This window comes from Tachypleus tridentatus, chromosome 13 (assembly GCF_004210375.1).
Source record: "Tachypleus tridentatus isolate NWPU-2018 chromosome 13, ASM421037v1, whole genome shotgun sequence".
NCBI lineage: Eukaryota > Metazoa > Arthropoda > Merostomata > Xiphosura > Limulidae > Tachypleus > Tachypleus tridentatus.
Window position 1 is genome coordinate 199003861 of NC_134837.1, and position 131575 is coordinate 199135435.

The 131575-nt window shown below is 33.8% G+C and overlaps 4 protein-coding genes across 9 annotated transcripts; 2 read left to right on the forward strand and 2 right to left on the reverse strand.

The window, feature by feature from the left end:
* Nucleotides 1–15098: 15098 nt before the first annotated feature.
* LOC143241066 (microtubule-associated protein RP/EB family member 3-like) lies at nt 15099–38302 on the forward strand. 5 transcript variants are annotated; one of them, XM_076484553.1, is made up of 9 exons: nt 15099–15234; nt 21602–21751; nt 22462–22521; nt 24669–24707; nt 31104–31210; nt 31679–31850; nt 33535–33638; nt 35527–35685; nt 37545–38302. In XM_076484553.1, the coding sequence occupies exons 2-9, from the start codon at nt 21619–21621 to the stop codon at nt 37620–37622; spliced, it is 852 nt and encodes a 283-aa protein (XP_076340668.1). In that variant the 5' UTR covers nt 15099–15234; nt 21602–21618; the 3' UTR covers nt 37623–38302. The 5 variants fall into 5 exon arrangements, with proteins under 5 accessions (XP_076340668.1, XP_076340667.1, XP_076340672.1 ...); XM_076484552.1 differs by having other exon boundaries at nt 15183–15324; XM_076484554.1 differs by lacking the exon at nt 15099–15234 and adding an exon at nt 15364–15541.
* Nucleotides 38303–42350: 4048 nt separating this feature from the next.
* On the forward strand, nt 42351–59434 carry LOC143236424 (uncharacterized). Its single transcript, XM_076474687.1, has 2 exons — nt 42351–42575; nt 58965–59434. The coding sequence occupies exons 1-2, from the start codon at nt 42398–42400 to the stop codon at nt 59432–59434; spliced, it is 648 nt and encodes a 215-aa protein (XP_076330802.1). The 5' UTR covers nt 42351–42397.
* A 494-nt stretch (nt 59435–59928) lies between these two features.
* Nucleotides 59929–86225, reverse strand: LOC143236847 (uncharacterized). The gene is made up of 8 exons (XM_076475465.1): nt 86066–86225; nt 75822–76005; nt 73601–73701; nt 70839–71204; nt 70423–70599; nt 69320–69481; nt 61407–61488; nt 59929–61092 (listed from the first exon to the last, which is right to left on the reverse strand). The coding sequence occupies exons 1-8, from the start codon at nt 86136–86138 to the stop codon at nt 61014–61016; spliced, it is 1224 nt and encodes a 407-aa protein (XP_076331580.1). The 5' UTR covers nt 86139–86225; the 3' UTR covers nt 59929–61013.
* A 3081-nt stretch (nt 86226–89306) lies between these two features.
* LOC143236845 (uncharacterized) lies at nt 89307–107818 on the reverse strand. Of its 2 annotated transcripts, XM_076475463.1 has the most exons (12): nt 107659–107807; nt 106853–107035; nt 103218–103436; nt 101927–102022; nt 101685–101810; nt 100533–100820; nt 100071–100202; nt 99558–99734; nt 95934–96113; nt 94340–94744; nt 93931–94012; nt 89307–92253 (listed from the first exon to the last, which is right to left on the reverse strand). In XM_076475463.1, exons 1-12 carry the CDS (start codon nt 107723–107725, stop codon nt 91863–91865), a joined length of 2346 nt encoding a protein of 781 aa, XP_076331578.1. In that variant the 5' UTR covers nt 107726–107807; the 3' UTR covers nt 89307–91862. The 2 variants fall into 2 exon arrangements, with proteins under 2 accessions (XP_076331578.1, XP_076331579.1); XM_076475464.1 differs by lacking the exon at nt 95934–96113 and having other exon boundaries at nt 89760–92253; nt 107659–107818.
* Between the last annotated feature and the right edge of the window lie 23757 nt (nt 107819–131575).

Below are 131575 nucleotides of genomic sequence, written 5' to 3' on the forward strand. Positions count from 1 at the left end.
CAGAGAAATCAGAAGACATTCTGAACGGGCTCAAAATTGCCAGTTAAAGTATTAATTATCATGTAGAAACTGAAATCTGGCTATGTCTTTTTGTATTAAGACATGATGTATTCGCTACGCCTTCGAATTCTAGATATAAAGTGAAATGGCAACCCATATTGATGCACGGTTGCGACTTTACTACGTATCAGTGCCGATAGAAAGGTACGATGTAAATCCACCTTATTGTAATATGAAAGGTTTGATTACAAAGTTACGTGTTTTGAAACATTTTTTTTTCATTCTTCTGCTACTACTAGTTATTATATATTAGTTTGTTGACGTAATCATATTGTATTATAAAATTGTGATAAATTTTGTTTAAATGAAACTACAGAATTAAAAATTTACGATATACAAGTGTGGTAAACATTCCTTTATTCGAAGAGCATACTATGTTTTATGGCATATTGGGCTGTTTTCTTAAAGTACAGAACAGATTAATGTAGTATGTTATGTGCTTTATATAAATAGTTTCAACTACTCCTATAAATCGTTGCTTATTAATTTATTTTTGTATTAACATAATGGACTTCCCTAAGGAAGTGTTTAATGAGAGTCAGTAAAATTATAGTATCAAGATTTTAAAGAAATATCTACACATACAAGTTATGTAGTTAAAAAAATATTGTTTATAAAACATATGGAATTTGTTGACAAACCAGTAAAATTAAATTCTAATAAATGAAAGCTTTATTAGCCATGCATAGTATGAAAAAATGTAAATTTTTACATTTGTCTTGCTTTTATTCAATGTTATCTAATTTATTGCTTAAAGTAAATTTGTAACAGTTGTATGGTAGCATTAATTACTACTGTTTATGCAGGTTTTAGTAGTAATGTGGTTATTGTGAATGTGAGAGTTCTTTTTCTGGTTCATTGTTGTTGATATTATTTTGTTCTCTTAATATCAATGAAGTTACCTTCCTGTATTCACAGTATGACTTTGTTATTTACAGTTTTATGGAACTTGTTTTTAATAAATGATTTTTCATACCCTAGTAGTAACCCTGTTATTTGATTCAGTACACTTGGCACTTCTTCTCTGACAGCTTCAGATGTTTAAGTTTTTATTTCTCGATTTACTAAAGTTAGTGTTCTATCAAGAAGTTAAAAGTAGTAACACAAAGCAGTTAATGGTTTAAAATGTAGATTAGTGTAGCTAAGGAGCTAAACTTGAACTAGGCCATTGAAGTCTTGACAGAACATATGCAGATGTTAACAATGTTGAGTAACAGACTTGTTGCAAGAAATATGACTCCTCTTTTCCCTAAGTCACCTCAGACCTCTTCCTAACCACCATCTGTAAACAGTTTGTCTACAGTGAAATTTCATGAGGAAGTACCACCACATGTCTTCTTCCTCTCCTAAGTCACCTCAAACTTCCCTATAACCATTACCATCTGTAAAATCTGTCTAGTGAGGCTTTATGAAGAAGTACCCTCACTTAAGGTACTGCAATCAACCCCCTTCACTCCTCCTACTATGAAATGTCACAGTAAGTTAGATCTCCCTGCTAATGAATTTACTAAGACATTTTTACCAAATATCTAAGAATAGATTAATGGAAACTGTTATCTCGTATCTTAGAGGAGTGCCACTAGGATGGTGGAAATTGTTAGGATCAGAAATATCTTTTGAAAATTGGGAGAATTTAAGGACAGCATAACTAACCTATGACTGGTTGTATAAGATAAAACTGAACTACTTTTGAGAATATTTCACTAGAAACTATACTTCAAATAGAGAGAAGAATGTAGAGACATTTTTTGGGAAACTGTACAGTTATAGAGATGCCAACTATTACAATTAGAGTGTAATAATTACGATTTTTGTGTATACATTGACTATATGCTCATACAGACAAATATTATGACTTGTTGCAACTCCCAAATTATTGTATACTACATAGACCTATACAATAGTGATAAGTTGTTCCCCCAGGAAAGGGGTGAAAAGAAAGTTTCTAATGAGATACAAATAAATTTTGATAATAATTAAAAGACATGCTCCAAATGGCTACTTGCAATAATCATGTTTGTGCTTGAAATAATAAATATTTGTATCTCCGAAGTCTACCAATAGTTTGAGTGTGGTGCTTCTCCATACTGGGAACATGGGGGAATCCATAGTTACATCATCAGTGCTTGTCAGCCAATCAGCTCTCACATAGATGGGTATTTCTTTTCTAAGCAGCATAGAAATACCAGTGCGATCGTTCACAAGATGGAAAAAGGAGGCCTCGTTCACCAGATTGTCTTGTTTCTGGCAAATCTAAAAGGACTAAAACTGTGAAAGGGCTCTGTCTACAATCATTACACTCAGTCATTTGAAATAGTTGGCATCTCTGCAGTTTTATATAAATTATGGAACCCTGAAGTTACTGTAGGATACATGGTAAAGTGTCATATCTAAACTACATTTCCAACAGGAGAGCATTTGATTTATGTAATATTGTTTCTGTTACTAAAATTAACAAAATTAATATTGGCAAATTCACTAAACAACTTGTAATATTGTTGTTTGAATAAACTGGAAGTTACTGAAAGAGAAAAGTTTAATGGGGGTTATAATTGTGGAAATGTTATAATTATTATCAATTAATCAAATCATCTATGTATTATCCCCATAAAGCTGTACATATGAAAAGAGAACACAGAGTTGTTTGGTTATTGGGGTTTATCAGGACAATTTAATGTGGCTATCTGCCAGGAATACTGAGACATCAGGTGGGTAAAGAGGTAGAAAGTTGTGATTGACTACTAAGTAAAATGTTCCCTAAATTTCAAACTGACTCGGTTGAATTTAGCATTTGACATTAATGATTGGAGGTAATGGATCAAATAATATATCTGATAATTTTATAATAGATAACAAATTACAGAAGTGACCCAAGTGTTCAGTTATTGACAAGGAATGAATGAGAAATGTCACATTGAGGGAATAACTAATTCTTGACCTTTAGAATATTTCATGACAAAGTTGTTGATAAGAAATCATATGGTGTTATTGTTTAATCACTTGTTTGCATTAAAAAAAAAACTGCCAGTATCTTGTCTCTTTGGCTTATATCTTATTCAAGAAGTTAATATGGGCTTTCTGTCAAATGCCATTGAAATAAATGTTTTAAGTAGACCTTAAAGAAATGTTGATCAATGAAATGCAATGAGGATATTTTTAACACCCATGGACTGACAGTTAGAACTTATAACATTGAAACCATTAGTGCAAAATCAATATTTAGTAAACCTTGTCATTTTCGCACACTGATTTAAGTTCTACATGAACATCTACAAGTAGAGCTGGGTGATTAATGGTCTTGCTAATCACTTATATTAAATTAACATTTATTTACTGTGTTTCTGAAGCAATTGTGCGTAAAAGCAGAGGGAGGAAAAACAACACATAGTGGATGTTCATAACCATTTGCTTTCTCTCCAGAATAAAAAAGAATAAAGTTGATGATGGGTCTGTTATGCCAACCTCTTTCCTTCCTTCTACTCTGCAGTTCAAAGTTAGTGACAGTGTAAGATAACCTTGCCATAAAAAAGGACAGGACAAGGAACTTTGACGGCAATGAGAATCAAAACTTAGACCCTCGTATCACGAGATATCTCCCGAGTCAACAAACTTGATGCAAAAAATAAAAATAAAACTGGGCAGAGCAATGATGGTTCATTACATTGCTTTGGGATTAATAACATACAGACATATTGTATGTAATTGATGGTGACAGTTATGATGCCTTTACTGGTGAAATCATGGTCATGAGTAAGTGATACATTTGTGAAATGTAGAGTTGTCTTGTTTTTCCTCAATTCTGGAAACATATTTTGGATAGTTGGAATAATTGGAAATGGTAATAATTAGAAACACTAATTTGATTGCTTCATTATTTTGATATAAATCAATTTAATCAGTTTCTATTAATTGACTTAGAAAACAGAAATAATTGGAAACGTTGATTTTGATTAATCAGTTTAAGTGAAACTGATTGATAATGAGTAATTGATTAAGTTACATAGTTGTATTTACACATAGATGAAATGCTTCATGATGAGTTGATTGAGTCCTCCATATCTTCGAGCCATTAGCTATTGTTAAGGAAACAACTAACAGTTTTAGTTTCTGTGTGGAGTTGAGAAAGTTGAACTAGGTTTCTCAAACTGTTAGCCACCTGTGCTGTTTGTAAATAACATTCTGAACATGTTGTCATGAGCAACATGTCAATTCTCTAGATTTATATACTAGAAATTAGCAAACACCAATAAGTATATAGAATAGGTTCTAAAGTGTTTTATAACTGATAATGGACTTTGTATCCACTCAAAATGATGTCTTTATGTTTGAAAAATGCTCCTGCAGCCTTTCAGAGATTAAGGCTTGAGGTCCTTAAAGGAGTAATAGAATTTTGACAATCATGTATATTGATGACATTGTTTTCTCACTAAATCTTGAACATCTCAAGCATGTTGGACCAGTTTATTGTATACTTTGTAAGACTGTGAAAATTAATAAAAGTAAGTTCTAAAAACTATGTTTGAGCAAACAAGTACCAGTGATGAGAATTTTAAAGATGTAAAAAATATTTGTATTATAAATAATTCTAAGGCCTTAAGGTATTTACTTGGTATAATCAGTTTCTTTATCGGCTTACTATAGTTGCTGAACTCTACCAATTAAGGTATCAAGCATTATGGAACTCCACAGTGTCAGGATACATCTAAAAAAGACAAAGCATGTGTTGTAAATGGCCCAGTTATTTTAATTTCTGATGAAAGGTGAGCATTACTTTGTGCATACAAATGCTCCAGATGCTGAACTGGGAATAGCAGAGTGCCATTGTCTCTGTTAATCAAACACTGAAACTGGTAATCTTGGTGTTACTGTGTCGTGCAGTTAAATGTTAAAGTTCAACGAGAAATTGGCAGGAGGATTTAGGGAAAGCACAGAAATTCTGGAATCTGGTGAGGTGATAGGAGTATACATCATGGGGAAGTTATTTCTTGACTATTATTATTATAGAATTGTATTTCCTTAAGACAAACCACCATTCAAATGATTGGGCTATAGTGTCATATTATAGGCCTAAATTTGTGTTTCATTCTGCAGTTGAAACTTGTCAAATCAGGAAAATTCATCATGTTTTTATAACCTCATTATATTATGTTATGAATAATCTGACAGATCAGATAAATAGAACTATACATAGAATATGTACTTACAAGAATTATTGAACTTAGGATGATAGCTAACTTGAATTTTCTTTGATCAACATTTCTGTTCACAAGTCTACAGATAAAATGCTAGCCATGTGACAACTTCCCACTTTGGGATTGTCTAAATATTCTACTGAACTATGGACAGTAGACAAGTAAATAATAAAACAGCAACAAGTTCTTCAGAAGGCAAGGAACAGTGCTGGTGTTTTGTGTATTCTTGATATTGGTGTTTCTGTTTGAGTTGTTTACTCACAAAGTCTAGGTCAGGTGCTCTTTTACTGGTATTAAGATTGTTTAATGAACAGAAATATACATTCCAGTTGCAATGGATAGGTTTAGTTAGGCTAAAATACCACACGTTAATATTTGAAGTCACTACAAGTTTAGGTAGAAGCTATTGGTTAAATTAATAAAAGAAGTTGTGCAACTGTTTCATATTTATATTATTACATTAATATATTTGCAGAACATAATCCAATATACCAATAAATAAAGAGTGTATATTGGTGTTAATTATATATATATATATATTTTTTAATGTTTCCATGTTTATGGCAGTGTTTGACTAGATTATCTCTTTTGGACAAGGTTTAAAGTTTGCTCAATTTATTGTGTCCTTTATTGATAGTTCTTCTATGTAATTTGATGTGGAACATTAAACTGTACATTCTGTTTTTAAAAATTGTATACATGAAAGTAATCTGTTAACTGAAGTTATAATCACATCTAGGTTTCCAGTTTGTTATAATCATGTAAATATATGTCAAGTTTTGTTTTTACAAATGGTTTTCTTTAAAGTTAGAAAGGTATGATGAGCATTTAAATATGTTCTGGTACAGCTCTGAGAATGGAATTGATAATCCCTTCCGGCCAGAAGGAGACCTGAGTAAAGAAGCTGATTCTATAGTTTGTCTCATCAAAGAAGGAAAGCCAATCACACATAAGGAGGAACACGAAGACTCAAGAATGGAAGACTTGGTTGAGACACCAGCCATGGATGAACTAGATACACCAAAACAAAAACAGGTGGTGGCTAACAACATTATTTCTGCTAAGCCTGATGTAAACGGAGATCCACTGAAGACCACCAGTTCAGCAGAGCCAGCTGTCGTAGAAGTTCGACACGGAATTATTGCACCATCTGACCCATCACAAGTGGAACCAGTGGTCATTAAGAATAAACCAAAATGTAGATGCTGTGTTCTTCAGTAGGAACAGATTAAAATGTCCCAGTATTTTGATATATATAAACACCTGGACCAATCGGAATACCTGACAATAAGTTTAAATTAAATGCCTCTTTAAGTTTCTTGGCTTTTCTATTGGCTGCACTTGAAAAATTTATGACTTTGTTATGTTAAAACTACTGGTATTTTTATTTCTCTGAAGACAGGTTCATAAACTGCAACCAAGCAGCATATCTGTGTGTGTGTGTGTGTGTGCCTTGGTAGTGACTTGTATGGATGTGGAATTATTCTTAAACAATTCAGTGTTACAGAGCAGCTATGAATTAGTACAACACAAATTTAGTGTAATATGTGTAAATCAGTTGAGCTAGTAAGTGTGGTGGTGTATTCTGTATTAGATCTGCCAACAAAGACCTTGTTCACAATATGCTATATATTAATAACCCAATACCTATAATACACAATGTATCGAGCTAAGTTGTCCGACAGCTTTATTTTCTTATCATGATTTTTAGAAATGATTAGGATTAAAACTATCATTATCTGGATTACTAAAACCCAAAGTTATCTGTGGTTGGTCTCTTGGATGTACCTAATGTATGGTTTTGATAAACATGTTTAAATCTTATATTGAAATAATAGTACTTGTAATATTCTTCAGGGCTTAAACTTTTTAAAAATTAAAAACTGTATTTTGTGCTATTATTGAAAATCATAACTTGCCAGATCATTTTGATTGTGCATTTGTATTGAGCTGTATAAATTCTAAGACAAAGTAAGAGTTCTGAAGTTTATGGTCAGTAATCTGAATTTTGTAAAATGAAATCTTGGTCGTTTTTTTTTGTCAATTAAAAACTTAAGAAAATGTCAGATGTGAAATTTGCATACAAAAGAAAACTGAAAATTTAAAAATGTTGGTTTGGGTTTAACTGTAATGTTGAGTACAAGTAAGGTGTGGTTTGGTCTGGATAACTTTAAAATATTTGTTGAGGGTAAGGAATGCTCAAAATCTGGATGTGCAAGTTACAAGTAATAAGCAGGGAATGTTCCAAATCTGGATACACTAAGTTACAAGTAATAAGCAGGGAATGTTCCAAATCTGGATACACTAAGTTACAAGTAATAAGTGGGGAATGTTCAGAATCTGGGTACACTGAGTTACAAGTAATAAGCAGGGAATGTTCAGAATCTGGGTACACTGAGTTACAAGTAATAAGTGGGGAATGTTCAAAATGTGGTCACAGTGTTATAAGAAAGAAGTGGGAACTGATGAGATGTGGACACTAAGTTACAAATGATATAAAGGTGAGAATAATTAAATCAGAGCTGTTCTTTTGTAAATTACAAATCTGCTGTTTGAGCACCAAGAATTAACAATCAGTAGTTCTTAAATATGTTAAAGTTTCTTACACGTACAATGTATATTGTGGAGAGGGAAGGTATTGAATGTTGTAGCTAACACTTAAGTTTTTATGGAGTCCACAATGATTCTGAAACTGTTGTATTACATTAAGGAAGAAGGATGGAATGTTAACTTTTATTTTTTAAAATTATAATTGGAATGTGATTCATTTCTGTAAACTAGAGGTATAAGTTTGTAATGTAAGAAGTGAAAAAAAATATTATATTTCTCTTGTGTAAAATTGTTGATAATATAGTTATGTGAATATTTTCTCCAAGCCTGTATTTATCAGTTAACTAAACTGCATTAAAAACTGCTCAAACATAAAATTTATAGGAGGTGTACTGTGGTGATTTGGCCTCCATTTTACCAAACCACTACAATTAACAATTAAAGTATAGTAAGAATCGACAACAATAAATTATATGAATAAAAACAAAATGTAAACATTGTAACGCCTTTCTGTGCTCTATAATATGTGTGAAACTCCAGTCATCTTTACTGTGTAAAATTTTAGTAATATTCGAATTAAAATGTCCATTATAATCGTAAAGACAAAGTTTCGTGTACCTGGTATAAAAACGGCGAAAAAAAAAAAGCGTGAGGTGATTAATTTGAATGTTATGTGAATATATCCCACAGAAGAAAGTGCGGAGGAAGGAACCTGCTGTCCTCTGTAGTTCCACATATGCAAGAAACATCTGTTAGTAGATCATAAAGCTACTGTTTGGTTTGTATTGTTACATATTACAATTTCAAATAGAGTTAAATTGTAATTTACATTTAGAAGTTAATTAAATGTTGATATGTATCAAACTTATTATATTTTCCAATAGAATTGACACACAGTTTTCTTTCTTAACATAAATTATTTTTAATACACAAACAGTAATACAGTTTGCAATAAAAGTTATTCCAAATAATGGTTTATATACAAAAGTTTTATAAACTTACACTACTGAATCTTCTATCTAATCTGGAACTTGCCTGATATGTTGTCGAATGTTCGCGAAGAGCGAATTGATTGTAAGTTCATATAGGTGCAATTCACATTACGGGAAGCTAGCTAGCTCTGCTTTCTTCGTTGTATTTTTCACCGCTGAAGTTATATAAAGTCCTCGTAATAATACTAATGCCATGTATGCATCCGCTAAAATTACATGGTTTGTAATGTACGAAATTTATAAATATTCCTGGTGAAATATTTCAAGTTCTCGACTAATAAGCATTAATCAAAGTTACAGCGTCCGATTTTTATAGTATATCAATTATAGCAAGCCAATAATATATACTGTTTCTTGGCGTGAGGAGCGTCTTTAGAAATTTCAACCTGCATGACGATACACTGGTGTTTACTTACACACTTATATTGTTGATTCCTACACTCGTGGCCAGGTGGTTAAGGCACTTGACTTGTAATCAAATTAATAGAACAAGGATTTATTGAAATTGATTAAATGCATTTGAAACATCATGCATAACAATTTAATACAAACACTAAAATTCTATCAGAACAGTGTTGTTCTGGTTAATAAGGCTTCACAAACAGCATAACATTAAACTGTTAATTCACAAATACTGACAGACTACCAGTATCGAGTGAGAAATAGAATTTACAACCAAATAAAAAAATACAATTCAAAAGTCAATTATAAACATTACCTTGAAATATGAAAATCTTTAAATGAATATTTTCAAAACTAAAAAAATTAACTAAAATCAATCATGAGGATTTAACACTGACATATCAAATCTAAGTGAAGATTGGGTTCAACTGTACGGAAAGTGTCAGCTGTGACAGGAGAATCTGTCGCATTCCTACTGGTGGTGGACTGTTGTATGGTGATTTGCATGCTTTATATTCGGCTGAACCACAGGGTATACATATGGAACTATGTGGAAGATTCCAGAATACTGGGATCCGGCATGGCTAGATGGTTAAGGCACTCGACTCGTTATCCGAGGGTCGCGGGTTCAAATACTCGTCACACCAAACATGCTCGTCATTTCAGCTGTGGGGGCATTAAAATATCACAGTCAATCCCACTAATCAGTGGTTAAAGAGTTGGCGGTGAATGGTGATACATATAATGATTCATTGCGAACAATAATTAGATATTACACATTGTCAAGGAATAATAAAACTAATAACCATGACTGTACGTCACACAATCATTACAAATAACCTTATTATCAAAAATAATAGTGTACAATACCTTTCTATCTGATTGTAGTAGAATAGCACCTGCACCACAATCACTGGCATCAACAGATGCCATCATTTCATGTTAAGTGTACAATAAAGATTTGACCTTTTCAAAAGCAAATTGACATATTTCAGACTACTTGAACATTTTATTTTTATTCGATAGGTTTGTTAATGGTACAGAGATATCAACTATCTGCTTACAAAACTTCCTGTAATAACCAGCCATTCCCAAAAATATCATTAAATTTTTCGTATTGATAGGAGTGCATAACTTACAATACAATCAATCTAGATTTCAGTGTTAGAATTACTCGGTTTGAAGTTGCATTCATTTCGACGATCAAGTGTTTTTACAACAGTCCGTATCATTAACTTTCCGAACAACCTCATAGGAACCATGATATCTTGCTTTGAGTAGATGTCCCATAGTGGATAACAATACTAAAACGGGACTGAACGTATGCTAATAGGCAGGAATTTTGCAATACAAATTTAATAGTTTAAGTTAACTGTCATTTGGGATGACTTCAATTTTTGTCGAACCAATTCACAAGTATGTAAAAGTCTAAGCCAAAACTTGGAGACGTAATTCAATAAGTGTATTTCTTTCAAGTCAACTTCCAACCATTGTTCTTTGGTTTGTTTTTAGGGCTACCTGCGCTAGCCGTCCCTATTTAGCAGTGTAAGACTAGACTGAAGGCAACTAGTTATCACCACCCACTCTCAACTCTTGAGCTACTCTTTTACCAACGAATAGTGGGATTGACCATCACATTATAACGCCCCCACAGCTGAAACGGCGAGCATGTTTGGTGTGACGGGTATTAGAACCCGCGATTGTAGGATTATAAGTCGAATGCTTTGACCACCTGGCTATGCCAGGCTTCATTGTTCTTTCAGCAACTTCAAAGGACCACACACTGAAAACCCAAACACTAACTCAAATGAGCTAAACTACAACAACTTCTGAACCGACTCACAAAAAGCAAGTAATAATAAATTAACTCCTTTATTCCAGTCTGTCTCATTATCAAGACAGTAAGTTCGCATCATATTTTTCAATGTAGAATGAAATCTTTCAAGAGCACCTTGTATATACACAAGATTTGATCTATTTAGCACTGAGCTGATAAACAGCTTGTTGAAACAACTCCAACATAACATTTGATCCCCGATCAAACTGAATTTTTCTGAGTAAGCTAACAAAAGTAAAGAAATTAATAAAAATTTAAAAATTTGTGGGGCTGAAATATTTCTTTAAATGAGGGATTTAGGGAAATCGACAGGATGCATATATTGTATACAACAAGTATTGGTTCTCTGATCGAGTTTTTGGTAAATGCCCAACACAATTAACAATCACACGACTGAATGACTCTTTGTGGAAGCTGGGATAAGTTTCAAAGGAGCAACAGAAATTTTCTGGTTAGGTTTTCTGACCAACTGACAGGTATGACAAATTTTATAAAATCAAGAAATATCTTGCCTAACTTTTGGCCAAAGGAAGTGTCTCATAAACTTGTCATATATATTGTTGACACCTAAACGACTTTTTATGGAAGTTCATGGCAGTTCTCTACATTTCATAATAATATGCTTTTGAAACAACAATTTTAAAGATTACAGTTCAGTCCTCAGAAGCTGGCAATCTGTTGGTCTCTATTTCCTCATAAACACACCAATTAAAAATGGAAGTTTCTCTAGTAAATCTTTTAGAAGTGTATATTTAAACAGTAAAGAGATCTGCAGATTCTTTTATTGCTCCACGATCAGTTTACTTCTATCTAGCAGAACGTTACCAGGTGAACTAGTGAGCCGATCACTGTTTTATCAAAAGACGATTTTTTATTGTTAAGAAAAATCGTGATATGTTTCTGATGAGAGACTATGATGGATCTCATTCAGGATATATCATTATTGTTGACTGGGGAAATATTGGAAGAGTAGGTCTTACTTCAACCATAACTTATCCTTAAACTAGGTATGATGCTGAATATATGTTGTGAAGAGGAATATTAACAAAGCTGCCCTCAATACTTTAAGCAACAAGACTCACCAGTGGCAGAAGTCGAATCTAAAAGTAAGATAACTTCTAACAACAACGATTAAGTTGCTCCAGTATGGGATTGGCAGTGTCGTTTGACAAACATAACCAACACACAGAAGGTCTAAATTCCTCTCTGACCTTATCAGCCTTTATATAAGTGGTCGAATCAACAACGTTGAGTGATCTGGTAAAACTATGTCTATATATGGACACAAACGCACTGGATATTGCCTCCTTTTTCAAACATCAGCAAAAGGACATAATACTACCAAGTTTTTTTAAAAAATGGCAGACAGACCTTGGTAGTTTTCTCCTGACTGTTAGAAGATTTCGATCTAGAAGAGCTGGGTTATTTAGAAGATGGACTGAATAAGTGCAGGTTGTTGTTGAGCTAATAGAAACTTTTTTTTTTATGAAAAATGGTTTAATATGCTAAAGTCTAGTCATCAGAAAAAACAGCTGATTTTTTTCGTGTTGTAACTTTTCTTTTTATCCAAAACTTTTGAGATTGTTACGTGCATAATGTTTGAATTTCTCAATTACACATAATTGTCTTAGTTTGTCGAAACTGTTACCAGTGTGCATAGAATTACACCATCGATCAAAATAAATTTCTTGATTATCTTGCCTCCAATAACCTAAAAACTTTTGGCGATAATCCTCCAACACTAACTCGTATGCTTTGAAAATAGCTACTTTAACCTCATCATACTTTGTGCAGTATTCTAGAGAGCGGCATAAGCTTCCCGTGCTTTACCAGTGAAAACACCTTGTAATAATAATGAACATTTTTCGGTGAGCCATTCCATGGTTTGGAACGCAGATAGCCTTTGAATAGCTTTGCGAGAAATTCAAAATAAGCCAAACCAAACTATGGTTTGAACAACCTTGTCAAAATATAGACAATATTTTTCAACTTCATGTTCAAGAAATGGTGGTATTTTAATATATCTATTGAGTTCAAAGTTAACATTTTGCCTTGATCAATAAGCGTTGACTCTAATTTTTATTATTTTTTACCTAATTCCTTTCTTGGCTTTGATAAAGGCTTATTCGTCTTCGAGACGTTTACTTTCTCTTTCTGCTTCGATACGGGCCTGCTCTTTCTCTTTTTCGGATTCGATACATGTTTGTCCTTTCTGAGCTTCTATACGAGTTTGTTCGGCCGTGAGATGTTTATTTGCTCTTTCAGCTTCCATAAGAGCTTGTTTGAAGTCGATTTGTTTGAGTTTTAATTGGACTTCTAACTTATCTTTATCACTCAATGATTACGTTCAAAGCTATCACTTTGCTTTGAGTATAATTTCAATTTATTTTCAGTTTAATTTCTTTTCTGGCTTCAATGCGAGCTCTTTCGGCATTGAGACTTTCATACTCTCATTCAGCTTCGATACAAGTTTGTTCTTTCTTGGCTTTCTTACGAACTTGTTCTCTTTCAGCTTTGGTACACTCTTCTCTAATTTGTTTGAGTTTTTTTTTTTCGGCCCGGCATGGCCAAGCGTATTAAGGCGTGCAACTCGTAATCTGAGGGTCGCGGGTTCTCATCCCCGTCGCGCCAAACATGCTCGCCCTCCCAGCCGTGGGTGTGTTATAATGAGACGGTCAATCCCACTATTCGTTGGTAAAAGAGTAGCCCAAGAGTTGGCGGTGGATGGTAATGACTAGCTGCCTTCCCTCTAGTCTTACACTGCTAAATTAGGGACGGCTAGTACAGATAGCCCTCGAGTAGCTTTGTGCGAAATTCAAACAAACAAACAAACAAACAATTTGTTTGAGTTTTAGCTGGATTCATAACTTATCTTTATAATTCAACAGCTAGTGAGGAGACAAGACTATTACGCTAAAACTTCCTCAGGCAACAAGTCATCATTAACTAGTATTTCACGATACACTTTTTAGTTAATTTTTTCTCATTTATTTCTTAACTTCTACTTCTAAATTTTTTGACAATTTCGAGCAGTTTACTTTTGCTGTATATTTCTAATTGTTTGAGCAAGAGTGATTCAAGTGATCAAAGTTAAGCTTGTCATTTCCAACTAGAGTAAGCTCGAATGTAAGAAAATACAACTCTTCCAGTAAATAGTTTAATAGCATTTTATTAAGTCTTGTTTGTTTTTTGCTACTCGAAGTCTCTCCACTTAAACTTAATATTTCTTCTTTTGTAGTTTTTCTAAAGCTATAACGCTAAATTTTGGATTCGATCCAGGTGGGGCGCAACGCAGATACATCATTACGAACCTTTGCGTTTAAACAAACTTTTGTAGGATAGGCACCTAATACTGACAAAATTTGACAGAACCCAGAACTTGTAGTTACTACAATTGTCTTTCAATAGAAAATAATCTGATGGATTGGAAAAACGCATTACATTGATATCTATGTCGTATTGTTCATTACCGTTGGTATCAGCTCCTGGTCAGGTAAGTATTTAGTAACTATTTTTTCCTGTAAGTGATAAATTTGTATTCTAGCTATTTAAAAGTTTTATTTTGGGTTTTTGTGGTTGTTAAAGTTTAATAAATTATTTTTTGTTCGACCTCGGTTGTTGCAGCGCTTTGTTTTAATCCGTTATGAAGTTAGGAATTTTGTGTGCACATTGATTCTCCTTTTCTAACTGATATAGGAATTTTTTTTAATTCAGTTTTTTATAATATTTTTGAGCTTTGGTTATTACGATAAACAAATGCTCGGAGTATTGGCATTGATAGTAGTATTTTTATATATATCAATATATATATGATGGAGAAATTGTGAAGGCATATAACAATGCCTTTTTTAACAAAATAAAGGTAATCTGAGGGTCGCGGGTTCTCATCCCCGTCGCGCTAAACATGCTCGCCCTCCCAGCCGTGGGGCGTTATAATGTTCAGTCAATCCTACTCTTCGTTGGTAAAAGAGTAGCCCAAGAGTTGGCGGTGGTTGGTGATGACTAGCTGCCTTCCTTCTAGTCTTACACTGCTAAATTAGGGACGGCTAGCACAGATAGGCCTCGAGTAGCTTTGTGCGAAATTCAAAAGAAAGAAATAAACAAAATAAAGAGTGACTGATATTTTCTTACGATCGTCAGCGCCCTCTCATAGAATATTTAATCAGTCTGTTATGTAGTTCATTAGAGGTTTTACGAATAGGTAAGTTAACTTGACGCATAGTTGTAGAGGCAGAAGTTCAAGTTTTCACCTACTTATATTAGGAGTGTTACTGTACTTTTAGTTAAAAAGGTAGGTGTGGCTTGTACATCGTTGAAACGAGTGCTTTAAGATCTTATTTAATGTGTGTATATAGAACCTTCGAAAAGTTATCCTAAATGAGTATTTATTGTGACCGCCGAAATGTATTTATTAAAATTAGTACTACTTGTTAGTTGTAGTAAAACGCTGAGTTAAACTTAAATCACATTTTAGCCGATGGTAGTAATGTGTAACGAGCTTGAGCGCAGTAAGTTTGTAATTATGAAACTTCACGATTGATAGTAAAGTAGGATATGTTATAATGTCATTCGCATTTGCCATATCCAGTACTGGTGAAGAACTTTCGCTTAAACTAGGGTTTGTTAAACTGATTGGTATGGGGTCCTACATACATGGTACTACTAGTACTAGTAGTGCCACTAGTGGTTTAGGCTGTATAATGTATGTATCTACACTTTTTTATATCAACAACGACTATTACATTGTGAATTAAAGCAAGTAAGAAATTGCAATTATCATCACTTTTATTTAAGCCAATTTAAGTAAGATTTGTAGAGTAAGGGTTAATAAAATTATTTTATGTCTTATTGTTCGTTCAGTACCATTTTGTTGCTAATGTACAATTATAGAACTTTTTATTGTACTTTAATGGTGCTAGTAGAACTAAGGTGCTCATAAAATGTTGCATAATGTGGCCTTATTGCCAGCTCCTTTAACAAATACTGATATGTTGACAATAAATGAACACAACTTTCTCAAACTTGGACTCAAATTGAACAAGTATTTTAGCATTTCTTGTCTTTTAGGTTGTTGTTAACTTGGAATTGTTTTTAATTAAGTTACAATTGATGTTTTTAGTTTAACGAAATTGTACTTGCCAATTCCACGTGAAATGTCGGTAAAGTTATACCTTTTAAAACTTGTATGTTTCATACATGCATCAAGATACCAAAGATGATTATAAGATAGTAAGTGTCTGTTACTAATAAATCAACTATGGTAAACTTCAATGGTAGAAATTATAAATTAATATGATGTATTAAACATATAGTAGAATAAATTAAAATCATCAGTCAGCTGTTAAAATATTAACCACTACTCACTCTTGAACCAATTAGGGTTATTTAAAAAACATATTTCAACAAACGCTTTCACAAAGAACTACACACTTAACAGAAAACACTGAACAGATTAGTATTTGATTTATATTTTTGTTATTTGGTAAACTGTTGGGAAGGTATTCATATCCAATTTTTTTCATTTCTAAAACTGTTTGATGAAAATAATTTTAAAGGAGACGTAACATTTACATTGATAAAGATGGATCCATATGATGTGCAATAGAATACAAACACTTAGTTCTGAATTAACATGCAAAAATAATGAATTTTGTAGTGATTCAGTTTCATCAAATCAGCAGAGGAGTTATTTATTGTTCCATGCCCAACTACATTACAACTTGCAGACTTACTGTATTTTCAGTAGAGTTGTTTGGAGGGTAAAAGGATAATGTTAATTGGTTAAACAGCTTTAATTAACTTTGTACTATTAACTTTTGCTTGTGAATAAACTTTTTTTTTTTTAGGTATTACCCTCTTTTATTCCAAAAGTATTAAATTTATCAGTTACTCAGAACTGACTTCTAGTTTAGAGTGAAAGCATTCTAGTTTAGTAGTAGCATGAAAAATTTATAAGCTTGCTTCTTGGTTTGGTATAGAAACACCAGCTGATTAGTTGGTAATGTGAATCTCAGTAAGTATGTCTAGACTTAGTTTTAAGATGCTTCCTCATGTATCACTGATTTATGGCTTCCTGTTTCATATGTAGCTGAATATTTGTGATAATTGAGGTATGAATTTTTTTCAATGAGTTTTAACTTGATAGAAAGATTGATTCACAAGCTATATGAATAAACAATAAATTCAAAACACCTTCAAGCTAAATAAGTAGAAATGTACTGTTTTTGTTCATGAATTTTTATATTGACTAACTTTCTACGGGAAAATATTGATCCATGGGTTTTCAGCTACATTCAGTTATTTTTAGAGTGAAATCGATGTAGGTACAAAAGGACAAGAAATGCTTATGTTCATTTATTGTGAAAGTAACTCTGAGAAAGTAAATTGACATACCATTTCAAGGAAAAACTAAAATTATGAAATTAAACTTTTTAAAATTTATAGAACCTGATATGAAATTTGAAAGATAATCAATACATTCATCACTGAAGTGCTAATGCAAACTCAGTTTAAAATTAATTGTTTTAATAGCTAAATTTTCCTTTTATGTATGGTTTATTTTGAAAAATGGAGCCAATAAAAACAATTAACAGTCTACAAACTTTCAAAATAAACCATACATAAAAGGAAAATTTATGTTTAAATATGAATAAATATGAATAAATGTTTAAAAGTTCCATACATTTGAAATGTTAAGTAATTACAGTATTAACAGAACAACATGTGAAAGTTGTATAAACAATATGAATCACACCAACATTATCTTTGTGGCTGGTATTATGTTTGTAACAGATGTTTAGAACATGTCTCCTGGATATATTTTTTGCAGGTTTTCTTACTGCATTAAAAGAAACACACTAGTAATTTTGAAGTTTTGATACAGTCTTGCAATAACAGTTCTTACAGATATTTTACCACATTTTTATCTTGTCATTATTTAAAAGTAAGACACTTGTATTTTCATGTACCAAAATTATGATGATATTAATTAAAAAGTATAAACTAATGTATAGAAAACAGATGATTACAGGAGTAAGTGAAACTCTGTGTAGATGAGTGAATGTCAGTAACAATAATTGGGTGTTGATAGCAGCCCACGTGATTCCTGTATTGGGTGGGGCAAACCAGATTCAGTGTGGAGACTTGTAGAGAATTAAAGCAGTCAAACAGGTGTGTGTGTGTGTGTGTGTATATATGGTAAACTGTGTTTTTGGAATAGATTGGGATGGATGAAGAAGAGTAGGATAAAATTCTGCAGAAAAATGTTTTTAACTTGAATTATAAAAAAGATTAATGTCTTACTTTTTATGAAGGTGAGTACTTTAAGATATTATTAGAAAGGGAAAACTCTAATACTAGAAGAAAGTGCACCTTATTTCTTCAGGTTTAAATATTAAAAGTATAAAAATATTTTTTGTAAGTTAAAAGTTAAAAAAGTATACTGGATTATAATAATAGAGTAAACCAAGTGCAAAGTGTTTTGCTAATGAGTGTTAACTGTTGAATGTTAACCACCAACTTCCATTCTTAAATCTATTTATTCATAATAAATATGGTAAATTTTTGAATGTGAAATTTTCTATAAGACTTTCACAAGGTTGTGAAAGTTTTGTAGACTTTTGATTTTGATACTTGCACATTATTGTCTTTTAAGAAAAATTTCGTATAAATACTGGTTGATTCCAGTGTATTAATTATCCAATAAATATGAATTTATTTTGCAAAGAGATGGAAAATGGTTAGGAACTCTAAGAATTAATATTTAATAGGTGCTATAAAGCAAATAATTAGTTGTGGTTATTAATGCAGTTCATTTATTGTTAAATTTGTGATGATGTGGCATTAAGTCCAGTTTGTTTATTGTCATAATTTTAAAACTTGTAGTTATTGCAATTTTTTATTGTTATACTTGAGTTATTTGTAGCATTTAGTGCATGTGATGTATCAGTCAATGCAGTTTGTAACTTTGTTTATTGCTGTAGTTTTGTTGTTGATGTGGTAATTAGCTGATTTAGTTTTGCAAAAGTGACAATAGATAAAATATAAAGTCTTCTGAATGGAAACCATTATCTTTTAACTATGTTGGTTTTTAACATTTTTAGGTCTATTTCCTATTTTTTTAACTTTATTGTTTTAATATTTTCTTTCAGCCATTGTCCTTTTAAATTTTATTTACTAAAAAAATTACTGGTAGAGATGTTATTTTTAATTTTTAACTGTTGTTGAAATGATGTCATGTATTTCATCACTATTGTTTTGTCCTGAGACTCCAGCACTGCTGGAATTAAATAATCAATAGGAAGGAATCAACTTAGTTGTCTTTTAGGTTTTAACTCATATTTAAATCTGTGTTTCTCTAAGAAGCAAGACAAGCAACTGAATGGAATTTTATTTTCAGTATGTATAGCTCTTGAAGAACATGTATAGCTTCTGAACAGTGATGGTAAAAGCTTCCTTGGATTTAGCAATAGAAGAGAAAGACTTCATGTAGATTTCAGACCAGCCACACTACGACTTGTTGTTCTAGTAGAGTAAATTAGAACTTTTAGTTTCATTAAAACTTCCAAGACTTGAGACAAGTCAGGTTCTGGTTAAGACAGTTTTATTTTTCTAAAAGGGAGATTAGGTTATGATGTGAGTTGCTGTTGAAGTAATGGAGGTCATCACTTTACAGAAACCTTAAGAAGGAAATATGTTATGTATTGAAATAAGAAGATAGATTGCAGGGACTAATATGTAAAAACAAATTATTCCTTATTTGTTCCCCTAGGTGTGGATTCCAGTACGTGGTAAGGGAACTTTTCATAGAAGGTTCTGTTCTTTCAGTTTACCTCTTCTGGTATCTAAACATCTACCCATGTGTATGCCATGCATGGTGACCCATGAAAGGGAGGAGAGGATCCTGGTGGTTGAGGGGTCCAACCATAACACCACTTTGGCCTTGAATTCCTGCAAACAGGTGGTCTTGATGTGGCCCCCTCAGGGTCATTTGGCTGGTCCACTTGGGCAAGGATCAACCAAGTACCAGTGTTGGATGTTCTCAGTGGGTGTTGTGAACATTGTTTCTGATGCTGGTGTTTGGGTATAGTGCTCACTAAATGCTGGTGTTGCTGTGTATTTGTTTTGTATTGTAGTGCATCCTCTCGTAGCTCCATGGTGAGTGGATTTTTTTATATTTATTATGGATCCCCCAAATAAAAACTTAGTCATTTCCATACAGACTGTTTTTTCACTATCTTGAAGATTCTGAGCAGCAATTTTCAGCATCTATAACATCTGTACCTCATTTTCTTGTATTACATTATCTTTGAGACAAATGTCTTTTTTATATATATTCAGAAGGGGCTAGAGGGACTTTCTGACTCTTGAAAATCAGTCAAAAAGCTTTGCTCTGGTGACGTATTGATGGAAGCGTCTAGTAACTCCTCTTGCGTTCAAAAATGATTGGGGATATACCCATTGAGGTTACTCCCCATTTGAAGAACCTCCCTGAGTCATAGATTCTTGCTGGCTTTTCTACCCAAAGAGTTCTGCAATGAGGCATATCTCCACTTGCAAAGATGGAATTATGATGCTGACCAATGTCCCCATTTTAATATTTTCATCACTGTGTCTACCTGCCACCATTAAAGTAGGCTATCTTAATTGCAAGGTACAACCATATACTCCAAACTCTTTCAAATGTTTCTAGTGTCAGTGTTTCAGTCACTCGAAGACATCATGTCGTGGTTCCTTGACATGTGCTTGTTGCAGTGGCAAGGACCACATTGCCTATGAGTGTGAAACAAACCCTCATTGCATTAATTGTAATGGTTCTTCCCCATTCTACTTTTGTTCTTGCCCTAAGTGGTTGAAACAAAAAGATGTGCAGAGTTTGAAGAGGATTCAAAACATTACTTACTCTGTGGCTTGGAAGTTACTGTCCACCACTTCACCTTGGACATTTGCTGTTGCACTTCATTCCACTACTACAGTGGGAGTGCAGATAGATCTTTCCATGTTTTTGAAAAATCATTCTCAAACCATATGAAAAGTCTTTTGACCTCCATGGAGATTGTTGTAGAGAATTAATCTAAATGCTTGCCAATCAGTTCCAACAAAAACAGTTTGAAATTTCTGTTACAGTTAAATGGATTTTGATTGATTATGACTGACAACATTCTGCTCACACTGTCTGTTCCACTTCTATCCAACTTTGTGTCACTGACTTCTTGGAATCTATGTGAAAAAAAAAAAAAACCAACAGTTTTTAGATCAAGAATGAGATGGGCTGGACTATTCAGTTTTTTTGTTGCATTTAGAAATCAAAATTAAGGGAACTAAAGTTCCCAGAAATACTTGTTTTATTTGGCTTTAGTTCTGTCACATTTCCATACATTGTGGCATTGTTTTTATTTTTAGGTACCATTATTATTCATAGCACGGTTGTATGATGAGAGATGCATTTATTTATTTATTCCTATTAGATTCTAGTATGATTTATTCATTATGTTTATTGATGATTTTCTAAACTCTTATACATTTCTGTTTTCATATACATTTAAATTATTATTGTTTTTATTTAATAGGCTGTTAGTCTACCACAATGTCTCACCCAGTTTGTGTTAATGTTTATGCCACCAGTTCCACAACAGAGAATCTCAGTCGACATGAGATGTTAAATTGGGTTAATGACTGCCTAGAGATGCAATATGGCAAAATAGAAGAATTATGCACAGGTATGTTTAATACTACATCTTTTTAATATCAGATGAGAGAACAGGGGTGTTTTGTAGTACATCCTTTTTGTATCAGAAGTAAACTGCAAGTAAAAAATATCTTGTTAAATTAAAGTATGTAGTTGTTACTTTGACATTTTCAGAACATACTTTACTTATAATAAGACTGCATTTTGTCATAGAAACCAATATGTAAGTGAAAATTAGTTGAGTATGAGGCCTTGCATGTCCTGGTATATCTATATTATTATACGTTTACAGTTGTGTTTAATTAATCATTGGTTATCAAGTTTAATGAAGCATATCTGAATTCATTAGATAAAATCAATGGAAAAGAACAATGTAGATTAAATTAAAAATAACTGACAGTTTCCACTAGCATTTTAAGGATTGTTGTGAAAAAAACTTGTTTCCTTGTTTACATTTAGACAAACTTACACCAAGTATCATTCATGTATTTCTATTGGTACATCAGTGCCAGAATTGTTCTGTTTACATTTAAACAGTATCATCTCTAGTGTATCATGTATTTGATACAGAAACTTGTATGTGGCAATTACTATAATTCTAGAATTATTTACCCAACCCATAAAATAATTTAATTCCTTTAGTAAAGCAACAGCATATTCTGCAGCCAGTATCTTAATATGATCATGAACTTTAAGTAATTTATTGACCATTTCTTTTCTTTATTATTGATGTAAATCTAGAAAGAAGAGAAAAGATCCTGACTGATTCAAGTCACAATAAGATTAACTTGTGTAGATCTTGTAAGTCCAGCATTTTCCAGAAATGAAAATTTCATTATTTCATATTTATACACTTAAAAGTTTTTAAATTATGCTCTAATCCCCACATTTATATTATAAACTAACAATGTTAATAAAAACAATAACTTGTTGCATATGTATTTTTAAATGTTCTCTTTTCTCTCTCTTTATTTTGTGAAGCAAGCACACCAATCACAGCTTCCACCTTGCCTTCTTTGTGCCCCCCTCTATCTATCCCACCAAATTTTTAGTTTTTCAGATAATCTAAATTATTTAGTTGTTTAATATGGTCAGTTATTCACTGGTTGTAATGTAAAACTGTTGCAGAAAAAACTGAAAAAATTTCTTTCATCTACACAAAGCACATCTTTCCAATATCTTCTAATGTGATCTTCAGGGTAAACCACGTGTTTGTGTCTTTGGAGAAACTAAACATGTTTCAAGAGCCAAATGTTGTACATTAATGCAAGGAAATGCAAGTGTTATTAAATTTTTCTTCATATTTTGTTATAAGTAACCTCTCATGTAACTGTCATCCCAAGTTGGAACAATTCAGAACCACAATTAACGTCTGTTACAAGATTAATTCTAAACACACTGGTTAGGTATCAAAAGGTTAGAAGTTGGCTAATGTTACTACTCCTTACATGACAGGTTGCAAAATTGTCCTGTTGTTATAGACCTATTAGTCTTGCATCAATAGTAGGAGAATGTTTTGAAAACTTATGAAAGATGTTTAAAATGGTTTCACTAGGATAGAATCTTGCCTTACTAGTATGTTGACATTTTTTGAAGACTTTACAACTTACATGTAGGAGGTTAAGGGTATAGATGTATTATCTAGGTTTTCATAAAACATTTGTTAAGATGCAATATAAAAGGCTAATGGGAAAAATTGTCTTGGTGGATGTGGGGGGAGGAAGCTTAGAATTGCTATAAATAGTTAATTTAAACTAGATTAACATCAAAAGTGGGTCAGCATGGGGTTTTCTTTTTTAAATCAATGGTATAGATGAAAGAACAGTCAACAAAATAGATGAACTTACTGATATTAAGGTTTCAGGTGTTACTGAATTGGAGGAGGATGCTGGTGTTTTACAAAAAGGCTTGAATTATTTGGTGAGTTAGATTAATAAATAGCAGATGGCTTTTAGTTATACTAAATGAAAGGTAACAGATATAGGCTAAAGTTGGGTGTGGTACTTTAGTGGGACTAGGCGAGGCTAACCTTCCAAGTCAGGGGTTTGACTGGGATGTTACGTCTGTCAAAAACAGAAACCTTGGATAGGGTGAAAGAGTATTATTTATAATGTATTGATCAGTTTTTTATTTATTTCATCATTGTTTTGTAAAAATCCTTGATTTTGTTGGTATAACAATGAACAGGATTTCATTATATGTAATCCAGTAATGAACAAAATTTGTTTCATATATAATTTAAATAATAAACAAGATTTTATAGTTACAATATTGAACAGGATGTAAAGAAATTTTAGCTGCCAAAGTTCAGTTGTTATCCAGTAGCTGCTGAAATCCTTCTAAGAATGTAAGTTATCTAAGATAGTCTAAACCTGTAGTAACAGAATAATGCCAAATTTACACAAGTTCCGAGCCATTTTTAGTCTGATGTTGAACTTATCTATGATAATAGTTTAAAATGAACTAGTGTGAAGAGAGGGGTTTAGGTTATGAAAAGTCATCTTGCAGTACAGAAAAATATAGGGTTAGGTGCTATACAAGACAAATATCAAGTGAAAAAATATTAATGTGAAGACAGAAGTTAAGATATTAACTCTAAGATATTTGCTGTAGTGTAAGAGGAGGTGTGTAATTTTAACAAAGTGGTTAATTTTGTTTTACAAATCTGAATTTGGGTGATACAAAAAACATTTACAGCCATTGTGAAATTGAAGTATGGAGAAGTAAGGATTATTAGCTGAAACATAACTAGTTTTTATGCAGAGTAATGTTTTTGTTCATAATTGTAAGAACAGGCCAAATTAGCTAATACTGTGGTTTTAAAATGTAATATTTGATTTGGCATAAAATAATTGGATCTTGTGATTTGAATGGTAGGGTGGGTTAATTTGTTATGGTTAATGTGCTTTTATAGTGAAGATTGAATAAGAGCTTTCTCTTTTTCTTAGGTGCTGCCTACTGCCAGTTCATGGACATGCTGTTTCCAGGTAAGGTAATCTTACTGTAGTTTTGCTACTTGTAATAAATTTCCACCTGGTATTCTGTAGAGGAATAACATGTTTTATTGGAAGGTATAGGTTGTCCTACCTTTGTTTAAAGGAATGTAAAATTTCTAGAAGGGTACAGTTGAACTATATGTATAAAATTACATAAATATTAACACCAGAAAAGACCTTATAACACCAAAATAATTTTATTTAATTACACTCAATGTTCCACTTTACAGTTTCTAAAATGCATACCAAAACTGTCAGTACATAGCTTCAAATTAAGGTTGTTTATTTCTTGCATTAACATGTTTCCTATGCACAAATATGTACTACAGAAATTATATAAGGAATATAAATGTTGTGGAAATTATTAGTTTAATGCTTCTCTGTACAAGAATATCAAAATAGCTGAATCTGTTTTTTTTATCTTTTTGTTACAGAAATTCTCTTTAACATTTAATTTTTGACAATCTTATTTTAATTTGTGTGTTTACTTTATAAAGACAAAAGCAAGTGTGATTGTCTTTACAATTCTAACTGGCAATAACTTGCTCTTAAACATTGGACTTCCCACCAGTTATAGGTAATATGTATTTTGATTAAAAGAATGGGGAAGGTTTTCTTTTATTTTAACTGATGTATTTAGAATGTCTTAAAATCTTAATCGCAAAAGCATTTGTCAGACAGAAATATCTTTCAATTTAATGTCTTTTATATTCAGTCCTGAACATTTGGAATGTTTTAAGATGTTTATGTATATCAATAGAATAATTATTTAAACAGTATTTCAAATACAGTCCTTTATACTTAAAATGATTGTTAATTAGACAGATCCTAATATGTGGCTCTAAATAAACTTTGAAACAAGCCCTAACTTGAATCTAGGTAAGATTAATGCTGACCCATAAAACAATAATTTTAAGGTACTGTTTGGTATTTTTTTTCCAGCAAGTTTTTAATAGTAGAATGTTTGAATTTTATTTTTGAAATAGTATGAACTATAACTGTATACTGAATTTTGTGTTGTGAATTGATATAAACATTACATCCACTGCCAGTTTTAGGTACATGCAACTGCATGAAACCCAGAGTGAGTGAGAAATTCTTGAGTCTGTGCCATCGTGATTGTTACATTTTGGTTTTGAACCAACCTGTCAAAACATCTGAATTAATTCTCAGATAAGTTAAATTTTCTGAGGGTCATGTAAAACTATGTGCTTAGTGATGCATTTAGATTTTTTTTTTACCTTCCCAAAGAATAGGATTCATTAAGTATGATCAGTTTTGTTTCATGAATGGTTTACTCTTTCTGAACAACTTGTTACATGAATTATGGGAATTTGGTCAGAGTCCCATTTGAATCAATTTTCTTGACACCTGACCAGTAAACCTATGATTCAAAGCTTTTAAATTGATATAGAAAATTCACATGTAGTAATAACCATATTCATGATGATAACAAATAGTTATTATTTATCCTGATATTTATTTATGCTTAAGTAATTTGAATTATTTGTATTTTTATGCAAACTAAATTCATAATTGAATATGTTTAATATTCTGGTAGTTTCTCATTTGTTTTCTGGAGATCAAAATTTAATTTTAATGAATGCAATTGGTTTGTTTCAAATAATTAGTGATACTGTTGTGCTTTGGCAAAATTTAACTTTTTGTGGTAAGAGATCTCTCAATCCACTGAAGAAACTTCTCATATATGACACAAATATTAGTCTCTTACCTAAATAAACATAAGGACTGAATAAGACTATGGTATATAAAAAGAAAACATCCAAACTGGAATGTTGTTAAGGAAGTTATTAATGAAACCACTTCTCCTTGTCTCTCGATAACACCATGCAACAAGACACACCAGAGGAAGATAAGTACAAGTAATCAGTGACATTATTTAAATGTGAATGATGTGGTTTCTTGCAACAAGAATAATGTTACTGATTGTTAATCTCAAACCAGTAAGACATAACTAATTCTGTTGACTATTACTGTGAAGGGTATGAGCTGTGTTTAGATAGTTTACATTTTTTATATTCATGTTCATTAGTATAGTTGATAGGTTTGTGTGAAGTTGTAAAACTGTTGACACAGCCATGATAAATTTTTCTGGTCTGATGTGTTCATGATTTGTAGTAAAATGTAATATTTTGTAAATGTACATTTCAGTCCATACAAATTGCAGCTGTATAGTGCATGTCTTCGTACATCCAATGTTGAGTAAGAATCGTATAATTGTGTGTAACTGTTTAATTGGATGAGATAACTTTACATAATCAGTAGTATTTGTTAGTTAGAGCTTAGGTAAGGACTTTTTTTTTTTTTTTTATCAGACATGGCTATCCTGTTAGAAAGTTCTTAAGTAACACTGGACAACAAAGTTTTTGCTTCTTGAACACTGTTGGGAGTCCCTTATAGATTTTTGGCTGCTGATCACAAAAATCACATCCAAATTTGCCCATCATGTACTGTTTCATCGAAATCTTCAGTTTCACCAGGACATTGCTACAATGGAAAAATGATATCAGGGCAACTGGAATTTGTCAATGCTTGCTGACTACTGTTGGACCCTGCAACATGATGCACCAGACATTGAATAAAAACGAAAATCAGGAGCAAAACACTTTTAATTATGTTGAACTTAATAGCGTATTAGAAACATAAACGCAATTAAATACATTATTGCCGGTAAAGAGTTAACTGTCTATTTCTCAGAGTTCCTACGTGATGAAGCAAAACCAAAACTATATTTGTGCATACCCACCAGTACCTGTCACAATCAGCAAAACCTTTTCAGGAAGCAAAACATTTCAAAAAAATTGTTGGGCAGTGTAATTGGTGTCACTTGTATGTTAAACCTTCACATTCCAGTTGGAGCATTTAGATAAAATATTGCTTGTATCTTTATTGTAAAGTGGCTGCAGTTGGAAGCCTTAATGCAAAGGAGTAATGTATGTTGAGTTACAAACACTTGTGGAAATAAGGAACACTGGAAATAAAAGGCAAATATTGCAGGAATACCACTTCTTTGTTTGTGTGAAAGTGAACTGTGCCAGAGTACAGTCTTGTTTAAAGTATGATTTATTTGTCATCCAGTCTGTCAAAATGCTATATCAATATAAAATCTATAAAAGTACAGGTTATTTTATTATGTCATTTATACCCAGTAAAAGTTGTGTGAATGTTAGTCATTGCTCCCAGAACTGAAATATCACATGAGAATTGCATAGATGTCAAAGCTTTAAATGATACTTCATCCACATATTTGTGGTTGGGCTCTGCATTTTGGCATGAGACTCATTCAAGACTAAAGTAGGTATGTGAAACTAATTTGATAACGGAAGTAGTTAAGGTAGAAAAACCAAAACATTCCAAAAGTGGTGTTAAGTATATGTTCTTCAAGATACAAGGTGTTTAAGTTGGATCTTCTCTAAAACATTGCTGTGAATACAGTTGTGTGCACATTACCTTCAGAAGAGTAAGCTACAAATTGGCAAGAAGAGGTTCTAGTGGATGGTATAGTTGCTCTAATAGTGCTGCTGACAAAAGGTCACCAAAGGTAACCCAAAAGAGTTAAAATGGCATCAAATCCCAAACAGTGGAATGAACAAAATTGGAGAAATGTTTTCTTTACAGCTGAATCAAAGTTCATATTGTTTGCCAGCAGCTAACAATCTGTTGAACGTAGAGAGGATAAAGGTATTAGGTATTATACATTTATAATTGGTTAAGATTTTTACTGAAGTATGGTGGGGGATCTCTACAAGCATGAGGCTGAGTCTTTGTTAATACTGTTAACTGTAACAGATTTACTATTATATATTTACTTTAATATTGGTGTTTGTTTCAGTTAAATATACATTTGCAAAATTCCCACCTATTGTAGAAGATTCTTGAGCATAAGAATCAACAATGTACTATGTGTGAATGTAAATACTAGTGACTTGTATTATTGCCTTAGTTGAAATTTTTAAAAACTCCCCTCAAACTTATAAGGTAACCAACACAACATTTAGAGACAGTTTTATATTGTTATTTTGCTACAGTTGGTATGCTCTAAATATCAGAAGCTATAACTGTGATTAATGCTTATTAATTGGAAAACTACAGATATTTGAACAGGGATGTTTATAGATTTTGAACATTGCCAACTATTCAACTTCATTAGATTCACATTGGACATCAGTATTTTTATGAAGACATTATATAACTTCAGCAATGAAAGACATGTGATAAGTGAAGAGCTAGTTAGCAATCTTTTAGGTAAAGTGTACTGATATCAACTTGGAAGTAACTTGCTTGTCACGAACCCTTGGTAAGATGTCAAGGAAGTTTCATATCGGATAAAGACTCAATATTATAAATGGTATTATTGTCTGTATATCAAAACATTTGTATTAAGAAAGAAAACTGTGTATCAGTCTTGTTGGAAAATATCATAAATTTGACACATACATTTAATTAACTTTTAAATTACACTGTAACTCAGTTTCAGACTATTTGAAATTGTAATACGTAATGTAATAAACTGGAGGCTTGTCCAAGATAAATTATAATACATAACATAATAATCTACAAGAAACTGTCAGTTTACTGCTTGCTGACAAGTGCTACCACCTTCTGGTTTAATGTGCCATATTTAACATGTAATCCCATGCTTACAACTAATGTTAGCTTGGCTTATGAAACATGACAGATATGGCTTCACCTTGATAAAGTCCTCATATGAAAATTCTTGAAACTGTGTGGGCTGATGTTAAAACTAATAATGTGACAAGGCAATTCAGCCCAAATCTGAGGACTTGTACAGAGCACTTGAAATGATATTTGACAACAATATTTAATAAACTTTATGGTATGTAGAAAACGATGTGTAATGTTTTGTATAAAAATGAAGAGGTAAGACATAAAATATTAGTGTAAGTGCTTTGAACATCTAAATTATTTATCTTGTATTTTCTGTGATAATTTGTGCAATTTTTACACAAGTTTATTACATTTAGTTTGACTACTTTAAATGGATACTTTCATACTTAATTATTTTAATGCTGCAGAACACTCAATGTGTTGAAATACATGTAAATTTCATAAACATGTATCATAAAGTGACCCTCTGAGTGGAATGCATTTACCTTGTTTAATTTTTAATTTCATGCAAAACTAAATGAGGGCTATTTGTGCTAGCTATCCCTAATTTAGTAGTGTAAGACTAGAGGGAAGGCAGCTAGTCATCACCACCTGCTGCCAACTTTTGGGCTTCTCTTTTCACCAGCAAATAGTGTGATTGACCATCACAGTTAGCCACATACGTTACTGAAAGGGCAACCATGTTTGCTGTGATGGGGATTTGAACCCACAACCCTCAGGTTACAAGTCGAGCACCTTAACCACCTGACCATGCTGGGCTATGTACTTACCTAATTAATGCCGAAGAACACTTGTGTTTGAATGTCTATAGGCAAAGATTGTTATATGTTTCTCTTGTACTAGATATCCACAATTGGAATTTTCAGGTTATGAGTGGGTTTTATGTTGGTTTTATATTTTTTTTTAAACTGTGGGTTATTCACAATGTTAAATGGTTACTTCTTTGTGTTTGGATTTGTCAACTATATTGTAAACTTCAGTTACAAAGGGTTAAGAAGTTTATATTTTATCTAGCTGAAATAATGTAGATTCAAAAATATTTTTGTTGGACTAAAATAAGTATTACATCTAAAGAAAAAATAGAGCATCTGTGTTGAGCTATTATTATTATTAAACCAATCAAAAGTAGTTTTCTTTCTGTCAGACTTATTTCTTTTTTCTTTTATTAGCTTTTCTCATATTTGTCATTTGACTGACCCCGTATGTTTGATTAAGCAAGTAAAAAATTAGTTTTGGAAACAAATTAACTACTGTAACATGACTATCATAAGGTAGATAAATTTAACATTTTATGACAGCTGATAAGTACCTGCTGATAGTTACTAACTAAACAAATTAAGTTTTTGGGTCCAGTGAATACTGATGTAGTTTTAAAATTTCATGCAAAGCTACACAAGGGCTATTTGCATGTAGCCATCGTTAAATTTTAGTTGAATGAATACAGGGAGAGCACCTTGTTAACAGGACCTATTCTTGTGCTGTTAATTTCTAATCAGACAGTGAGATTTGACAGTCACTCTTCAAGTGTGTTCAAGGCCCCAAAGTGTCTAGCACATTTTTGTAGCACTAAGTTACAAGCCAAGTTTTGGCATGTCACTGCTGTTATTGTAATTGATGGTTGTTAAACAGACATAATGTTAGTCATCACTTCAGTAAGCAGTTGCTAATGTATTTTGTTTGATTACTGTTACTGTGATCTTAAGTGGTGCTTTATCTATAATAAAACTTTTATTTCAGGCTGTGTTTCTCTGAAAAAAGTGAAGTTCAAAACAAAACTAGAACATGAATATATAAACAACTTTAAAGTCCTTCAAGCAGCTTTTAAGAAAGTAGGAGCAGACAAAGTAAGGTTGAGCAGAAACTTTCAAACAAAAAAACACAGAAATAATAATTTTTTAGATGTATTAGCATTACACATATGTTCTTATCTAGTTGTTAACAATAAAATTAAGTATTTTTTGTGACTAAGGGATTACTTTGTTCACTGAGAACTTCAAATTGTGAAATACAATATATTCTCAAGTGTTCCAGTTTTACATGTTTTCTGTCTACCAAATCTTTATTAGCCTTAAAAGACTCGTGATTCTTTGATTCTTTAATTATTCTAGGCTATATAAATAGAAAAGTATTTTGATATCAAAGACAACAAAAATGAAATAATTAGTATAATAGTCTTAGTCATGTTTAAAATATAAAGGACCTTTGTGTGATTGTTTTAGTCACATTTCTCATTTTTCATTACTGTGTTGTAGAACAAAAGTAATGCGATGTGTTTTAATATTTTAATAATTCTCTGTGAAACTTCTGTATAGATCATTCCAATTGACAAACTAGTAAAGGGGAGGTTCCAAGACAACTTTGAGTTTCTCCAATGGTTTAAGAAGTTCTTTGATGCTAACTATGATGGAAGAGAGTATAATCCTGTAGAGGCAAGAGGTGGCATTTCTGTTGGTGCTAGCAATGACCGACCCATTGGAAGGGCTGGTAAGATTTACTTATGTTCAAAAATTTAACTCTTTTTGTCACAAGGATATAGGAAAAGAAAAAACTTAGAATATAGTAAAATGAGTAAAATAATTGAGCACCCACATCTCACTCTCCTTGTTTTTATATCTATTGCTACTCTCTTATGTGAAACTGACAGTGAAGGTTAAGACTGATAGACAGTGTATCCCCACCACAATATAATTCCACGTTATAGCTTGTACTCTGGGATATTTTCAATTGGTGCAGCATTTTTTGTTTAATTTATTTTTGTTTTGGTTTGTTTTTAAGTTACAAGAAACTGATGTATATGATTTAAATTTTTGAGAAAACAGACATACAGTGAACAGGTTTTTATTTTACCTTATCATTTAAAATATTTCAACATTGTTAAAATATATTCATTTTTTTTCTAAGAAATAGTCATACAAATCAAGATTAAACTTCTGTGTATAATTCAAAATTAAAGTATTTTCTTGCCCAAGGTAGATAACAGAACTGGTGTTACTGGTTAAAAGGCAGAACTTTACTATTTTTACTACTTGGCTGGCATTATGAACTACAAGAACAAATCATGTATCAAAATTTTAAAAAGTAATTTTTTTTTAAATATTTGGATAAACTGGAGTACATTCACCAATTGTTATTTTTATTGCATGAATATTAATCATATTACAACAGCTCCAAAGATATTCATGCTATGAATGATAAACAAGTGCAAATATGGAGAGGGTGTTGGTTACAGTTAGGATTGTGTCATGCTCCTATTGGTGGAGAGCTACTGTATTGTTATTTATATGGTGATGTGCTAGAAGTAAGGGATGGAAGGCTTCTAGCAAGCATGAAACTTTTCACTAATATAGGGCAGTACTAATTGAGAAAAGCTGTTTTGTGAGAGGGAATAAATGTCTGTTGTAAATATATTGTCAATATAAGAAAATGTTAACTTCTGTTATCTGAAGGCTAGAGGCTTCTACCGAAATAATGAAAGACAATATTAAAATATTATTATTGAAATCTCCAGAATTGTCTAAAAATTTACCTACACAATGTTTAAGTATTATGAAAAATTATTTATTCTATTTTATAAGTGGTTTATCAGCGCCACAGACCTATACTTCCTACAGATTAAACATTTGACATTATTAGGTATAGAAACAAATTTTTACACAAAGCTAGGAATCAGAGAATCTCACATTTGTATTATGAAAGTTTAATATTATACTATGTTTTATTTTGCCAGATTTTAAAGTTCAGTGTTATACTGTTTTTTTATTTTTCTCCAGTTTTAAAGCTCGGTACATTTTTCCACAGTTATAAAGTTCAGCAGTATGTTGTGTTCTATTTTTACATGGTGTCTGGTGTGCAATTTCATATTTAAACAATTCTGAATTAGGAATTATACTGTGTTTTGCTTGTTTTCTATGTGGCTTTAAAGCAAAGCTGTTATTTTTATTACTTTTAGGCCTTGCAACAGTTTACTTTTTCTTTGTAGTTCTACAGTACAGTGGTATACTTTATATTTTTCTACTCACTTAAATTATTTCATAACAGCATTTTGCTGTGTCCTTGTGGTTTTCAAAAGAACGATATGTTCTCTTTTCAGAGGGTCCAAAGCAGAATGGTATACAATTTTATTTTGTTTGAATAAGAGAGAAGTTAATATTGTCTTGTTTATTTACAGCACCTCGACAAGTACATAAAAATACACCACCAAAACAGGGATTGAATCCCAACAAGATGGGTGGCTCAGGAGACTTACAAAAGATTAACGACTTATCTCAACAGGTGTGTTGGTACTTTATATGTAATGTTTTGATGTGTTAGTTCAAATTTAAGATGTTTTGGGCTCAATCTTTCTGAAAGTTCTACTTAAATTGATTAGGGAAAGGCAAAACAAACATTTTTTTTTTTTTAAACTTGCACGTTATTTTCTTTTGAATGATTTTCTTATACCAGAGGGTAAATTATTAGAGGATACTGATGTCTTTATAGCCTAGTTATGTTGAAGACTGTTTACATGGTTGATTGGGAATGCTGATTATAAACAGTTCCTGTGTTAGTTTCCAACTGTTGTAAATCTTCCCTCTCTGCCAACAACTCGTAAATTATTAAGTATACCTTTTTTAATTACTGCATGCAAATTAATTTTAATCTTAAGAGGCATACATATTCATAGATTACAAGTGATATATAAAACCAAACAACTGATAAGTAAAGTTTTCAATACACAGGATGAGTCTCCATCGGGACTGTAAGTAACAATTTTGGCACGCGAGTCTCCGTAGGGACTGTAGGTAACGTTTTTGGCACGCAGGACGAGAATCTCCATTAAGAACCTCAAAGAACGTTATCCTGTCAGGTTTCTTGGGTTGCTGTACATATTCAATGTTAATTTAGTTCTTTAAAAAACTTTTCATGTTACATCACAGACCTTGTGTTTTCATATGTAGCAGTATTTGTTGTACTATGCTTGTACCAAGTTTCAGCTGTATGATAATACAAATAAATTAATAGCTAACTTAGCTGGTGTTACATGATAAAGTTTTAAGCACTGCATGAGATCCTCTGTATCTTATGACTTGTCTCTAATGTATCTGAAATGTAAAACATTAAATATGCTTTGTTCCAAGAATTCCATTTACATCAGGTCATAAGAACAGGGCAAGAAACTGTAACATTTGAAACTGTTCAGTCATATCACACGTATAGGATTCTATATTCTGAGATAATTACTTATCTCTCTCACTGTTATAGCTATTCTCAGTTTGACTGCCTTGTAGTGTCCTAATTTTTGCTCCCTACTATTCTGGTTTTGTTTGGTATGTTTTGAATTTTGTGCAAAAAGCTACATGAGGGCTATCTGCACTAGCTGTCCTTAATTTTGCAGTGTAAAACAAGAGGGAAGGCAGCTAGTCATCACCACCCAACACCAACTCTTGCACTACTTTTACCAATGAACAGTGAGATTGACTGTGATATTTTAATGCCCCCACAGCTGAAAGGGCAAGCATGTTTGGTGTGATGGGGATTTGAACCCGCAATCCTCAGATTACGAGTCGAATGCCTTAACTGTCTAGCCATGCCAGGCCTCATTATTCTGGAATCTTCCGACATAGTTCCATATGTATACCCTGTGGTTCAGCCGAATATAAAGCATGCAAATCACCATACAACAGTCCACCACCAGTAGGAATGCGACAGATTCTCCTGTCACAGCTGACACTTTCCGTACAGTTGAACCCAATCTTCACTTAGATTTGATATGTCAGTGTTAAATCCTCATGATTGATTTTAGTTAATTTTTTTAGTTTTGAAAATATTCATTTAAAGATTTTCATATTTCAAGGTAATGTTTATAATTGACTTTTGAATTGTATTTTTTTTATTTGGTTGTAAATTATATTTCTCACTCGATACTGGTAGTCTGTCAATATTTGTGAATTAACAGTTTAATGTTGTGCTGTTTGTGAAGCCTTATTAACCAGAACAACACTGTTCTGATAGAATTTTAGTGTTTGTATTAAATTGTTATGCATGATGTTTCAAATGCACTTGATCTATTTCAGTAAATGCTTGTTCTGTTAATTTGATTACTATACTACTTATATATCAAGTTTGTTGCTAGTCTGTGTAACTGTTGGATAAATTTGATATTCATAAGTTGTATTAATAGATTGCAGAGCTCAAACTAACAGTAGATGGACTCGAAAAGGAACGAGATTTTTACTATGGAAAACTTCGAGATATTGAAGTATTTTGCCAGGAGGGGGAGTTAAGTGATGAGAAGTCACCAGTCGTAGATAAGATATTGGATATTCTATATGCTACTGAAGTAAGTCTTACAATGTGTAGTAACTAACACTATAAACAATTTCAACACACAAATATGCATTACATAAAAAAAACAATGAACCCCATTGTCAAATAAAGTATAGAATTTACTTATTCTGGAGTACTAAGGTATTACGAAATATCCTAAAGTACCATGTGATACTATTTATCTTGTGATTCTTTAGAATACTGAAGTACTTTAGGGCATTGCTAGGGTACTTGAGTACCACAGGGTGTGGAAGAATATATGTGTAAAAACGGCTGGTATGGGTTAAATTTTTTTACATAGAGCGAACAACGTTTCGACCTTCTTCGATCATTGTTAGGTTCACAAAGAAAGAAAGAGGTAACTGACCAATAGCTGACCACATCTTTGAAGGGGGTTGTGTAACTGAGTGTAGGAATGTAGAGGGCATGCTTATGTTTTATTATATTTATCAATATAGGTATAAAGGCGTTCCTTTGTATTGGTGTATTTTGGGCTTGTTGTATAAGTAAGGCTTATTTAATTTTGCGTTTGTTTGTTTTTTTATTTAGTATTTGAGTGTTTTCTATGGTTATGTTGTGTTTATTTGACTTGCAGTATTCGAAAATGTGTGAAGGTGACTTTTTGTGTTCTTTGAATCTGATTTCTATTTGTCTTCTTGTTTCTCCAATATAGAAGTCGTGACTATACATTCCTTGGGACTCAGCATAACAAAAACGCAACATACTAAAAAATCAAACACAGCCATAAAACTATGCTCACCAGACAAAATTAACAATAAATTAGACAAAATAAAACAATACTTCATCAACATGAATCAGTTTCCTCCACAAATCGTAGAAAACATTATATGCACACACTTAAACAAAAACCAAAATCAACTAACAGAAGTAAATATATCCTATGAATTAATAAGTCTCAAAACCATATACTGCTGCATACCCTATATTCCTGACATCAGGAGAAAAATGACCAACATTTGGCAAAAATTAGTAACAAAATATGGCATTCCGGTTAATACCAAATTTATTCAAAAACCAGGCACAAAACTAAGGACTAGACTATGTAAAAACTACACTGACAAACACCACGCCAACATTGTTTATAAAATACAATGTGATAACTGCCACAACTTCTATATTGGAGAAACAAGTAGAAAAATGGAAACCAGAATCAAAGAACAGAAAAGTCACCTTCACATGTTTACGAACACTGCAAATTAAATAAACAACATAACCATAGAAAACGCCTAAATACTAAATAAAGAAACGACTGTAAAATTAAAGAAGCCTTACTTGTACAACAACTCAAGCCTAAAATAAACCAATACAAAGGAACACCTTTATACCTATATTAATAAATATAATCAAACACCTAGCATGCCCTCTACATTAATACACTCAGTTACACAACCCCCTTCAAACGTATGGTCAGCTATTGGTCAGTTACCTCTTTCTTTCTTTCTTTGTAAACCTAACAATGACCGAAGAAGGTCGAAGTTGTTTGCTCCTCTAAATAAAAAAAATCTCAACCAATACCAGCCGTTTTTACTTTTTTTTTCTACAAGTAGGTTTTCTCGTCATTACTTGTATGGAAGAATGTTAGTGCTATTGTGCCATACTGGGGTGCCATGTTTGTGGTAAATTTGTGAGGTGTCATAAGGCTCAGAAAAGTAGTAAAATAATATTGGAGACAATTACAAATTACAACAGGTACTTACCAATGTGATGTTCTGTCTTGTGTGTTTCTCCATCACATGATAAACTTGTGAACTTTGGCTGAAGGAATGGGAAATATAAGATATATCAACATAAATTCAGTAGCCTGTTGCTCACAATGTACTACCATTACAGTTGTCTTTGTTGTTGTTCCAGGAAGGCTTTGCAGTTCCTGATGATACCTTAGAAGATGGAGTTATTGTCCCTCAGAACAACGAGGATGAAGAATACTGAGTTCCATATCACCATCACCTCCCCTCCCTTAACTCATTCTATTTTTTTACCACAGGTTTTGGCAATTTTTGGTATTAGCTGCCCTGATTTTTATCACCCTTGTTTTTATAGAAGTATTTGGTAAAAGAGAGCATCTTGTATTGTTGTTAGCTTTGGTTTAAAAATGTTTGGAAGAAGCTGTCATACACTTTATTTATCATCTATGTTCATTACAAAAGTGAAACACCTTTACTCTTTTCCAATGATGCCATAAAACTGTGGTACAGAACGTTTACACTGTTTTCATGTTTTACTTGTAACACATTTTTAGTTAGTTGTTCTCTACTTTTAGTTGAAACTAACATGCATGGTGTTATAAATCTCCAATGTAGAGAGAAACTGAAGTGGTAGACTATAGTTCAGTAACAGTGCTTTTGATCTTTTACTTAAAACTGGATGGGACTTGACATGTCCATGGCTCAAATCTCTAACACAGTAACTTGACCAAAGTTTGTTTTTTGTTGTTGTTTTTTTTTGCAGACTTTCAGTCAGAATATCTTTTGTGCAAGTTTTACTTTTTCTTATATATATATATATATATAGACAGTTAACAGCTGATTTTATTCTGTGTTGTGTATATTTTCATGATCAGGTCATAGCTGTAAAAATTAAATATTTTAATAAATAGAAGTTATGTTGAACAGTTGAGAGTATGTTCTTCATATAAGTTACAGCTACCTGAAACGTGGTTTAATGTACTGACTTGTTTAGCATACACAACTTTTCTCTGCTCATCAAAATTGTGAATTTTGGCAGACAAACTCACAAATCAGTAACACATACTGACTCTTTACAGTCAATATGTGGTTTCAAGTGCATTATGAGCTAAGGTCTTCGCTGCATGCTCAGGTGTCTTCAAAAGTGAGACTCAGTCTAAGTGATACAGAGTTAGTTTGTGCTTGTCTTGTTGTGATATCCACAACATTCCTTTAGCAATAAGTTAATAATTTCTATGGCAAATATGTTAACGTGATGAAAAAGTTTCTAAATATAGGTTTGTGGCTGGTAATGCGCTAGCTGATGTTGACAGTTTTCAACAAATTAAGGGTACACTTCCGAAAAATTAGTTTAACTAAAGCATAAAACAAAGTTAAATAATAAGTAATTTGAGCTTAGATATCACTGATATATTGTATAAATACTTTCTGCTTTTAGGAATTGGCACACAAAATTGGAAATTAAGTCTTATAAATCTGAATGCACATATCACCATTAAACAAACCTGTATGTTTTATTGATTGAAACTAAATTTAAAAATTCAAGTAAATTCATCTGTGGAATGAGAGATGTGAATATCTTTGTTTTTAATTCATCTAAGTTTATTTAACAATACTGTAAGAGTGGATCAATAATGTAATAAATGGTAAATGTATTCATTATTTGTTACTGGGTGTTTTATGGTCTAAAAATGTGAATATAAGATTACTTTTTATATAGGAATCTATAAATGATAATCGTTGAAGTATAAAGCTACAAATATTAGATAATTCTTAGTGAGATCAATGAATTATGCAGAACAAAATTACTTATGAGATTTTGTTGTTTGTACATTAAAAACCAATGTATAACATGAAATTAGGTACTTATGCATATTAGTATTATTTTATATGGTTGTTACTTGTTCATCACCAAAATGTCTGTACATAAAAAAAAAAGGTGAGTAACAAGCTGGGCATATTGGTTTACTAGGTGAGTAACAAGCTGGGCATATTGGTTTACTAGGTGAGTAACAAGCTGGGCATATTGGTTTACTAGGTGAGTAACAAGCTGGTTTACTAGGTGAGTAAAAGTGGTTTACTAGGTGAGTAACAAGCTGGTGGTTTTACTAGGTGAGCAAGTATTGGTTTACTAGGTGAGTAACAAGCTGGGCGTATTGGTTTACTAGGTGAGTAACAAGCTGGGCGTATTGGTTTACTAGGTGAGTAACAAGCTGGGCGTATTGGTTTACTAGGTGAGTAACAAGCTGGGCGTGTTGGTTTACTAGGTGAGTAACAAGCTGGGCGTGTTGGTTTACTAGGTGAGTAACTTGCTGGGCAAAATGGTTTACTTAGATGGGTCATAAACACCTTTAAAAAAATTATGAATTAAATTATATTTTGATAATATTGATACAATTCCAAATGGAGTATATAATAAAATAATGTGGTTATCTTGTATAACGTGATTTATGGCGCTTATGAAATTCTACACAAAAATAGTGAAAAAAAAGATGAAAACTGGAAATGCCAAAAAATGCAATGTGAAGGGTGTCAGTGCATAATTGTAAATCAGGAAACAAAAATAGTGTATGGTATGTTAAACAAAAGTGTAGTAAGAAATCAAATCTACAACTATATGAAATAAAAATTAAAAACAGACTTACATTGAACAGATGCACAGCATATAAATAAAAAAAGTGGTTGTATAGTAGATAAAGCAAATGTTTGTGGAGTAAAGAATTGGTTGTGTGGTTAGCAAGATAAAAGTAACATAAAGTAATCAAATGAAATTATGGTAAGATGAATAAAATATAACATTTATTTTATACATGAAAATGAAACATGAAAATAGTGAATGTAACATAAAGAGAGGGTTATCGATGCGTGCATCAGTAGCCCAGAGTTTCGAATTGCATTACTGAGGCATAACACACTTCATGTGACATTTGTCAAATAATGAGATTATCTACAAATTGTAAGGTTTTGTGCGTGTTTTTTAGTAGGTTTATGATTTTTCATTTATCTCCATCCATTGTTCTAATCTCTAATATGTTTGAGAATTTTTTCTTGTTTTTGAAAGTATTTTATCTCTGTATGTAATATATTTATGGAAGATAAAATAATTTTTTGTATTTCATTGCTTTTAGAGTATAGAAAGGCCCCAACTTGCATAGGGTTACGTTCCGAAAACCTTTACGCAAGTCGGAAAGGCCTAGAAGAGATATGTTGATTTAATGGTTTTATGTCAACATTGGTTTACTTCACGCAATGCATAACTAAGCTATATAGATATAACAAAAAATAACCAGAAAGTGCAAAACAAAAGTTTTCAAAAAGTGAAGAATAATTCATTTGGGGCTAGTTTGTTTATTACTAACTACCATCAATTTCTTCACATTCAACTGCAGTCACTCGTGTGTGTGCGTACTGCAATAACCACCACGAGATGTCAGCGCGATTTCTTATAAACAGCTGAAAATGAATGAGTTTTAACAATTTTGTTTATTAGTAATAATAAATGGAAAATTATTTAAATTGTACATGGTAATTAAAATTAATTTACATACCTTAAAACTAATTCCATCAAAGTTTGCAGGAGGTAATGTTTTAATTCTGGTGAGAAAGAAGGTTTGAGGAATATGGGAAAAGATGTTACAGATAAAGCGAAAATTAAGGTCACCGGAATCAACGGTGGAGGGTCCAAGCTAAACGACAAAGGGATCAAACGATAATTGTTTTCTAGCCTTTTTCTTCTCCTCTGGAACGGGCCAAAACATTTTCCACCCCTCTTAAGACTTAAGTAGTAAGAGATATTGGGGTTCATTTTCGCGAACCGCGCGATGTCTTCTATATCACGGAAAGCACGTGCCATTTCCTTCGCTAAGAAGCACCGTGATTTTTGTACACCCTCAATGCTTATCTTCACTTTCTTTTCTATCTATTTTAGTGCGTTTACGAGCGGGTGCACCATTTTTAGCACCAGTGTGCCTTTTCCCAGTCATAATTAGGGCACACAAAAAAAACAACAAATTACTACGATCGATGCAGAAGATCTGTTCAGTACGAAAGTATGTGAATGAATGTGAGCGATGGACGGGCGAGCGCGTGATAACATCCCTAAGAGCAGCTGATTAGGTGTTTAGAAATGACCAGGTGGCGAAAACAGTAGCGCATTGATAAGATGACGTAAAGTAATTTTTTTGCAACTCGACAATTTAACAACGGGTTCATGAGAATTATTTACGAAAGTGCAACTTTACTTTAATTGGGGACTGTCTGTACTTACTTAGAGATTGATGACTGGCAGCATTTTATTATGTTTGGCATATTTTTTGTTTATTCAATTTAAAATTGTATTTAAGGAAAGAAAATAATCGATTTGAACTTCTTTTTTCGTAATTCAGAATCTACATGTCTGGTGTTTATCATACATCAAGAAAGGATATTTTTCCGGATTTGTATTTTGTATGTGGAAACAAAAGTTTTAACATTTTGATAGAGCTAGAAAATATTGTAATTCAATCAAATGTTCTTCATTCCGAAAAATATCAATATGAATCTATAAACAGCATTTGAAAGGCACTGTTTCGACTGTTATAAACCAAACTTAATTGGCAGGAGATCAGGAAAAACTAGCTGGTGTTAAAAATTCAGATGTTTTTTGTATAACATTTGTTGCTGGTATTGTAAATACGTTTTATGTATCATAGATTTATTTTACGGATGTGTAACAACGTTATAGTAATGAGCCATGTGATAAAGTAATAGGTCTATTAATAAGTAATATCTTATGAAAAGTTAACTCGTCTGGGTATGTGTAATAATGCTTTTAACATCAATAAAGCGTTTGAACCTCGTAATTTCGTGTTGTGTTGTTAAATAGTATTTTAGTTTTTAAGTGTTTTAGCCGAAAGTAATATTGAACTCGGTTTCAGAACGTGCATTTTGTTCACGATCGCGAGGAACAGGACGAGTTTCAAATGCAACTTAAATATAACGTAAAACAGTGGTAATGAAACTTGTAAGTTAAATTGCGCAATGAATTTCGCTTTTGTGAAATTGTTTTCTATCATAATATTTATGGATTACGTTGAATCCACGACTGACATCAATTGCAAACAGTTACAAATGGTTGCTGATAGGTTAACTTTGGCTGAATGTCGAAAGCTGTCTGAAACCTTGCATAGTGATGATTACGAAATAGGCCATCCAACAGGTATTTATGTTGTCATTCTTAATGTCGAAAAACAAAGTATTAGAATGAAGTGTATTGAAATATCTCTTACGATGAATGATTATTTTTGTATGTTAAAAATCTCGTTTGTAATGGAATTTCGCTGGGGTTTAAGACTTACACAATGTGTTGTTCGTGAATTACAATCGTAGTCAGGCTTAACTTTCTGGTCTTTTTAATGTAGTTTGGTATTAAAATTTTTTCAATAACCTGGCATTTCTGCTTTATTATATTTAGGCTTTAACCATATCAAAGGTTAAAACAGGATATTTACAGTTAAAAACTCTTTAAAGTAGGAGGTATAGAATGAACTTATTTAATTTCTGTAGTACATATTGCGCTTCAAAAATACTTAATGCAAGTAATAATTAGCCTTATAACACTAAATATACGTTTTATTTAAGTAGACACTCAACAAAAGTTGAGTACTGATTAAATAATAGTGTTAATGTCGTTAACTTGCCTCAAAAAAAATTAACTACGATTCTACAAGTGTTATTCTAATAAGCAGTCTAAATAAATAGCTTTCTGTCCAGTACTGTAATTAACTTTGATATTAAGCACAACACACCGTTGGCTACGTCGGACAATAAAAAAGTGTGAATAATACGCTAAGCCTAATACTGTTGTATCAAATATAATTAAAGGTCAGTAATCTTCTGTGACATTCGCATCTATATCCAGATGGATATTTGTTTCCCTCATTTTGTTTTTTGTCAATATAAGTAATTTTTCATTTAAAATGTAACATAAAGGCAAGAGAAATGACTTTCTTGTTAAATATTCGAATTACTTGCAAAGTATCATAATTATATGAACTTGAATTTTGTTAACATTACCAATAACTGTTTTAGCCATCTAATTTAACAATATGATCATAAAAAGAAATTAAAAAATTATAGCAGAAAAAATAAAGATCGGGGTTTTCTTAACTATTATTATTTTTACTCTGAGGATTTTATTCTTGTGGAGTTAGTGATCTTGCCGTTTAATATCTTTCATGGTCTGATACCCTACCATTGGTTGAGGAATCTAAGGGCAGGGATGGTCTAGTAAGTTGAGTCGCGGTAAACAAAATGAATCTCTTAAGATAACGCGAAGCTAGTTCCATAATATGTTTTCAAAACTAAAATGTATTAGTATTAAAGATGGAGGCCATTGTCTAATATACTAGATAATACAAAATTTGAGAACAGTATTGATGAATAAATCTACGGACACTACCTTCGCCCATCAAACCTAACTCGTAACCATTTGTATTCGTTACAGTTCGCACACCAGTAATTTCTAATATATTAGGTGTAACTTCACAAAATTTGGTATACTTTTAATAAACATTACAAGGCTTCTGCACCAAAAACTCAGTTTTAATGGAGTATTTTATATTCATATTTGTTCGTGAAATTCTCGATTCTTTAACTAGTACAAGAGCAAAAGTGATTTTCATTTGAGATTAAAAATACTTTGCCTCAAAAATCTCGGAGTTCACTTGTATAATCTTTTAGACGAATATATAACTTTTTCAGTAAAACTTTATTTTTTCTGTTATTACATTTATTGCTTGTATATTCAGCCTGTAAAAAACTCAAATATAACGAAAAGAAAAATTGTAAAATCGAAAATAAAATGAGTAGCTGTCTTTTTTTTATTATTATTAATCAAGAAGTTTCAAATTTGAGAGTTTTAACTGTTAAACGTATCCCATGTAATTTCTGTTTGGTTTGCTTTCAACATCTAAGGTTAAAAACACTGTAAATAAAGCTCAAATCACTGGCTGTCTGAGAGCAGTACGCCGTAATACGTACGACACCTTAGCCTTTTTTCTTTATTTTGTCCTGCGGAACCGTTGTTATAATTACTCCACACACACACACACACACACACACACACACACACACACACACACAGAGAGAGACAGACAGAGTTATCTGGGGTTCCGCAAGGAACTTTTAAAATGTTAATATTTTTTCCTCAAACTATAAAATTTAATCAGATTACGCTGTACAAAAAGTAAAATATATCTAATATAATACGTTAATCGCGTATTGGGCCTATTAATATTTTATTCTGCCTAATGTCAGACGATTTTATTTAGCTAAGAGGAAGTTCTCTAGGTGAAAGTGTTAATACAATCTCAATTCACTTCAACAGTGGATTTACTGGTTGCAAGTAGATGTGGCACCATCTCAATTTCGCATGGGTCATTAGAGATGCAAGATAGCATAGTAATTTTAGTATGGAACATCGATCAACCTTGGGTAGTGATGCCAAATGTCTTTTAAGAGCCAGTTTTGGATTAGCGACTAAATATCGAACGAAATGATTGTTTGTTTTGGAATTTCGCACAAAGCAACTCGAGGGCAATCTGTGCTTGCCGTCCCTAATTTAGCAGTGTAAGACTAGAGGGAAGGCAGCTAGTCATCACCACCCACCGCCAACTCTTGGGCTACTCTTTTACCAACGAATAGTGGGATTGACCGTGACATTATAACGCCCCCACGGCTGGGAGGGCGAGCATGTTTAGTGCGACTCGGGCGCGAACCCGCGACCCTCAGATTACGAAGCGCACGCCTTAACGCGCTAGGCCATGCCAGGCCCTCGAACGAAATAAAACAAGAAATGTATCTCCAGAACGGATGGTATAGGTATTAACACTTATTGATAAGGAGAGAACAACGTTTCTACCTCCCTGAGTCCTCAGATGAAGATTATCTAGGAAGATTGAAACGTTGTTCTCTCCTTATTAATAAATGTTAATTCTCATACTAGACGTTGTAAGATACATATTCATATCAAGTGGGTTTCTTGTCATCACGTTTTTTTCCACAAAGCTACACGAGGGCTATCTTCGTTAGCCGTCCCTAATATAGCAGTGTAAGACCAAAGGGAAGGCAGCTAGTCATCACCACCCACCGCCAATTCTTAGACTACTCTTTTACCAACGAATAGTTGGATTGACAGAAACATTATAACGCTCTCATGGGTGAAAGGGCGAACATCTTTGGTGCAACGGAGATTCGAACTCGCGACCCTCGTATTACGAGTCGAACGCCTTAACCCACCTGGCCACGCCGGGCCCCTCATCATCAAGAAATGAAACAAAATGAAACACGACGTCTTAGCTAAAACTTGTCCAATTTTGAAACATTGTGATGCAATAAGATGCAGTATCAGTTGTTTCAATTGAAAGCATATTTATATGAAGTATAATTATATTAAATATTTATGACAATTATAACTGGTAATTGTTAGGTTATGTTGGATTTGTTGTAGTTTAATTAGACAAACTTGCTATCAATGAGCTCCATGACGTTCGAGATTCAGATGCACGTCAGATCTGGCTTAATATTTTGTTATTTTGCTTTAAAATTTCTGCTAAAAAACAAAAATAATATTGTAAAAATAACGGGTTACCATTTTTCTTTAGAAATGTAATATTCTAGCGGCCTAGCCTTTTTCCACAAATCTTTATTTCTGACATCGTTATGATAACACTGATCTTAGGGCAGTATGTCATTATATGATGATAAAACTCAAAAGCTTGAACGAGTTTTCATTAAGAAGCTATTTATTTCGTGTCCGTGAACATACTTTTGAAGTGCTGAAGATATAATAATACGTTTTTAGACAAATTAATAATTAGTTTTCACCCTTATAACGGATAAGTGGCTGAATATCTCTAATAAATCTGATACGAGTAAAAGTCTTCCTAGGCCTAGGCTTATGCTAATTCATCGGCGTTATCGTCGTAAACAAGCACTTCAACACAGGATGATGTAAGAAGTACAGAAACGAGAAAGAAAAGAAAGTATGATGAAAGTTTTATTAAATATTGTTTTACATGGACAGGTAATGAAGATGGACTTAGTTGGTTGTGTGTTGAATGTGGAACAGTGTTGAGAAACAGTAGTTTATATCTTTCAAAGTTAAAATGGCGTTTAGACACCAAACACTCTCTCAATTAAAAAATCCAACTTCCGAGTATTTGAAGAAAAGTGTTTGCAATCAAATGCAAGGAAAGCTACATCTTGTTCGTTTGCACATCAGGATAACAAATGTGCTTTTTTTGCTTCATATCGTGTTAGTTACCGTATTGCAAAAGCAGGTGAAACCCATACAATTGCAAAAGATTTGATAAAACGATGCGCAAACGATTTGGTAGAGTGCACGATTGATGGGAAATTTCTTAAAAACATCAACTCTGTGCCCCTTTCTGACAACTCGGTTTCTCATAATCAAGGATATGTCAGTAAATTGCTTAATGGAGTTAATAAGGCAAGTAAAAGCGAGTCCAACTTTGTTGCTTCAGATGAATGAATCAAAAGATGTCGCAGGTTATGCGATGTTCTTTGTGTTTGTTCGCCATGTTCACGAAACTAGTTTTGAAGAAGACATGCTAATTTACAAATTTTGCCTACTCAAACAACAGGTGAAGAAATATTTAAACTGATCGATTTATTTATGGAAGAAGACGAGATTCAGTGGCAGCTTTGCTCACGTATTTGCACTGATGGGGCTGCAGCTATGATTGGAAAATTTTCAGGCGCAGTGGCACGCATGAAAAAGAAAAACCCGGACATTGAGAGTATCCACTGCTGTCTTCATCGTCATGCATTTGCAATGAAACGAATACCAGAAGACTTAAAAAGAGGCATTGGGTGAGGTCATAAAAATAGTTAATTTTATTAAATCAAGGACTCTCAGTGTGAGGATCCTCATTTTACACTGTAAGGATATGGGAAGTTTGCATAAAAATTTGCTGCTTCATGCTGAAGTCCGATGGCTTTCTCGGGGAAAAGTGCTTGTTCTGTTTTACGAACTGCATGAGGAGATATATTTCTTTTTATCTGAATGACATTTTGAACTTACATACAAAATAAGAAACAAATGCTGGACACAGAAAGTGGCATACCTTTCGGAGATATTTGCCTGTCTAAATGAAGTGAATGTTATAATGCAGGTTAGGAGGGTAAAGCACTTCAAAGCTCACAGTAAAATGGAAGCACTTAAATGTAAGCTAAAATTATGGAGTGAATGTGTAATTATGGAAGAACTTGATTTATTACGAAAATTTTGGTGTTTTTTTTTTTTTTTTACTTATGAAGGAAATTTCCTTAAATGAAGATGCAAAAGTTTCAGTCTTGCAGCACATATCTGATTTGTGTATAACTACTGGGGAGTACTTCACTTCTCATTTAGAAAAATTACTGTGGATTCAAAATTCTCTGAAAGAGAAAGAACAGCTTATAGAAATTTCAACTGATTACACCCCAGAAACAAAATTCCAGCAAGAAGAAATTACACAATTTTGTATTCAAATGACCATGGAATACCCTGAAATAAATAACAGAGATTTGAAAATTTTTATGCGTTTTCAACAACATATCTTTGTGAACAAACATTTTCACTGAATTTATACATACAAAGACCAAATTTAAAAACAGGCTTAATTTTGAAGATGATTTGCGCTTACAGGTAATAACCATAACTCCAAATATTGAACTATTTTATGAACAAAAGTAAGTCCATTCGAGCCACTAATAAATAAGTACACTGTACTTTTACTGATATAAATCTTGGAAGCAGAAATTTTTGAAGAAGTAGAAATAAAATTTTTCCTTTAAATAATGATATTTTAATAAATTTATATTCTGAAAGCTTGAAATAAACTTTATCTGGTGCTAGTGACCGATTATTTCTATTTTTAATGTGTTTTTTTATTAAGGCTCCGGAATGTTTTTTCTTTCTGATGTGAAGTTCCGCAGGTCTAAAACGTTTGGGAACCCCTGCCCTAGAGAACAAGAACCCACGTGCAAAACAGAAAAGTGTCATTTACACATGCCCTTGCTCCTAAAACACAATATTGGATTAAGCGGCTTATGTTTCCTACAACATTTGCAAAAGAAATTCCCAAGTGTAATAAAATTGCACAGAATGTGTGAAAATATCTATTATAGGATTCAAAGTTGCTGGTCCAATAAACATTGTAGGTTTTAAGCCTCACTGGTCCATTTACATCGCAGGTATTTCAGTACTACTATTCATCTATTTTATGTGTCGTATTTCGCAGGTCCGGCAAGGTCAGGTGGGTTAAGGTGTTCGACTCGTAATCTGAGGGTCGCGGGTTTGAATTCCCGTCGCACCAAACATGCTTGCCCTTTCAGCCGTGGGGGCGTTATAATGTGACGATCAATCTCACTATTCGTTGGTAAAAGAGTAACCCAAGAGTTGGTGGTGGGTGATGATGACTAGCTGCCTTCCCTCTAGTCTTACACTGCTAAATTAAGGACAGCTAGCGAAGATAGCCCTCGTGTAGCTTTGCGCGAAATTCATAAAACAAAAAACAAGTATTTCGCAGCATATGTATATGTATGTGTATGTATATGATGTGTATGTGTATTTATATGATGTATATATATATATGATGTATATATATATGTGTATCCATATGGTGTATATGTGTATATGTATAAATATGTATATTATATTATATGTATATGTGTATATGTATGAATATGTATATTATATTATATGTATATGTGTATATGTATGAATATGTATATTATGTTATATGTATATGATGTATAAGTATATGGTGTCATTTTGACACATCCTTATAAAATTTCCTACCTTTTTGTATTAAAGTTGTTAAGTTTCGAATGTAGTATAATATGGTTTTAAATTTGTCTGTTTAAACAGTTAGAATAACATAAATGCAGTAGGCGTAACTATGTATTGGCCTTCAAAAGTATACTGTTTCGGCTACCTACGTTACCGTATAAATATACATATTACTGTTGATTCATAAACGTTTAAATTTTAGTTATATTTCTTAAAACATGGAAAGTAAATGAAGAATGCGTTGAAAAACTTTGATTTCGAGTATGTACCCGAAATTCTACCCTCATGTATACGTACTTTCACTAAGCTTTGTCTAGATTTGCGGGTGGGGTATATAGAGAGATAATAATTTTTGTAGGTTTCAAACAATATCTTTTGAAAAATAAAAAAAACACATCAAATTATAATATTAGTATACTCAAAATCCCTGTAATTTAGTAGGGTCTTTAAGAAAAGTATATGTTGGTTGAAAATAATCCCCATTCCTATTCAGAGCAACGAGTGTCGATCCCACATCTACAGTTTTAGCAAAATTTTTCGCCTTCAAGTCACTCATAAACAAGTGTCAGAATTATGTAGAAGGGAAATTCGTGATGACGAATAAATTAACTTCCTATTGGGTGTAAACTTGAGCTGCTTTGTAGTAGGTGGTACCAGTTAAAAACTTTAAAATGATTGTATATCTCGGGACGGCTGGTATGCGTATTAACATTTTCACTTACAAAGCAGAGAACAACGTTTTGACCTTCTTAGGTCATTTTCAGGTTAACCTGAGATATATTTTTACTTCAAGTGGGTTTTTCGTCATCACGAATTTAAACGATTGATTTGAAGGGCGGAACTACTCTAGTAGATTTCCAAAATATATTGAAATCTCAGCAAATCATAGAGGTGGGAGGTTCTTATTTTGTATTTAACTTGTTTGTATCTCAAATTCGAGTTTCTAATTCGTTAGATACTTGTTCATGATGTATGGTGGGCGTAATAAAACAGAAACTGAGAAATTAGCCGACTAGACGTGTTATGCGACTCACAAAACCGATACGTAACATTTTTTTCTTTATATTTCCTTTTAAATTGAAAAATTAAAACATATATAATTTTAAATTTAAATTATAAACTGCGTATTGATACCAGTCTCATTTACGTGACTGGTAAAAATGTTATTTTATAAAAATTTTGAAAATAACGTTCCAAACGTTCTCTTTAACCTACATGGGCAAGCAGGGGTGAAAGAGATAAGGTGAGACAGCTATGGTCGAAAAACCAAACTGAGAGGATAGTGACTCATTCAATGCTGCCAGCATTACGAGTTAAGGACTATCAAAATCATGGTTGAGTGTCATGAATAGAAAAGATATAATGGATATCTTTGAATCTGGAGAATACATCTTAATAAGTTTAGAATGAACACCAAAAATGTCTCATTATCAATCTTAACCGGAAGTCCAGGGCGAAACTAAACAAAGTATTCATATTCAGATCGAACTGTGAAGATAGAAGAAACTTGTGCTAAAGAGATAGAGAGACATTAGGACATATTCCAATTGATATGCTAACTCTTAAAAACGTGTCAAGATTAAATATGTTCAGAACTGAAAATAATTTACCTAGACATTGAAAAGCTAAGGGGACTGGCCCTGGCAGAAAGGAGGAGGAGTGACTGTCCTTCAGGCGGATGAGAAGTCTTCTAGACGACTAACGGCGCAACCTGAGTCCTAGAAAGGACACTCTAGCTGCTGATGTTGCTACCAGCAGACACAACACAGTAAACGCAAATGAACTTGGCAGGGGTTTAGTTTACAGACGTTTCAAGAATTCCCTCTTCAACGTTCAAGATCTTTATGGTTCCTCTTCGTCCTTTCACGTGAAATATTATTTAACTGAACTTGAAACTTTGCCTGTATTTAATTTTTACTTGTTTAAGGTATGAAGTGCGATGGGACATTATAAAATTGACAGGCGAGAAAGAGCGAAATAAAGACGGCACTGAAGAAGTGAGCCAGGCCAGAGCCAGACAAGCAGATGTCAATGTAAATATCAATATAAAACGACCCGATTCAGGGCTGGGTAATATTGTTACCTTGGCTGGGATCTAAAGATCCAATATCTGAGATTTGGATGTGGGGGAAACGGGAGTGCCCCGAGAAAACCCACTTTCACAGGACAGGCGCCGAAAGTTTTACCTGTCTTGTGCCCGAATCTAAAAAAGAAATAAATATAAACATGAATCTACCTTGTCTGTAATTATGTTTCTTGTTGAGTGGTTTGTGATTGTTGAAATATGTTATATGGTGAAATGTATTTTGTAGGTGCACTGACTAATTTTCATAATGATGTAGTTAGTTGATTTCTATGTTCTGCTTTTAAATAATATTTGTATATTTATGTGAGCCTGTTTCTAAGAGTTGGTAGGTTACTGATTTGATGTATATAGTTTACGGGTGTGTATGATGGTAGTCTGTTTGCTGCTCTTAGTATTTTATTTTATTGTTTTTGGATTTTCTGTAGTGCACAACACGTTAGGTGGCAGTCACCGGTTTTAAGGGTGTCCATATCGGCGTAAGGATACCCGCCAGGGGTCGTCTACGAGGGTAGGGGTGCTGTTTAGCGTTATTGGTCAGTCGCCGCCTGCTTAAGCCAGGCAGCCCCTGGACAACAGGCACTGACTCATCGCTGTCTACCTGCCTCATTGGGTGTATGGGACTTAGGGGCAGTGCCCCAATAAGTGGACAGTAACTTGTTGCCTACAGATACAATAAACTCGACGGTATGCGTGCGCCTGGACAGATGACCCAAATGGTCAACAGTAGAAGAGTGGATAGGAGTAAGAGGAGGAAAAGAGATCCTAGGAAGAAGATGCCCGGGAAAAGAGCTGGAAAGAGACGACTCATTGGAAAGTGTGAAAGACTGAGAAGGAAACATCTCATGGTTGCATTCTGCAACATAAGGGGAATAAGAGGAAGCAAACGTATCTTGGAGAAGGTAATTGGGGCATTCGACCTCATATTTCTGCAAGAGACTAAGCTTCAAGAAATGTTGAATTCGATATGGAAGGATGGACTTTGGATAGACCATTAGGCAATAGTGGACTAGCCATCGCTAGCGGGATAGATAGCACTATCAGAATGGAACGTCTCGATGACCAAACATACAACACCCACAACAGGTAGGTCCAGTTAGTGAAAGTGTCCGACCACAGACTACCCAGCCCACTCACCATGGCCAACTTTTATATAGTCTGTGACAGTGCACTCAGTGCTAAGGAGTGGAATTCCTTCAGGATCTGAGCTTCAATTATAGCCTATTTCTCATTGTGGGGACTTCAATTCACGCCACACAAGCTGGGATTCCACAGACTGCAACAGGAATGGTCTAGGACTGTTTGAGGCCCTTGCTGTGTTAAATATTTGCATCCTCAACAGTGGAGAACCTACAAGGCTTGCAGAGAGATATGGGGATTCTGACACAGTGATCGACCTGGTTCTGATAAATGAAGATGCCAGGGATTTGGCCGTTTGGAGGAGCTACCGAGTTGGAAGTGAGCACTTCCTATGTGAGGTACGCTTCTTTTACCAGCTTCATCATGTTACTCCTTTAAGAAAGAAGGTCTTGTACAGTGAGAGGGACAAAACCGGGGTTTGGGCTACTATCAAGGACAGGATCAGGAAAGAGAAACTTCCAAGAACCATAATCACACGCAAGAATGCTCCAAACTGGTGGAATCCTGACGTGGATGCAGTCTGGAAAGAAAAGAACAGAAAGGAAAGAGAATTTGAGCAGGGCAGGGGCACCGCTAACATAGAAGTCTTTACCAAGCTAAGGATTGAACATAACTGTGCTATCTCAAGGTTCAAGAGAACTGCAGCTAAAACCATCAGAGCATAATGGGATAGGTTATGTGATAAGTCCAACCTCAAGACCAGGGAGTTTTCGAAGTTCCATAACAAGCTGACAGCTCGGAGGTCTTCTGGAAGAACCAATTTGTACAAGTACTACTCACCGATGAGGACCAAGCAAAAGCCTTTTTTGCTAGATTCATCAATCAAAGTAGTGAAAATGACCAGGATCACGGGACAGTGGTCAGGAATCAAATTGAAGAGATGGTTAAGGTGAGTGAGCCCATGCAGTGCTTCAACATGGAAAGTGTGATGAATACCATCAGGACCAGCAAGGAAGGAACATCTGGACCAGATGGCGTCACTGTCAATTATGTTAAAGACCTGCCACCAGAGGTGATCCAGTGCTTAGCAAAGACTTATGAACAGAGCATGGAAGTTAGGAGTTATCTCAGAAGTCTGGACAGACGCTTTCATAGGTGCTGTGCCAAAGCCAGGAAAATACCACAAAAGTCTCAAGATATATCGTATCATTGTGGTACAGAACTTTATTGGAAAGATTCCTGAGAGAGTTGTTGCTCACTACATCACCAAACAGGTTGAGCACCTGCTTTTTGATGGTATTGGAGGATAAGGCCTCAACGTGAAACTTGGATCAATGCTGCCAGCTTTACAACAGAAACGTGGTCTGGTTTTGAATGGAAGGAAAACACTCTAGCAGTTGCCCTTGATCTTGAAGATGCCTACAATATGGTGCGACTTCCTCGTCTCGCTGACAAGATGTTGCACATGGGACTCCCAACTTTGTGTATCAGATAGGTAATGTCAGCCCTCAGCCAGTGCTGTGTCATTATGAAACATGGTGAATGGAGGTCAGAGTGGTCAACCACAATAAATATAAGCTCTGACTTCCCACAGGGTTCACCTCTGTCATTTGTCCTTTTTAACATTTACACCCTTGGTCTAGTAAGGCTGGACAGACTTGATATCAGAATCAAAACCTTTGCTGATGACATCTTGTTTCATACCAGTGGAACATCTACAGAAATGATCACAAGTAGTATTCAACCCTGGCTGGACCACATAAGATAATGGCATGCTGATTAATCCAGAGAAGGCTAAAGCACTGTTCCTTACTCTCAACAACTATGCTGACATATCAGATATTCCTATTCCAACCTTTGGAGGCACAGAAATTACACAGGAAGGCTTACTGTTTTTTCTCGGCATTGTGTTTGACAGGCAACTGAACTTCTCCAAGCATGTGGATGAGCTCATTGTTAGGGCCACAGAAGGGATGAATGCCCTTCATGCTGCAGCAGGCACGCATGCTGAGGAATGTCACTTGAACATGCTGTACAGAAGCCTTGGGCTTTCAGTGGTTGATTATGCACTACCCCTGGCACAACTCAGCATAAACCAACTTGGAAGGCTGGAAAGGTTGCAGAATGCATTTCTCAGGATCATCACAGGTTGCACTAAATCAACTACAGTGCCAGTACTCCATCAACTCTTTGGATTCCCAAGTATCAAGGACAGGCAAACATCACAAAGAGCCATTTTGTTTGCCAAGGCTTGGAAAAATCCAAGGCATGGACTTCACATCCTTACAAAGAAGTACTCTTTCACTGCTGAACCATCCAATCAACAAAGACATTCTCTATGCCACATAAGACTTGATGTAGCACGTAGGTCTCATCTAAAGAGAAAGTTGTGGCTTCAAGTAGCTGTACTGGCTTGTACGAAGATCTACAATTCATATTTCCTTTCCAACCAACCTCCATGGTTTTGGTCTGCAGAAGAGGAATGGCCGCGCCAACCTGCAGTGATTGTCAAGTTCAACTGAGATTATAGAGAGTGGCCTCAAAGTGCAGTGGAAGCAGCATACCAGGAGATGTTCCTGGAACTTGGCCAGAAGGAAAATCTCATCATTTCAACACATGGCTCGTTCACACCAGAGATCATGAGAGCAGGTTGGAGATTTGCTAAGTTTGTGGATGGCACAACCATAATTGAGAAGTCTGGAGCATGCACCCTGTACACAAGTAGCACCAGGATGGAACTTGAGGCTGTCAAGCAAATTCTTGGATGGCTTGTCCAAGAATCCCCTGATATTACCACAGTTGTGTCTGCCACCGACTCCTTGGCAGTGTTGCAGAGAACCCAGAGTGGCTGGCTACCTAATGGGTACTCCATGATAAATTTCCCACCTTTGTGTATGTTCTAGGCCATGCTGGTGTCAAATACAATGAGAAGGCTGACCAACTTGCAGCAGCAGAAGAACCAACAAACCAGATGTTACTCTTTCCTCAAGATATAACACTCTTGTGCCAGCAATCAGCATGCTAGAGTATCAGAGAGTCTCTCATGCAGTCTGAAGAGGGAGATAGAATTCTCAGCCTCAGGACCCCTTTTGGCATCTCTCGTGACAGCCACAACAAAAGCTTGGACAGATGTCACAGGAATCAGTTGATCACAGGCAACATTGGCAGAAGTATATTTGACCTCGTGTTGACTGGAAGAGTCAAGGCAGAGAGGATTTGTGACTCACTAGACACACTCTCTGGGATGCCCACCAGCTGACCCAAGTAAGGCATTGTAATAGCTTCTGGGAAAATCTGGACTCTAGCATGAGACATCTTTTGTAAAAGCACTGTAAAAATAGAAACCCATTATTCTCTAAACAGTTTAAACAACTATAAAATTACAAGTTTATAAGTGTCTTGAATACTTTCAAAAATTAAATAGTATCATCTGTAAAAAGTAATGGCCAAATTCATGGCTAACAACATTCTTCATTTAACTTTCTCAGAAGGAGGGGAGATTGGGTAATAAAAACACCTCATTAAGCTAAAGATTTTAATAAATAAACAAAACTGTTATTCATCTGTTTCTCAGATTACAATAAAGTTTCAAATTCTAGCCCACAATATGGCTGGTAAATTGCATCTACCATGAGGTTTTCACTATATATCAATAAGCAACATAAAAATCTTTACTTCAACCAAGAAACTGTTGTGAGAGGAGGTACAACTGAATCAAAAGTTATAAGGACACAATGTCTACACTTAATGTTTCATGAGGAAAGTTATCAAATAATTCAAGTATGGTTTGCTTTTGAGATATTTTGGTTAATCTATATAATACTGATGAAAAGATAGTTTTGTTTGACTCTAAAGAGTGTAACTTTGGTGGGTGAATGGAAAAAATAACAAAGAGGACTTGTTCCTGAATTTAAAGAAATGAAAGCCCTAGTAGTTCAAAAGAAGAATAGCCAACATTAATGTAATTATTGAAACACTAGAATAAATAGTTGAACCCCATGTTATAGAAGGAGATAATGATGGAATGAGATTATTTAGAAAATGCATAACTAACATTATACTATAGTTTTACAATATGAACAAGTGGTAACTCAGAAAATTGACCCTGTTAATCTTTCTTGGTGGTAGAGTTGGGTTTATTATAGCATTGGTTAGAAGGTTTAAAAACTGAAGAGATTAGACTTTCAGAGACTGTGGTGGTAGATTGATGTAAGTGTTCCATACAAGAAATGCAGGAATGTTGAATTAATTTTTCTGACACTTAGAAGTGTACCATTAACTCCTAAATCAAGTTAAATGTAAAAGACAGCTTGTTGGAAAACATGTTTGCCAAACCTGTTATCTGAGGAAAGGAGTCCTTTAGGCAACACTAAGTTTGATGTGGTGGAAGCTAGGATGAGGAACAATCTCTTCTTGATGCTGCATACCATCAAATCTTGGTATTCAGCCTCTTAAGATAAGAAATATGATCATGACAAACCAGATTATATGTTTTTAAATGCCTGTTAGAACTATAACTTATCAATGTGTTGGATAAATGAGTGAATCATACTTACCCTGTATTTAATTTTCTGTATTATAGAGCTGTACCAACTTTTTCAAAAGTAACTTCTACAATTTGTGAAACTTAGTATTTAAACAAATTTGACTATACAAAAGACAAGATGTAAAGACATGATGTATTACAATAACATCGTGGTCACACTTTATGATACCTATAGGTATAAAAGCCATTACCTGAAACTGTATTGAAGCAATTTTGAACAAGTCGTCCATATGGTTAAATTAATTTTCATATCTAATTTCAGAACACTGTTTCCATATTCTGAAAATTGTCATATGATCAGCAGAAATCTTATAATTATTAAGAGAACTATGATTGATAATAACAGAGTAATTGTATGAAATTTAAAATTTATCTTTGCTAGGTAAACCAACTGAAAGCTTAGAGGTTTCATGTTGTAAGTAACAGATATAGGGAAGAAGTTATGAATGGTATTCAAATTACATAGCAAATTTTGTAGAAATAAGTAACATCAGTCTTATTACTGGGGAAAAATTACTACTAGAATATTAGTATTTCCAATATACATAAAAATCTAGGTTTACTGAGAAAACAAAATGAAAATTCTGTAGATGAAATTTACCACTTACAAGAATAGGAAGCCAAGCATCAGGATCTGTCATCTTTATGAAACTGTGTAAAATGTTAAATATTCCACACAATACTCTATGATGGTTTTCACCTCTGGATCTTCAGTATTTACAAGACCATTTTCATCATGTTATTGCAATTATGAGTGGAGAATGCTGTAGAAGGCATATGAGGCTCAGTGAATTGAACAGACTTCTGCCTGATGGTAAAGACCATCTCTATGTGTATATAGAAATTTGCTTAAAAATCATAATTATTAATATTTGCCCTTATTCATAGAGAGAGATGTGTACTTTAGAAGTTAAGTGAGGAGAAAGGAAGGTCTATGCTAAGGATATAGAAGGTCTTACATAGTTTAATGAGCTAGTCAGATTCATATGGATTTCTAATCCATGTTATATCCTTTACTAAGGTAATGGTTATTCTAGACGTTGCTCTGTGCAATGCAGTATTGCAAGGAAAATTATTGTGAACTTTATAACCCAAGGATGTTAATGTTTAAAAAAGTAAACCTCAGAATTCATTTTGGAAAACGTTCTTTCCAATCAAATGGAAGTTGTTACTGTAGTTGCTTTAAGAGATATTACCTTTTATCTCTTTATTTAACAAAAAAGAACCAAAAACATGCAAAAGCTAGAGAGTAAACTTGATGAAATCTATAAGTGGTAATAAAGTTATGTTAAAGAAGAGTGGAAAGTTAGTTTATCTAGGCAATATGATGTGTGTACATAAGTTTGGAAGACAGTTTTACAACCGAGATGAGCTTTGTATTGAAATTGTCCACATTATTTATGATGAATAAAACCAAATAACACTCAGAACTATCTCACTACATTTTCATACTTCAAAAGTCAAGTACCAAGGTAACTAACTTTTCTACCTGTGTATAAACAAACTGACCCTCCTTACAACAAAATTGGTACATTTTCAACTACCAAAGATCAAGTACTGAAATTACTAACTTTTCTACTGTTTTACCAGGTGCTAAGATCTTGTGTTGATGTGTTTGAGTATTAACAGTTTTCTTTTCTGTGCTGGTCTTATAGCTTAATGTGTTAATTTGTCTGAAAGGAGTTATTAATATCTAGCATACACTTGAAAGCTGCATTGTATAACATATCTGGTTGAATGGTACTTGGATGACTTTTCAGTCCATTTATTTGTATTTTAATCAGGGTTAAACTGATATAGTATGGATGTGAAGCAATATTTTGTCTAATTACCACTTTAATGAGAAGGTTTCCCCATTTCATCAACAACAACTTTTGAACTGTTTAACTGTTTATTCACTGAATTTTATCAGTTGTTTCATTGAAGTTTTTTTGTTTAACCAAGAAAGAAAACTTAATGCTTATGTTAGGCCTATCAATGTCATTTGGATAAAGGATCTTTGGCTATAAGTTTTAAATGAAGTAAAATGTCCACTGTTTAGGTGAAGATGAACCACAAAACCTTTCTTGTCTTCAACTGTTGGAACACTGGAACACTCACGAAGGTCAAAAGAAGACTTTTCACCAACTTGCACAGAGGTTACAACAAATTGGTCACACAGATGTTGCAAATAAATTATCAAAGACAGTTTATGGTGAGAAGATTTTAGATGTTAAAGAAAGCTTTCTTGATGACCCTTTTAAAGATCACATCAAAAACCGTCTCCCTATTAAATATAACAGCATTATGACTTCAGAAGGAGCTGACATTGATGTAGATAATACAAAGAGTGGATGGTCTCAGATGGATATAATGTACTTATTATGTTTTATAATTGTTGGTTTTGTGTTTATCTTGTTGGGATGCTGGAAGTGTTTGGGAATATTATTCTTTAACAGGATGACAGATGACTACAGTGGATATTTAATTGGTAATTCATCACTTATAAGAAATAGAAATGTACTACTTTAAATTATTGAAATTTCATTTTCATTAAAATGTTTGTTTAAATTTTTTTAATACAAAATTTTGTTAATCCATTTTGTACAACTAGATTAGGTTATTTATGATATAAATATATGTATTTCAAAGAACAGAGTGACCTGATGAATTTTGTTTAGCTCACAAGTTGGTGTTGGGTGGTGTTGACTATTTGTCTTTTTGCTTTGATTTTTATAGAGCAAAGCCACATTGGGTTATCTGCTGTGTCTATCATAGGGAAATGAACATTGGATTTTAGCTTTGTAAGCCCATAGACTTACTACTGCCCTACTAGGGAAGAGGACGGCTAATGCAGATAGTTCTTGTGTAAAGTTTGTAAATATCAAAACAAACCAAATCTAATATGAATGTCATTAAGGACTTGTCTCACACAAAAGTGCCCTGTTATTCAGTAATTGGTAATTTCTTAACCAAAGTTGGAGAAATTATTTATAACCTGCAAAAAAGTGACTACAAGCCAACTCTTTGTTCTAGTTTAAATTATGTTTTTAATCAGATATCATGATTTCACTTAATATATATAACGATAACATATCTAACCAATAACAAAAACTACAATTCTGAAAACTTTTAACAACTGGCTTATATATATATAAAATAAAAGAACAGAAACAGTGAATACGAGGGCTGTTCAAAAAATACGCGGACTGTTTGAATTGCTGGCTCCAGTTGGTTCCAGGGAAATCCGCTTGGTGTCGCTAGGTTCGCACAGATCAGCTGATTACGACGCCATTTCCCGATTGCAGATATCTTCATTTGTGTATTAGCTACGCGGTTTTAAGTGAAGTGCGATTTTTTCGTTTGGCGGATTTCAGAATGAATGACCTGAAGGAGCAACGACTCACTGTGAAATTTTGTGTTAAACTTGGAAACTCTGCGACTGAAACTTTTGCTATGCTTAACACGGCTTACGGAGATGTTGCTATGAATCGTACGGCATGTTTCAAGTGGCATGAACGTTTTAAGGATGGTCGACAGTCCATTGAAGATGATGAGCGTCTTGGACGTCCTTCCACGTCAACTGACGACCCACACGTCGACAAAATCAACACTCTGGTGCGGGCAAATCGACGTCTGACTGTCAGGGAGCTTGCTGAAGAGTGTGGGATATCAGTTGGATCTTGTTACGAGATTTTGACCGAAAAATTGAAGATGCACCGCATTGCTGCGAAATTTGTGCCTCAGAACTCGTGAGTTTTTGGCCAAACACTCGATCACTGTTCTTCCCCACCCCCTACTCACCTGACCTTGCTCCTTGAGATATTTTCTTGTTCCCCAAACTCAAAAGACCCTTGAAAGGAAGAAGATTTGAGACGATTCCCGAGATTAAAACAAATGCGACGAAGGAGCTGAAGGACATTACAAAAGAAGCGTACCAGGACTGTTTCAACAAGTGGAAACACCGTTGGGATAAGTGTGTGCGTTGGGGAGGAGAGTACTTTGAAGGGGTCCCAGACCTGTAACTTCTATATAAAGTACATTTTGTTTTATGACGTCAGTCCGCGTATTTTTTGAACAGCACTCGTATATTTTAGTTTTGTAATAACGATCACACCTCAGAAGGGGCTGGTTCTAACATTGAGGAAGGCTTGGGTTCAAGCTCATGTTCTTCAGCTGTCTTGGTTTTTCTGAAAAGAAAATAAATGCCATATGGAACTAATCACATAGTAAATAGATGAACAATAAACAGTTTGTTGAAAGAAATGTGTTATAACTGGCTAATCAACACAAACAAACCCATTATGTTAACTAGTTGTGAAGTAGATATATGTGAAAGAGCCTTCTGAAAGTAATGTGATATGTACTATCTGTTTATTGTTAGTGTGAAAACAAAGTACAGCTACAATACATGGTTAGTTTTATCCAAACAGATTGTTTATTAGAACACAGTAGTCACATGAAATATTAATGTGTTCGTTTCAGAAGGAATAATTTGGCTTACCGACGTAGTTTGATAATGAAGATTATAATGAAGACATTTCCAACTAGTAGCGCTACCATTAAAATGGAAGGTACCCAGATATCTGTGGATTAGAATACTATGTTAGTTAAACTTGCCTGAAATAAATCTTCAAAATTTAATATGATATTTAATTAGGTGGTAGAATAATCATCAGTATACTTGTGTATCTTAGCAATATACACCATCCTAAAAACAAACAGAAAACGTTTATCAGCAAAACTAGATAGTTGAAAAGTTACGTAAATATGTATTTACAATTGAAAAAGAATAGAGATTACCAAATAAGATGAATACAGCTTTTCTACCATTAACAATGCAGCTAGCCTAAGGTCATTAGCACTTGGAATACAGGATAATTACAAAGACTGTTCCACAGTTCAGTACCCTTCACATCTCACAAATGGTATGACATAGGAAGATGAAACTGAAGGGTTATGTAACGGGTATTATGTGAAAAATCTCGCAGTTGCCACCAGGAACGCCACTATCACATACTGTATAGTCTATCACGAAAACTATTGAGAATGTGCTCTTCAAGTATCCAGAATGCATTGCATCCGTGTAACAATAGACATTATAGCACCAGTGATCATCTCACTTGCTACACTAACCACATTCCAGACAACTATATCTTTGAGGTCTGAAACTGACACATGCTTCTAACGGTACACGCATGACTTTAGACACTTTAAACTTTATTCATAAGGAAAGTTACGTAAATTGATCGTATAGATAGATCGTGCTCCTACAAAACATGTTTTACCTGGTTACCAATAAGTGGAGGGGCACAATCCTATATGAAAACCTAACCGCAAAGTATTAACTGTGTAGGTTTGGAGTCCACGTGCTGATGATTCTTCAAGAATGTAAGGTCCATTAACAAAGTTAACTGTGGAACCACATCAGATCTCAGCATTACAGTGATTTGCAGGAATGTCACACATAAATTAGTTTCCGAGCTGGCACTACAGTTCCACGTGTTAACAAGTAAAATGTGCTTTATCAGTCTGCAATATGTTGGCAGGCCATTGGTCATTTGCTTCCATTCTGGCCAAAAAATGCAACAAAAAGTCCATACATTAACTCAATTGCCTTCAGTGCTTGGATATGATGCTTGCTTGGTTTGTTTGTTTTGGAATTTCGCGCAAAGCTACACTAGGGCTATCTGCAATAGCCGTCTCTAATTTAGCAGTGTAAGACTAGAGGAAAGGCAGCTAGTCATCACCACCCACCGCCAACTCTTGGGCTACTCTTTTACCAACGAATAGTAGGATTGACCATAACATTATAACGCCCCCACGGCTGAAAGGGCGAGCATGTTTGATGCGACAAGGATTCGAACCTGCGACTCTCAGATTACGAGTCGAACGCCTTAACCCACCTGGCCATGCCGGGCCAGGATATGATTCAGCTTGTAAGGAAACATTCACAGTGTTAATCAAAGAGCCTTACGAACAGTTGAAATTGACAAATTCAGATACCAGGCAAGATAACTTATATTACAGCATCAGTATGTTCTAGTGTAGGCTTACTATGTTATGGCATGGTTAACCTCAGCGATAGTTCCAGTAAGTGTCCATAGTCTGCTTGTAATTGACTTATCACAGCTTGCCTTCTCTTATGTTTTATGAACGTGCTCAAACAACACTGAAACAAAACCTTCTTTGGATGTTGTTCTTCTGTGACACTTCCTGAGAATTCGTGATGTAATAACATCTCAGTAATTCTCCTCTTATCACACTGGTCAATTTAATACCAGTTTAATGAGCTGCAATACCATGGATAAGGTACGTTTGTGCTCATGAGAAATAAGCGATATAAATCACAGTGGCACACCTAGCAAGATATACGTGACAGTTAAGGTGTTTGCAAACATATGGTATCCTTAACGTCCTTGTGATATATCACCCTCTGTGTTTTCCGTTTGTGAGATATGACTTACTGAAGGGTGAAACTCTTTATACACCATTCCGTACATAATTCAGAAATGAATAAGACTTGTTCAAATGAATAAATTAGAAATCATTATAATAATTTCCAAAAATAACAGCCAATACAATAAATGCTTCCATATTAATACAACATACTGTACTACAATAAAACTTGGAAAAGAAAAGAAACAACATTCTACAACAAATAAACTAAATGTAATTAAACCGTGACATAAAAATATCGATAGTTTAATAAACTCTTATGATGAACAACACAACCACAGAAAATATCGATAGTTTAATAAACTCTTATGATGAAGAACACAACCACAGAAAATATCGATAGTTTAATAAACACTAATGAAGAACACAACCACAGAAAATATCGATAGTTTAATAAACAGTAATGAACAACACAACCACAGAAAATATCGATAGTTTAATAGACACTAATGCTGAACAACACAACCACAGAAAACATCGATAGTTTAGTAAACAGTAATAATACGAACAACATAACCACAGAAAATATCGATAGTTTAATAAACAGTAATGCTGAACAACACAACCACAAAAAATATCTATCGTTTAATAAACAGTAATAATTAACAACACAAACGCAGAAAATATCAATAATTTAATAAACAGTAATGAACAACATAAAACATAACGACAAAAATATCGATAGTTTAATAAACAGTAATCCCGAACAACACAACCTCAGAAATTATCGATAGTTTAATAAACACTAATTATGAACATAACCGCAGAAAATATCGATAGTTTAATAAACTCTTATGATGAAGAACACAACCACAGAAAATATCGATAGTTTAATAAACTCTTATGATGAAGAACACAACCACAGAAAATATCGATAGTTTAATAAACACTAATGAAGAACACAACCACAGAAAATATCGATAGTTTAATAAACAGTAATGAACAACACAACCACAGAAAATATCGATAGTTTAATAGACACTAATGCTGAACAACACAACCACAGAAAACATCGATAGTTTAGTAAACAGTAATAATACGAACAACATAACCACAGAAAATATCGATAGTTTAATAAACAGTAATGCTGAACAACACAACCACAAAAAATATCTATCGTTTAATAAACAGTAATAATTAACAACACAAACGCAGAAAATATCAATAATTTAATAAACAGTAATGAACAACATAAAACATAACGACAAAAATATCGATAGTTTAATAAACAGTAATGCCGAACAACACAACCTCAGAAATTATCGATAGTTTAATAAACACTAATTATGAACATAACCGCAGAAAATATCGATAGTTTAGTAAACAGTAATGATGACCAACACAACCTCAGAAAATATCGATAGTTTAATAAACACTAATGATGAACAACACAACCACAGAAAATATCGATAGTTTAATAAACAGTAATGAACAATACAACCACAGAAAATATCAATAGTTTAATAAACAGTGATGATGAACAACACAACAACAGAAAATATCGATAGTTTAATAAACATAAATGATGACCAACACAAACACACAAAATATTTATAGTTAACTCAAGCTGTGTTGTTACTGAATTAAAGTTAACACAGTATACGTTGTTAATTAAAGTTAACTCAACACAAGATGTGTTGTTACTGAATTAAAGTTAACACAGTATACGTTGTTAATTAAAGTTAACTCAACACAAGATGTGTTGTTACTTAATTAAAGTTAACTCTGCACAAGCTGTGTTGTTAATTAAGCTATATAGATGACTAAGTAATCTTTGTTCGATCAGTGTATGCAATCCTGTACGGCTATAAAGTACGCTGGTGATATTTTGTATTCTGTAGTTTGGCTATGTTTGTGTGTGTTTTTTCTTATAGCAAAGCCACATCGGGCTATTTGCTGCGACCACTGAAGGGAATCGAACCCCTGATTTTAGCGCTGTAAGTCCGTAGGCTTACCGCTGAACTGGGGGGGGCAGGCGTTGTCTGTGTGGATAGCAGAGGTGAAAGGAGTTGGTATAGCTGGCGTTTGGTTTAACCGTAGTTAACCTTGAACCCACCACTGCCATGTGATAAAATGAACAAATTAGAATCGACATGCATTCTTTTAAATGGTAGAAATGTTTTGTCCGATATGTTGATTTAATGACAATTTTCAGTTGAATATGTGCGTATTACTTATTGTACAGTTTAGTGAATTGAACTTTTAATGACCAAGCCACGTTTATCTAAGTAAGGAAGGCATAAATACACAGGTTATTTATATAAAGCAATTCATCTATTCACGGGTTGGGTATGGCCAGGCAGTTAGGGTGCTCGACTCCCAGTCTGAGGGTAGCGGCTTCGAATCCCTGTCACACCAAACATGTTCTTCCTTTCAGTCGTGAGGTCGATATAAAGTGATAGTCCCACTATTCGCCGGTGAAAGCGTAACTCTCTAGTCTTTCATTGCTAAAGTGGGGACGGCTAGTCCTCGAATAGCTTTGCGCGAAATCTAAAATAATCAGTTTATTGGTTTAAGTATAAAGTTTTGTTTATTTATGAGAGCTTAATACTTGTTTATATTATCTCTGTGTCTATATCTGTTTCTCAGAAAAAATATGTTTTCCCAGATCTTTTCTTGCAACTACCACCTTTGGTCCTGCGAATGAAAATCTGAACCTCCTAAGCCAGGGTTCTTCAACATTCCCAGAAGATATTTCTGCCTGGGTATACTCTGAAATATCGCAATACTTTTATGATCTCACTACCTTCACCTGTTCCTCCTCGTGGCAGAAAGGAATGTCTGCGGACTCACAACACTAGAAACTGGGTTTCGATACCTGTGGTTGGCAAAGCACAATTAGTCCCTTTTGTTGCTTTGTGCTTAATTCAAAACAACATCAACCACCTGAATTGGCCTGAATCCCTCTCCAGTTTTAAAAATGCTTCCTTTAGCCATTATTGTTTTTTTCTTAGTTTTGTTTATTAGCACAGGGCTTCACAATGGGTTGTTTCTGCTCTGTCTACCGTGAGGAACCGGACCACGGATTTTAGCGTTGTATGTCCGTAATCTTATCGTAAACCTACTGTTGACCTTAGCAATACTAAATAGATTACTGTGTCATACATTTATGCCTTCGTTAATTAGATAAACAGGGCTCACTTTTTTAAAAATTGCTTGACTAAATTGTAACACAACTATTATAGTTTACTTCAACTGATAGTTGTCTTTAAATCAACACATTAGATAATTTTCCCCGTCTTCAAATGACTAAATTACAGCCTCACTTTATCGTAACTCATTTTCTTGTGTATCTGTGAACGGTGCAAAGTTACTAACATTAGTTAGACTACATGTATCCCTAAAGACATGGGGTTTTCTTATAGAACTGATCACTTTCGCCATCTCCCTCTTATCCACATAAACACTCCAACTAGTAGACGTGAATTCTCAGGTGTCTGAGGTCTTAATTACTAGCCACACAGACTTGAAACTTCTGTTTAAATAATAAATATTCATATTAAACAAGAGCTTTGTAGCTTGAACAATAACTTCTGTTAAATTAAGACTGTTTCTACTTCTATAATTAGCTATACTGATATGTATATTTACTGACTTAGCCTGGGTCTACACTAAAGTTTACACAGCCCCCTCTCTCTAGTGTCAGTCTTATCACACGAGCTTCTATTTAACATACAGGCTCTCATTTGTAGTTATAGTTTTCTATTTATTTTAGGAACTTGCTATGGATGTTAAATGTGGATTCTGAAATGTTCTTTGATATGTTATTATTTGTCACTTCTGTGGTTTTATTGTTCATTAATAGGCTATGTCTACTGCCCAATGAATCTGTTAACAAACATTGTTATAATAAATAAGATAAAACTTAAATTATAGCACAACAAATAACCTAGTGTCAATAAATCCTGCAAAAACCAAAACCTAAAGCCTTAAAACCTGGAGTTTAATAAACAGTACTACAACAATTAACCGATAATTTAATAAATATTATTACAACAAATAACCTAGAATTTAATAAACAGTACTACAACAATTAACCTAGAGTTTAATAAACAGTACTACAACAATTAACCTAGAATTTAATAAACAGTACTACAACAATTAACCTAGAATTTAATAAATAGTACTACAACAATTAACCCAGAGGTCAATAAACATTAATAGAACAAATAACATAGGACTTAATAAAAACTGCTACAATAATTAACCTAGAGTATAATAAACATCACTTAACAGAATAAACATCACTGTAACAAATAACCTTGAGTTTAATAAACAGCACCCCAACAAATAATCTAGGACTTAGTAGACAATGCTCCAACAGATAGGCTATCTATTATAGTAGTGTCTGTTAAGGTTATTTGTAACAGGTTTTGCTAAGGTGAAGATTAATTACTTGCTCTTATAGTTTTATTGTAAGTTATCTGTAATAGCAGTGTTTATTAAGTTGTAGGTTACTTGTTAGGGCAGTGCTTATTTATTCCACATTGTTAGTTTTATCAGGGTTTATAAGACTAGGGTATTTCTTTTTGTATTCACTTTAGATTAATTATGTGTTGTAATACTGTCATTTAACCTCTAGTTTACTTATCAGTTAATTATTTATTAAGGCAGTGTCTGTTAAACTAAAATTATTTGTAGTACTAGGGTTTATTTTAAATGAGAAAATCAACAGGTCATCTGACACTCACAGCCCATATAAAGTCACAATGGAACTTTAATTATCAGTTTCTTCATTTCCACATTGATTGGCTGTCTTAGGTATTATGATGCATACTTTTGAAAACTGTTAATGTCTGGGAATGAATGGTATGTGACTCATTTTTTGGAGGCAAAGTATTAAGACACTTAGATGATATACATGTGTTCAGATCGTGGGAAAAGAATTTCCAATATATTCCTTGTGCTTAATAGTTTTAGAAAACAGAGCAATTTCGATCAACATGGGGCCCCAGGATTATTCAGGAAATCTGTAACAAGTAGTACTCTTCTGAGGTAAGTAAAGAAAGTTGTCTCATAATAGATTTGAACACAATAATACAAATGTCAATGGCAAAAGCCATTCTCGTGTTTCTGTACAAAAGTATGCAACAGAACCAAGGTAGAGCTCAATCTTTTTAAGCACCTAAAATCATATATAAAAAAGTTGTCTTCCCCAAAATTTCTTTTCTACAGTTGTGTATCTCAAGCAATTGGAGAATAAAATGTGTTATTTTAATATCGTTTTGGATGAAAACAAACCAGTAAAGCAGTCAGGTACAGCATAATATATTTCTGAGTGGGCAGAAAGTTAAAACAGTCGTTCTCACACAATAGATGGATTATGGAAAGCAAGCAAGGAGGAATGGCATGCTGTGGATATAACCTAATGATCAAGTTTTGCTGCAATTGAATCAATGTTGTGGGATTATAAAGCTACACAATAAATTCTTCATGCTGTACCCACCATGGCTATCAAAAGTCAGCTTTTAGTGTTATAAATCTTTTGATTTACCATTGAGCCACTGGTGGTGGTGGGGTCACTAGTTCATGATACAGAACATGATTAAATGTAATGATATGGAGCGTAACAACGTGTTGTGGCTCCAGAACTGTTTTAATATAATGTTTTCAACCTCCTGTAGCTGTGTTAACACTGAATAGCAATTTCATTATTTAAGTTGTGTTGTGACATAACACAGAGAATTTACAAACCACTAGAGAACTCCTTTAAGAACCACCATACTAGTTCCAGCACATTTCAATAAATAGTCTGCTGCTTAATGACAACATAACTTGAATAACAAAAGAGAGAGCACAATGGTACACAAACTAGTATAAACTATTACATTTCTATACAGGACACAGAAGCACAACTAAATAAACTTAATAGTATCATGGTTATAATTTATACAGAGTAAACTGATATGATTTAAATATATGTGCAAGTACATTACAAACGATGAAACCTATACTTACCTACTACCAAGGATATTTCCTTATACTCTAGAAATGTCTCATTGGCTGGAATGTTATCAACAACCCTATGAAGAACTATTGGCTGATCATTAGTCATAGTAAAGTTTGTAAAGGTCAGATGTAGGTTACTGTTATTTCTAGTTTCTTTTTGGTCTTCTAATGCTAAAAAAGTACAAAAGAGAGTGAACCTCTTGTATGGAATACAGTGGTACTGTGTCAAAATACAAATATCATTACACTAAACGATTTTACATTTAATCATAACTGACTATATTAAATAACGTTTTGAACTGCATAACTTGGTAGATAAACACTAGATCATCTTGACTGTGACAATATTCTAAGATGCTCAGTTTGGTGATAAAAACAATTTATATTGGTACAACATTATAAACTGTAAAAAACTGATGGATAGAGACTAGATTATAATTATAATGGTATAACATTCCAAACAATTCAGTTTGGTGTGTAAAGAGTAGTTTTTATTGGTAGTGGTTCAAGATTATAAACTATACAATCTGGTGGGTGAACACTGGCTTATATTTGTAGTGATACAACATCATAAACAAAACAGTCTGGTGGGTAAAGACTGGCTTATATTTGTAGTGGTACAACATTATAAACTGTACAATCTGGTGTGTAAATACTGTGTTATATTTGTAGTGGTACAAGATTCTAAACTATACAGTTTGGTGGGTAAAGACTAGTTTATATTTGTAGTGATACAACATTATGAACTGTATAATGTTGTGTGTAAATACTGGCTTATATTTGTAGTGATACAACATTATTAACTATACAATCTTGTGTGTAAATACTGGCTTGTGTTTGTAGTGGTATAACATTATCAACTATACAATCTGGTGGGTATAGACTAGTTTATATTTTTAGTGATAGAACATTATAAAATGTACAATCTGGTACGTAAATACTGGCTTATATTTGCAGTGGTACGACATTATAAAGTATACAATCTGGTGAGTAAAGACTAGTTTATATTTGTTGTGATACAACATTATAAAGTAAAATTATCACTAACTGTAAAGGATCTTATGGATACAATTTTTTCCTTTGTTTTATTCAGATATTTCTAACATACTTACGAATGCATGGGGGTAGTAAGGAATTCCAGTGTTCACTGTCAATACAAGATAATACTTTTACGTTTTCCATTGTGTCATTAAACACGTGGCCTTTGCAGCACATATACAAAGCCGAGCTATCATTGCGATGTACAAGATATCCAAGTTTTGGAGCAGGGAGAGTTGGACAGTTCTTCACTATAATAGAAAGAACTTAGAATAACATCCATATTTAACTGTCAGAATGATAAAAATGTTAATGAACATCCATTAAATTATATCTAACTTATTTAAGACTAGTAGAAAAGCTAATTCTATCTGAAATACATGTTTTGATGGAAAAATAATAATAACGTTAATATTTGTCTCACCTGACAACTGCAGAGAATAACACACTGTTTTCTGATAATACAGTGTGTAACAATTAACTTACGTACACTGGTATCTGAGGAGAAACCCTCGAAGTGGCTTAAACTGAGTAGAGTGAAAGTGGATCTTTAACCTGTTGCCCTGACTTTCCACTTCCTTCAGAGAATCCAATGTATCACCACAAGTTGTCAGGAGTTTCCTGTCGTCTTCTTCTGTCACTGTAAGACCATCATCACAAACAGGTCGGCCATAATGACGACGAGGTAAAGTAGTGGAAATATCCAGAATCTGTACCAGCACTGTCTGACCTTCCTCGCCCTCTATGTTCCACTTGCAACTGTCCAACTTTGGGTAGAACAATGGGTATCTAGGAGAGGAGATATATCCTCTAGGTCTTCTGACGTTAACATTACAGAACCTCTGTACCTGGGATTCTGTGAGGGAAATAATTTAATTGTACTGACAGCATAAGGAAACTATGTTGAAGGTTTATTTTTGTGATGTTGTGAATAAACGAGTTATAAAATAGACAAACTTCTACACACAGGACAGGTTACTATTTAATAAATATACACTACAGACAGGACAGGTTGCTATCAAATAAATATACTCTAGAGACAGGACACGTTACTAGTTAATATATATACTGTACAGACAGGACACGTTACTATTTAATAAATATACTCTACAGACAGGACACGATGTATTCTAATTGTTATAAGTAAAAGATAATACATATATACTTAATTAGCTATGTTAAGGACTAATTTGATTTTCAGTTCTGGTTCAGAAATGGTTCTGTGTATGTATATTGCACTTCTGATCCTCAGGCGTTAGCAACAAGAGTGGTCCGGCATAGCTAGGTGGTTAAGACACTCGACTTGCGGATTCGAATCCCCTTCACACTAAAAAATGCTCGCCCTTTCAGCCATGGTAGCGTTATAAAGTAATGTTCATCCTACTATTTGTTGGTAAAAGCGTAGCCCAAGAGTCGGCAGTGGATGATGATAACTAGCTGCCTTTACTGCTAAATTAGTGATTGATAGTGCAGATAGCCCTTGTGTAGCTTTGTGCGAAATTAAAAACATTAAGTAACAAGAATCACGTGAGGTTCTAATAAAACTATATGTAACAATACCTAAATAACAGAACATAAGGTGACTTTCAATATAAACTTCCTTATGTGAGAAACGTATAAGTGAAAAATGACAGGAACTTAAACCCAGGATTTTTTTGTGTTATAGGGCCAGTACTCTACCCCTGTGTTATCCAAGATGTTAGCCAGAGATCCCAGGTTAAAGTCCCTCTTCCAGATTCGCTTTTCACTTATACACTTTTCCACATAAAATTTCACGTTGAAATTGTCCTTCCATTAGTTTCTAAAGAGCTTCTAAAATAAAACCTAGAAGCTGTAGATAACACTTAACCAGTAACAAAGAAGAGGTTCCTAACATCTAAAAGTTATAGATGCATGTAGAACCAATATATGTAACACCCATACAGTTGTCGACGATGCTCAACTAATAACGATAGCTCTTCAAAGCAGAATAAAGCACTTAAGTTCTAATGAAACTAGTTCTTAACTCCCCCTTCATTAACGGTTGTTTTTTGTGTGTATATACAAGAGTGTTGAACTGAAAATATACACCGCTATATTATAAGTATTGCGTCCGTTCTTTTTGTCACAGAACTCGGTGTTTGTTTACTGAAGAGTATTTAACCTATCCGTTCCTAATTTAGATGGTAGGTTTGGTTTGAATTTCGTGCAAAGTTACACGATGGCTATCTGCGCTAGGCGTCCCTAATTTATCATTTTAGGCTAGAGGGAAGGCAGCTAGTCATTACCACCCACCGCCAAATGTTGGGTTACTCTTTTACCAACGAATGGTGGGATTTACCGTCGCATTATAACACCCCTACGGCTGAAAAGATGAGCATGTTTGGTGTGGTGGGGATGCGAACCCGCGACCCTTGGATTACGAGCCGAGTGCCTTAACCACCTGGCCAAGCCGGGCCTAGAGGAAAGAAAACTGCATTTTCATCAGATGAACTTGATTGATTACAAAGATTAATCTTCCAGATGGAGCTGATGTCGTTCAGATAGTTCTCAGTTGATCAAACCTTCCAATGGAAGCTTATATTACTCAGAGCAGTTCTTAGTTGGTCATGGAATTTACAAAGCAAATCATGAAGACGTGTCTGTTCTTTGATGTGTGATACACCACATTGTAGTTGGTCATGAAATTCCAAAGCTAATTTTGAAGACATGTCTGTTCTTTGATGTGTAGTACACCACATTGTAGTTGGTCGTGGAATTTCCAATGCCAGTTATGAAGATTTCTCTGTTCATTGATGTGAGGTGCAATACACTGTCGAACCTCTAAAGAGAATTTGTGCCTTGTGCATATTGTTTTACATTTAATAATATGAACATTAAATACTACATATATGTCGTACAATAGTTACATTAGCTGAAGGTCGGACATTAAATACTACATATGTGTATCATACAATAGTCGCATTAGCTCATGGTAGGGCAACATACATCCAGTTAGTCTATCCGCAATATAACCTTCTATTGTTATTTTGATGTTTGTCTTTTTGCGTGAGAACTAGAGGTCGTAACACAGATCATGAAATATCTTAGATGCTCTAGAAATATAATTTGTTTCAGATTTAAAAAACTCACAATACTTAAGATAATAAATATTGACTTCACAATCTTCAGGTTGTGAGGTGATATTTCTATGGCAAATAATATTACTTTGACAATTAAATTATTTAAACATTGGTTATAGGGTAACCGCTGTCAGAGAAATAAACAACCTACCTTGTACACACACGAACATAACCATGACAAGTCCAATGCCAGTACACTTTGTTCTGTAATTATCTACATGGTTGTAGATACAATTGTTTTTTCCTGAACATCTGGAAATAGAATGATGTTCCTTTAGTAAATAACATGAAGAAAATAGTTTCTTCTTAACATTCCTTCTTTGGTAGTAGACCTACTTACTTCTACAAACATTCAGGACAAAAATATGTTCACAAAAGGACTCAAGTTTTTACTTTTATTGTAAACATATTTCATTCCTGGAGTTCTCACTGTTGTTTTGGAATTCCATTAAACTAAAACAAGAAAAAACACAAAACCACTTACACGTTGCTGCTGATGTTTAACGCCTTGTCAACCTTTGCAGAAAATAATACAAATATATTCTGTAAACAGGAAGTAATAGTTCACAGAGTCGTTTATAAAACCAAAAAAATACAAAATACTACAAAGACGCCTTACTTGTTTCTCAAAAGTTACCAGAATCTGAAAATATAGTTTGAAGAAATGTAATCCTAACCAGGACGCAGGTTCGAATCCCGTCACACCAAACATGCTCGCCCTTTCAGCTATGGGGAGTTATAATGCTACGGTCAATCCCACTATTCGTTGGTAAAAGAGTAGCCCAAGAGTTAGCGGTGGGTGGTGATGACTAGCTGACTTCCCTCTAGTCTTACACTGCTAAATTAGGGACGGTTAGCGAGATAGTCCTCGTGTAGCTTTGCGCGAAATTAAAAAACAAACCAAAATCAAACCTAACCAGGAAAAATTAGTAAATACATATTTTTCACTCCAGTACTGTATAAAAAAGAATATTGTTACTTGTGGTACTTTTAACTAATCAGGGAAAACATAATGTAATTTAGAACTGTCTAAACGTGAAACTTACTACTTGTGGTACTTGTACCTAAACAGGTAAGAGTTGTAAGAACTATGTAGAGTTTAATAATAGTCCATCATCCATGACTGTTTAATAATATTTACAAATAATATTTATCTGAGTGCTTTACTTGGCAAAGAACTCTGTACGTTGTATACGCTTGGAACACTATATGGTTTTCTGTATGTGTTATTGTCTTCTTTACATTATTTAAAATATATATATGTATATATATATTTTTAAGGAGTGGAACTGGGTAGAAAGAGATACAATAATATTTTATAAAAAAAAAAATCCTAGTCGTCATCAGCACCCTCTTGTGACATGTTCTAACGTGATAACACTGACCTCATAAAGTCTCGTAATGTACGAAGTTGTAAAAAAAGTAGAACATCTGAGTACAAAATGATTACACCACACGGCGACGCTATGTTAATTAGTTACAATGACAATAGACGTCTCTCAAAGAACTATTTGAAAACCGTGTGTCATTTGGGTTCTTTTATCATTCGTAACGCGTATTTTTATATACTAATCTCTAATTGACGATACAAACAACTGGAATAAAAATCTATCTATATAATTTCTAGGTTTACTGAAAATAAAGTAGTAACGAACTTGTTCGCAAAAAGGCTTATCTGTGTGTTGGTGCTCAAATATCTGGAAGGACTAGGTTCAAGGTACTCCTATTGTAATGAAGATAGAAAGTTAATATGTAATTATTTTTCACTCGAATCTTGAGAACCTGTCGTAAACGTAATTCAGATATTTGGGGTTACGTTTAACTTGTGACATTTATCATTGTAAAATTGTCCATGTAATTATAATGCTCATTAACTGTAAGAATATTCTAATTCTTAGAATAGCCTTCTAGTTCATGTTAGATTATATTTGAAAGTGACGTGAACAGGTTTTGTCGCATTTCAAAAAATTCCAGCCACTGTCTGAAATTTATTATAACATAAATGTAAGTTTTCTTTATTTATTGAACTGTAAAGCTAGCAACAGTAACTCAACTACTTAACAATGCTGGCTAATACACGTGTGTCTTCAACGTTTAGTACTAAATACACATTATTGACCAACACTTGTAGGTCTTCAACATTTAATAGCAGTTTAAATACATATTGTTGGCCAACACTTATAGGTCTCCAACATTTAGTAGCCGTTTACCAACACATGCTGACCAACACATGTAAGTCTTCAACGTTTAATTTAGTTTAAACACACATCGTTGACCAACACATGTGTCTTCAACGTTTAGTAGTAGTTAAAATACATATTGTTGACCAACAGAGTATGTTTTCAACGTTTAATAGTAGTTTAAATACTTACACATTGTTAACTGGTACACGAATATCTTCGAGACACGCGCTCTGGTTTTGGTCTTTTCTCACGCACGTGATGCGCTTGTTTTGGAAATCAGTGCTGAAAATAGCATTACGAACAGCAATGAAGGATCCATTTTCACAGTTTACTGTGATTTCGTCATGGCTACAAGCTGTTCGCTCTTGAATTTCTGTAAAAACAATCACATTAGTAAAAAACATGGTTAAATCAAAATTTATTTCGCAATAAATAATATATAATAGTATACATGTTTAACTGTAAGTCTACATTGTCGATAAGTACTACAATATTTGGTATACATGTATAAAGTCGGAAATCTACACTTTCCGTTAGTACTACAATATTTATTATACTTGTATATAGTGTAAGTCTACATTGTCACCTACTGCTACAATATTTAGTTGACTTGTATAAAGTGTACGTCTACACTGTCTGTTAGTACTACAGTATTTAGTTGACTTGTATAAAGTAGTAACTCTACACTTTGTGTTAGTACTACATAATTTAGTATATTTGTATAAAGTAGTAAGTCTATACTGTCACCTACTGCTACAATATTTTGTTTACTTGTATAAAGTGTAAGTCTACACTGTCCGTTAGTACTACAATATTTAGTATATTTGTATAAAGTAGTAAGTCTACACTGTCCATTAGTACCACAATATTCAGTATACTTGTATAACGAATAAGTCTACACTTTGTGTTAGTACTACATAATTCAGTATACTTGTATAAAGTAGTAAGTCTACACTGTCCGTTAGTACTACAATATTTAGTATACTTGTATAAAGTAGTAAGTCTACACTGTCCGTTAGTACTGCACTATTTAGCATACCATACTTGTATAAAGTGAAAGCCTACACTGTCAACTACTGCTACAATATTTAGTATACTGGTATAAAGTATACGTCTACACTGTCTGTTAGTACGACAATATTAAGTATATTTGTATAAAGTGTTAAATCTACACTGAATACAACAGAAATTCTCAAGGGTGAAAGTGGTTCAAGTCTGACATGTGAAGTCTGAAAAGAAGCTGATATTTCATATTCTCACAAGCAGACTGTATTATAACAACTTAATCCTTTTCTAACCTTAAACATGGATTCTGTCTAATTTACAATTTATCAGTTAGCTTCCCCTTTCATTTTTAATGTACACTACTTCAAACGACTACAGAATGGCAAACTTCTCATTCATGACGTCATCTTACAATTTGTCCTTCTATTTTTATCACACTGTATGTTCTATATCATTATTCTGCTAAAACATTAACTTCCGATTCCTGTCACCTAATACTTTTATTCATCAGAAACCAAAGATAATTATTCTGATGGCATGACGAGCCAAAAATTGAGATATTCCTTTTTTTCGTAACATCATTAGTTTCAGAACTTGTTTAAGATTATTTCTTTTGTGTTGATGACCCACTACAAAAGCATTTTCAAAGGTTCCAAAAACGCACATTATATTTCTTACCCATTTTTTCAAATGTTTTTGACTCTTTGCAAAACTCTCGCCCAAGTTTATTTAGTAACTAGACGATATTATTACTCCACTGATTAGTTACTAAATTATATTATTACTCTACTCATTAGTTACTAAATTATATTATTACTATACCGATTATTTACTAAATGATATTATTACTCTACTCATTAGTTACTAAATTATACTATTACTCTGCCCATTAGTTACTAAATGATATTATTACTATACCGATTAGTTACTAAATTATACTATTACTCTACCCATTAGTTACTAAATGATATTATTACTATACCGATTAGTTACTAAATTATACTATTAATCTACCCATTAGTTACTAAATGATATTATTACCCTACCGATTAGTTACTAAATTATATTATTACTCTACCCATTAGTTACTAACATATTATTACTCTACCCATTAGTTACCAGATGATATTATTACTTTACCCATCATAAATTATATTATTACTCTACAGATGAGTTACTAAATTGTATTATTACTCTACTGATTAGTTACCAGATGATATTATTACCTAACCCATTACTTACCAGATTACATTATTACTCTACCGATGAGTTACTAAATCATACTATTACTGTACCGAGTAGTTACTAAATGATATTATTACTCTAGCGATTAGTTACTAAGTTATATTATTACTCTCTTGATTAGTTACTAAATTATATTATCACTGTACCGATTAATTACTAAATGATATTATTACTCTATTGACTAGTTGCTAAATCATACTATTACTGTACCGATTAGTTAGTAGATGATGCTATTACTCTATCGATTAGTTACTGAATGATATTATTACTCTACCCATCATAAATTATTTTATTACTCTACTGTCACCTACTGCTACTACAATATTTTGTTTAATTGTATAAAGTGTAAGTCTACACTGTCACCTACTGCTACTACAATATTTTGTTTAATTGTATAAAGTGTAAGCCTACACTGTCACCTACTGCTAAGTACTTCCTTCTGTTAATGTTTGAAGGACAATGTTTTCCAGTTCTAGAAGGTTGTTTATGTCTGTTGTTAGAAGTTATTTAAAATAAAAACAAAAGGCTGTACTTAAATACGGCTGGTTCCTTAGTAGTGACTTTCTTTGGTAACAACAGGAACGTTTTAAGGGAAAATTCAATGTTCTTATTAAAGTATTACTTGTGTCGGTTGCTTGTAGCTTTTACGTGGCTATAGAACAAGTAAAAAGAATATTTTATTAGATAATGCAGCTTTTACGTTAAGGAATGAAAGTTAATTAACAGTGATGTCACAGCCATTGACAAATAGCCTTCTATTGGTCGTAATTACCCCTTTGAGTAAGTTACACACCCTCTTGTGGTGAAAAGGTTCCGCGAAATATTATAGAGCCTCTGCACAGAACCAGACCATCACTTTTTTAAATTGCTAAGTATATAAACACAGAATTTCGTCACACGACCAATAGAATCTCTAAGGTAAATTAATACTTGCTGGTAATCAAGTCATACGCCCGCTATGACAGAGGGCAATAATAACGTATTATAGGCGTTAGTATAGTTGTCGTGGGTATTGTTGGATTTTGCGCAAACCAACGCCAGGGCAAGTTGCGCCAGCCAGTCCTAATTTTTAAAGTGATAGAGTGAAGGAAAGGCACTTCGTCAATACCACGCTACTCCATGAACGAACAGTATGATTCACCGTAACATTATAATGCCCCATAGCTGTCAGGGCGAACATGTTAGGGAACGGTTCTCAACGCCCTGAAGATTGGAAATAGAGCACTGTAATGACAAGGTGACCAAGACGCGAGAAGAAAATACAATACCACACATATATGAGAAGTTACAATTTGATTATACTAACGATAACTAAGAGGTTAAGCTTAAGCTCCTCCCTAGAAAATCTTTATAAACACCACAGTAATAACATATAAACAGTAAAATGAGAAGTGAAAATATCATTAAATAAACCCATGAACACCACAATGTTTTTTAATGTTGACTTAAGTGTATGAAATTAAATGTTAAACAACTGGTGACTAAAGAACATTTTCTTTACAAGAGAGATAGTTCACGTGGTTACATTGCTCAAATGTTGGGTTATTCTTCCCTGTGAAACAGCAGATAGTTTAATGTGGTTCTGCTCTAAAACGAAATAAACAATAGCTTCTCGTGTCGTCCTATACTTGAGCTAGTAACACAACAAATTATGTTAGGATGTTGAGAAAAGTATAAGATTAACATTAAAAAATACGTTATCATGTAGTAACAATGTTCAGTGGGAAAATGTATTGTATAAAGTAAATCATTGAACAAAAGAAATGAAAGTTTTGTATAAAAAATCATGTGATTACAAAGTAGAGAAAAACATTTCTACTCAGTCAAACGTGGCTTTTAGTTCGTTAGTACTAAACCCTTCTAGTTGTCCCCACCCAATACCTTTTATGTAATAGAACAGTTTCCATGGGATTACAAAGTAGAGAAAGGCCGATTAAAAACATTTCTACTCAGTCAAACGTGGCTTTTAGTTCGTTAGTACTAAACCCTTCTAGTTGTCCCCACCCAATACCTTTTATGTAATAGAACAGTTTCCATGGGATTACAAAGTAGAGAAAGGCCGATTAAAAACACTTCTACTCAGTCAAACGTGGCTTTTAGTTCGTTAGTACTAAACCCTTCTAGTTGTCCCCACCCAATACCTTTTATGTAATAGAAGTTTCCTTTTCAAGTAAGCTTTTTTCCGACATCTAATGAACACGTAAACTTCACGTGATATAAAACTACGTGCCTTTGAAAAGCATGTTCTCACGTATCTTCATGTTTTATTAAATGTCGTTAAATTTACGTTTTTCTGTATGCAGTAAAAACGTAAATATAGTGTAGTTGTCATGCGTGTATGCTTTTACTAACTATTACTGTGTAGCAATGTATCAAGGAAAGCAGGGTAAGATCCTTAAGCTAGGGTTATCACCGTGTTATCAAGATGGGTAACCCATGTACGTCATCGGGCCTTACAAACTTTTACAGTAATCAAACTAGCCAGCTGTTAGTAACGGTTGGTAACACAGAAACAATGGATTAATTTCGTAGTAAGATATTTTGTTTTTTTTTCTGAAGTACTGATAAAGGTCACACCAATACATCCTTGGATAACAATGTGATCTAATCAAAACTAAGCCAGAAGAAGAGCCAATACAGAAATGCTAACACTAGCGGAGCTGCCCTCACTAGGAATAAAATCTTTATAATATTAAAATATCAATGAAGGCATTCTAGGGAAGATATTACATTTTAATATTATAGTTTTATGTGAATACTGATAATTGGAAGGCAAAGAATTAAATTAACCAACTCGAAGGTCCATAGTTAAGTTCTCGCCTTTCCATCCTCAAGGCCTTATCTGATTAGCGACTGTGACACGACTGTTAAATTACAAATGGAGTAACAGTAACTTTTCATACTCATGAAATTCACTATACAAAGGCCACGTGTATTACACGTTCACAAAATGTACAGATAGGAACCTCCTGCTTAACAAACACCATCTTTGTTTGCATTCCATCGTTAAGTACTTCCTTGTTATCAACGTGGTCGCGGTGCCCGTTAGGCTATTACGGCGAAATTGCGTTAAAACAGGGCCTTCCTATTGAGCATGCTCCGTTTAGTGTTTAAACCCACTGCAAGCTACAGCAGCAATTGATGCAATTTTGGCAACTGTCCAAATTCGATTTTCTCCATCTTCCAGAAGACGGTACAAGATAGTGTGTTAGCTCTTCCAAAAAGTAGCTGTTATAAGCTAAAAATTACTAAAATGAAAAAACAACAACAAACACACTGGCACAGACCGTGGGTCACTTGTAAGATGTACAGAGCATTAACATGTTAAAACATTTATTAATAATCTTCTGTGTTACAGTTGTTATTTGGAATGATCAAACCGAAATATATCAAAACATTATCTATTTTTAAACGATAACGTAAACGTTAAATCCTTCACTTTCCAACAGAGGAGCTGTTTCAGTTTTGTAGAGAAGAACAAAAACCATCAAAATACCTAATGCTAATTAATGCTTACATGATTCTTTTTTTTGCAGAAGATGGCTTCACCATTTCTTACAGATCAGAACTTCAAAGTCTACTTGAAAATATAGCGCTGCCATCTCTTGAAGAACAAGACGACACCATATCTTACAGAATAGGACGATACCATATCTTACAGACTAGGACGACACGATCTCTTACAGAATAGGACGATACCATATCTTACAGATTAGGACGATACCATATCTTACAAACTAGGGCGACACGATCTCTTACAGAATAGGACGATACCATATCTTACAGACTACGAGGACACGATCTCTTACAGAATAGGACGATACCATATCTTACAGACTAGGGCTTCATTTCAGTGTGTATATATATGTGACCATTTCTTCTTTCACCGACTACTTTTTTACCAGAGCCTTCAATATATACAAACAACTTTTTAGGTTACGAACAAAACACCAATAAAAGAATGAAGAACAGTTTTGATAATTTGATAATTAATTCTCAATTATATTAGAGAACGCTGAGTTAATTTGTGACTTCAGTTATTTATAGGAAGACGTTTGTTTTGTTTTCTAAATTTCGCACAAAGCTACTCGAGGGCTATCTGTGCTAGCCGTCCCTAATTTAGCAGTGTAAGACTAGAGGGAAGGCAGCTAGTCATCACCACCCACCGCCAACTCTTGGGCTACTCTTTTACCAACGAATAGTGAGATTGACCGTCACATTATAACGCCCCCACGGCTGAAAGGGCGAGCATGTTTGGCGCGACGGGGATGCGAACCCGCGACCCTCAGATTACGAGTAGCACGCCTTAACACGCTTGGCCATGCCGGGCTTATATAGGAAGACCATGTTCATCACAAGTCTTATGGTTTTGTAATTAAGGTCTTAAGTAAATCAAGCGATGTAGTCGCTTTCGTGGTGTCGTACTTGATCTGGTATTTATTGTTTGTTTACACTGATCCATTTTAGATATTTGTCAAGTACACTGTAGCTACACGGATGTAGCTATGTAAAGATCATGGAAACGAGATTTAATATACATCACATCCACATTCAATGATCAGTTGTTTTATTGAAAATGTTTCGATTTTCATTTATTTATTATCTTTCCGGAAGTGTATGTGATTAAAATAAACACAATAAATTATGATTTAAATTAATTTATCGCGAGTAATTTTGAGAAGAAAGAGTGAAGTCCCGCGCGTGTGTTTATATGTTAAGCCTCGCATTCAAGTTTTATTGTTGTCATGGTATTCACATTCGAATTTAAAACTATTGTTACAATTTACATATTCGAGTTTTAAAACCGTTTTTACGCCGTACAGGCTTCTTGACGGCCATGTTTATGTTCTGAAGTTCTGTTTATTGGTCATATAATCTAATAAAACCCAAAGAACATGTTTAAGGTTTTTGAGACGATAGTACAGAGATTTAAAATACGCCAGATATTCTTTTATCCGCTGTTTTAGATACAATGAAAGACACAATTTCCCAATCAGGAATGAATTTGAACCCACAATGACGCTATCAGTTTGAGAATATAAAGTATTATCAAACGAATATAAAAATAAACTGTTTCTTGATTTTGTAAAACAAATCTTCAAAACACATGTTTGCTCTATGTTCACTGCGGGAAATCAAATCCCGATCGGGGGTTCGAATCTCCATCACACCAAATATGCTTGCCCTTTCAGCCGTGGGGGCGTTATAATTGACGATCAATCCCACTATTCGTTGGTAAAAGAGTAGCCCAAGAGTTGGCGGTGGGTGGTGATGACTATCTGCTTTCCTTATCTTACACAACTAAATTAAGGCTAGCTCAAATAGCTCTCGAGTAGCTTTGCGCGAAATTCAAAACAAACCAAACCAAAACAATCAAATCCTGGATTGTATCGCTGATCAATAGGAAGCCGCAAAGTAAGAGAATAAATTTTCTAAAGTAGCACACTACGTGACTTTTTAAAATACAAGTTTACGGAGTAAAGTTTGTCTATAAGTGTTTCACAGTAAACAGGAACACGTCTTAATAAACTTTATTTCACAGGAACATTAAAGTTCATTCGTCAAATACTCATAACTCAAGTTCAGTGTCTTAAAGTACGAGTCATGGAGAAGAGTGGTTATTATTCAGTTTCATTTTTTGTGTACTTTGGTACATTGTATTACAGTACAAGTCACGGAAGAGAGTAGTAAGAGGTTCTAAGGCATTTTTTGTACTTTGGTACACCATATTGAAATATAAGACGTGGAAAAGAGTACTAAGACGTTGTAATACATTTTTTTTTGCATTTTGGTACATTGTCTTGAAACATAAGTCACGGAAGAGAGTGGTAAGACGTTGTAATACATTTTTTATGTACTTTAGTACATTGTATTACAATATAAGTCATGGAAGAGAGTGGTAAGAGGTTTTAATACATTTTTTATGTACTTTGGTACATTGTATTACAATATAAGTCACGGAAGAGGATGGTAAGAAGTTCTAGTACATTTTTTGTGTACTTTGGTACATTGTATTACAATATAAGTCACGGAAGAGGGTGGTAAGAAGTTCTAGTACATTTTTTGTGTACTTTGGTACATTGTATTACAATATCAGTCGTGGAAGAGAGTGGTAAGAGGTTCCGGTGCATTTGACTATGTACTTTGATTTTTGTTTGTTTTGGAATTTCGCACAAAGCTACTCGAGGGCTATCTGTGCTAGCCGTCCCTAATTTAGCAGTGTAAGACTAGAGGGAAGGCAGCTAGTCATCACCACCCACCGCCAACTCTTGGGCTATTCTTTTACCAACGAATAGTGGGATTGACCGTCACATTATAACGCCCCCACGGCTGAAAGGGCGAGCATGTTTGGCGCGACCGGGATGCGAACCCGCGACCCTCAGATTACGAGTCGCACGCCTTAACACGCTTGGCCATGCCGGGCCTATGTACTTTGTATTAAAGTATCAGTAGTGGAAGAGAGTGGTAAGAGGTTCTAATACATTTATATGTACTTTGGTACATTGTATTAAAATGTAAGTATTGGTAGAGAGTGGTAAGAGGTTCTAATGCATTTTTTTGTACTTTGGTACATTGTATCAAAATATCAGTCGTGGAAGAGAGTTGTAAGAGGTTTGAATGCATTTTTGATACTTTGGTACATTATATTAAAATATAGGTCGTGAAAGAGAGCGGCAAGAGGTTCTAATGCATTTTTTATGTAGTTTAGTAAACTATATGAAAATATAAGTTGTGGAAGAGATAGTGCTAAGAGGATCTTTATTTTTATAAGTTGGCCCCTCCCTCCCTTAGCGGTAAGTCTGTAGTCTTAGGGCGCTAAAATTCTAGTTTCATCACCTGTTGTTCTAAACATCGTTATTGTAATAATAAAAGTAAGTGTGATTACGTTCTTTGAGAAAACATGGTAATTACCGCTAACATTTGTGATGATATTATTGTGGAATTGTACCTAGAGGCAACAGTGTCTGTCACTATGTACCGTGAACATGTACGTACACCTGTTAATTACCACTAATAACCGTCATGATGTTCCGTGAAAATTTTTATCTTATTAAAAAAATTGCAAAGAACAAAACAATAAAAACTTTAGAGAGAGGAACTAAACACAGAACACTGTGGTTTCTACAACTTGAATCCATTAATGGAGTCCTGATACATGTAGTTCCTTGCGTCAAGCGTTACGTCACGGTGGTCACCAGTTTCTTTCCTTGTTTTATTTTTAGTGTTATATTACCAACTTACCGTTCTTTAGATAACAGAATAATTAAAGTAACACATACTAAACTAATTAACTGGTACAATAATTGAAAATTAATTAGCTCTTTGTGTTAACAGTATGAACAAGTTAACAGACAAATTAAAATATCATCAGGAAAAGTGTTTAGTAGTCTCTAATTTATCTGAGAAATTATGTTGGACATCTTTTATTCGCATAACATGTAAGGATATTCAGATGGGGGAGTGTTTTCTCATAGCAAAAAGACACATCATGCTATCTGCTGAGCCCACCGAGGGGAATCAAACTCCTGATTTTAGCGTTGTAAATCCGGAGATATACCGCTGTACTAGCGGGAAACTGTCCTGATGGAGGAAATATCCAACTTTATCGTCCGTCAGAGATCTGGACCTTACTTATAAATATTACAGCTATAGATGTCGGATCTTACTTATAGAAATGTTACAGCTATAGACGTTGGATCCTACTTATATAAATGTTACAGCTACGGATTTTGGATCTTACTCATATAAATATTACAGCTATAGATGTTAGATCCTACTTATATAAATGTTACAGCTACGGATGTTGGATCCTACTTATATAAATGTTACAGCTACGGATGTTGGATCCTACTTATATGAATGTTACAGCTATAAATGTCGGATCTTACTTATATAAATGTTACAGCTACAGATTTCGGTTCGTAGTTTGATGGTTGTAAATATACTCCATCTTTTAATATATGTGAGTCTATCACGTACAGTATGACTAACTTATAACTGTAGATGAAGTAGTAAATAGATACGATAACAGACTTAACCATCTTCACATAGACAGACTACGACACGGTCATTTTGTTCCAAACCGCATCGAATAGACAGAAACAACCTTCTTGAAACAGTGGGTTATGCTAGTTTTCTCAACAGATGTAAAGTTAGGTTTTAAAATAGTAGCTGGTACTTACCTTGACCTCTGGTTGACTTGTGGCCATACCACGAGAGCAGTATCGCCCAACATACAAAATCGCGACCTTTCATGACATTCGTCTTATTCTTTTAAACAACAGGGTCTTTAAATCAACGTCTCTCTGCATCTAGCGAATGACGTCACGGGTATCCTTTAATACCTATCATCGCATGCAACATGTGCTGCCATCTGATGAGAAGATATGAAATACGCATCAAACAGTGAAAGCAACAAGCTGATATTAGCTGGTCGCCTCTTCGAAATTCCTTTTGTGCTTTCGATTTTAGGTTTTCATGGCGAGTTTAGAAGTAAGTGAGTTTACTAGAGAGGTCAGTATGTTCGTAAAATAATATGAACACGTCAGAAAACCCGAAATTAAACAAGAACGATGTTTATATGTATGATGTAATAGTTAACATATGTTGTAACGTAAAGTGTTAAATACATTCTAACACAGTTTGGATTCCTCTCGACAGACCAGATCAGTACATGATCTGTTCTAGAAAGAAAAACTTTGAGGCTCTATGAAACCGTTTCTTTCAGAACTAAGTAAACGTCAAGTAGTAGCGGGTGTATTTGAATGATATTGTTAACACGTATGGATACTAGCAGATGTATTTGAATATCATCAACACATATGGATATTAGAAGGTGTATTTGAATGCTATTGTTTACACATGTGGAAACTAGTAGGTGTAGTTGAATAATATGGTTCTCGCATATGAATACTAGAAGATGCATTCGAATAATATTGTTCACGCATATGGAAACAGTTATGTGTCTCAAATGGAAATAAATTAACTGGTACTAAGTGACCTCAAGTAGAAATAGAAAGTAACTCGAAAAATGAAGATTTACAAGCGAATGTAATGTCTCCCAAGTCCATCTTATTTGAATATTATACCGACAATACAACTAAGGCGAAAGGCAGGGTAATGGAAAGATAAACTATAGCATATGTACATCTCATTGACAGATACAGTGTTAACTTAAAACCTCTTTGTGATTCAGAAGTATTGGACATATTAATTTGTGACCTTACAATACATAAGACATTTAGTTTCTGAGTAAATAGGTTTATCTACAGAAAAAAAATATTGACGAGTAATATTTGGGGATATATATATATTTCTCGACGTGGTATACAAAATGTCATGTGTTGTGCAAATCAAAACTCTACCAATGATAGCCCCTTATAACTTTTATACTTGTGTAAAATCTTCACATTTATTACTGAACACACAGGGAATTTTCGTTATCTTTATCTACCCCTATCCTCTCTAAAATTACGGAAGACGAAAACATGCATTTCTGTCCGTTTCAGCCTGTGTAGGTTTTTGCCAAGTCTAGTAGAGTAAGTACTATCCAGACTGGTTCAAAGGTAAGGTAGAGAGAAACCCTAATTATTTGAAATATATTGATATTTGAACCCTTGTAAAATCTATATTATCCCAAATATATCGAGATCAGTCTGAAGAACATGATGCTAAATCATAAGCCTTCTCTTGTCTGCTCTCTACCTGTGTCTGAACTCCGTAGACGTACCGCAGGGGAAATGGAGAGCTTATTTAAAAAAAAAACAACAACAATATTAGTTTGAAATTTAGAATTTCGGCTTTCCTACACAATCGAAAGTTTCACAGTTTAATTTGCATTAAATATGCCGTTTTGCGTGATTGTTCCCAAGAAATGTATTTTTTAAAATAAATTTGATATGTTTCCAAAAATTAATTTTCATGTTATTCGTCGATAAAGACGTTCTTGATGTGCGCCTCTGAAAACTGAACTCTTCTCGTAATGAATATTCCAGGTATGTTCCACTTACTTTGTTTCAGGAGAAAAAAGGACCCGGCATGGTGAGGTTGTTAAGGCGCTCGACTCGTGATCTGAAGGTTGCGGGTTCGAGTCCCCGTCACACCAAACATGCCCGCCCTTTCAGCCGTGGGGGCGTTATAATGTGACAGTCAATCCCACTATTCGTTGGTAAAAGAGCAGCCCAAGAAGAGTTGGCGGTGGGTGGTGATGACTAGCTGCCTTACCTCTAGTCTTACACTGCTAAACTAGGGACGGCTAGTGCAGATAGCTCTCAAGTAGCTTTACGCGAAATTCAAACATCAAACCAAACTGTCCAGATTTAGTGCAATTTGAAGTTTGTTTTTATTGTAGATATTGCATAATTGTTTCTTGTGCCATTTAGTAATAATTCATAATGTAACGAAATAGATAAATAAATAACTAAATAAAAACTACCATACACAGTAATTTCCAATATGCTGAACCAAACATGGAGTAATTTTACTATACATGATATAACATCTTTATTTGAAATAATTTTGTACTAGAATGTAGTTGTTTTGAATGAAGCACAAAGCTACACACTGGGCTATCTGTGCTCTGCACACTACGGGTATCGAAACTCGGAGTTTAGCGTAGTAAGTCTACAGACATACCGCTGAGCCACTGAAATTTAACCCATCATATAATGAAATTATGTTTAGAATGGTAAAAGCTAAATATTAAAAGTACTTGGGGCTCAAAACGAAATTACTTCGTGGACATATGTAGAATTATTTTGGTGAAATAACGAAATGTTTGGATTTAAGCACAAAGCTACGCAATGGGCTATCTGTGCTCTGCCCACCATGGGTATCGAAACCCAGTTTCTAGCGATGTAAGCCGGCAGACATATCGCTGTGCCATTGGGGTCCGAACTTTGATAACTAAAAGTTTGTATCAAACTTGCTGTTGAATTACCTGAGTGATTATGTAACTAAGGCTAAAGAAGTTTGCAATGTCCTATCCACTAGCCTACCCAACTTACACGTACACGCATTATTCCAGCTTATTATCACAGTGTGTTTGTTGTTTCAGTCGTTACATCACCTGACTGAACTGGTTGTGCTATCGCTAGTATAAAGATGCTATGGTTATACAATTTTCTTAAGTTTCTCTACTTTTTTATTAAGTAAATCATACTTTGAACAAGTAAAGAACAGATGTTAGACTAATGAAAAAAATTTAATACTCTGTCCAAAATGTGTATATATGGCCCATGCCACACGTTTCTACAGCAACATCATAGTCGATAGTAGTGGAATCTCACATTTACGTAGAATCAATTTCACAACCTTGTCTGAAAGTTCTGTTATTTACAGAAAGTACTGGAGATGTATAAATGTAAATGTAAAGTATTAGAGTATCTATACGTCGTGACTACAATAAAGGATAGAAAACAGGTTCATTTAAACGTCAAAATTTTATTTACAAAAAAAGTGAAAATTTCACCCTTCATATATCCACAGCAAGTTCGTATAAAATGTTTACAGATAATACAAAGGAGGTAGGTTGTAAACCATTAGAATTAAAAACAAAATAAAGTGCTAAATGAGGTAGGAAAAGATAACTGGGCTGATAGTAAAGTTCAAATCTTGAAATATTAAGCCCATGATCATGAATAGAGTTTCACGTACAATAACATGAAGTACGTAATCAACAATATGTTTTCACGTCTGGTAACATTAAGTATGTGATCAACAATATGTTTTGAAGTTTAGTAACATTAACTATGTGGTCAACAATATGTTTTCTGTCTAGTAAGATTAAGTACATGATCAACAATGTTTTTATGTCTAATAATACTAAGTATGTGATCAACAATGTTTTTATGTCTAATAACATTAAGTATGTGATCAACAATATGTTTTCATGTCTAGCAACATTAACTATGTGATCAACAATATGTTTTCATGTCTAGTAACATTAACTATGTGATCAACAATATGTTTTCATGTCTAATAACATTAAGTATGTGATCAACAATATGTTTTCATGTCTAGTAACATTAACTATGTGATCAACAATATGTTTTCATGTCTAGTAACATTAAGTATGTGATCAATATGTTTTCATGTATAGTAACATTAAGTATGTGATCAATAATATGTTTTCATGTCTAGTAACATTAAGTATGTGATCAATAATATGTTTTCATGTCCAGTAACATTAAATGTGATCAATAATGTTTTCACATCTAGTAACATTAAGTATGTGATCAACTATAAGTATTCAATGATGGGTAGGCAAACAATGAATTATAAACATAAGAAAATGTTTTAATGGTGGTGGAACATACTATAGATTTCGACAGAATATTGGTCTGTACCATTCTGGTATGATCTGTACTAAGCAATTCCATCCTCACTGATGAAGAAAAAAAAATCATTTTTCCCACACATTATTGTGCCCAGTTTTTATGTCCTTTCAGATATTCCCAAATACAACACTTTTTATAGGCCTACAGTATCTAGGATAGATTTGCCATTACAAAACCTTGCTAAATTCTCAAAATACAGATTAAACCAATTCCTGTTCTCCCAAAACTCTAGATTTTGTTGACTGAATCAACATTGTTGAACTAAACCAACAAGACATCAAATATTATTTACCTCAATACTTTTTAATAAGACTTACACTGTCTAAAAGAGAAACTACAAGACATTCTTGTAACAGAACACCTTATCAACCTCAGAGAATATTGCTTAAGTAACACTTATCTGACACATCAAGGGAAGTTTTTACTTCTAGTTAGTGACCTCTATATGTCTGTTCTAGATAAATCGATTGGAAACAAATTCATACACACCAAAAAACCAGAAATCTGGTTAAGGTACGTAGACAATATGTATAGTACACACCAAAAAACCAGAAATCTGGTTAAGGTACGTAGACAATATGTATAGTACACACCAAAAGACCAGAAATCTGGTTAAGGTATGTAGACAATATGTATAATACACACCAAAAAACCAGAAATCTGGCTAAGGTATGTAGACAATATCACAACATGTGAAAGACACTACTTAATTATATTGAATTCTTAAACACATTAAGATCCAATATAAACAGAATTAAACAGTTTTCTTCTTTTTTTTTATGTGAATGTAAAACAGGGCATATATTGTATCCTATAAATTATGGAAAGAAACACATAGGAGAAACATCACGTTCATTAGAAACACACTACAAAGGACACCAATGTCACATGCATAGATGTGATTTCCAGTTATCTGTCTTAACACATCATCAATGTGAAACAGGTTACAAAATATTCTGAGATCAAATTCTCCTCCTACATTAAGCCAAAATTACAACACAGAGAAACTCTTTAGAAACAACAAAAATCATTAATTAAAGTAAATTACCTCTCAATAAAACATGATAATGGCCCCACCAATAACATCAAGGTCTATTCATCATTCAATACACTTGACTAGGCTTGACTTCTAACTGTATTCTGTCACCTGATAACACTGACTCCATCATATTTAATCCCTGTTCTATATATATGTAACGATACATAAACGTTGGATTGCTTAGTACTGTTCATACCCGAAGAATACAGACAAATATTCTATTGATGTTTGCAGTATATTCTACCATCAATAAAACTATTATTATATTAGAATAATGTACTTCTTTACTTAAATAAGAAATTTGTAAGTCTGGTAACATTGTGTCTTGAAGAATAATAAAGTTTCAAGTGTGATGACATTAAGTACATATGGACAATTAGGTTTTAAGTGTGGTGACATTGAGTACGTGTGAACAATAAGGTTTTAAGTGTGGTGACATTATGTATGTGTGAACAATAAAGTTTCAAGTGTGGTAACATTAAGCACGTTATTCATGATAAAGTTTCAAGTCCGGTAATATTAAATTATAGTCACAACGATAACTTTAACATGCAGGAGACCATTTAGTTTTACTGCTTACTGTGCTTTAATTGACTGTTTATTTTACCAGGCCTGAAATTCACTTCTGTTGTGAACTGGAGGTGCTAAGCCTTGCAAACTGGACAAACTTCCAAAGAGCTGTTTTTGCATCTCTGACCCTACTGGAAGTTTATCCAGAATATCCAGTGAGATTTCTTGCTTTTCTGTTTTTCTGACTTTATCCAAGGTACACATAGCTTCTTGACAATACACATTCTGGTTATTGTAATTCTTCTTCTGTTCTAAAGATTTGTCAGATACTAAAGGAGGAGTTATGGTGGACTTCTCATTGCACCGTAAATTGTCCCACGCTCTCTGATAATACTTGTGCAAATCTTGCTCTCCACTACTGGTGTCAAAGGTTGAACCACTAAAGCTATCTAGAGATTGAGATGTTTGGAATTTGTCTTTTATCCTAGCAGGAAAACAAGGACAAAAAACTATTACCATAGATACTGTTATAAGTCTTAACACTTGACACGTGAGCCAGCCTTGCTGATGATTTAGGATTATTTACATAGATTCCAATGAATAAATCTTGGCACAAGTAAAAATAAAATCAACTAAATATTAATGAAAATATGACATGATGTACTATGGTGCAGTGGTGGATACAGGATGTTTTGGTGGGGGGGGGATGATCGACTAAGTAACAGTGACTTAAACCCGACCCCAAGTAAACTTTTCCTTATTACTGCAACGTAAATTTCATAGAATTAATTTAGAAACAAAGAAAAGAAACATGTATGACTATGAACTCTCATTTATTGATTTTATTCTAAAATATCAAGTTACAAGTAATCGTACAGCACTATACTGAATCACACAACATAGAGCATGTGACAATGAACTTTCATATATTCCAAAATAACATGTTACAAGTAAACATACAGCAAACATATTTTAATTGAGATGATTAGTACTTTATATTTCTGATTTCCCATTAACCTACACAATTTTAGTATGGCCAGTGAAGGGATGCACCCCCCCCCCCTGTATCCATCCCTGCTATGGTGGTTTCCTATTATACAATTCTTTATATATATATATATTACCATTATCTCATCCTTTTTGTATTTACTCTTCACTAAAGAAATGCCATTTCTAATTTGAAAATCGCTAAGGAAGTCATCTTGTGGTGTATCTTCTAATAGTTCATCACTGCATCTTTGGGCTTCACTGTGCTATAGGTTTTACAACATTAAAACTAATGATTTCTTATATATGATTCAAATTCCATTTTTGAAGATAACCACATTATTGTGACAGGTTTTGTTTTTATGTTTCACTGTTAATCCAGTAACTGGTAGACAAATCTTTGATTCAACTGGTTTGTCAAATCCATTGTGATATATTTGAATAAACTTTTTCTTCATCTGACAGGAAGCTAAGGTTTACTTTAATCGCTACACTTAAACTATGACCTTCATAACCACATTCAGAACATTTCAAGCATGTTAAGTTGCTACATCATTTTACTATACAAGTTAATTTTTCCATGTTGGCTCTTATGGTCTCGAGTCTGGTCCAGCAACTTAGACTTCAAAAATAGCACCAAACACCTTGTGTTTGTCTAACAAAGACAACCAAGACCTTTTCGGTATGATACATTTTGGGATCCAGATCAAATGGCTCATGTGACAAGTGTTTAAAACTATTCTGCTTTGTTACTAAAATTTCACAAAAGCTGATAAAATAAAAGACAGTAGAAGGTGTAATCATGGCACATCATGGGTTTGAATTATTTGTCTACTCCCAGAAAATAATTTATAGCACAAAATTTAAACAAATAATCACGGAAAGTGTATGAAAAATTAAACTACAAAAATGTCTGACAGATTTTGTGATTGAATAAATGTTAATATAATAATTTACATGTTTGAGGACTCTCAATCATTTCATCAATCCATGATTTTGATATACTTCACCATGATTCTAGTTTGAGAGGTTTAATTGCTTTGCCATCATCGCACAAGTTTGAAAATTTTATCCACTTTGCTAGTTCGAAAGATTCTAGTTTTAAAGCTACTAAAAAATGTTTCAACTCGTGGGTGTGATGCAAATACTTTGGAAAGTCAAAACAAGTGCTTACCTTCTAATAGCAATAATGAGGAGGGAAATTAATGCCACCAGTAAGATAAATCCACCAAAAACTCCTAGGGCAATGTATCCTCCTTCAATTAAAAAAAAATCAATATATACAAAATTATCTTATTCAAACTGGTTAGTTTCAATAAAACTTATATTCATTTGCTACTTGAAAGAAAACCAGTTATTCTATTCATTTTCTATTTGCTTCTCAATCAGTAAACATGTAGGAACATGACTAGAGGTAAGATGCAACACATCAAATATCAAAATAGCATTTTTAAAAAAGTTGGACATGATTAATACATCTCCTGAGATCATAAATATCTTCATATTGTGTACTATAAACGTGTTTCTCTTATTCATTTTACTTATGATTAAAACCTGTATGAATTCATCAGTTTTCAACAAACCTGTGTTTAATATGACTGATGCAAGTTCCCCATTATTCTGTACATGTTTATTTGACACACCAGATGCTTTCTTGAAGTTACTGATTCCTCTTCTGTTTGGCTCAAGCTGAGACTGTGGAAGTTTCGTACTGTAAAGCAAGCCTGTGAACAATACAGGAGGAATTCTGAAATCAAGTTCTGTTGATGTTGTCATTGATATAATAAATGGGCCATGGCTACTGGTCTCCAGTGATGTGGTCATTATATTAGCTCCTAATTCCGGGACACTGTTCACCTCTTTAGAAATCGACTCTAGTGTGGTACTGTGCACTCGTGTAGTGGGGTTTGAGAACCGTATTTCATTCATGGTTTCTGTTGTATTCATCTTCAAAATTGTCATCGTTGATATAACTGTTGTTACATCAGCTACAACACCAGGCAGAAAGAAAATGTTAATAGCTTGTTAACTCATTGTACTCTGCAAGAACCAAAAGAGAAAAACTTGTTGAATAATAATGACAATTACATACCTTTTAAGCCTCATAACTTCAAACTGTTTTCCTGAATTTATCTGCTTGATATCAAAATTTGTTTGCATAGAATCATCATGCAAGTTGCAAACCTCATAACCTTATTGAAGCTTTTTAACACATTCTCAAAAACTAAAGATTATGGATAAACTCCTAACATGACCTTTACAGCTGGGGATTTTCCCTACCACACTCTCTCTTCATTACAAACTAGTACAAACACACCTACAAAGAGTGTTAAACATGAAATCTTATATCCATAGTCTAGTAAGTAGTGGAGTTTGTGAGTAACACAACTAATTCTTTCAGAAATGTTGAAAAGAAAAAAAATCACTAAAGATTTGTTTAGTTGTTTGAAGTTAAGCACAAAGCTACACAATGGGCTATCTGTACTTTGACTACTACAAGTATCAAAACCTAGTTTCTAGCATTTTAAATATGTAGACATGCCGCTGTGCCGTTTATGAGGATTTGTTTGTCTTTAAATTTCGCACAAAGCTACTCAAAGACTATCTGCACTAGCCGTCCCTAATTTAGCAGTGTAAGACTAGAGGGAAGGCAACTAGTCATCACCACCCATCGCCAACTGTTTGGCTACTCTTTTACCAACAAATAGTAGGTTTGACCGTCACATTAAAATGCCCCGACAGCTGAAAGGGCAAGCATGTTTGGTGTGATGGCGACTCGAACCCGCAACCTTCAAATTACGAGTCGAGCGCCTTAACCATATGGCCATATCGGGTCTTCTATAAGAGAGAAAAATGTAAAACGTTTTATAAAAAAAAAGAAATAATATTTTCATTTTATTCTGTTTGTTTGTTTGGTATAAAACCACTGCTTTGTCAACCACAGAGAATAGAACCCCAGCTTTTAGCATTGTCAATCATAAACTTACCATTGTCCCATCGAGAGATTTTATTTTAATATCTGAAAATCTATGAAATGGTCATAACCTTCTTTGAAAACTTATCTCCATTGGAATATTCCAGATTTTGTCATGTGTTTTTCAATCACAACTATACTGTAAATACTAAAATCAAAATAATATTTGTTTCACTATGCTACTTCATAAGTTTATAACTTACACTTGCAGGTGGGGGGAGGGCTGTTCCATCTCTCGTCTACGTCACATGTTAAGAGACTCCTTCCCACAAGACGAAACCCTTCACGACAGAAGTACTGGACAGAACTCAGATAGTAGCGAGTCTTATTTAGTAGCCTGTAGCCTCCATTAGGAATATTTGCTGGGGGACCACATTCTAGGTCTGAAGTTAGCAATACGTGGTGTTAAGTCCTTTTGAAAATCTAGACCTTAATTAATATTACTTTGTAACAGAAAATAATAGTATTTTAAACTACGCCTAAATAATAAACAGTACATTCCCCATTTACCTAAGAAATCATATTCTAGTGGTAAATTAAAATGTACATATTTCTTACAGCTTGTACACTCGAAATTTCTTATATCACATCTTCTCTTAAACAGTCGGACTACCTGACGAGTTGTGCAAAAGATACCAACATATCTTTAAAAAAAGCGGTTGATACGCTCAAATATTTTGAAAATCACACTTCAGTAAAAGATGCAACAAACTAAATCAGTCCACTGATTTGACACCTATCACAATAACGCTCGGTTTTTGTCTGTCCTGAAAATACGTCTCTCTCTCTCTCGGTGTTTGGGTAAGAAATGTTCATACCCTGGAGGGTCAGGTTCTCTCTGACCCCTCCTCCTCCTCGTACTTATGGTCTTGCAGTATTGGAATTTGTAATTATTGAACTGAATATTATTCTGATCCTTTTCAGGGCAATGTCCATGTATTGTGGTACATATATGGTTATTATTATACTCTATCAGCAGAATGTCAAGATTGTTGGTGGCACTTTTTTTAAATTAATTTTTATAATTTTTGTTTATTTATTTATTTGTATTTATTTATTTCTTTTATGTTTAAAATATAAGTTGACTGGGGAGAGATGTTTAGGACTAACTTCATCATGTATGAGGTACCTGTCTAGTTCGCGTAGTAATTCGCTTTTCATCCAATTCTTATTAAAGTACATTATTGTAATATGTAGGAGTATATCTGGTATGGTTGGTATGTTCGAATATTTCTGAATGAACTGAAATGATATAGTTTTTGGAACTCTGTATGCTGTTGTGAGGAGTGTGTTTTGGATTGCTTGTAGTTTAGTTTTAATTATTTTATTACTTACAGTTATCTATGCTGGAGCTGCATAATCTATTACTGGTCTAATATATATTTTATAGATTTTTAGTATGTTGTCTGTAGATGCTCCACTGTTTTTGCCAGTTAGACTCCTAGCATAGTTAGTTCTTCGCCAGACTTTATTTTTGATTTCATTGACATGGTTAATCCAAGTTAATTTTGAATCATAGATTAGACCTAGAAATTTTGCCGATGGGGCAGTTTGAAGTACTGTGCTATTCATATATAATTCTGGCTGTTGTTTTTTGTGTTTTGTCAATTTCGTAATGACTACGAGTTGTGTTTTTGCTGTGTTTATTTTTATTCTATATTTTTGACAGTATTCACTTATTCTATTTAGTTGCGGTTGTATGTTGGTGGCTGCTATTATTGGTGTTTCGGCACTTTTCCAGACTGCCACATCATCAGCGAACTGTGAAGAGAATCCATGATTAGGATCCTTCAGTAGCATATTGTTTACATACATGATGAAGAGTATAGGGCTAATCACCCCTTCCTATTTAAATCTAATTAAATGATCTGTTGTTTGTCTGAATTTCCTGAATCCGTTTTGTTCTTTCGGTAATTTTGATGTTATCTCCAAGAATGTGGAGAGTCTATTACTGATTATTCTTTCGAGAATTTTGCCTATACAGTTGGTCAGGCTGATTGGTCGGTAGCTATTAGGTTTATTTGCTGGCTTTCCTTCCTTATGGAACATTAATATATTTGCGAGCTTCCAAGAAACTGGGATGTATCCTGAGCATAGAGATAGATTAAAAAGTGATTTTAGGTGGTCAAACAGTTTCGGAGTGCCCTTTTTTGGAAGAATAGCTTGTATTTCATCTTCACCTGGAGATTTGTTTCTTGTGTTTTTTATTGCTTCAAGTAGTTCTTGTAGGGATATTTCATTTACTATTAACGTGTTTTCATAATCTATGACAGGTCTTGTGTTTGTCTCAGTAATGTTTATTGGAAAAATTAGTTCAAATTGTTTTTTATTGTTTAATATATGGTTGGTAACTTTATTGTAGAAATATGTATTCATATCTGAATCAGTGTGAGTTTTAAATGTATTTTGAAGTTGATCTTTGAAAGCTTCGGCTATTCCTTTATTTGTGTGTGCTATTGTATTATTATGTTCGAGTGCAGGATATTTTTTTGCGACTGTATTTTCGTTGATGAGTCTTTTAAGGTGTGTCCAGAATTTTTTCGGGTCAGTTTTATCATTTATTTTTGAGCAGAAGTTGTCCCATTTATCTTGTTTTTGTTGTTTTATTTGTGTTCTGATATCATTTCTTATATTGTTTATTTGCGTTTTTGTTTCTCTGTCTCTTCTTATCATGAACTGTCTTCTTAATTGTCTTCGTCTTTTGATTAGGTTGATTATTTCTGTAGTGGGTTTCCATGTGTTGTTTGTTGTTTTATGGTGTTGTTTTGGTATTGCTTTCTTGGCTGCTTTCTGAAGGCACTCCGTTATTGTTTGACAATAGTTATCCATTTCAATTTGGGTTCTCACTTCTTTTATAACTTTATTATGTAAAAGGTCATCTAATTCCTGTTTGTAAGTTTGCCAATTTGCTTTAGTGTAATTAAATTTTTCTTTCCTGAAGGTTAGACTTTTATGGGGGTCGAAATCGAAGACGCAATACATTGGTAGGTGATCACTATCAACATCTTTTCTCACCTGGAATTTTATTAGTTTTTGGCTCATGTTATATGTGCAAATGCACAGGTCAAGTATGTCACTGCTGGCCAAAATCTTAAGGCCAATTAACATAAAGAAAAAATATGCATTTTGCGTTGTTAGACTCAACCACTTATTTGAGTAGAGCTTCAAAAGATGAAAATAAGAAAAGGGAAAATAAAAATAACAAACTTTTTAGCATTTAATTGGGAAAATGTGAACACCAAATAAGTGGTTGAGTCTAACAACGCAAAATGCATATTTTTTCTTTATGTTCATTGGCCTTAAGATTTTGGCTAGCGGTGTATAAATGCACTTTAGTAAACATTTTGTACAACAACGTATTAAACGTTTGTCAATATTTTTAAAAGGACTTAACGTTAAATCGTAGAATAAAATTATAGGTATATTTATTAATAGTAAATAAAATGTAGAATTTAGCTCTAACTACATTGAAGCAAAGAAACGTATTCAATTTGGTGTTCATTTATCTCTATCGAATGGAGGCCTATTTAATAAAGGCTTGATTTATGTTAGGCTTAAGAAAAATATACTTAATAGATTCCAGTGTCTGCGATTAGAATTATTTTGCACTATTCTAGAAATCCTATATTTAAAAAAAGTTCTGTTGTAATAAATATACTAATTTCATTGCAGATGTTTAACGGGTCCATGATAGTTATTTCATATTACATAAGTTTTGCAACTACATGCTACTGGAAAATTATTTATCACACAACTTCTATGAGATCACAGTAAAAGTAAGATAGAATTATAAAATAGAACTTCTCACTCAGAAAATAAATACGCACATCGACAGCTTGGTGGAAACTGGGAATAAAAGCCACTGCTCAGACAGGTTCTCGTGTTAGGTCCTACCAACAAGTGGCCCGAATCGCACATGTATTCCACCACTGATCCTACTTTGAAATTCTTTACGCTCAGTGTGGAGTTGGGTGGTCTCTCGGGGTGACCACAAGTTCGAGGTCCTGTTTAACGATACACTGTATCATCTAAATGTAACTTATATTTTAACATTATATATATCATAGAACACAATTTATTCCAGAAGAAAGACAGTTTTTTTTCTAATACATGTACGCAGCTTTTCATTCACCCAATAAATATAACAACCTTCTAACCATTTATATATAACAAATTATTAACGTGTAATTTAACTAATAATTTACTTGTTGTTTAAAAATATATTCATTTACCACAGAACGTATGATGTATTTCAAATAAGATCTAATAACTCGTTAATAAATGTTAATTGCGTACTTGTTTGTCAGTGTCAGTTATTGCTAACAGATATGGTAACTCACTGTGTTGACAGATAAAGTTCAAGAGCATATTACAATCTACGTCAGTCCAAAGCCAGCCTTTACTTCCATCAAATGCTGAGCAATTCTGATTGGTTCCTGGTTGATTCCAGAAAGATACACTTACGTCCCTACCTAGAATGTTAAAACATTGGTTGAGATTACCTGCGAACGGTATTGGGCTTTTCCATAGGCGCCCTCAAACTACGGACGCCCAGCCCAACTGCTGTTTGCCCCATGGAAACTGGGGCATTAAAAAACGATGTATGTTTGTGTTTCTGACATTAAACATATTGTTAAAGCTTAAATTATGTAAAATACTGTGACTATTTTTGAGTTGTTATGTTTAATCATATCAGTTCAATGTAGTTGAAAGTTTGGGCTACAATAAGAAAGACAGACTTACAATCATTATTAACTTACTAAATTCAACCTTCAAACATTTTCAGTTACCCTGCAACTCACCATTAACCCACTTCCAGTTGTTGAAGTTTCGTGGGTCTCGAATGGCACCCATCCAATACTGACTTGCATGACGACTTAAGTGACGACGATACAGTTCCCAACTGAGAAACCCCTGCAGTGCTGGACTTGTCTCGTCTACCAAAGTTCCTCCACGGGCATCACAGAACTCATGTGCTTCTTCAAAAGTCTTTGGTTGATTATCGTAGAAAATATAACATTTTCCACCATACGTAGAAATGCCCCCTAGTGGCTGGTCCCTCAACGACGGACATCTTTCGATAGGGAGTGCTTTAAAAGCAAAGTAACGATAAACTTTCAGTTTAATAAATAAGACTCATTATACCAAAACTTGTTTAATCTCGAAGTTCAAGGGAGGCCCAGTTCAATCTACACTCTGGTCAACATGTGTCATTGGGTTATATTGGTTCCGAAGAAGTCCATTCATTATTTGTAACCCTGGACACACGTTAACTAAAGAGAGATGAGGTGGACATATATCATAGTGTTTGTTTGTTTTTGGTTGGGTTTTTTTAATTTCGCGCAAAGCTACCCGAGGGCTATTTGTGCTAGCTGTCTCTAATTTAGTAGTGTAAGACTAGAGGGAAGGCAACTAGTCATCGCCACCCACCGCCAACTCTTGGGCTACTCTTTTACCAACGAATAGTGGGATTGACCGTTACATTATAACGCCCCCACGTCTGAAAGGGCGAGCATGTTTGGTGCGACCGGGATTCGAACCCGTGACCTTCAGATTACGAGTCGAACGCCTTAACCCACCTGGCCATGCTGGGCCTACATCATAGTGAAAATTATTTCTTCGAATAAATATATATTCATAACTAGTTTTATTTATGTTTCAACACAACGTTACCATGGTGATATTGCTTTATATTAAAGGTTTGCTCCAACAAATGTCTTTTCCTAACTAATTATTTTCCTGTGTTAACAAAACATTACTATAGTGATATATCTCTATGTTAATGACTTGCGTCAATAAATGTCTCTTCTTAAGTAATTATATTCGTATTTTAACACATCTTACCATGGTGATATATCTTTACATTATTTATTTGCTCCAACAAATTTCCCTTCCTAAGTAATTATATTCCTGTTTTAACAGTACGTTACCATAATTATTCAGCCAAGCTTTACCTGTATCTGAGTACACAAACACTTCGCAGATCGACAATGGCTGACCTCGCGGTTTCTCTAGATGAACACTTACAAAGGCACCTGGCACGGATGTGACACAAGGCAGGTATAGTGGTCGTCCCTCCTCTGTAAATACAAGTTTTCTTTCAACAATGAACCGGACTAAAACCGAATTACCATAGCTAAAAAACATAGTGAGTTGTAGTGAATATTTAACAACTGTTTGTAATAATGCAGCTTACCAATGGATCCGGTAAATCTGTTACAAACAGGATTCACCCCAAGATCGGGTCGATTGTTACCGACTCGCACCACGATCGTTGCTTCTCGTCCATTTGCTGGAAAAGAAAGAAAAATATTTACTGTAAATTGTATTTTTGGCCCAAGCAATATCTTACGCTACACGTAAGTTAAATGTCCAGGCCAGAGACCCCTAAGTTTCAGATATAGCCATTCATAGTTTAGAACTGCTAACTAGAATAAGGGTAATTATTCAGCAGTACCCTTCGCTTATGTGGTTACTCTTAAGCAAATGGCAGGATTGAATGTCACAGTTAAAACGCCCCATATATTGTGGTTTGAGCTTTAGGTAGTCGGATCAGCAGCTCAACCTTTTGACAACCAAGTCACATCTAGCTCTCATCGTGAGAACTCCAAATAATTAATTGTACATAAATTTAGTTATTAAAGACACCATATGCGTTTTTTCGAATTTCGAGCAAAGCTACACGAGGGCTATTTGCGCTATCCCACTCTAATTTAGCAGTGTAAGACTAGAGGGAAGGCAGCTAGTCATCACTAACCACTGCCAACTCGTGGGCTACTTTTTTAACAACGAATTGTGGATTGACTATCATACTATAATGCCACCACAGCTGAAAGGATGAGCATGTTTGGTGTGACGGGAATTCGAACCCACGATCCTCATATTGCGAGTCGAGCGTTCTGACCATCTGGCCATGCCTAGCCTTCTAATGGAAGAAAATGATAAAAGGAAGGACATCCAAGTGCTGGTTCATAACAGACATGAGAAAAATTGTAACCAAGTAAACCATACACAAATTAAAAAGAAAAATGTTGTAGGTCAAACCATCATACATATATATATACAAATCTCTTTACAGATTAACTGTTCAATTAATGATACCTAAAGAAGAGCATTGCCCGAAACATTGTATTGACAATAGTATATTTATTAAAATTTATATTTATCCGTAGTTAACTTCTTGGTAGTTTCACCTACTACAACATTCTTCTTTTATCTCTTTCAACAACCACTACGCGTAATTGCCTACACTTTGATACATAAACTAGTAACTTAGTGGTTAATCTACCAATCTGTAGTACTTATTTCAGTAAAATAAGCCTTTAAAGAGATTGTTACAAAGGTGTTGCAATAATGTTGCATGGTTTCAACTTCTTAGTCTGCGACTGGACAAGACAACGTCGTCTAATATGCTCTCAATGATGGATCTCATCTCTAACAGACGCTGCCGTACATATAAGTAAATAGAAATCTTCGAAAAAACTTACAACAACAAGTCATTCCGAAATCAATTCGCACCAACTGAATCGTATAGGTCTCCAGTAAGTTGACATACCACCAGGGTGCTTTTTCCTTCTCTGCTTTTGTCATGGTGCATGTGCGACCGTTAAATAAAGGACTTGTGCTCCCATCAACAGCTTTTTCCGGTCCAGCACCACCAGCTACTGAATACTGCATTGGTGCTTTTCCAGCAGCCACATTAAGAACTGAAACATAAGGTTAGCTATTACAAAATATTGATATTTTATAACTTTTAACGACGCATAATTGACGATACAAATATTAATCACAGAAAAATACCAATAAAATGTTTTTAGCGGTTGTTTTTTTTATATATATATATATTTATTATATTAGCTTCTTCAGGACTTAGTATTCAAATATGTACAAAACGTTTACCTTTTCATCAAATCAAAAATAAAACTTTTAAACAAATAGAAAATTTCCAATTACCTTTGTGTTTTATTCATACTTAATAAATAATGTAATATTTAACTCTGACACTCTTGTGTGTGTTTGTGCTGGCATAAAATCTTAGGACGTCATGTTTATTGTTTCCACCTTGTTCTCTAAGGTTTCTAAATCTTCTTTGATAATTTGCGCTTATTTACGTCCTCTAAACCGACTTAAGTCTCATACTGACAGTCTCTACTTACTGTAGTTACCTATGGTTTCTAAACCGTTTGTAGATTAAGTCTATTGTCTCCGCTCTGTTATCGGCGGCTTCTAAGCCTACTTTTATACATTAAGTCGAAAGTAAGTCTCCGCTCTGTTATGTGTGGTCTCTATGCACATTTATTAACTTCACGTTGACAGTCTCCATCTTGTTATTTATAGTGTTAAGCTTACTGGCATGAATAGTAATTAATTTAAATCATCGTGGAATGATATGTTTAAAATATTTGTTAAAATTCCTGATCCGCGTGACAAAACATTTGTCATCGTAATGATATATGATAATTAGCAACTAAAAATTTGCTTTCTGAATGATTTCTAAACCTCGTGTTTATTTTTTCCTTCAGCAACCTAATAATGTGAGAAAAAACGGATGTGATCCTCAATACAATAATTGCTATTGAATAAATTAAGTATTCAAATAATCGTTTGGATATGTGGAATATAGTATCACTGCTTGAACAAACAAAATTACTTGTAACATACTCTTAGATAAAATGACAAAACACGAGGCACGTCCGATTGGAATACACGAGGTTAGGTGTAACATACTATTTCATTAAAAAAACAACAAAACGAAAACTATTTAATAAAAAAATGTACAGCAAAATGTATAATATTCATTTCTTTTATAAGCGATCATTCTGAAGTTTTAACAGAAAACTTTCTTCATCGTTAAAACTTGTGCATTTGAAAATGATCGTACCAGTATTTGAAATGCCGTATCTTTTCTAAAAAAAAATCTTCAACTTGTAATAAAATAATAAAACGATTTTTGTTGCATTCTGTCACCACTTGATCAGACAGTTGTGGTAAATCCAACAGTAAAGCTGACACTCCTACCAATAGGTTTGTTTTTGTTTTATTAACTTTGCTCAAAGCTACACAAGGGTTATCTGCGATAGCCATCCCTAATTTAGCAGTGTAAGATTAGAGAGAAGGCAGCTCGTTATCACCACCCACTGCCATCTTTAACTAACGAATAGTGTGATTGACCGTCACATGGCTAAAAGGATGAGCATGTTTGGTGTGACGAGGATTCAAACTTTCGACCCTCAGATTACGAGTCGAGTCCCCTAACCACCTGGCCATGCCGGGCCCCTGCCAATAGGACAAGAACGACATGAAGGGCAAGGCAGAATTTTCGCACACTAAGCTCGTCATGTTGTTAGTAATCTAGCCACATCTTTAAATGACCATTTATAACTTGAAAATGCTATACAGGTGAATAGCGTTATTACCAGAGCTTGACAGTATCTCTACACCTTCATAACAGCATACTGTTGCAGTTTTGTTTTGTTTCTCTGCCGTTAAAGTTTTACACAATAGCACTGAGTGGGTGGATCTCTTTCATATCCATAACAGTGAATACTTCATTGTTTAATCTCATCACAGGCCAGAACACTTGTTTTGTAACGTTATCTCAGCACCAAACCAAAACAACGTATTAGGCCTAACTCTAAACAGATTGACTGGAAGGAATGTTAGTGGAGTATGAATCCGGATCTCGAAATACAAAGTCTGTGAATAATACTACTTTGCTTAAAAAATACAAAAACTTCCGTAATTGTCACAAAATCTTCTGAAACAAACTTCATTTGATCTGAAATATGTCACGTAAATATTTGTATCGCCAGGATGTTTGTTAAGCAGCTACAAAAAATACAAACATTATATCACATCTTATTGTTTTCAGTTAACAATTGATACAGGAGTACGTACACTACATTAATATATACAGCTAGTCACAATGAGGACTCCCAGAGTCTTGGATGTTTGTAGCTAGTTGTGACGAAGACTTATGCAGTCCTTAATGCATATAGCTAGTCATGATGAAGATTTCTAGTCTTGGACGTACTTAACTAGTCGTAGTGAGGCTTTATGCAGTCTTTGGTACATGTAGCTAGTTGTGATGAAGAGAGTGTTGTCCTTGTGCATATAGCTAGATGTGATGAGGACTTATGTAGTCCTTGGTGCATAGCCGTGAAAAGGAAACTTTAGCCCTTGGTGAAGTAGCTCGTCGTGATTAGGAGACTGTAGTCTTTGTGTAGATAGCCGTAATGAGGACTTGAGTAATCCGTAGTACATGTACCTTGTCGTGAAGAAGATTTGTTTAGTCCTTGGTACATATAACTAGTCGTCATGAGGAGACAGAAAGTCCTTGGTGCATATAACTAGTGATGAGGACCTTTGCACTTTTTTGAAGTATATAACTAGTCACATAAAAAACTTGATAAAGTAAATAAAATGTAGATCAGTAATTTAAAATCTAAACCTAGTTTATTCTGTTACTTAACAATTTAAAAAATAAACCTAGTTTATTCCGTTGCCTAACAATTTAAAAAGTAAAACTAGTTTTTCTCAGATAACTAAGGCCTGGCATGGCCAAGCGCGTAAGGCGTGCGGCTCGTAATTCGCGGGTTCGTGCCCGCGTCGCGCTAAACATGCTCGCCCTCCCAGCCGTGGGGGTATATAATGTGACGGTCAATCCCACTATTCGTTGGTAAAAGAGTAGCCCAAGAGTTGGCGGTGGGTGGTGATGACTAGATGCCTTCCCTCTAGTCTTACACTACTAAATTAGGGACGGCTAGCACAGATAGCCCTCGAGTAGCTTTGTGCGAAATTCCAAAACAAACAAACAAATCAGATAACTAAAATAATAATAAAAAAAAACTAGTTTACTCCGCCACGATAAGCTGTTACACGTTTCTTCTTGTGTCGAGCTATATTAACGCCATCTGTAAACAGACAGCTTTATATTTCTACCACCATCCAAAATTAAAAATCGTTTCGGGTCGTTTGGACTTGACAGCTACCTGTGGAAGCACTTCTTTGAAACGTCGGTTTGAAACTTTCGTGAGAGAACGAAATTAGTTAAAATCAGATTGTAAAACAATCAACCATTTTCTACCACTAATCATCAGATAATAAACAAGGAACTACTCACCACAAAAGGGGATACCACTGGGCGTCCACGTGCCGTTGTTGCTGCAAGTTCGTCGCGGCTGCCCAAGCAACTCAAACCCTTGGTCACAGGCGTATCTAGCTATAGTACCAGCTACAATCACCTCCGCGTTGAATCGGAGAGTGGAGTGTAAAGAAGAGCCCGGATATCCGCAGGCGGATGGCTCTGTCCAGGAATGCGGTAGTAGTTTAATAGTATTAAAATACATACGTCAACTGGTAAACTGGCCAAAAGAAATTCAACTATTCCGCAAGTACAATGTATTAAATATCCCTTCCTGCTTAACACGGCGTTAAAGAAACCAATCAAAACTTGGCGGTTTATTTTATCCAGATAATTAAACGCAGACCTAGTTTGAGAAAATCTAAGACTTCTTACTTTCAAATGTTAATATAACACGAAGAGATGTTCGGTTCTAAACATTTCAAACTCACTAAATTTGTAGCTTTTAGTCTGTATTGTATATTCACGGCAGGCGGATAAAATAAAGAATTTATTAAAACATAGAATCAGATAATTGTATTATAAACTTTATTTTAAAACCTTAATACGAAAAACCACCCGTGATATAACTGCTAGTTGTAACGTTTTTAACTTAACAAAAGAGAAACGTTGCGCTTTGCACCAGTTTAAAACGAGACTTCAGAACAGCGAAATAATACCATCGTCCCCTTCGAACTGCGGAAATTAATTCGCAAAACTAATAACAAATTTTTGTCTTCCCTGTATAAGTGGACGTTTCAAGAATAAAGTAATTAGGTTTATAATAACGTCATTAAACAACTCACCAAATAACTGTACATAGTTAGCCAGAACTAGAATGATCGCTAAGAAAACACTTTCCGTATCCATCATATCACTCACTACTCGTTAATTCCTTGCTTTAACCCTAAAAATATCTTACACCTCCGAGTCCCAGCTTTGAATGAATAACCTTCTCACAAACATCTTTCTCAGTGATAGGTCTGCGACGTCATTAGGTTTAACCAATCACAACCGAAGAAAGAGCAGTGAAGTCATAATACTCTAACTTTACATTTTTCACATTTCGAAGACATTTGGAAAACGAAACAACGGCCAATAATCAAGGAGCATAAACTTCAGTAACAATTTCTAATAAAATGTTTTCGACAGTAGAGATCTGATCGGCACAATTATAGTAAAGACACTGAATACCTCAAAATAAAACATTTCTAAAATAGTATAGACACAGAATATCTCAAAATAAAACATTTCCATAATAGATACTTAATATTTCGAACTAAAACAATTCTATAATAGTAGAGAAATTGAATATATCAAACTAAAACATTTCTATAATACCATAGATAATGAATATTTCCAGCTAACACATTTCTATAATAGTATAGATACAAAATATCTTCAGCTAAGACATTTTTATGAAAGTGTAGATACTGAATATCTTCAGCTGAACATTTTAATATAATAGTATAGATAATGAATACTTCAAACTAACACATTTCTGTTACAATATGAATATTGAATATGTCGAACTAAAACATTTTATAATAGTATAAATACTAAAAATTTCCAACTACCACATTTCTATAATAGTATATATATTGAATATCTCCAACTATGACATTTCTGTTATAATATAGACAGTGAATATCTCCAACTCAAACGTTTCTATAATAGTATACATACTGAATATCTGAAACTAACACGTTACTATAATAGTATATATAATGAATATCTCCAAGTCAAACATTTCAATTATAGTATGAATGCTGAACACATGAAACTAACAGATTTACATAATAGTATAGATACTTATTATTTACAACTAAAACATTTCAATAATAATGTGAATACTGAATATCTGAAACTCACATATTTCTATAATAAAATAGATAGTAAATATATCCAACAAACGTATGTGATAGTATAAATGCTGAATTTCTCAAACTAATACATTTCTACAATACTATACATACTGAATATCTCCAACTGAAACATTTGTTTATTGGGAAAGATACTGAATATCTTAAACTAAAACATTTCTATAACAGTATAGATACATAATATCTCAAACTTAAACTATCAAATAATAGTATAGATACTGAATATAAACAACAAACATATTTCTATAATAGTACAGATATGGAATATTTCCAACTAACACATTTTTGTTATAGTGTAGATACTGAATATCTATACCAAAAACTTTTCTATAACTATACAGATAGTGAATATATCCGACTAACACATTTCTGTAATAGTACAAAAACTGAATATCACAAATTAGCACATTTCTCTTATAGTATAGACACTTAATATCTCCAAATAACAGCTTTCTAGAATAGAATAGATACTTATTACCTCCAGCTGAAACATTTCTCTAATAGTATTAATAATGAATATCTCCCACTAAAAATTTCTCTAATAGTATTAATACTGAATATCTTAAACAAACACATTTCTGTTATAATATAGTTACTACATATCTAAAAAAAAACATTTCTATAATAGTATAGTACTGAATATCTAAATCAAAAACATTTCTCTAACAGTATATATGCAGAATATCTCCAACTAAGACATTTTTGTTATAGTATACATATTAAATATCTTGAACCAACACACTTGTGTTATAGTATATATATATTGAATATCTCCACTCAAACGTTGCTATAATAGAGTAAATACCGAATATCTCCCCCTCAAAGATTTCTATAATAATGGAGATACTGATATCTCCAACTAAAATATTGTTATAATAGTATAAATACGTATCATTTAGAAATAAAACATTTTTATAATAATATAGATACTAAATACCGAAAATTAACACATTTCTATAATAGTATAGATAGTGAATATCTCCGACTGATACACTTCTGATTTAATATACAAACTGAATATCTCCAAGTAAAACATTTCTATATTTGTATAGATACTGAATATCTCCAACTAACAGATTTCCGTTTTAGTAAAGACACAGAATATCTCTGACAAAATATTTTAATAATAGTATATATACTTATTATTTCCAACTAAAACATTTTAATAATATAACACACTTATGTGATAGTATAGATGCTGAATTTCTCAATCTGACACATTTCTCTAATAGTATACATACTGAATATCTCCAACTGAAACATCTCTATAACAGTATAGATACCGAATATCTCGTTCTAAAACGTTTTTATAACAGTATAGATACCGAATATCTCGTTCTAAAACGTTTTTATAATAATATAGATACAGAATATCTCAAACTAAAACCTTTGGAATAATAGTATAGATACTGAATATGAACAACAAACACATTTTTGTTATAGTATAGATAGTAAATATCTAAAACAAAAACATTTGTATAATAGTATAAATACTAAACATCTCGTTCTAAAACATTTCTGTAATAGAGATACTGAATATCTCAATCTAATACCTTTTTCTTATAGTGTAAATACTGAATATCTCGGACAAAAGCATTCCACTAATAGTATTAGTACTGAATATCTCAAACTAACACATTTCTGTTATTGTATAGACACTTAATATCTCCAACTAACAGCTTTCTTGAATAGTATAGATACTTAGTATCTCCAGCTGAAACATTTCCATAATAGTATAGATACTGAATATCTGAATCTAACACCTTTTTGTTATAGTGTACATACTGAATATCTCAATTTAACACCTCTTTGTTATGGTGTAGATACTGAATATCTATACCTAAAACTTTTCTATAATAGAATAGATACTGAATATCTCAAACTAAATCATTTCTATCACAGTACAGATAGTGAATATATCCTACTAACACCTTTCTGTAGTAGTACAAAACTGAATATCACAAATTAACACATTTCTCTTATAGTATAGACACTTAATATCTCCAACTAACAGCTTTCTTGAATAGTATAGGTACTTAGTATCTCCAGCTGAAATATTTCCATAATAGTATAGATACTGAATATCTCCTACTGAAACAATTCTCTAATAGTATTAATAATGAATATCTCCAACTAAAACATTTTTCTAATAGTATTAATAATGAATATCTCAAACTAACACATTTCTGTTAAAGTATAGATACTAAATATCTTAAACGAAAACATTTCTATAATAGTATAGACATTGAATATGTGCAAATAAAACAATTCTATAATAGTGTAAATACTAAACATTTTGAACTAAAACATTTTCATGATAGTACAGACACTGAATATCCTATACAAAATATTTCTATAATAGTATATATATCGAGACACTTCAACTAAGACATTTCTATAGTAGTACAGATACTGAATATCTCCAAAATAATTCATTTCTGTAATAGTATAGAAACTGAATATCTTTCACTAACACATTTCTATAATATTAAGACACAAAATATACGATACTAAAACATTTCTATATTATTATAGACACTGTATATCTCATCCTAAAACATTTCTATAATACTATATATATACTGAATATATCGGACCAAAACATTTCTATATTGGTATATATACTGAATATCTCAATCTAAAACATTTCTGTAATAGTATAGATACTGAGTATCTCAAAGTAACACATTTCTGTTTTATTAAAGACACAGAATATCTCCAACAAAATATTTCAATAACAGTATAGATACTTATTATTTCCAACTAAAACATTTCAGTAGTTATATGAATACTGAATATCTGAAACTCACATATTTCTATAATAAAATAGATAGTAAACATATCCAACACCTTTATGTGATAGTATAGATGCTGAATTTCTCAAACTAATACAATTCTAAAATAGTATACATACTGAATATCTCCAACTGACACATTTTTATTATAGTGTAGATACTGAATATATCTACCTAAAACTTTTCTATAACAGTATACATACTGAATATCTCAAACTACATCATTTCTACAACAGTATAGATAGTGTATATATACGACGAACACATTTCTGTAATAGTAGTAAAACTGAATATTACAAATTGACACATTTCTGTTGTAGAATAGACACTTAATATCTCCAACTAACAGCTTTCTAGAATAGTATAGATACTTAGTATCTCCAGCTGAAACATTTCTATAATAGTATAGATACTGAATATCTCCGTTGGTAAAAGAGTAGCCCAAGAGTTGGCGGTGGGTGGTGATGACTAGCTGCCTTCCCTCTAGTCTTACACTGCTAAATTAGGGACTGCTCGGTGCAGCGGGCTAACAACCTACTCACTTAAATACCTGTTGAAGAATCCGCAAGCGATTGCGGCCCTATGTTCCTTGATGGAATCTAATGATGATAACTAATAACTAACTAAGTGAATATCTCAAACTGCATCATTTCTATAACAGTATAGATAGTGTATATATCCGACTAACACATTTCTGTAATAGTACAAAAACTGAATATCACAAATTAACACATTTTTCTTATAGTATAGACACTTAATATCTCCAAATAACAGCTTTCTAGAATAGTATAGATACTTAGTATCTCCAGCTGAAACATTTCTATAATAGTATAGATACTGAATATCTCCGACTAAAACATTTCTCTAATAGTATTAGTACTGAATATCTCAAACTAACACATTTCTGTTGTAGTATAAATACTAAATATCTAAAACGAAAACATTTCTATAATAGTATAAAACTAAATATCTCGTTCTAAAACATTTCTATAATATACTCTTCAAAAAGGAAACGCAAAAGGCAAAATATGAGACAAATTGTTAACAAGTTTATTCCGGGTAGTTCTGTATGACATGTGTGAAACTTTGCACATTCACTGCTGAACATCCAAAGTCTGCAAAGGCAAAGTCCACGCTCACTAGGTGAAGTTTAACGTCACTCAACGTCAATAACGAGTATGCCCCCCGTGAGCATCAATAAATGCTTGGCATCTCCTGCCCATGGAAGCGACGAGATGACGAATCACATCCTGTGGAATGGCTGTCCACTCAGCCTGCAAAGCTGCTGCAAGCTGAGGTAGAGTCTGCGGTTGAGGTTGTCGCCGTCGCAGACGTCGGTCCAACTCGTCCCAAAGATGTTAGATGGGGTTTAAATCTGGTGATCTGGAGGGCCAGGGAAGAACGTTGATGTTGTGGTGTCTCAAGAAGACAGTGGTGAGTCGGGCTGTGTGAGGACGGGCGTTGTCATGTTGAAAAACGTCGTTGACGTTCACCATGATGGGTTGCACATGGGGCCTAAGAATCTCGTCGACGTATCGTTGAGCCGTAAGATTCCCTCGAATGTGCAATAGGTCTGTTCTGGCATTGTAGGCGATAGCAGTCCATATCATGACGCTGCCACCACCAAATCTGTCAACATCCTGCACACAATTTGCTGCAAAACGTTCACCTCGGCGACGGTAAACACAGGTCCTTCCATCCTGCCTACGAAGCATAAAACGTGATTCATCGCTGAACCAAACATGCCTCCATCATCGATGAGGCCATACCCGATGTGCCCGAGTCCACTGCAGCCGTGCTTGACGATGTTGCTGGGTGAGGATGACGCCTCTGACTGGACGTCGAGGTCGGATTCCTGCATCTCGTTGACGGTTGCGTACGGTCTGATCGTACATTTAATATCTCCAACTGAGAGCTTTCTAGAATAGCATATATACTTAGTATCTCCAGCTGAAACATTTTTATAATAGTATAGATACTGAATATCTCCGACAAAAACATTCCACTAATAGTATTAGTACTGAATATCTCAAACTAACATATTTCTGTTATTGTATAGACACTTAATATCTCCAACTAACAGCTTTCTTGAATAGTATAGATACTTAGTATCTCCAGCTGAAACATTTCCATAAATAGTATAGATACTGAATATCTGAATCTAACACCTTTTTGTTATAGTGTACATACTGAATATCTCAATTTAACACCTCTTTGTTATGGTGTAGATACTGAATATCTATACCTAAAACTTTTGTATAATAGAATAGATACTGAATATCTCAAACTAAATCATTTCTATCACAGTACAGATAGTGAATATATCCTACTAACACCTTTCTGTAGTATTACAAAAACTGAATATCACAAATTAGCATATTTCTCTTATAGTATAGACATTTAATATCTCTAACTAAGAGCTTTCTAGAATAGTACATATACTTAGTATCTCCAGCTGAAACATTTCTATAATACTATAAATACTGAATATCTCGGACCAAAACATTTCTATAATGGTATAGATAGTGAATATCTACAACAAAAACATTTCTCTAATAGTATATATGCTGAATATCTCCAACTGAGACATTTTTGTTATAGTATACATATTAAATATCTTGAACCAACACACTTGTGTAATAGTATATATATTGAATATCTCCACTCAAACGTTGCTATTATAGTGTAAATACCGAATATCTCCCCCTCAAAGATTTCTATAATAATAGAGATACTGATATCTCCAACTAAAATATTTCTTTTACAGAATAGATACTTATTATTTCCAACTAAAATATTTCAATAATAATATGAATACTGAATATCTGAAACTTACACATTTATATAACAAAATAGATAGTAAATATATCCAACACACTTCTGTGATACTATACATTCTGAATATCTTCAACAGAAACATTTATATAACAAAATAGATAGTAAATATATCCAACACACTTCTGTGATACTATACATTCTGAATATCTTCAACAGAAACATTTTTTTTATTGGGAAAGATACTGAATATCACAAACTAAAACATTTTTATAATAGTATAGATACCGAATATCTCATTCTAAAACATTTTTATAATAGTATAGATACAAAGTATCTCAAACTAACACATTTCCCTTTTAGTATAGATTCCGAATACCTCATACTCAAACATTTCTAACATAATATAGAAACTAAATATCTCGCTCTAAAACATCTCCATAATAGAAGAGATACTGAATATCTCGCTCGAAAACATTTCTATAATAATATTTCAAACTAAAACATTTCTTTCGTAGAATATATTCTGAATATCTCCCAGTAACACATTCCTAGAATAGTATTGATACTGAGTATCTCCAGCTAAAACATTTCTATAATAGCACAGACACTCAATATCTTGCTCTAAAACATTTCCATAGTAGTATACATACTGAGAATCTTCAAGTAAAACATTTCCATAGTAGTATACATACTGAGAATCTTCAAGTAAAACATTTCAATTTCAATATATACTAAAAATCTACAACTAACACATTTCTATAATATTATAGACAGTGAATATATCCAACTAACACATTTTTATTATAGTGTAGATGCTGAATATCTCCAACTAACACATTTCTCTTTGAGTAAAGACACTGAATATCTCGAACTAAAATATCCCTATAATAGTATAGATACTTATTATTTCCAACTAAAACATTTATATAATAGTATAGATACTGAATATTTCTGACTAACACATTTCTGTTTCAGTTTAGATACTGATTATCTCTCACTGACACATTTGTATAATAGTGTATATGCTGAATATCTTCAACTAAAACATATCTATAATAGTATAGAAATTGAATATCACCAACTAAAACATTTGTATAATTGTATAGATACTGAATATCTGAAACTAACACATTTCTGTAATAGTATCGATACTGGTTGGTCGGTCGGTTGATTTAGTGTTTGATGGCAGAAAGCAGCTACGATATGTGTGCCGAACATCCAGTAAAAAGTTAAAATTAAAGAAAATTCAGTAAAATTCATAAAAGGAAATTAAGGTAAAACAAAACAAAGTTTAAAAACATAAATAACATAAAACCAATGTTTACATCTAGTTAACAACGTTAGGAGAAAAACTACAGTAATACAAGTTGTAATACAAGGACTTTCTGTAGCGTAATTGTAATTATCATAACTCACCAGGAAGACTAACAGGTAAGCACAAGAACCACCGTCAGTCCTGAAGTTGTCCTTTCCAGTCCTGGTTTCGAATATTTTGACGTTACGGCCATTGTTTAATTTGAAATCGAACTAGATGGACTTTGATTCTTAAAAGTGAATCACATTAAAAAAGGTCTAATGTATAAAGTAAAAAGATTAAAAAACTCAAATGGCATTAAAAAGATTAATGGCCTTTAAAAAACTAAAAACATTTCTAAGGTGGACAGTGTTACTATCGCCAATAACAAACCGTGGGACGAAACATGTTTAAAATGATGCCGTCGTTGAAAGTCGTAACGACGGCAAGACAGTAAAATATGGTTTATTGTGACCTAAGTGTTACACTGGTGCATCAGTTCCAGATAAAAGAAAATGACAAGTTAAAAACTGTTACCAATACGTAGTCTAGTTAGAAGAAGTTCCTCTTTCCGATCCTTACGGAAGCAAGACGGCCAAAGTCTAATATAGGGTTTGATTTGGAAAAGCTTATTTTCACGTTGCTCACTCCATATCGACTGCCAGCTGGCACGGAGCCGAGCCTTGAATACAGGACCATAGTCCATGTATGGAACAGGCACAGCAGTGATAGTGTCAGAGCAGATAGATTTAGCTGCGGTGTCGGCGAGTTCGTTCCCGCGAATACTACCGTGGCCCGGTATCCAGAAAAACTGGATAGAAATAGATGTGAAAGAGAAATGGGCCAGTTGGTTTTGAATATCGGTGACAAGAGGGTATGAATCAACGTAAAGCGATTCCATTGTCAGTAGAGAACTAAGTGAGTCAGTATAAATACTGCAGTTTCTGTACTGCTTAGCTTTTATGTGATCCAGGGCAAGAGAAACGACATACAGTTCAGCAGTGAACAAAGAAGCTGTAGAGGGGATTCTGCGTGCAACCACCAAACCACACCAAACCTCAGTAGAGCCCACAAAGTCATCCGATTTCGAACCATCTGTATAAATAGGAATGGAAGGATGGTTCGAAAGATGTTCAGCAAATAGCAGACAGTATTTCCAATCGGGTGTGTCTGCTTTTCTCAGATGACTTAAAAATAGGTCACATTTGGGGACTGTAAGAAGCCAAGGTGTGATGGGCTGATCAGTGGATACAGCAATGTTATCCAAGGACAGACTCAATTCAACCAACCGTGCCTGAATAAAAAGGCCAAAAGGAGCAATGGTAGATCGTCTGTTTTGAAAAAGTATGGCCCACTGAGAAAGGAAAACATAACCCCGAGAGGAGGTTGTTTGATTGGAAGAACCAAATAAGACGAGCATCAACCATCCTCTCTACGGTCTTACAGAGACAGCTCGTCAAAACAACTGGACAGTAATTTGAAGGAATCTTGGGATCCTTCCCAGGCTTAGAGAAAGGTAGGACAAAAACTTGGCGCCAGGCATCAGGAAAAAATTTATCCTGTCAGATCTGGTTAAAAACAATCAGAATAATATCAATAGAAGCAGGAGAGAGATAGCACAGCATGTCATAGTGTATATCATCAGGTCCAACTGATGTACTGCCAGACCAATGAAGGGCCAGTTTGAGTTTCACCAGTGTAAAGGGAAGATTATAGTCATAGAGACGATCAGCTCGAAAGGAAAGAGGTGATCGCTCTGTCCGACTCTCGATGGCTAAGAAGGTTGAGGAAGAAGCAGAAGCGCTAGATATCCAGCAAAAGCTTTCACCTAGAGCATCAACGATGCTCTGGGTATCAGCGACTTCCTGTCCATCAGAGAGTAAGATTGAGAATTATATTGTCCACTGTCCTTTTGAATCTTTTTCCATATGACTTTGGAACTCGTGGTAGAAGATATGCTGGTTGTGGGCTTAATCCAAGATTCCTTCTGGCTTTGACGTGTTACCCACCGAGCATGTGCACGGGCCTGCTGAAAAGCGATATGGTGCGAGAGTGTGGGATATCTGCGAAAAATATCCCAGGCACGTTTTCGAGACTTCCGTGCCATGTGGCAGGCAGGATTTCACCACGGACGAGGATATCGTGGAAAACGTATCAAGGTTATAGGAATACATTGAGCAGTTGCTTGTATAATGCAGTCAGTTACTGCTGCCACACAGTCGTCTATTGATGGGTTACAGATGATGGCAGGATAAAGTTCTACGAAAGCAGTGAAATAGGGCCAGTTTGTATGATCCAGCTTCCACAGGAGCATGTGGATCAGTTGGCATCGACCACGGTCAGCTACTCTCAAAATTGTAGGAAAATTATCTCTGCCTCGTGGTGGATTATTGTCAACCCTCCATGAAAAATGGGTGAATAATGAAGGGAAGCAAACTGAGAGATCAACAGCAGTAAAGGACTGACTAGGTGCATGAAAATAAGTAGAAGAACCAGTATTGAAAAGGGAAAGGTTGTGATCAGAGAGCATACGCTCTACAGAGCGACCCTTCCTATCAATATCAATACCTCCCCACAGGGGATGATGTCCATTAAAGTCCCCCAGGATGAAAAAGGGAGACGACAACTGTTCAATGAGGGCATCAGGGTCTGATTGATCACAGGTCTCTTCAGGAGACTGGTAGAAAGAACAAACAGTGATAGTATGACCCAAAGAAACATAGATGGCTACGGCCTCCAAGGGTGTGTCAGGTAGCAAAGGGTGGGCACATACTGATCAACCACCCCTTCATGCACTCTTCCATCACACAGCCTGTAAATAGAAAACCGCTGAAAGATGACTTTATCAGCAGGTTTCAGAAATTTTTCCTGTAAGGAAAGACATACAGGATGGTAGGAAGCAATCAGTGTTTTGATGTCATCCATATTAGAACGTAAACCTCGACAGTTCCATTGAACCAGAATGGTCATTTTTAATTATGTGTAGGCGAATTGGGTGGAAAACCCTTCTGTTTATGACCACGTCTTTTTCTTTACTGTCCTTATTCGAGGGAGGTCAGTCGACCTCCTTGGATCCTGCCCTGGGTCGATTGGGCAGGTCTTTGTTGTTGGAAGGGGATTCCAGTGACGTAAACGAATGATCGTTTTGCATATTGGGGTGGGAGAAGAAGATGTATCAGAAAAAATGCCTGTACCTGGAACCAAAGGATGTGGATCTTGGGGTTTGTTGGAATGTATGTAAGGACAGAGGTGGGTGTTGAAGTTGATTTATCAACTTTTTTAACCATGGAGGTCAAAAGACTTTTCAGTTGTTTTGAAAACGATTCATTTGGAGGCACAGAGAGATCTATCTGCACTCCCAGTGTAGTTGTGGAACGAAGTGCAGCAGCATATGTCCGAGATGAAGTGGTGGACAGCAACTTTCGAACCTCAGGATATGTAATGTTATGAATCGTTTTCAAACACTGCACCTCTTTTTCCTCCATCTATTTAAGTCAAGAACGAAAGTAGGATTGGTGAGAGCCATTGAAATTGACGCAATGAGGGTCCGTTTCACACTCATAGAAATCATGGTCCTTGCCACCGCAACGAGCATACGTCAGGGAACCACGACATGGCTTCTCTGAGTGACCGAACTACTGACACTGGAAACATCAGAGAGGGTTTGGATTGTATGGCCGCAACCTGCAATTAAGATAGCGTGCCTTGGTGGTGGCAGGCGGAGAATACTGGTCGGCATCATAATTCCATCTTTGCGAGTGGAGATACGCCTCACTGCAAAAAATCCTTGAGTGGAGAAACCAGCGAGAACCACTGACTCGGGGATGTTCTTCAAATCCCTCTCAATAATAACTCCTCGTGATGAATTCAAAGTAGCATGAGGTGTAACCTCAATAGGAATATCCCCAATTGCCTTTGATTGCAAGAGAATTTCACTATGTTGAGATGTGGATGTTTCCACCAATATGTCACCAGAGCAAAGCTTCTTTACTGACTTTGGAGAGGCAGCAAGTCCATCTAGTCCATTCTGAATGAAAAAGGGAGACATCTGCCCTAAAGGTTTGTCTGAAAGAGAATGTAGTATAAGAAAATAAGATACAATAGGTGTTACAGATATTGAAAATGGCTACTCAGAATCTTCAACACATAGTCATTTACCTATGGACTGTTTTTTTTTCACTATTTTATTTAACTTTTTATTTGGAAGGTCCATAATAAAAAAAGGGGAATTTCGGTGCCCACTGACCCCAAACACCATGGAGCTCTACGAAGGGACGCACTACAATGTCAAACAAGGACACTACAGCAACGCCGGTAATGGTATAAATACTAAATATCTCCAACTAACACATTTCTATAACAGTATAGATATTGAATATCTCCAACTGACATATTTCTTTAACATCATTGATACTGAATATCTGCAACTAAAATGCTTCTGTCATAGCATAGATAATGAATATTTCCAACTAACACATGTCTGTAACAATATAGATACTGGATATCTCCAACTAACACATTTCTGTTTTAGTATAGGTACTGAAGATCTCCAACTAAAATATTTCTATAACAGTACTGATACATAATATTTCCAAATAACACATATCTATTATAGTATAGATAGTGATGTATACTACTAACACATTTCTCTTATAGTACTGATAATGAATATATCAAACTAAAACATTTCTATGATAGTATATATACTGAATATCTCCAACTAAAACATTTCTATAATAGTATAGATACTTAATATCTTCAGCTAAAACACTTCTATAATGGTATAGATAATTAATATCTCCAACTAACACATTTCTATAATAGTATAGACACAATATATCTCCAACTAAAACATTTCTATAACTGTATAGAAACTGAATATCTCCAATTAAAACATTTCTATAATAGCATAGATACTATATATTTCCAACTAAAACATTTCTATAATAATACTCATATTGAATGTCTTCAAGTAACACATTTCTATAACGGTATAGATAGTGAATATATCCAACTAACACATTTCTGTTATAGTATAGATACTGAATATCTCATAATAACAGATTTCTATAATGGTATAGATACTGAATATCTCCAACTAAAAGATATCTGAAATGGTATATGTAATCAATATCTCCAATTACAACATTTATATAATGGTATCAATACTAAATACCTCCAACTAACTCATTTCTGTTATAGCATAGATACTGAATATTTCCAATTAAAACATTTCGATAATGGTATAAATACTGAATATCTCCAACTAAAATATTTCTATAATAGTACAGATACTCAATATTTCCAGATAACACATATCTATTATAGTATAGATACTAAGTATCTCCAGCTAAGACATTTCTGCAATAGTATGGTTACTGAATATCTTCTGCCTGAACATTTCTATAATTGTATAGATACTATAATATTTCTGTTATAGTATAGATACTGAATATCTCCAACTAACAAATTTCTGTTTTAGTATAGATGCTGAATACCTCCTGCTTACAAATTTTTGTTTCAGTATTGATACTGAATATATCCAACTAACACATTACTGTAATAGTACATCTTAAACTAACACATTTCTGTTAAAGTATATATTGTGAATATTTTCAAGTAACACATTTCTATAATAGTATAGATACTGAATATCTCCAAATAACACATTTTTGTAATAGTATTGATAATGAATATCTCCCAATAACACATGTCTATAATAGTATATATATTGAATTTCTCCATCTAAAAGATTTCTATAATGGTATAGATAGTTAATATCTCCAACTAACACATTTCTATAATATATAATATAATACTGAATATCTGAAACTATCACCTATCTGTAATAGTGTATATGTGTAATGTTTGTTTGTTTTGTTTTTTTTTAAGTTTCACGCAAAGCAACATGAGTGCTATCTGCTCTCGCCGTCCTGAAATTAATCTTGAGGAAAGGTACCACTCCCCTCCAACTCTTAGACTACTCTTCTACCGTGACTTTATAATGTTCCCACAGTTGAAGGGCGAGCTTGTTTGATGCCTCGAGGATTCGAACCCGCGACCCTCAAATTACATGTTGAGCCCCCTAACTACTTGTCCAACTTTTATTTGAAAGAAAATAGAAAAAAACTACCAGGAAACTGGCATTATTCTACTAGAAAGTTCTTGGCATATATACATGTAAGAATGAACTCTTGAAAAAGTCAATGTATCAGCAAATTTTCGAGAAAGATCAAGTGACTAGTAAACATATGAAAGCTATTCCTCTCCCAGCATGCATTTAGAAACACAATGGATTTATTCACTAGTTTACTGATTATGATAAATATTTTTGTGTAGGAATTTTAGCATAGTTCTTTTCTTAAGTTATCCTTACTACGTATCTAGGATATAAAAAGTACAACTACACTAATCCACGACTAGAGTGAAAAACAAATAATATATTTCATGACATTAGGGAGACCCAATTAAATAGTAAGACAACCACACAGACCAGTTACTAAAGTATATTTTGTATTATTAATTTTAGCTTAAATGCATATTCTCAGTTTACGAATTTTTTATTTTCTATGGTAAATATTTTATAAGGTGTCTGTTTGTTTTGTATAGCAAAGCCATATCGGGCTACCTGATGAGTCCACTCCTCATCAGGGGTAATCGAACCCCTGATTTTACAAGGGCAACTGCAAGATCTTAAATTAGTTTTCATTCAAAACAAGTATAGACGAAATAACAATTCCTTCAACACTAATGTGTCAGTATAAGATATATCTCAGGTAGAAAGAGGTATTCATACACCTTTAAAATAATTCGAAACTTTAAAACACAATGAGAACTACGCACCTTACTTATACGTGGTAGGAACTTTCGATTATGGGTGAAACGGGAAACAGGTTCTACAAAAAACAATAACAGTTAAACATTACTTAGTCAGTTGGTTATCTTTTACAGGAGAGCACTATAGCCAATATCACATGTAAGGGAATGTTTTTCCTCGACGTATTTGTTTTAATTGTTTACCTAATATTAAAACGAGTACTTTAATTTAAAAGTTGTTTTCTTTCGTGGCTTTCTCTGTCTTTGTTGCCTGTTGCTTCATGAATTAATACAGCAATGACCTGTGTATATTTGTTGTTGTTATTTTTGCCGCCAGGAGCAACAGAAAAAAGGAAAGATCAAACACGTGAAGCGGCTGTTCCTCTATCGGATAAAATACTTGTCTTTCTGCAGGTGAAGAAACGAGTTTGACCTTGACCGTACAGACTGTATACGGAAGAAGCTAAGCCTACTAAATAAGCCTTAGTAACCTCCAGGCCACTCGAATGAAGAAAGAAATTAAAAAGGAAGCTTCTAAACAGCTTTTGTTTAATGTAATGAACTATTCAACTCACGTGTAGGTAGAAGTGATATCCAGATAAACATTTGTTTTGTCTTGTATATCTAGATACTCAAACCTAATCTGTTAGATTGTAAACATCACAAACATGCTCTAACACTCCTAATTATATGAATTAACTCACTGTTAAATATATTGCGAGCCGACTAATGTAAACGTTGTAACAACGTGGAAGTACACGTCATTCTAAACAACATAACCATATGAGGTATTATACTTGTAATTACTTCTTTCCCCCAAAGAAGTAAGATGACCTGGTATTGGCTTCTTCCATGGCAGGCCATGGAATGGTTCAGTCTGAAACAAGCAATTGAGTAGCTTTATGTCATTGGGATACCTCTAATTGTTTTAAGCAATCCAGATCTCAACAGTAGATACTGATAGAGTCAGTGTGAATAGTTTGAACACTTTCTGTTGCTCGTGGCCTGATGTCAATAAACATTACCTTAAGGAGCAACACCACCCACCTCGCGGGATCCCGTCAGACGGAAACGTAGAGAGAAAGTAAGCATACTTACCTATCTCAAGGATGAGAGGTTGAGTGAAGAATGGCGACCAGGGGGAGACAAAATCCTGCGGAGATAAAACATTTAGATGATTAAGATAATGAGTTATGAATGTGCGCAGAATCTTCCATATGAACTGCCTAAATATTTCCATCCAAGAGTTGGTGAAAATTAAAAGCAAGAGAATGGGATAGGTGACAAATATAAAAGTACAAATGATTACCAACATCTAGGGTAGAATAACCCACTTCTAGGTATTCTTGAGACCACTAAGAGGCAAGAGTAAAAACTGAGAGAAAAGATGTAAACTCTCTCAATTGTTTAGCCAAAATATTCAAGACTGTATTCTCAAAATGTTGAAAATAGACAAAGAGGGAGGAGAAAAAGAAATAAGGGGAAGATAAGAAAAATGGAGAGACTGTATTTGAAAACTTGAAGAACCCACTTGTCTGCAAAATACCGAGAATTATAAATTGGTAAAATAAGACACTAACACACACTGATCCTGGCCTGACAAAACAGTTAGTGACGATTGGTTTGTTTTGAAATTCGCACAAAGCTCCACGAGGGCTATCTGCGCTAACCTCCCTAATTTAGCAGTACAAGACTAGAGGGAAGGCAGCTAGTCATCACCACCTACCACCAACTCTTGGGCTACTATTTTGCCAACTAACAGTGGGATTGACCATCATATTATAACGCCCCACGGCTAAAAGGACAAGCATGTTTGGTGTGACAGTGATCTGAATCCGCGACCCTCGGTTTACGAGTCGAGTGCTTTAATCACCCGGCTATGCCGGGCTGTTAGTAACGAGACAAACAACAAAATTGATGACAAGAAATGGAAGAAAGGCCTGGAAGGTGGAACGGGAAGTACAGGTGCAGGCTGAAGTGGTCGATGAAAGGAGTAAAAAGGCAAAGTTATGAAACTATAGAATATAACAAGGACTGATGCTGGGCTGTTTCAATTCGTGTATCAAGAGTACCTCAAGAGACTTTTGGATAAAGAAAGGGAGCCCATGAAAGGCCACACAGATAAGGAGGAGGGAGGTGGACATTAGAGAAAAGAGCATTTCTGCCAAACAAAACAAATCCCATCAGCAGAGGAACTACAAAGGAGGGGCAGAGCTCAAGAAGTGGCATGGACCAAAGTCATGCCATAGAAGGGAATAAACCTCTTCAAAAAATCCACCTGGAGTATGATGAAGTGCTTCAGACATAAGGTGAAGGAAGGAGAGATGCCACAAAAGAGTGGTGAAATTGAAATAGAAGACAAGGGCTTTGCTCTTCAAACAGGCAAAATAGATTCGAAAGGCAAGAAATTTAGAAAAGGAAAAGAAAAACAACTGTAAGCCATGACTAAAGAGCCTGAAAGGCATGAAGGATGAGTCAGAGTTATTTGATAAAAAATAAACATGAGTAAAGACCAAGGTATTCTAAGAATTGGTTTTCCTGGAGTAAAGAGCAAGAAGAATCGTAAAAGAGAAAGAAATATACCTGAGTTATCATATTCAGAAAGAAACATACCTGAGTTATCACATTCAGAAAGAAACATATCTGAGTTATCACATTCAGAATGGGATTGGAAGGGTTAGGACTTTATTTACCTGATCATGTATTTCCCACAGCAAAACTATATTAGGGTAGAACAGTCAGTCAAATTCGTTTTCATCATGGTTATTCATAAATGGAGGTGAAGAGACGTTAGCAAAAGGAACTGGAGTAAAAGGCTCAGTATCCATAAGGGACCCACAATATAGCACATGACAAATGTAACATTATCAGAAGTCAATAAGGCTCCAGAAGGTGTAATGAAAAGAGTAGAGGTAAAAATGTATCTCAGAATGGCTGGTATGGGTATTAAAACTTTTATTGATAAGCAGAGGACAACGTTTAGACTTTCCTAGGTTAACCTGAAGATGACCTAGGAAGGTCGAAACGTTGTTCTCTCCTTATATATGAAAAGTGTTAATACCCATACCACCCGTTCTCTGATACATTTTTATTTCAAGTGGGTTTCTCGTCATCAAGAGTAGGGGTAAACTGTTCTAGTTGAGGAAAGGAGAGGTTAGCAGCCTTGTCACCCTCACAGAACAAAAGTAAAACTATAAGAAACCCTTGAACAAACGCAAGTCTCAGTAAATTGAATATAAAACTCAAAAATCAACATATTTGAACCAAACAAAACTAATGAAAGTACTAAAATTCTATTCCACGTGCTTAAGGGAGCTACTGCGCATGGATGTTGTGTTACCCTCCTATTGGTGAAGGCTTTTATTGCATGATGACATTGTCATGTACCATTAAAGTTCAGATTAAACACATGGAATTCAAATGGAAGTTAACACAAGGTTAATACGTACAATTCTCATATGCAGATGCCGAAGAGTATAGCTATTCTATGGGTACAGTTGTTATATTGTTTCAAAATGGGTATTCTATCGGTGAGCTGTTTTTATGACCGAATCAGAAAGTGGCACAGTTTCAGTTAAGTAGTTGGGGTAAAGTTGGGCCATTATTGCAATAATATATATTAACAGTTGATGATGTAACACGATTTAGACATCAACTGCAACAACTACATGTGAGACAGCAGGTTGTCAAAAGATAAGGAAACTTTGTGTTTGTTGTATTAGTAATTTCCTAGAAATGTGGGTTTTTAACGAGACGTTTTACATTTCTCATTTAAAAAATTCAATGTTGCTTGAGGCAACTTCCTCTTCCCTCCACAAAACCAGTGGCAACATTTGAAATCAAATAGCTTTGAACAACCACGTCCTTACCTTGCGCGCCGCCTGCTGGTCCAGTGTGGTAATACACAATATAGGCTTGGATGTGTTAAAGGACTTAAGTGGCATATGTTTCTGAAAGTTCATATTTTGTGACTTACAGTTTTCACTTTGTTTCCTGCGAGAATTCACATTTTCTACACTGTCGATTTCAAATCACTTGCATTATCAAAGTTTGCTTAGAACTTTTGCTTTCTGCTGAGTTTGTTTATTAAATATTTACCTTCCATGGTCTGCGTTAGCTGACACACTTGATGTTTGTTGCTAACGCAACATGCTCTCTCGTTACCAAGAGCCTAGGATTTATGTAAGGTATGGATTAAATGAAATGCAAAATGTTAATTCAATTTCACGAATTAATGTAACATACATTCTGTAACTTTTTGCTTTGGATTGTTCCCTTCTTTAGCATTTTCTTTTACGTATCTGCAAGACCAATTTATTATATCTTGCTAGTCCTAAACTTTTGTTTTACGGTGCAAAGTTATTTGACTACCTCCCTTTTTCATATTGTTTATAGGGCATTACGTTGTAGTGTACTGCAAGTGCACATATAAATATTTGTTTTATGTGGATCTATGTCATGAATCAATTCTTTCACAAACCAAGAACTACCACTTGAACGCAAATAAATGCCAGTCAAATCTCCAAGAATATCCTATTGTTAGCGGGCCTAACTTTATACTCTGGTATAATCCACGACGACATCCCACATCCTGTACATTTCTAATATAAAACACATAACAGTACTTACGTTGAATGCTATTTACCCCCCCCCATATCATTACCAATCTTAATGGTGTGATAAGCAATCTGATTTCATTGTCACTACATAATTCTACACATGTTCATCTTTTTTTCAAATAAGTATGTTTTGTAGTTGTTTTTTAACATACAGAAACTGGCAAGACTGATGGTTATATCATACTTCCTCCACTTTAAGCCAGTAATATGTATACAGACAAACCATGTTAAGACTGATTAAGCTGTCTCCACATTATCTTAAGCCAGTCCCGTGATTACAGAAACAACCCATGTTAACACTTGAAAATCAACCGATGAGTGGAGTCAAGTGTGACATGAAGGAACTGAAAAAGTGACAAGATGAGTCGAATCATTCATATATATTGTTTAGCAGTGTATTGGTATATACAAAGAATGCTTCATCACTGTTTATGAAGTAGAAGTTTTAAAACAACATTGTTAGATCACAATAATTTATTTTTTTCTCTTATGAAACAAAAAAACATAACACTTTCTTACAAACTTGCAAAATGTGACCACTGCATGAAAATTCTGATAAAATGAGATTTTTTTTACTTTTCATTAGGAAAGCAAAGCCCATAATAATATTCCAGTACACAGCAGCAAGAAGTTAGATACATTTCTACAAATAAGAGTTTTTAAAAATTATGTAGCATTAATACAACATTAATTTCATTAAATCACAAGAAATTACTTAGTAATTAATTAATATGCTTAAGAAAGTACAGGATTTATGGCAATTTGGTTGTACCACAAACAGGAATTAAAGAAAAAATCAATAATTTTAATATGAAAGTGCTATCAGTTTTCTCAACAAACTTTGTATTTTGTGAGGCAGGTGTTTTGACAAACATCAAGAATCTTACAAGTGCCAAAAAGACCCAGAATACAAGTTTAAAACATACAAAATTGATCTAATGGACCAGTACCAGCTAAAGGTAAAGCTGTCAATTCATCTGCGACTTCACTGGAAAGAGAAATTCAGAAGGTATAGAGTACCAAAACACAAAAACCAGTCTTAAATCAGAATAGATCTCAGTTATGATCTTACGTGTCTGACATGATACAGATTAATAAATTTTAGAACACAGCCTATAAAGTCAACACAAATCTTAAAACTCTGGAGTTACAACCTGAATAGATCTGTTTATCTGAACTGAAAAGATAAAAGTTAGAAGTCTTAAGTTTACAGCTTGTGATTTAAGCATAAAGCTCAAAGTTCTGGAGATACAACCTGTTGAACAGTTTTAAAAATTCTACACAAATGGCATTAGTTTCACAAATTACAAATATATATATATATATATATATTTGTGTGTGTGTGCAAAAGGATGATTAGTTGGGGAAAAAAACTCTAAATCATCAGTTCCTTGTTACCTACTCAACCATTCTTGGTCTTCAAAAAAAAAAAGATTTATGAAAAAATGTCCATTAAATAATCATTACTAGTATAGAACTGACAGTCTCAAACCTGACTGACAACTGGCATGGTTTACCAATCAAAACAACACTTCATGAAGAAATTATGACTACGAAATATTACATGGTATACTTATAACACAAGGTAATAAAAGTGGCAGTCATACAATGTTCCAATGACCATCTCACTGTGCACTAAATTTTTCATCTGGTGCAGTATGTACTATACATCTTCAATAAACTAAGAATAATCAATCAGTCTGAAGAAATGAGATAACTTAGAGTATGGAAAAATTGGCACAGCAAAACCACAGAATTAAAATTTTTAGAATAATAAAACCTTTTATTAAATGAGAAAATTATTAACTTATGATAAAAAATGTTTTCACACAAGATTGCAAAAAGGTTTAAAAAGTGTGAATGTTATCAAGACTAACCGAACTAAATTTATTATAACATTTAAATCAAAACAGTCCCAATAAAACTAAATGTAACAAATTATTTAAATCAAAACAGTCCCAATAAAACTAAATGTAACATACAATTAAAACTAAACATACTCTAAATTCTTTACGTCTAAACAGTCCCAATAAAACTAAACTTACTCTAAATTCTTTACGTCCAAACAATCCCAATAAAACTAAACGTACTTAATTCTTTACGTCTAAACAGTCCCAATAAAACTAAATGTACCATAACATCTTTAACATTAAATAGTCCTGATAAAACTAAATGTACTGTAACTTCTTTAATATTAAATAGTATTCTCAATAAATCAAACTCACTAATTGTTTTCTAGAATAATTTCATAACTTAATATTAATCAGATTATCCCACATTTAGTTTAAGGAAAAACAAAAGCCATCAACATTTTCCAAAGAATGTCTGTGATAAGCACAACAGTCATTTATCTTACAGCTGTGTTTTATGTATTTATCTACTAACACACAATTGTAATCTGTGGAAATTAACTGCCAACATAAAACTGTGATCAACTTTAACTTGATAAAATTACTTTGGAATTAATTGAAACAAAAAAAGTATGTGTCACATAACTGACTTCAAACAAACTCAGTTACCTTCTAATGATGAGAAACCCACTCACAGTAAAAATGCATCTCTGGATGGCTGGTATTAAAACTTTTACTAGTAAAGCAGAGAACATCATTTTGACCTTAGGCCATCTTCCGGTTAACAAAAAGAGTTTCCAACTGTTGCAAATGAAGATGACCTTAGAAAGTCAAAACATAGTTCTCTGCTTTACTAGTAAAAGTATTGATATCCATATTAGCCATCCTGAGATACATTCAAACTCAAGTACCCTTAAGACAGTTTCAGATAAAAAACAAAAAGCTAAATCATGACTCATCACTTGAATTTAACAAGTTTAGACCAGCTGTCTGATGAAAAATAATGAAATATTTTTAACCAGTTCTAGCAAGATTCAAGATTTAGTTTTTCTTAAAAAAAAAAAAAAAAAGATTTTATATATATAGCGTTAACACATCACTTTTACTGACTAAACAGAGTTTAGGGCCTATGCAACTACTGTTAACTTGTGTTTTTAATTTTTAAGTTATGGGTTTTAAGATATACTCAAAACAAAAACTGTTTTCACATTCATTCTTCAAACCACTGGTTTTGCAGATATGTACATGATTTAAATACATTTCAGCTCATTCAACTTGTACCCCAAAGTTCGACATTAATTGCTTCCTTAGATTTAAGTTCCTTATACCTCAATCCTATTCATTTATTTTTTCTCTGTTATCACCCAGTGCTAAATTCCCATAAAGTTATATGTACCCAAGCTTGTGTTATCTTTTCACTGTTGCTCCTCTAAGCAGCACAGTTTGGGCTTGTTTACACTCCAGCAAATGAATCAATCTTGAGTAATCTTTGTATTTCGTCCAACAGTCATTCTCTACACAGATTAAAATTAAGAAACTATTTTAATCTTTATGAAATTTTCCAAATTTAAGTACATGATTACATTATCATGTACTTCTTCAACTGGTTAGTTTTTAGGTGACAGCTGTCTTTCAGTATTTGTTTTGCACATAAAAGGGATTCCTTATTATTAAGTTCAAAGCCATACAATGGGTTGTCTGTGCTGCCCCCACCACAAGTATCAAAACCAGCTTTTAGATTAATAGACTTCAGACTTACTGCTCAGCCACTGAGAACAACCAAAAACGGAAACAAATACATCACAAAATAAAGGTGTAATGCTCTTTAAGAAACTTAGTTATAAAATAAAGAGATATAATACTTTCTAAGAAATGGACAGTGGTAAAATAAAGGTGTAATACTCTTTAAGAAACTGAGTGGTAAAATAAAGGTGTAATACTCTTTAAGAAACTGAGTGGTAAAATAAAGGTGTAATGCTCTTTAAGAAACTGAGTGGTAAAATAAAGGTGTAATGCTCTTTAAGAAACTTACAGTTATAAAATAAAGAGATATAATACTCTCTAAGAAATGGACAGTGGTAAAATAAAGGTGTAATACTGTTTAAGAAACTTAGTGATAAAATTAATTTTACAACTCATCAAAAGAATACATAAAAAGTCGTAATGTTTGATTAAATAACATTCTAATTTATAATAATACATAACTCGTACAATTTTCAACGTGTTTCCAGCAAATAAGTTCTGAACTAATTAAAAACAGACCTAAACATCTAACAATCTAAAACCATGTTTTTTTTGTTGATGTTTTAACCAAAACATTTTCAAAATCATGTATCTAACATTTTACAGGATACAAGACTAGAAACTATTCATAAAGAATGTCAGGCCTGGAAGGTGTCTCAAAAAATATTCAACTTAAATCATTTACAAGGTATGGCATTGGCTATTCAGCATTTTCTTTATACAAATATTTTAAAATAGTTTCTTTTGTAAAACTTACTGCCAGTACCACTCCAATATCAATCTTGCTTCAAATGCTGTTCATTAGAAAAGTATGTTGTTTGTCAAACCAACACAAGACAAGATGTTACCTAAAGATGTATATATAATAAAAATATCTGTAGTTAACATTTTGTTGACTACAATGGTTTAACATACTACATACATCTTTTAAAGTACCACACAATG

Coding starts and splice junctions, on each gene's coding strand:
- LOC143236845 (XM_076475463.1), bottom strand. CDS start 107,725: ATGATGGATACGGAAAGTGTTTTCTTAGCGATCATTCTAGTTCTGGCT. Junction 101,811..101,926: donor CAGATTTACCGGATCCATTG/GTAAGCTGCATT, acceptor TTGTATTTACAG/AGGAGGGACGACCACTATAC. Junction 94,013..94,339: donor ATCAGTCATATTAAACACAG/GTTTGTTGAAAA, acceptor TTTTAATTGAAG/GAGGATACATTGCCCTAGGA.
- LOC143236424 (XM_076474687.1), top strand. CDS start 42,398: ATGAATTTCGCTTTTGTGAAATTGTTTTCTATCATAATATTTATGGAT. Junction 42,576..58,964: donor CGAAATAGGCCATCCAACAG/GTATTTATGTTG, acceptor TCCACTGTTTAG/GTGAAGATGAACCACAAAAC.
- LOC143236847 (XM_076475465.1), bottom strand. CDS start 86,138: ATGAAAGGTCGCGATTTTGTATGTTGGGCGATACTGCTCTCGTGGTAT. Junction 76,006..86,065: donor CAAGTCAACCAGAGGTCAAG/GTAAGTACCAGC, acceptor TTGTTTTTACAG/AAATTCAAGAGCGAACAGCT. Junction 73,702..75,821: donor CGTGTACCAGTTAACAATGT/GTAAGTATTTAA, acceptor TTCTATTTCCAG/ATGTTCAGGAAAAAACAATT.
- LOC143241066 (XM_076484553.1), top strand. CDS start 21,619: ATGTCTCACCCAGTTTGTGTTAATGTTTATGCCACCAGTTCCACAACA. Junction 21,752..22,461: donor AATAGAAGAATTATGCACAG/GTATGTTTAATA, acceptor ATGTAAATCTAG/AAAGAAGAGAAAAGATCCTG. Junction 22,522..24,668: donor GATTAACTTGTGTAGATCTT/GTAAGTCCAGCA, acceptor TCTTTTTCTTAG/GTGCTGCCTACTGCCAGTTC.